Source organism: Antechinus flavipes, chromosome 1 (genome assembly GCF_016432865.1).
Source record: "Antechinus flavipes isolate AdamAnt ecotype Samford, QLD, Australia chromosome 1, AdamAnt_v2, whole genome shotgun sequence".
Taxonomy (NCBI): domain Eukaryota; kingdom Metazoa; phylum Chordata; class Mammalia; order Dasyuromorphia; family Dasyuridae; genus Antechinus; species Antechinus flavipes.
The window spans coordinates 79,321,605-79,465,783 of NC_067398.1; the positions used below are offsets into that span (position 1 = coordinate 79,321,605).

The window sequence follows — 144,179 nt, forward strand, 5'->3', positions numbered from 1 at the left end:
ATAAGAGGAAGTTGAGAAAGGTAAAATTAGTATGGATTGATAAAGTCAAAGAAGGCTTCTAAGAGAAGATGAAATTGCATCTGGGTTTTGAAGGACTTGAAAAAAAACAGAAAAGAGGGAAACATGATCATGTGTTTTCAGGGGGGCAATGCTGAGTTGGTTTCACTTAAGCTAAGAGTGTGTCATAAGCAGCATGGGATAGAGAATGGGGATTCAAATCTATGCTCTGCTATTCACTACTTATGTGATCTTAGTTAAGTCACGTTCCCTTTCTGGGCTTTAGTCTCCTAATCTAAAGTAAATTTTGCTTTATATTTTTACTTTCCTAAAGTAAGATGAAGTTATAGGGTTAGATGATCTGAAATTTAGCTCTAGGATTTTTTAATCCTACATTTTGGGGAACTGTGGGAAATAAGGGTGGACTTTGGGTCAATTTTGGTTGCCTTGGAAAATCATCTCTTAAAGCTACACCCATTAGCCTAATTCCAAGATTCAGCCTGGCTTTCTAAACATTTTTTTTTGAGAGTCCCGTTTTTTCTCTGCTAGAAAAAAGGAAGATATATATAAGTTATATATATATATATTGTTGAAAATAGCCATTTTTTTAAACAACTCTGCCTTCCCTAAAACTTATACCTGAAAACAAATGCCCAATTATAAGTACATTCAGCTAAATTTGGAGTGTCTAAATCTTCAAGGACACCTAAGGGAGGAAACTATATTTCATTAAATCTGAAATTTCCTTTTCCTTCACATTGAATCCAGTAGGGTAGGCAGTTCACACAGTGAAACATATTATTACATGTTAAATGCATGAATGTGAATTTGGATTTCAAGTTCTTTCATTCAGTGGCAACTGGGGAGGTATTAAAGTTGGCCACAGTCCTTCTTTACCATAACAGGCTCAGATATCCCTTGACTTCACACACACACACACACACACACACACACACACACGCACGCATACCCTTTCATTGCTTTTTTTTTTTTTTTTCATCTGTCCTAAGAGCTCCTAAATTCTGCAGTTATAAATATCAGAGTTAGTTTTGTATGGGTTATTTGGTTGGTCAGTCCCTGGTCCACTTTCCCCTCCTTGTTCTATTTATTTTTCTTATCTCCAAATGATCATATTTGGAAAGGGAACTATTTTCACCCTCTCAGAAAACATATTTTCCCTGTACCATGAGCTCAGCACACTGTCAGCCATGGGACTGACCCCACCGCCTACATGCCAAAGGAGTTAGCTGGAAGGAGTGAGGCCAAGGGAAATAAGGGCCTAGCCAGAAAGAAGCAAAGCCGCCCTCTTAGGCTTGGCTGTCCAGCATGTGCTGGTCTCTAATCTCCTCAGTGCTAGCCTCCATTTACACTGCAGCTGCTTCTCATAAAAATCAATGACATGTGGGCTCTTAGAACATTTCCATTTTCCTAAGCTCCAACCCAAAGGACTCTCAAGAGTCTTGCTTAACTAATCCCTTTCTTACTTTCTACCCAATCATCCTTAGGCTAGCCCAAAAGACCCACAGCAACACTCACTTACAAAGTGTTTCTTAGTCACTTTAAATAATTGTCTTTTAAAACTGCCCCAGTGAGATCATACAGTATTGCATCCTCACTGAGCCACAGTAAGTCAGTAAGGGGGATAAGGTTGGGCACTGGGTGCCATATGATCATCCACTTGCCCACAGAGCTGGTTGGAATGAAAGCTCACCTATTCCCATTAATCATTTGTATTTCTCCTGGAATGGTTGCCTGAAGAGGAAATCTGTTCTCTCCTAATACATTTGAGTATCACATAATGAGTAGTAGATCCTTTGAGCTGGAAGGAAACTCAGAGACCACCTAGTCTAGCTCTGTTATTAACAGAGCAAGGAAAATGAGGTTCAAAGAAGGAAAGGGACTTGCTTTAGCTCACAGAGCCAGTTAGTAGTGAGGTCAGGAATGGAACAATATTTTTTGAGGCTGAGCATAGGGTTCTTTCTCTTGGGAGAAGAGGAATAGTCTCTGCAATCAAGTAATACATCAGGGTAAGTCGGCAGGGAAGCTAGCATAGAAATTTTGGAGCATCATGAAAATAATGTTGAACAAATTTCAATAGATGAATTACTTTATAGTAATCCCTCATAATGTTCAGTAGCTTTAGAGATTGCAAAGTCCTCCCTTAAGTAGTATTTCACAAATTCTTGCACCATCCCAATGACATAGAGTTCAGTCACCAGGGCACAGTGGGAGAATGACAAACAGGCAGTCAGGAATTGAGTCTAATCCTGACTTTACCACACTAGCTATGAGGAATCTTGGGTAAGACCCTCAGTTTCTGCATCTCTAAAATGGGCAGTTGGGTGGCATAGTGGGTAGAGGGCTGATTTGGAAGCCAAGAAGATCTGGGTTCATGTCCTACTTTTGACAAATACTGATAATTTGTGGAAGGATTTGGGTAAGTCACATAACTTTTCAATGGTCTAAACTTGTGCTTCCTACTATTTTTTTGTTCTATGAACCTTTTTCAATGACAACAAAAAAAGTGTTGCAAATTTCCAGGCAATATGCCATACACTATCAAGTTATGATACTATATTATATACTATACCAAATTATATTATAATATTATGTCACATGGTACTATGTTAATTACTATATCAAGTTCTATCGTAATACTATGCCATATACTGTATCAAGTTATGATACTATATTATATACTATACCAAGTTATATAATATTATGTCACATGATACTATATTATATATCATTATATTATGATGCTATATTATATACTATGCAAGTTATACTATATTATTTTTCGTATAATTTTACAAAACTTTTTATTTTCAAAATATATGCATAGATAGTTTTCAACATTCACCCTTGCAAATCTTGTGTTCCAAATTTTTTTCCATCCCTTCCTTCATACCCTCCCCTAAATGGCAAGTAATCCAATATATGTTAAACATGTGAAATTCTTCTATACATATTTCCACAATTATTTCTGCACAAGAAAAATCAGATTAAAAGGGAAAAAAATGAGAAAGAAAACAAAATGCAAGCAAACAACAACAAAAAAAAAGTGAAAATACAATCTTGTGACCCATATTCAGTCCCACAGTTGTCTCTGTGGGTAATCACAAGACCATTGGAACCGGTCTGAATTATCTTACTGTTGAAAAGAGCTATGTCCATCATAAATGATCATCTTATAATTTTGCTGTTGCTGCATATAGTGCTCTGGTTCTACTCACATCACTTAACATCAACTCATGAAAGACTCTGAAGTCATCCTGCTAATCATTTCTTACAAAACATTAATATTCTATAATATTCATATGCCATTCTCCAACTGATGGGTTTCCACTCAATTTCCAGTTTATTGCTACTACAAAAAGGGCTGCTATAAATAGCACATTGTGGTCCTTTTTTTTTTTTTTGAACATGTGGGTCCTTTTCCCTTTTCTATGTTCTCTTTGGGACACAGGCCCAGTAAAGTCACTGCTGGATCAAAGGGTATGCACAGTTTGGTAGACCTTTGGGCATAGTTCCAAATTGCTCTCCAGAATGGTTGGATCTGTTCACAATTCCACCAACTATGTATTAGTGTCCCAGTTTTCCCACCTTCCCTCCAATATTCATCATTATCTTTTCCTGTCATCTTAGCCAATCTGAGAGGTGTGGAATAGTACCTCAGAGTTGTCTTAATTTACATTTCTCTGATCAGTAGTGATTTAGAGCTTTTTTTCATATGACTATAAATAGTTTTAATTTCTTCATCTGAAAATTGTCTGTTCATATCCTTTGACCATTTATCAACTGGAGAATGGCTCAAATTCTTATAAATTTGAGTCAATTCTCTATATATTTTAGAAATGAGGTCCTTTATATGATACTATATCAACTTATATTATGATATTGTATCATAATATTCAGCAATTATTTACTGCTTAAGATAACATTAAACTATTTTTAGCAGAAACCCTTGGACCATAGTCTCAAGCTACCAAGATGTTTATGAACCACTAAATGGGAACCCCTAATTTAGGTCAGAACTTTTTAAACTTTTTTCACTCATGACCTCTTTTTACTCAAGAAATTTTTATGCAACCCCAGATTCCTTTGGCAATTTGGTGAAATTATGGATTCCTTCTCAGAATAATGTTTTTAAGTCCATAAAATAAATAGGAGGAAGATAATTATGTAAAAATACAATTAGCAAAAATTAAAAATTCATGGATCAGTTAAAAAAACCATTATATGATCTAAGACAATAAATTGACACGATGGTGTCGAGCTGCATTGGTATATGGAGTATTCTCTAACTATAATGAAAATGATAGATCTTGTTTCTAGCTCCCCAATTGTTCAGCCTCAAAAATCCCTTCTAGCTTACATACTACATATGTCTACTATCCTAATTTTACAATGGAAAAAACCTAAGATTTACCTGAGGTAATTGAGAAAGCTTATGTCTGAGCTAGAATGGAGTGTGAGGCCTTGTAAAATGAGGAATAGCTTTGTTAAATTTGTTGTGACCTTGGAATAAGGTAGGTTCAAAGGACAAAATAGTCAATAACTTTAATAATCGAGTGTTTGACAAACCCAAAGACCCTAACTTTTTGGATAAGAACTCCCTGTTTGACAAAAACTGCTGGGAAAATTGGAAATTAGTATGGCAGAAACTAGGCATTGATCTACACTTAATACTATACACCAAGATAAGGTCAAAATGAGTTCATGACCTAGGCATAAAGAATGAGATTATAAATAAATTAGAGGAACACAGGATAGTTTACCTCTCAGACCTGTGGAAGAGGAAGGAATTTATGATCAAAGAAGAACTAGAGATCATTATTGATTACAAAATAGAAAATTTTGATTATATCAAATTGAAAAGTTTTTGTACAAACAAAATTAATGCAGACAAGATTAGAAGAGAAACAATAAACCAGGAAAACATTTTTACAGTCAAAGATTCTGATAAAGGCCTCATTTCCAAAACATATAGAGAATTGATTCTAATTTATAAGAAATCAAGCCATTCTCCAATTGGTCAAAGGATATGAACAGACAATTCTCAGACAAAGAAATTAAAACTATTTCTAGCCATATGAAAAGATGCTCCAAGTCATTATTAATCAGAGAAATGCAAATTAAGACAACTCTGAGATACCATTACACACCTATCAGATTGGCTAGAATGACAGGGAAAGATAATGCGGAATGTTGGAGAAGATGTGGGAAAACTGGGACATTGATACATTGTTGGTGGAATTGTGAATACAGACAGCCATTCTGGAGAGTGATTTGGAACTATGCTCAAAAAATTATCAGACTGTGCATACCCTTTGATCCAGCAGTATTACTAGTGGGATTATATCCCAAAGAGATCTTAAGGAAGGGAAAGGGATGTATGTATGTATGTGCAAGAATGTTTGTGGCAGGTCTCTTTGTAGTGGCCAGAAATTGAAGTGGATGCCTATCAATTGGAAAATGGCTGAATAAATTGTGGTGTATGAATATTATGAAATATTATTGTTCTTTAAGAAATGACCAGCAGGATGATGTCAGAAAGGCCTGGAGAGTCTTACATGAACTGATGCTGAATGAAATGAGCAGGACCAGGAGATCATAGTATACTTCAACAACAATACTATATGATGATCAATTCTGATGGACGTGGTCCTCTTCAACAATGAGATGAACCAAATCAGTTCCAATAGAGCAGTAATGAATTGAACCAGCTACATCAAGCGAAAAAACTCTGGGAGATGACTATGAACCACTACATAGAATTCCCAACCCTCTATTTTTGTTCACCTGCTTTTTTGATTTCCTTCACAGGTTAATTATACACTATTTGAAAGTCTGATTCTTTTTGTACAGCAAAATAACTGTGTGGACATGTATATATATATATATTGTATTTAACTTATACTTTAACATATTTAACATGTATTGGTCAACCTGCCATCTAGGGGAGGGGGAAGGGGGAAGAAGAGGGAAAATTGGAACAAAAGGTTTTGCAATTGTCAATGCTGAAAAATCACCCATGCATATATCTTGTAAATAAAAAGCTATAATAATAAAAAAAAATTGTTGTGACCTGTCCTTTTTCCCAAAAGGAATCCATAGGTTTTATCAAATTGCCATAGGCATCTGTAACACATACACACACACACACACACACACACACACACACACACACACACAAAGATTTTAAAAATTCATTTAATGAGTTGCCTAGAACTATGCCCAAAGGACTATAAAACTATGCATGCCTTTCAACCCAATAATGTCATTACTGGGCCCGTATCCCAAAGAAATCAAAAAGGAGGAGAAAAGACCCATATGTGCAAAAATGTTTGTAGCAGCTCTTTTTGTGGTAGCAAAGAATTGGAAAATGAGTAGTTGACCATTAATTGGTGAATGGCTGAATAAGTTGTGGTATATGAAAATAATGAAATATTATTGCTCTATTAAAAATATTGAACAGGTTGATTTTAGAAAGGTCTGGGAAGATTTACATGAACTGATCCTGAGCAAAACAAGCAGAACCAGGAATATATCATACACAGTAATGGTGTGCCACAGTTCTCTAATTATCCTGCCTCCATTCCCCTAAATTGTTCTGCCTTAATCCCTGTGCTTGCAACCCCGCTCCTGATTATTAGGACTGATATAACTTAGGACTAATTACTCTAAGGTTATAAATTGTAAACGTGTAAACTCAATATAAAGGGGAGTTCGGATTTGCTGGCTCCTAACTCCTCCTAAGTCATCAGAATGTCCGGTGCCTCCCTCTACCCTGTCAGAACCAGATTGATAGTCCATTCCTGCTCTCAGTGCTCTGACATCACCCCTACCTCTGTCTATTCCCTGGTAACTTGTAGCCACATGCATATATATGTCATTGAGAACTCACCTTCACTGCTGGATTCTTGGAGATGATAGTCTTATCCAGTTCTGGGATCAAATCATGCATCCATTTGGATCCAGCACAATCTCTCCCTCTCAAAATATTAAAAACTCTCTAATCTCTATCTTGTCTCAGTTTCTCTGGCATTACAGTAACAGCAAGAACATGTAGTGATCAACTATGAAAGACTTGTTTTTTCTCAGTGGTTCAGTGATCCAAGGCAATCCCAATAAACATAGAAAATGCTATCTGCATACAGAAAAAGAACTATGAAGACTGAATGTGTATCAACACATGTTATGTTCACTTCTTTTTTGTTTTTGTTTTTTCTCTTCAGTAGTTTTTCCTTTCTGTTCTGATTTTTCTCTTTCAACATGATTCTTAACAATGTATGTTTAAATCAATAAATAAAATTTAGAGAAAAAAAAGAGAGTTCTCGGGACCAGAAGTTCTAAGACCTTCTTCTCCCATCTCTCCCCCCAACTTGTCCCCAGCAACATGAGCGACAAATAATTCAGTAAATAAATACAAATTAATGCTACTAGATTATAACTCGACTGGGGGCTATTTGGATCTCATATAGAAGGCCTTGATACATGTAAATTGATTTCAATCGCTACTGTGGAAAAGAGCCAGGCCAAAAATAAATCCCTACCCATTTCTTCTATCCTTTTTCCCCTTCCCCACACTGTGCCTGCCCCACTGGAGCTGTCAGATTCAAAGCAGCCTCTGAATATTCTAGTAACTTCATGCTTAGCTGCTGATTGGCAAGGGGAAAAAATAACTCTCAGAAGATTGAAGGCACCAGACTCCCCATGTTGCTAAATCATTTTTTCTTTAAATAAGCAGGTCCCTCCCTCCATCTAGGCTGGCACTTTCATAAAGCCCTTTTGTGTGTGCAGCCCAGGACACTGTTTCTATATTTGCAGGCACAGGTGGTTAAGTGGCAGAGGACCGGGAGTCCTCTATCCCCCTCCACCTCCAGGGCTAACTAAACTAGAGGTACATACACAGCATTTTTTTGCATTAAGTCCTCATGCCTCCTGCCCTTCCCACCCACTCAAACCAAATACTAGTTCTGGGGAGTCAGATGCCATGGTCACATTTCAGCAAAGTGCATCTGATGTCTCAGCAAGGCAGGACCTCTGAAGTCCCTCCTAGATGGCAGGAGAAAAGAGAGCTGTTGAATTGATCTCAGTCCCAAACTCTTGCTAAATGATTTTATTCTGCCTCCCATACCAACTACAGGGCCAAGGTCTAGTGACTGGAATAAAACAGCTGTTTCATGTCTGTGAAGCACTTAAGTCCTTAAAGGCACTCAAACCTCTCACTGTCTCATTTCCTCTCTCTGAAAAATGACTAATAGGAGTTGCCAGTAGATGATCCCTACCCCACTTCCCAAAGTACTTTGAGATTCTAAAAGGAAAATTATTATCACAGATAAAACTTCCTAATGGTGGGAGGAAGGGAATTTTATTATCTCTTCAATAGCTTGGACCTATAAAGAGGGCCTTGGGTTGAAAGACAGGGGACACCAGAATTGAACCTTGGAGGAATCAAGGACTATTAAAGATGTAATAACGAAGGAGGACCTTCCAGACATGGGGACAACCCATATGAAAACCTGGAGGCCCAGTTTGGAGAACAGCAAGTAGGTCAGTGTGGCCAGAACTCAATGTGTATAAAGGTCTGTAAAATGAAGTTTGGAAAACTAGGTGGAAGCCAAATTGTGAAGGCCTTTAAAAATCAGACCAAGGAATTTGCATTTTTGTCCCAAAGGCAATAAGGGAACCACTGATGAGTTGTAAACAGGGCAGTGGTCTGGTAAAGTATATATCTTATTCTAAGTTCTTTGACCAAAATGAAGTATCACCATGTGATGAGTAATGATTTTCTGAGTGGGCATTTGAATGTCCACAGAATTTTCTCCCTCTAACTCAAATGCCCAGACTGATATAGTAAAGCAGATATTTTCAAAATCTTCTCTTTTCTCCCATAATTCTTAGGGATCTAAGAACAACACTCTAATAGCCTAACTCTATATGTATCTACCTATTTAAATCCTTTTATTTCTTATAGATTGCAAGCAGACTGTAGCCTCCTGTATGATATTTTTAATACAGCAATAAACCCTAAACATCCCAAAATACTTATATCCAAAGGAAAAAGGAAAAGATCTCCATGACACTCAGACTCAGCTTTTAAGTAGGTCATCCTACTCTAAATCCCCAATTTAGGAACATCCAAAGTTACTGTTAGTGTCTTCACTCTGAGGCTTAACTGCTTTTGGAGTTTGGAGCCCAGAAAGGGAAAAAAAAAATTATATATATATATATGTGTGTGTGTGTGTGTGTGTGTGTGTGTGTGTGTGTGTGTGTGTGTGTGTATGTCCAGGTCATACAGTTATTCTGTAAAAAAGAAAAATGGATTGTGGAGGTGAGCTCTAAAATCCTTCTTGGCAGCAAATTTTATGAAATAATACACATTGTGTCATTTCTGTGGTCTTTGGCAAGCATTTCCTTAAACGAATACTTGGCAAGATGCATGGGAAGACACACAAACTAATGTAAAATGAAACAAGCAGAACCAGAAAAATCATGTACAAAATGGCTACAAAATGGAAATGTCTAAAGAACAATGTCCAAGGAATTGAAATGGAAGTCATATTATTATAAAGAGAGATTAGAGCCAGAGAAGATGTATAAGAATATACCTTCCATTCTTATGACAGAGAATTATGGATGTGGAATACTGTTTGCAATGTCAGATTTGGTCGATGTGTTAGTTACTATTATTCCCCACCCTTTTTTCCACTTATTTTCCATGGAATGACTTTGGGAGAGGGCACAGGGAAAAAAACACTGGATGTAACAGAAGTCAACATGTTCCTATATCAGCTTCTTTTTTTCTTTTTATATTGAAATGTTTTGCTTTTGATGGTTAGATTTATAATAAAAAAGAGTGATATATAAACAAAAGATAAATAAAATTATTTAAAGAAAAAATAAAAATTAGTCTTCAATTTCACATTAAGGAAATTAAGATTCAAAATGCCTAAAATCACTGTGGTAAAAGCTGGATCAAGATCAAAACTCAAGTCTGCTTCCAAAATCCAGTTATTTTTATTACATTGTCCCTTCAATGCCCAGCATAAAGTCCCTTTCCTGGGGCTTTCTATAAGCAGTGTGACTAAATTATGTTGCAAGCCCTTCAAAGTGAAAGAGGCTAAATTGGTTCTAAACCCCACCTAGCTCTGCTCAGGCAATGACCTCAAAAACTTTGAAGGACTGGTGAAAGGTGAATGTTTTTATCACCCACCACATTAAGGCCACCTGGATACTTTTCATTCTGGAGTTGATGCTTAGTCTATCCCAGGGAAAAGAAAAGGGAAATGTAAATATTAAAGAAATGATGAAAAAAAACAAAAGCTTTCAACAACATTAATATATGTATATATGTGTATATATACATACATACATATATCTAGTGAATGTGTATTTAGGGCATGAGTAGGAGTGGAGAGAGGGGAGACCATAACAAGAAGGTGATGGATTCAAGATCCAAAATAACATATATATTTTCAGATAAGGCCAAATGCAGCAATTTGATTTGTTTGATTAGGAATATTTGTTAGACGGTTTTTGTATTTTGGGGGTTTTGTGGGGTATTTTAAAGTTCTAAAACTTTCTTTTTATTTTTTTATTATAGCTTTTTATTTTCAAAATATACATGGATAATTTTCGACATTCACCCCTACAAAACCCTGTGTTCTAATTTTTTCCCCTCCCTCTCCTCCACCCCCTCTCCCAATAGGCAAGTGATCCAATATATGGTAAACGGTTTTTGTATTTCTTGTTTTCAATAGTCGGGGTGGAATAGGGATGGGATTCAAATTAGTCAAAGATAGAATAGAAAACAACAAAAAAAGAAAGATAAAGAAAAAAGGGCTATTGAACCTCCTTTAAAAAAAAAAAAAAAAAAAGCACCGAGCACAGCCTTGCAAGTGACAAGTCGAAGCTTCCAACCACTCTGGTTTTGCGGGAAGCCGAGTCTCCAAGAAGCAGCCTCTCCTCGGCCGCACAGTCCCGGGTTCTTACTGTCTCTGCCGTAATCAGCGGCTCGGGCCGGGCTCGGCTTCCTCAAGGAACGTCCGCCATCTAGCGGCGGTTAGCGGGCCTCGGGAAGGAATAAACTCGCGGCGCCCTCGGCCCTGCTGCAGCGGGGTCCACTTTGGGACAGACCGAGCGGCCCCCTCGCTGCAGCTTCCCCTCCGATCCGAGAAAGGAGTCGGCAGGATTTCGTTAAAGATTACAAATCCGATGCCCGCCCCCTCCCTAATGGTCCCGGGAGTGAGCACAGGCCGGGGGTGGGGTGGGGTGGGGGGTGGTACCGTTGAGTTACGGCTCTCCTCCCCCGCCCCCCTTTTTTGTAATCTTTGCTTGAAAGGCTTAGACGTGGAGATGGGGCCGAGAGGAAGGGAGCAGGACTGAGGAGCCGAGCCGGAGGAGAGACATTTCGTTAGCAGTTTTCATTAATCTATCTATATATGTACACATGCATGTATATATGTATCTGTCCTTTCATTTATCTATCTATGTCTACATCTATCTTATATCTAATCCAGCCAGCCAGCCTTCTGTCTAACCTTCCATCCATCCATCCATCCTTCTATCCATCCATCCATTCATCCATCTATCCATCCATCTAACCTTCCATCTATATATCCATCCTTCCATCCATCCATCCATCCATCTATCCATCCATCTAACCTTCCATCTATATATCCATCCTTCCATCCATCCATCCAGCCAGCCAGCCAGCCTTCTGTCTAACCTTCCATCCATCCATCCATCCTTCTATCCATCCATCTAACCTTCCATCCATATATCCATCCTTCTATCCATCCATCCAGCCAGCCAGCCAGCCTTCTGTCTAACCTTCCATCCATCCATCCAACTAACCTTCCATCCATCCATCCATCCTTCCATCCTTCCAGCCATCCATCCATATAACCTTCCATCCATACATCCATCTTTCCATCCAGCCATCCAGCCATTCAGCCTGCCAGCCTTCTGTCTAACCTTCCATCCATACATACATACATCCTATCATCCAGATATCTATCCTTCCATCCATCCAGCCATCCAGGCAGCCATCTACCTAACCTTCCATCCATCCATCCATCCTTCCATCCATCCATCCAGCCAGCCAGCCTTCTGTCTGACCTTCCATCTCCATCCATCCATACATACATACATCCTATCATCCAGCCATCTATCCTTCCATCTATCCAGCCAGCCAGCCATCTATCTAATCTTCCATCCATCCATCCATCCATCCATCCATCAACCCATCAATCTGGCTATTTCTCTTTTTCTGTCTGTCTAATTCACCTATAAGGACAGTTAGGTGATGCAGTGGATAGAGCTCCTGCCTTGAAGTCAGGGACAATCTGAGTTCACATCCAACCACTTTTAGCTGTGTGACTGGGCAAGTCACTTACCCCTGTTTGCCTCAGTTTTCTCATCTGTAAAATAAGCTGGAGAAAGAAATGATGAGTCACACAGAGATTCCCACTATGAAAATGACTCAACAAAGTTATCTTTTTATCTTCATCCAGAGCAGCTAGGTGGCACGGTGGCTAAAGTGCTGACAAAGTCTGGAAGATTCATCTTCATAAATTCAAATGTGGTCTAAAATACCTGTGTGTCCCTAGGCAAACTCACTTAAATCCTATTTGCTTCAAGTTTCCTCATTTGTAAAATGAGCTCAAGAAGGATATGGCAAACCACTTCTGTATTTTTGGCAAGAAAATCCCAATTAGGTTCACAAAGAGTTATTCACAACTGAACATTCTACCCATCTAATAACTATTTAGTTGATTAATCCAACTATTTATTTTTCTATCTAATCCATCTATCTATCCATCCATATATATCCTAACTATTTTGTATATATAATTGTTTGCCCAATGTCTCCCCCAATAGAATATAAGCTTTTTCAGTGCAGGGGCAGATTTGTTGCTGTTGTTTTTGCCATTCTTTGTATCCTCAGTGCTTAGCACAATGCCTAACACAAAGTGCTTAATAAGTGCTTCTTGATTCGACTTGATTTGTTCTCTTCCTTTTAGGGGAAATAAAAACCACAAACATAACAAATATTCATCTTTATTTCTGAAAGGTACCAGCTTCCCCAACACATACAGGAGCCCAAAGGAAAAGTAGTTTCTCTCTCTGAAAAATGATCTCTTTAGGTAAATACAAATAGAAGAGGAAGCCTGAACAATCTCTACTCATTTGTCATTTCTGGGAGTTGTAACACTCCTAGTTCCAGGCTTTAAAGTTATGTTGATCACAATTAATATGCATTTATTAAACACTTACCTTGTATCTATGCTAAGTGCTAAAGATACAAATGCAAAAGTTCCTGCCCTTGAAGCCCTCATGTGGAAAACACCAGTGGAAACACCACCCAAACAATTGCACACAAACAAGCTATATATGGTGTAAATAAGAAATAATCAGTATTTAGAAGACACTAGAATTAAAACACCAAAGTCTAGAATGTAAAAAGGATCATCAATTTAAAGCTAGAAGGGACCATAGAAGATGTTGAGCCCAATTTCTTCATTTTAGGAACCTTAGAAATGGTTGTATTGTAGATTTTTGAACTGGAAGAAAATTTATAAGTCCATTTGGTTCAGGAGTTTTAACTTTTTTGTGTGTCATGGACTCCTCCAGTAGTCCAATATAGCTTATAGACACTTTCTATCAATAATGGTTTTAATGAAGAAAAAATGGAATACATAGGATTACAAAAGAAACCAAATAGTAAAAACAAAAATATAATTATTTTCTTATCCCTAGTTCACATTCCTTGAAATTTAACCATAGATTCATGGAGCAGAGCTAAAGAACCCCTGATCTAATCCAATTTCCTTATTTTTGCAGAGTCAGTGGTAGAATCAAAACTTGGACCCAGTAGTCCAGCTCCTTGACATTACTATGAAGTATTTTTATTGATGTTTTGTTTGGGCCTTCTCTACACAAATTAACATGGAAAATGTTCCTGTACACATGATCTACCTTATCCCTCATTCTCCATTTAGTAAATCCTTGGAAGGCAGCAACTGTTTAAAAATTTTGAATTTGTTATATGAGTAGAGTACAATGTATGGTATATAACAGGTTTTAATAAATGCATATAAAATGGAGTTGAATTGGGTCCTTTGGCTTTCTCTGTTGTGCCTCTTGAATCTCTTACATAGACGGTCTTCTTGATGTTGGATCTGGAATTTACGGAAGTAAAGAGTTCTGCTTTCTGCATCAACAAACATGCTTTCATTTTTGTGTTGTCATAACTTTGGCCCAGGATAAAAAGAATGACCAGAGCTTAACAAAATGTTATAGTACTGTAAACATGGATGAAATTTGGATGGAATGTTGTTCTCTCTGCAGGGGGTCACTTAATTACAGTTTAGGACCATCTGGATATAAAGATGAGAAAATGGCAAGGAATAAGGCCCCAGGGAAACCCAGCAGCTCTGCTCAGCTTGGGGGAACAAGATTTGACCCTCCAGCACCAGCGAGCCATACCCCAGATAATGACAATGGACAACAGGAAAGGTTCAGGGTCAGATTGTCAATACCTTTCTTCTCTATATGTAGAGATTCCTCTTTCCCTTTCTAATCAGTAAATATTTATTATGTGCTTCCTGTGTGCTAAGAGAGACAGCTAGGTGGCTTAGTGGCTAGAATGCCAGGTCTGGAGTCAGGAAACCCTCAATTCAAATACAACCCCAAACACTTACTGTGTGACCCCGGGAAGTCACTTAGTCCAGTTTGTCTCAGTTTCCTCTCTGTAAAATGAGCTAGAGAAGGAAATGGCAACCACTCTAATATTTTTGCCAAGAAAATCCCCAAAAGAGGTTAAGAAGAGTCAGAAACACTTAAACTACTAAATAATAACAACATGCAGAGGTACAAGTATTCATGTAAAGAAAGGTTTCCTAAGGACCATAGATCTAAAATAGCAGAATTTCTCTCATCCCTTCTCCTTCCTTTCTGCAACTCTCAAGCAAAATGAGAATATAACTTGCTTTGAGCCCCTGATCTCTACGTTGTGCCATTGAAATAATAGTAATAGCAAAGATGTGATAGCTCTTTAGTGCTCAAAGGCAGGAGGTGGTATAGTGGGTAGAGCACTGGGCTCAGAGTCAGGAAGCCATGAATTCAGATCCAACCTCAAACACCTACTGTGTGACACTGGGCAGGCCACTTGACCTCTATTTTCCTCAATTTCCTCAACTGTATAGTGGGGAACATAATGGCATCTATATTCCAAGGTTGTTGTGAGGATCAAATAAGACAATATTTGTAAAGAGCTGAAATGTAGTCTGGTGTGTAGGAGGTGCTAAATAAATGCTTCTTTCTTTCATTCAACAAACATTTATTAAGCATCTACTACATATCAGAGATTTTGCTAGGTACTGGATATCACAAGATTATTATTATGTGATTATTACAATCACAGGATTTAATTCTGGAAGAAAGCTTAAATGTTATTGAGTCCAATCCCCTCATTTCACAGATAAAGGAACTGAGTTTCAGAGAGATTAAATAATTTGCATGGTATCACACAGATGCTAAGTACCTGAGGCAGCATTTGAACCTCCAGGTCTTATGAATTATCCATTACTCCATGCTGACAAAAATGAAAAAGTCAAAAATGAGACTGCCTGAGTTTATATTCTATTGGGCAAATATACAACATGCTTCTGTTAAATTATTTCAACTGTGTCTGACTCCTCTTGATCTCATTTGGGGTTTTCATGGCAAAGATACTGGAGTGGTTTGCTATTTCCTTTTCTAGCTCATTTTACAGATGAAGAAACTGAGGCAAACAGGATTAAGTGACTTGCCCAGAGTCATAGAGCTACTCTTTGAGATCAGATTTGAACTGATGAAAATATTTTCCAGGATGTCAAATCCAAAACCCTATACACTGTGCCACCTAGAAGCACCTGAATATACAACATGTTCAGAAATAAATACAAGGCCAATTGAAGAAGACATTAAGAAGGCTTCATAGATAAGTCTGCACCTGACATGAGCTTTGAATGCAAATGATTATTCTGAGAGGCTAAAATAAATGCATGGAGGAAGAAGATAGAAAAGCAAAATGGGAAGAACTAGCAGTGAAATCTCTCTAAAGTCTGAAGTGTGGAAAGAGGAATAACAGGAAATAAGTTTGTAACTGGAATCAGAGTTGCATTGGTATAGCATCTTAAGATTTGTAAAGTCTTGGCTTCATAGAAATCCTGTCAAATAGATAGTACAAGTAATGTCACCATTTTATAGATGAGAAAACTAAGATTCTGAATAGTTTAGTGACTCGAACACACAAATAGTAAATCTAATATGAGATTCAAACCTAGGTTTCTGACCCAAGAACTCAAAACCAGCTTTAAACACCAAAGAAAGGCATTTATCTTAGTGGTAGTAGCAAATGCTGGAAGTTTGGGGGAAGATGGTTCAAGAATATTATTTCGGAACCTGTACAAAAGATCATTTAGAGAGGTAAGTGACTAGAAGATGGAAGACTGATTTGACTACTTAGAATTGTCCAGGAAAGAGGTTATGGAGGCCTGAAATAAGGGCCAGCCAGTGAATGGAGAGAAATATATGGATTCAAGAGACGTAGACGCAAAATGGACAAAGCTAGAAAACATTGAATATTGAAGTGAAGAGGGAAGAGTCATGTAAAAACTGAGTGACAAATTACATGACAGTGTCAACAAAAATAGTGTATTTTGAAGGAAGGATGGATTTAGGGAAAATCAGAAGTTATATTTTCAACATGTTTAGTTTAAGATGCCATTGAAACATCCATCCAGTGTATAAATCTCATATTTATAGTAGGCAGTGATGTGGGACTGTTGTCTAGGAAGGCAGGGTTAAATATATAGATTTGGGAGTCATCTGCACTGAGATGATGCATTTGAACTCATGGGAAATGATGAGATAACCAAGAAATAGAATATAGAAATGGAAAAAAAGAAGGCTAAGGCTAAAGGATTGAGAGACATCCATGGTTATATGCTGGATTTAGATGATACTAGAAAAGGAATGATCAAGCAGGTAAGAATAGAACTGAGATAAAGAAGGATCAAGAAAACCAACAGAGAAAAGAATACTAAAGAGAAGCGGTAGCCAACAGCGTCAAAAAAAAATCTATTAAAAAATCAAAGAAGATGAAAATAGAGAAAAAAGCATTACATTTAGCAGCTGAGATTATTGGTAACTTTGGAGAACCTTAAAGTTTACAAAACTATTTTTATAGTAACTACTCTTTGAAGTAGGGAATGCAAGTATTATTATCCCAATTTTACAGAAAAGGAAACTGAAACTTAGAGTAGCAAAGGGATTTATTCAGGATCCTACAGATAAGTTACTGAGTTCACATTTGAACCCAGATCTCCTAACTCAAAGCCAACAATCTAAATTCCACCAATGAACAAAGAATTATGGAAATATAGAATGATGAAGCTAAATGGACAGATATCATAATGGGAGAGAATTAGAGATGGAAAGGGACCTCAGAGTTTTTTGGTTCAACACTTTTATTTTAAAAATTTTTGATGTCTTTTTTTTCATATCTCAGTTCATTTCTGAAATCCCTCCTTTTCTGCCTTCTCCCAAGTAAACTTTCCCTTGTACCAACAAAAAAAGTTATGTAAAATTAACATTTTGATCTTAGTTTGACAGTATATACAATAATCCACATCTGCAATCCTCAACTTCACCAGTAAAAGGAGGAGGAGCATTTCCTAATCATTTCTTCAAAGTTAAGACTAATCATTATCATTACATGGTATTCAGTTTCATTTTTCCCCCACGGGCAAAACTGAAGTAATTGTTTTCTTGGTTCTGCTTACTTCATTCTGTATCAGTTTATAAGTACTTCTTACATTATTGTGAATTCCTCATAATCATTATTTTTATGGCACAGTAATATCTCAATATAATTATAAAACACTTTTGTTTAGAAGTTTTCCAATTGAATAAAAACTCATTATTTGATAAAAACTTCTGGGAAAATTGGAAACTAGTGTGGCAGAAACTAGGCATTGACATGAACTAAACACCATTTACCAAAATAAGGTCAAAATGGGTTCATGATTTAGACATAAAGAATGATATTATAAGCAAATTAGAAGAACATAGGATAGTTTACCTCTCATATCTGGAGAAGGAAGGAATTTGTGACCAAAGAAGAACTGGAACTCATGATTGAATACCAAATAGATAATTTTAGTTATATTAAGTTAAAAAGTTTTTGTACAATATATTAGATTTAATATATTTTTTTATTATAGCTTTTTATTGACAAAACATATACATGAGCAATTTTTCAACATTGACCCTTGCAAAAACTTCTGTTCCAACTTTTTCCCTTCTTCCCTCTACTCCCTCCCCTAGATGGCAGGTAGTCCCATACTTGTTAAATATATTAAGTATATGTTAAATATGTATACATATTTATATAGTTGTCTTGCTACACAAGAAAACTCGGATTTAGAAAGAAGGTAAAAACAACCTGAGAAAAAAAAAGAAAATGCAAGCAAACAATAACAAAAAGAGTGTAAATGCTATATTGTGGTCCCCACTCATTTCCTAGTGTTCTTTCGCTAGGTGTAGCTGGTTCTGTTCATTACTGATCAATTGGAACTGATTTGGATCCTCTCATTGTTGAAGATCAGAATTGATCCTCATACAGTATTGTTGTTGAAGTGTATAATGATTTCCTGGTTCTGTTCATTTTACTTAGCATCAGTTCATGTAATTCTCTCCAAGCCTCTCTGTATTCATCCTGCTGGTCATTTTTTACAGAACAATAATAACATATATTTTAACATGTATAACATAGATTAGATTGTTTGCCATCCAGGAGAGGAGGTGGGGGGAAGAAAGGGAAAATTTGGAACACAAGGCTATGCAAGGGTCAATGCTGAAAAATTATTTCTGCATATGTTTTGAAAATAAAAAGCTTTAAGAAAAAAAAAAAAGTAAAAAAAAAAAAAGTTTCCCAATTGATAGCTATCTTGTTTCCAATTTTCTGCCTATTCAAAAAATGCTACTCTAAATTTTTGGCATACAATAAATGGGAAATTTATTTCTTTGATCCTTGTGGAATATTTGCCCACCAGTGGAATCTCTGAATCAAAGGTTATGAAGTTTAGTTGCTTTTTTGCATAATACAAATGGAAATCCAGAATAATTAGACTCTTTCATAGCTCTACCAACATATATGAATGTGCTTGTCTTCTTGAAAACACTCCAACATTGATTATTTGTGTCTTTTGTCATTTTTGACTCATTATTGGGTATAAAGTAAAACCTCAGTTGTATTAACTTATATTTCTCTTAATATAAGTGATTTGAAGAAATTATTCATATAGTTTTTTAATAGTTTATAATTTTTTTGCAAACTGTTCATATCCTTTGATCATTTAACAATAGTTATATAGGAATGATAATTTTATTTCTGAGAATTCTTGAATATCAAACCTTTACTAGAGATATTTGATACAAAGTTTTTTTTGTTTTTTTCTTAGCTAAGATTTTCCCTCTTCCTAACCTTATTAATTTTGCTCATGCAAAAGTTTTTTGATGTCATGTATTTGAAATGGCCCACTTTATCTTTTCTGAGTTCCTCTATTCCTTGTTTGGTAAAGCATTCTCCACCCAGCCATAGTTGTAAAAAGAACCTCCTTCCATTTTCCTTCAATTTTTCTACTAAGTGACCTTTTATATTTAGGTCAAGTAACCATTTGCAACCTATTGTAGTACATTTTGTAAGGTGCTGGTCTATACCTATTTTTTGCCAAACTGCCTTCCTGTTTTTTCCAGTAGTTCTTGTCAAATAGGAAACTATTCCATAAATAGCTTATGTTCTTGGCTTTATCATATCCTGGGTTACTGAGTTAAGATTGTTTCAAATTCTTGCTTTCCTGGTCTATTTCTAATCTGCTTTTCAATTTTTTAAAACCAATGTCAACTAGTTTTTGATTACTGCTTTGTGAAATAGTTTGAAATCCTGAAGATTTCATCTTCATTCTTACTTTACCCTCTTCATTCTTACTTTAAAAAATTATTTTGTTTTCCTTGCAATTTTAGTCCTTGTGTTCCTCTAAATGAATTTGATTATTTTATTGAGCTCTATAAAGTAATTCCTTGGGGTAAAGTATAAAATCTATAAATGAATTTAGGTATTGATGGAATATAACGTCTAGGGGAGACAACATGAGGGAGATACTCCTGACCTTGGGGTGCTTTTGTTCTAACAATTTGTCAGTGATTCTAAACTCTTCTGGCTTTGGAATCTGTGACCCCTGAGATCCCTGCCCCCCAACCTTGGAGTGCTATTGTTCTAATAATTTGTCCATCAATGATTGTAAAAGTCCTCTGGCCTAGGAATATAATAATATTTCTTCCCTTAAACTTTAGGGACTACATAGCAGTGATCCTGAGATTCTCTAACCTTAGAATGCTATTGTTCTGATAATCTGTCAGATGATTCTAAAGTCTTCTGGCTTTAGGATAGTCCAGGATCTGCTGGTCAGAGATAACCAAATTCCTGAGTCCTCTCCTCAGTTCTACCTCTGGGCCATAAAATTAACATATCAGTGACATGGAGAACTGAATAAATGTATCTCCTTTCTCTTGGTCCTTTGCTAAATTCTTTTGGAACTTAGCCCTCTTCAATTGGCATTACAATTTCAGTAAATTTTGCCCCTTGATTTGGGTTCAAGCCTGCAAATTCTTTTGAGATACCTTACTATACAATCTGTGACTCTCAACCTTTTGGGATCCCTTCCCAACCTCAACTGTAGTATCATCATTTTTAAAAATATATTTTGTTCAGTTCAAACATGAGCAATCAATATTCCTCCAATTATTTGTTTTCCTTTATTTTTGTAAAGAATCAGAGGTGAACAGGGAGGAATTTATGACCAAAGAAGAACTAGAGATCACTATTGACCACAACATAGAAAATTTTGATTATATCAAATTGAAAAGTTTTTGTACAAACAAAACAAATGCAAACAAGATTAGAAGGGAAACAATAAACTGGGAAAACATTTTTACAATCAAAGGTTCTGATAAAGGCCTCATTTCCAAAATATATAGAGAATTGACTCTAATCTATAAGAAATCAAACCATTCTCCAATTGATAAATGGTCAAAGGATATGAACAGACAATTCTCAGACAAAGAAATTGAAACTATTTATAGACATATGAAAATATGCTCCAAATCATTATTAATCAGAGAAATGCAAATTAAGACAACTCTGAGATACCACTACACACCTGTCAGATTGGCTAGAATGACAGGGAAAGATAATGCGGAATGTTGGAGGGGATGTGGGAAAACAGAGACATTGATACATTATTGGTGGAATTGTGAACACGTCCAGCCATTCTGGAGAGCAATTTGGAACTATGCTCAAAAAGTTATCAAACTGTGCATACCCTTTGATCCAGCAGTGTTTCTACTGGGCTTATACCCCAAAGAGATACTAAAGAAAGGAAAAGGACCTGTATGTGCCAAAATGTTTGTGGCAGCCCTGTTTGTAGTGGCTAGAAACTGGAAAATGAAAGGATGTCCATCAATTGGAGAATGGTTGAGTAAATTGTGGTATATGAATGTTATGGAATTTTATTGTTCTGTAAGGAATGACCAGCAGGATGAATACAGAGAGGACTGGTGAGACTTACATGAACTGATGCTGAGTGAAATGAGCAGAACCAGGAGATCATTATATACCTCAACAATGATACTGTTTGAGGATGTATTCTGATGGAAGTGGATCTCTTCGATAAAGAGAGCCTTAATTGATCAAAGATGGACAGAAGCAGCTACACCCAGAGAAAGAACACTGGGAAATGAATATAAACTGCTTGCAATTTTGTTTTTCTTCCCGGGTTATTTATACCTTCTGAATCCAGTTCTCCCTGTTTGAAACTGTTCGGTTCTGCAAACATATATTGTATCTAGGTTATACTGCAACCCATTCAACATGTAAAGAACTGCTTGCCATCTGGGGGAAGGGATGGAGGGAGGGAGGGGAAAAATCGGAACAGAAATGAATGCAAGGGATGTAAAAAATTACCCTGGCATACGTTCTATCAATAAAAAGATATTAAAATTAAAAAAAAAAAAAGAATCAGAGGTAAGCAGAGAGAATAGGCAAAGAGTACAGGCTGTGCAATGGGATAGCAATGGAGGATGCAATGGAGGAAATGGCAAAGAGGCCAATTTTGCTGGAATGCAGAATATGGGAGGAAAAGCAATCAATCTGGAAAGATAAAATGAATCCAGATAGTAAAGATCTAAATCTCAAGACAAAGACAAGATAACAATACCTATTTCACATCTTTCTAATAAATTTATGTGGTGTTGTATATTATAATTATCTGCATTTATATCTTGCCAAGCTGTAAAATGTTTTCAACTTTTTATTTCAATTAACAAGCACTTATTTTTTGTCCTTTTTACCTTCCTTCTCCATTGGAAAAGCACAAACTTGGTTAAAATATATGTCTTTTTTCATATATATAAAATATATATACATGTATATGGAAAATCAAGCAAAACAAATTCCCACATTGGTCATATCCAAAAATGTGTCTTATTATGCATCTTGAGTCCATCACTTCTCTGTCACGGTAGCGTTTCTCATTATCTATCCTCTGGTATTGTGGCTGATCACTACATTGCTCAACTAGTATCCCCACAATGTTCAAGAATCTAGAAAAATGTATCCAACTCCTTTGAGGGCTCCCTAAGATAGTTTTTTTTTAAATATGAACAAGAGTGTACAGCATGAGAAGGTGTAAAGTCTTATAATTTATTACCTTTTCAGTATTTTCTCTATGAAGACATGCTCAGCCCTTGGACCCTTCAATCTGTCTGTATCTAGTTTGCCTCTGATCATGTTGATGGTTCTTAAATTCAGTGTTATCGCATTCTGAATGATTTCTTGTTCAACTCCTGTTGGCTCATTCTGGATGATGAAATCTCCTAGGTTGTGGCTGCTCATAATCAAGGAACTTTGACTATAGGTTCATAGTCAGGTTCAATCTGAATCTGATAGGTTCAATCTAGCATAGCTATACAAAACTCGGGGGTAATGGTGGTTTGGGGAAAGGGAGAACATTGCTTTGAACTGCAGTATTTTTGCACCAATCCAAACTTTAATCTGCCTGGTTCAAACGCTGGTATCAACTGGGATCACCTAGTCCCCAGGGTTTATTCAAACCCAATTCTCCTCCTACTTCTCTGATTTCCCTTCAGTTTTTTTGTTTTGTTTTGTTTTTTTTTGCTGGATTTTCATGAAAGTCACACCTGCTAGTCATGGATCTCCAAGGGTCTATCCTGAATTTTCTTCCTTTTTCCCTCTCTATATTTTATTTAGTGATCTCATCAGACAGGTTTCAATGATCATCTGTATGTAGATGATTCTTAAATCTATATTTGTCCAGTGGCTCTCTTCAACAGTGAGATGATTCACTCTCTTTTCAATGATCTTGTTATGAAGAGAGCCACCTACACCCAGAGAGAGGACTGTAGGAATTGAGTATGGTTCACAACATAGCATTTTCACTCTTGTTGTTTCCTTGCATTTTATTTTCCTTCTCATTTTTTTCCCAGTTTGATTTGATTTTTCTTGTGCGAAAGATAATTGTATTTGTATGTATGCAGATATTGGGTTTAACATACACTTCTACCATGTTTAACAAATATTGGACTACTTGCTATCAAGGGGAGGGGTGGGAGAAGGGGTGGGAATTGGAATACAAGATTTTGCAAGGATTAATGTCAAAGAATTATCCATGCATATGTTTTGAAAAATAAAAAGCGTTATTTTTTTAAAAATCTGTTTGTCCAACTCTTACTTCTTTATTGACTTTGAGTCACATCTTCAGCTGCCTATTGGACATCTCATACTGACATACAGTATGTCAACTTAAACTCAACATGTCCAAAATTGAACTCTGTATCTTCCTACTCCCCACACTCTCCCCTCCTTCTAATTAATCTCTTGCTATCAAGAGTAGCACAGTCTTCCCAGTCACCTAGGCTGGAAACTTAGGTGTCATCTTTGACTTCTCTTTTTCATTTACCTACCATATCCAATTAGTTGTCATGTTCTGAACATTCTGCCATCATAACATCTCATAAATCACTCCTTTTCTCTGAAACTGCCACCACTCTTGTGCATCCTCTCATGCTTGAATTATGACAATATTCTGGTAGCTTTTTTGTCTTTCATAAGTGTCTCCCCATTCCAGTGATACTCTACTTAGTTATCAAGTTGATCTTCGGGAAGCACAGATCTCCTTACTCCTCCCCCTCTCCTTTTTTACTTCTATATTTAAATATGAAATTCTTTGTTTGGTCTTTAAAGCCCTTTATAACCTGACATCTTCCTATATTTTCAGTCTTTTATACCTTACCCTTTATCTTGTACTATTGATTCATGATTCTCATTACTCCTTCTCACACTATCTCTTAATTCAAAGCATTTTCTCTGGCTGCCCTTATGCCTGAAATTCTCTCTCTCCTTATCTCTACCTTGTGGCTTCCTTGGCTTAGAATCTCAGCTTAAAGTCTCATCTTCTGTAAGGAGCCTTTCTTAGTCTTCCTTAATCTTAGTGCCTTCCTACTGAGACTAAGATTAAATCCAATGGGATTCAAATGGAGCTACTAGACCTCACCTTAAACCCAAATCACTCTGGCTCTCACTGATTGGCCAACTATAGGTCCCAGCCCAAGCCTCAATTGGTTGTCATTTGGGTTTTGATGCTACAGAAAGAATGTAAATAGTAATTGTTTCTGTTCTGGCCAGAAACCATGAGAGTCTCCCCTTCCCAGTTTGATTTTTTTTTTTTTTTTTTTTAGTGGACAAACCAGGCCAATTTTTGCCTCATTCTTCCATGTCTTACATCACTGAATGGGTTTTGTCTCAGATATATTGAGATCTGGGAAAGACTATAGCTTAAATAGGCCAAGGCCTCCCACTTCATCCAAGGCCATCTTGAGTCATCCTGCTCTCTATCTGGCCACTGGACTTAGATGGCTCTGGAGAAGAAAGGCTGGTGACTTTGCATAACCCTCCTTTTGTGTCTTTCTTTCTAGAGCCCCCAAGTTGGAGTGACAAAAGATACCATGGTTTCTAGAGCCCCCATGCTAGGGTGATTAAAACATACCATGTTAGTGGAGAAGTGATAAAATGAGACTCTTGAGGATGGTGGGAAAATGGAATCCTTTATTCCCAGTTCTTTCCCCTTTTTATATCCTAATACCCTTTATAACCAAAACAACACTGGGCATGCGCTAAGTATATACTGCGCACCTGGGACCACATAAACAACTTGCTGTTGTATGTAGATTGCCACCGGGTATCACTCTGCTTCAATCACAACACAGGTTGTCACTGCCCCCTGACTTCTCAGGAAGGCTGAGAGTCATTAGGGGAGATGGGAAGCCGAACCAGACATTGTCAGTAGGTTCCCTCTGGCCTGAAATGTTTTATACCTCACCCAGAGTTCTCCCATTGTCTGTGACTCTCTACACCCTCCCTCACTTAAATGAATTGGAATTCACTTGCATGGCGTAGCATCACTTCCAAGATATCACAGTTGTCTTTGAGAACAAAGCACAACATCCACAATTTTTCCTGTATATATTCTATCTGTGGGCAACTAGGTGGCAGAGTGGAATAGAATACTGGTCCTAGAGTCAGGAACACCTGAGTTCAAATTTGGCCTCAGACATTTACTACCTAAGAAAGTAATTTTGCCTCATTTGACTCAGTTTCATCATCTGTAAAATGGTAAATCACTCCAGTATCTTTGTCCAAAAAAACCCCAAATTGAGTCACAAAGAGTTAGATATGACTAATCGACTAAACAACAACAATGTTGCTTGAATACGATTGTTTTCATGTTGTCCTTTGTTAGTCTGTGACCTCTCGAGAAGACAGAAAAAACCATAAAAAAAGATTTTTTTTTATCTGCTCATCTTTATTCTTTTCACCTTTCACTTCAGCACAATACTTGGCATAGAATAGTATTATGTGCTTAATAAATGTTTATTGATTTATATTACTCCCATCACATTACTACTCGCTTCTACCACCTATTATACCTATGACTCCATCCCACTTTATTCCCTCTTATTGTGGGCAGCTTGGAAAGGAGGACATTTATGGATCATATTGAAGGGGTACAACTTTTTGGGGAAATATATCAGTGATTCTGATGTCCTCTGACCTTAGAGAGCTATTGTTCATCAATGATTCTAAAGTCTTCTGCCTTAGAAATATAATAATATAGTGATATATTTCTTTTCCCTGGATTTTAGGGAAGATATAACAGTGATTTTGAGGTCCTTTAACCTTAGAATGTTATTATTCTAACAATTTGTCTGTCAATGATTCTAAATTCTTCTGGCCTTAAGATAGTCCTACAAATATTGCTGATTGTCAGAGAGATGATCTGCTGGTCAGTGATAACCAAGTTCCTGAAACAATAGTGAATAGACCACACCTCAGACCTACCTATAAGCCATAAAATTAACAAATAAGTAACATGAAACTTTGGTCTTTCTAATTTTGTCCTATAAATTTATCTTCTTTCTCCTGGTTTTTTGCTAAACCTTTTTGGAATGGAGCCCACTTCAATTGGTGTTGCAATTACAATAAACTTTGCCCCTTGACTTGAAGATGGGTTCAAGACTGCAGATTTGTTGGAGACAGCCCACAACACCGGTCTGCAATTCCAACCTTTTAGGGTCTCCTTTTGAATCTCAACAATATTATATCAGACATATCAGGACATATGCAGACTATCAGGTCTGATCTACCCAGAGGTCTTTATTTCTGGTTCTTCATTTTGACGACCTTGAATAACACCCAGTCCTGTACCAGGACAATATGGCTGATGACGGAGCACCTACATCCTTAGCAGAACATGGACTTTGCTACTTGGCACCATCTCACAGGGGTCCTCAAACTTTTTAAAGAGGGGGCCAGTTCACTGTCCCTCAGACTGTTGGAGGGCCAGATTATAGTAAAAACAAAAACTTTGTTTCTGGGCCTTTAAATAAAGAAACTTCATAGCCCTGGGTGAGGGGGATAATCGTCCTCAGCTGCTGCATCTGGCCCACAGGCCCTAGTTTGAGGACCCCTGATTATAGAAAATCAACTACCCTCATACAGAGATAGCATAGCCTGGTGGAGAGCTGACTTTAAGGCTAGGAATACACAGCTTCAAGTTTAACCTCTGCATAAACTGACAGGGTAGCTCCAAATACTCTCAGACCAGTGGATATCAAAATTTTGCTCATATGACTCAACACTTATTATTGAGGACCTCAAAGAGCTTTTTGTTTATGTGGGTTATATAGTTTCTTTATTAGGAATTAGTAGTCATACAGATCGCTATTAATTTTAAAATAATAAACCTTACATGGGTTAACAAAAATAATATATTTTTGTGAAAACACTTTCTAGAACAAAAAAAATTCAGCAAGAATGTAATTGTTTTACATATTTGTGTCAAACTCTTGAATGTCTGGCTTGATTCTCCATCTGTTTGCAATATATTGTTTTGGTTAAAGATAGCCGAAGTTATATGAAGACAATCTAGCCTCGTGTAGATATTTGGAAAAACAGAAGAGTATTTGAACAGCCAAGTCATGTTTTCATATTATTAAGAAAATGATTTTGACCGCAAGTGAGCTCCGCTAATTGTTCAGGGGACCCTGGTGTCCTAAGATTCTTTCGGGAATTCCTCTATATGTAAATTGCGGAAAAGGTGGCTACCCGCACTGGGAGAGACCCTCCGCTGGGAGCTCCAGACGTCTCTGAAATTACAGTCCAATGGCTAACCCAAGCCCTCCACGTGTCCTTGCCTCCTCGCCCCGCCCTCTTCCCCCAGGCAGGACTCCAGGCCGGGCAGCGGAGCGGGAAGAACGAAGGCAAAGAGGGGGCCTGAGGTCCTGGGGCATCTTGGCTCCACTACTCTTAGTCAAAGGGACTTTTGGATACTCTAGGTCTCAATTTCTTCTTTTAAAAAGAATGATACGACGCCCAACCGGCGCAGGCGCTCCATGGATGCTTGGGACCTACCCTCCTTCCCTGTCTTCACCAATCATCAGGCCGACCGTCGCGTGACGCCATCTCAGCGCGACAGGGGGAAGGGCGGGGCTTAGGCGGCGTACGGCGTTTCCTGGTAACTGTCGGCGCGGGGACGCGGAGGGGATGCGCGGGCCGGAGTCCCTGACAGGCCTGGAGCCCCGGCCGGGGCCGGAGGTTCTGGGCCAGGCCGCCCGGCTTGCCTCCTCTGGGCTCCTGCTGCAGGTATCGCGCGCCGCCGCAGGACAGCTCGGCCCGGCCCGGGGCATCCCCGGAAAAGCCGCGGCCTCCCCTTGCTTTCTCCTGTGTATCTTGGCGGGGAGGGAGCAAGGGCTAGCCCTCGAACCCTGGGTTCTGTTCATGGAACAAGGCTCTTTTGGGGCCGCTGGTAGCGCAAGTTCCAGAATGGAGTCAGGAAGAACCGAGTTAAGATTCGGCCTCATGAACATGTTACCTGTGTGACTCTGGGTCAATCACGACACGTGCCTCTGTTAACTCATCTGTAAAATGGGGATGATAATAGCACCGGAAGCCCAAGGATGTTGTGAGGAGCAAATAAGATAATAAAAGTAAAGCGTGTAGCACAATACTTAGCACAAAGTGCTTTCCAAGTGTTAGCTATTATACTTAACTGTTACCTCTTAAAACATCTAAATTGAAAGGAACTTTAGAAATCCTCTTGCCCAATCTTCTCATTTTATACAGAGAAAGAAAGGGACTTGTCCCTGGAAGCAAATCAAGTGGCAGATCTGGATCTCTGGACTCCCTTCTGAAAATGGGAAAAAGAGTTGAACAACAATTATAGAATTTTATTTTTTTTCCAATATTTTATTTTTCTAGTTACATCAAAACAGAATTTTAAGCACTTTATGTAGATTTTCCTCATTTGATCCTACAAGAACCTTAAAAGGTCTAAGCATTATTCCTTTTAAATGATAAGGAAACTTAGACTTGCTGAGGTTTCAACTTTAAATCATTCTTCCCTACCATCCTCATAAAATGGTTGTGAAAATCAAATGGGATAATGGATTTAAAATAAGCACCATAGATACATACAGGTTAATGTGAGGTTTTTAAATTGCCAATTAAATCAGATGGAAATAAAAAAAAGATTATAAGTGGAAAACACAACTTGGGCCATCCCACATATCTCTAAACACGTAAAAGAATTGAAAACCATGTTCGTTGTATTTGTTTATTGTTTTTTATCCTAAGTTTCATATCCAGAAAGGACTTTAGAAATCATCTTATCCTAAACCTTCAAAAAATGAGGCTGGAGAATAATTTGCCCCCACTGTCCTCTAAATGATCCAGTACTTGTCCAGCTACACCAAATTATCTTTGTTTCCTTCCTTTCATGTTCCATTTCTCTATTAATGTTTTTACTTTGTATCCTAAATTTATCCATCTTAACAGTACATAAGCTATTTTTATAGCGTACCCGGTGCAGTGTTTTGTGTTAATAGTTGTTTAAAAAACATTTGATTAGGGTTTGTTTCTTAGATGGAGAGGTACAAGGTAAATATTTAAAAGACACAATCAAAGAACAAATGGTACAAGTACACATTACCCACTGTTAGGGTGAAGGCATCATTTTCCTTCTATTATGCACATACACATCTAAAAGATTATACAATGATACCTCTTGCTTTCTTTGTACACACAAGTTATTTAGCTCCTGTGTTCCTCAAAGCCTTGCATTTACATGAAAATCTTATTTGACTTTGAGGATAGAATACAGATGCATGATTTTATAATAACCATAATGTTTCGTATTCTTAAAATGCCCTTCACTCAATCTTGTATAGTTTCTCAACTTCATTTATGGAAATGCTGGTGATGGCTTTATATTTAAACCTACAATTCTACAAATATCTATTGAGCACCAACTAGTGCTTCTACTAGTTGGGGGGGGGAGTAGAAATTCAGGGGAAAAGGGGGGAAATGGTAACACTTTTCATTTATATAACGCATTTAACTTTTTCAAATTGCTTTCACATCTGTTGCAAATTGTGCAACAATTTAACTTGATCTTGAATAATAACCCAATAAAGGAATCAGAACAATTATTTGCCCTATTTTACAAGTAAGAGATCCGAAGCACAGAGGTATGTGATTTATTGAAGAAGCAACAGATAAGTGAAAAAGTTATTACCCTTAGCCCAACTCATTATTGGTTTGTTTTGTTTATTTATCCAGACTTGTGATTTGTGTGTTAAAATTAGGAATTGAGCCCAGTTCTCTCTTTATGATAACATGTTGCCTTTCTCAATATTTTTTTCTACTATCCTCAGACACCAATGGTTCACTGAGGATTTTAAGCAACATTATTATCTTACTTATGCCTTAATTGTCATAACCTTATGAGGTTTTCAAAGTATTGATTTATTTCATTTTAAGAATGAAATGAGTTAGATCAGTGCCAAATATTGAGATAGAAAGATTGAGATATTCCAAATACCTATTTTTATAAATGGACAGTTTGAAGTAAAAACATTAAGTGGCTCATCATTAAACGAAACTGTAATAACACCAACCCAGTGATTTTTATGTTTCTTGTACTGAGTTGGCTGAGCTCTACTGAATCTCAAGTAGTGTATATATTATATTTATACATTTATAAATAGAATACAGCTTTTCAATTAGAGAGATTGCCAGTATGGTTTCCAAACTAGATTTCTCTTCCTTGCCTTCCTTTGTACCTGAAAATAATCACTTGATATCCTTATGATGACCTTTTCTATAAATTGGGAATGACATAAAATACTTTCTGGGATACTTTTTCATATCTCCTCACAGGAATGTTTAAGAAGAAAAGGTAAATCCATCTGTTTATTTAAATGATTTTAGTGAGATTGTACTTTGTTCATCTGAGAGCTATTACAATATGATTAAGATTCTATTCTGACATTTCTTTCTTTTGTAGGTGTTGTTTCGTTTGATTACCTTCGGTTTGAATGCATTTACACTTCGATTTCTTTCAAAAGAAATAATAGGAATAGTAAATGTCAGGTAAATAGAGACATGCTTTAGCATTTCCATAACCCAATGTCTCTAGTTGTGTTTTTCCTTAGATTTTAGAGCAGCTTGTCATCTTATTTCAGGAGTAATATATGTCTCTCCCTTTGGCAAATCTTATATTGTGGTGCTGTTTTTATGGTTTTTGTTTATTTGCTTTACTATTGTGGTAAGGAAAAGTCAGGATAATAGAGTGGCTGAGAAAATAATTGATTTTAGTTTGAATGACCATGTGGATTATTTTCCTTGCCAGCTGTTCTATTTGGTATGCTTTCAGAATCCCATAGGAAATTTGTGAAAGGGAGGAAGGTGATTGAATTATAAACATGTGTCCTTCTGACACCTGTGGAATAAGTCCTATGAGGAGTGGGATTTCTCCAGGGGAAAAAGATAATGATTTTTTAATCACAGCAAAGTAGCTAATATTTCACCTTTTTTTAGAGAATTATAATGAATAACTGAGTAATGACTGGAGTAAAATAGTCTCTCATTAGAGCATCTATAGCTCCGCTTTTGTTACTATGGCATAACCTTCCTTTGGTTTGCTAAAAGTAGCATATTTCTGAAGAGAATTGATCTTCTACCATGCTAACTTTTGTTACCCTCTCCCTCTATTAAGGAAAGGAAATCTAAAATACTTTTAGATGAAGGCAAAGACTTAGTTTGATTTTAAGCTCAGTAAAAGTTTACCCTTAAATTACATTGTACCAATCTCCTGCTGTGTATAGTTTGAATACCTATCCAGAGTGTCTATCTGATTCTGTCCTTCACTTCTTCATATTCAAAAGCATCTTTTTCCACAACCTTGAGGTTTTCAGGCTCTTGAACAGCTCTATACTTGCCTTATGACTTAAAGCTGATCATGGCCTATATAGGTGTACACAAAACTCTTCTAAATTTATGCTTTGTCTCTATGCACAACTAAATCTGGCTTCTGGGAAAATTCTACTGATGACAATGTCTTAACTACACTTCACCAGTGATTACAGAATCTTAGCTTGTCATAGTACTGGCAGTCTTAGGAATTATTATGAAGAAACAAGTGTGATCATACTTACCCCTGTTTTTCTTCCTTAGGTTAACATTGCTTTACTCAACTATCACCTTCTTAGCAAGAGAGGCATTTCGCAGGGCATGTCTGAGTGGGAGTACAGATCGAAATTGGAGCCAGACCTTCAACCTCTTATGGCTAACGTACGTTGTGATTTGGCAGAGAAAAAAGAGCTTAATCAAAGGAAGTATCCAAGTGTTTGAGAAAACTGATTAATAACTTCTACCCTATTCAAACCAGGTTATTTCTGAATCTCATTTTCACATGTAGTTTCTCAGAGCATCAGGGTGTGGTAGGAAGAAGATAAACCTGCTGTATATCTGATGCATTACTGCATTGTATGTTTTTGGGTTCCTAAAATTTTATTACTAAAAATACTTTCTGTCATTTTCACATATCCTGGCAGGTCACAGGACCAAAATTTTTCTAGTATTTTTAATTTTCAAGTACATCTTGGGAAGATAACATAATTACTTAATACAGATGAATTTCCTGTATAGATTATATTGATTTTTAAATATATTTTTATAAACATTTGATAATACTGAATTGCCTTAATGTAGATTTTAAATTTTTCTTTTAGAGTCCCTTTGGGTTTGTTTTGGTCCTTGTTCCTGGGTTGGGTCTGGTCCGAGATCCTCGAAGTACCTGATCCTAATGTAGTACCCAATTATGGAGTTGGAGTGGCAGCATTTGGCCTCTCAGCAGTGATTGAACTCTTAGGAGAACCTTTCTGGATCTTAGCACAAACACATATGTTGGTCAGGCTTAAGGTTAGTACTTGGTCTATTATGACTATATAAATAAAATGCTGAAAAGAAGGGAAAAGGTTACTTTGGATACAGAGGGATTTTTTTTCTAGTTCTGTACTTTAATGAAGTCAGAAAAAATGTTGTTATAGTGTAGGAATAGCCCTTTAAGTTGGATTGCACTCATTTGATATCTTTGAAGAGGGAGAGGCCAAAATTGACTTTTACTATTACGATTTATGAAGAACAGGTTTAATAAGCAAAGTAATATAAATAAGCATGTAAAAAGTTTGTGTGGGCTTCTCAGATTTTTCTAGCTGATGTTGCTAATTAAACTGTTGTTACCTAAAGTTAATCTCTTAAAAATATCTTTGCAGGTGATTGCTGAAAGTCTGTCGATAATCCTCAAATGTATTTTGACAGCTGTTTTAGTCGTGTGTTTGCCTCATTGGGGACTTTACATCTTTTCTTTAGCTCAGGTAAAATTCATAGCTTTTTAGTTTTTTATATTATAGCTATTTTAAAAAATTATCTTCTTTTATTATGTCATTTATTCTTTCATGTAGTTTATTCTTCTTAATTTAAACAAATAGTTTGTGTCCCAAGAATCTCAGAAAAGAAGGACCATAGAAATATTAGATTGTTAGTTATGTTATTATTTCATCTTTGGTTGTCACCTTTATGTTAATGAAATCACAGAGATTCCAGGTGCTTGCTTCCTGATAACATGGTATGTTCTGTTTAGGAACCTAACCTGTTTAGGAATTTTAAATAGGGGAAAAAGGGAAATAGGGACCTTGAGAAGGCTTCTTGCAAAGCAGGGAACTTAGAATTAGATCTTATTTAACCATTTAACGAATTGGTTTAAACCTATTTGAGAGCTGAAACAAGCAAGATAAATATGCCTTTATGTAACATACTTCTAAATTTGCCCATACTTGGGCAAATATGTACCAGATCTTTTATAGTGAGTTTCTCCTTTGAAAACTATAAGACTGATGGAAAGGGAAAGAATCAAAATGAATTTATATTTCTTTCTTGGGTTTTATATAGAGTACTGCGAATTATGCCAAGTTAGTTTTCTCCTCATCTTAAATCATATCTTAAATAAGTTAACCTAAGAATTTTCTAAATTTATGTACCCTTACCATAATATTTTTCTTAGTGTGCATTCTGATTTTATTAATTTTAGATCTTAAACTTATCACGCAAGCTTTTGACTAGTATATGGAAAGACACCTTATTATAACATTTTGAATAATGATTTCAATTTATATTGTAAAATGGCAAAGTATTGGGTTTAATTCAGAAAACATTCATTAAGCATTTGCCTCATGCAAGGCACCATGCTCCTGAAGTTATAGAAATTTGGTAACTATGTAAGCTAAAATTATGTTTTTTAAAAAATATCCCTTGTATCTTGGCTTTATAATTCATACTTAATAGACATAGAAAATTACAAAAATAAAAAGCTAAGTTCGATAAAAATTAAAAATTGAACAGTTATCAGTTTTGAAAAAAGGAAAATTAGTGGTCCAAAATGAGAGTCTTTGACCAATTGAATCAATGTTAGATTCATTAGAATCACTCTTATACTTCATGAAGTAATAGCTGACTTCTGAATCCCAAGAAAATACTTTTTTGACCATAATTGACCAAGAACCATATATAATATTGTACATAAGGATAAAATAAAAGAATTTGAAGGACATGAATATAGAACACAGAAGATGACTCTCTGGCAACTGTCTTCCTGACCATCTTCACCCTTCTTCAAGTTCTCACTTAAGATCCAGTTTTTCAACAAAGTCTGTTTAACCATTATAGCCCCTGGTGAGCTCTGATCTTCTCAGAACTGTAGCATGGATTGTCTGTCAATCATTTGGCACCTATTATATATTACTTTATAATTTAGTTTGTAATCTTTTCAACAGATATGAGCTCTGATTCCCCAATCTGTACCTTTTCCTGTTTGTATTGTCCACAGTCTCTGCCCTAAGACTCTGTATATAGTAGGTGTTTAATAAATATTTGTTGATAGTTTGCTTGGTCATGCTTGACTGGAAAAGGCAAAGCTTTAGTACTATCTTTTGTTTTTCACAGTTTTATGATGCAGTTCCTTGAATAGCTCTCTCATTTGGGACCACACCCTGGTACATAAAGCTATTTTTAGGGAAGGCATATTCTTGCTTGTTTCAGTCCTTGTACCGGCTGTGTGCCAATTCAGCAAGCAGTTAAATCAGACCGCGTTCTAAGTTCACTGCTTTACAGGAAGTCTTCTCCGGATCCCGATTTTCTTTTCTCCCCTGCTTAAAATTCCTTTCAGGGATTTTGACAGGTTGCTCTGTAAGTCCAGGTAGAACCCTCAGACTTCAGAATAGCGGTGGAACATATGTAATCTCCCCCATGCCCACTGTAGTATTACAAGCTCGCCTCCTTGCTTTCCTCAAGCAGACTGTCTTACTCGTTCCCAAGTGTTAGCAGCAAATACACAGTAATGAAAATACATTATATATGAAGTATTCATGGACTTTGCCCACTTCTCTGTGGTTCCTGGCCAAGGAAAGTTGCTGCCTGAGCACTTAGGATACTTTGAATAAAACTCCAGCGTTCTCCAAGGGAATAGAAGGGCAGGAATTTTCCCTTTATCGTATTTTTCCCACGTTCAAACTTCTTGTCCCTGGGGTTCTTTTGGCAAGATAGGGTAAAGCAGAAAGACCTATTGTGGGGAAGAATTTTTCTCTTTCTCGTTTTTTTGGCTAGGACTTCTTCCTCCAAGGGGGGAGGAGGACCCACTGCCCCTCCTCCAGCCTGAGAACATAGCCACCCACCTGGCGGCCTCTGGAGCTGGTCTTTGTCTCCAGGATGGGTGGAGTAGGAGGGGCCTCTCTTATCACCTTCCTTCCATCCTGCCAACTATGTACTTGAGAGGGGAAAAAAGGCCTGGCAGCTTCTCTGTCAATAAAGTAGATGGGGGGTCTTTTTGTAAGCATAATTTCAGATTTCCAGGATTTATGGAAAGCACTCTTATAAAGGCAGCAGTGGTGTACTCTATCTAACACTAATTTAGTTTGTCTGTGTTCTTATATTGCTATGCAGTTTTGAGTTGTGCTAATGCTGGAAATTATAGTCCCTCTAAAGTTATTCATGTCATTTTGACTAAGCAAAAGGACCCTTCTCCTTGCTGTCCTGTCATGTTCCCATGTAATGTTTAATGTTGGTCCTGTTCTTTTATACTGGCCATAGAAGTTCTTTATGGAAGTGATTATTAATGACAAAATTAGATTAAAAATGTATGATCAGTGATCACTAGAGAAAGATTCTATGGAATCTTCAGTAGCAGTTTTATTTTTTGAAGTTAAATTTAACAGATGCAGCAATTTGAACTTACTTTAGTTTGAAAAACCATTTTGTTTAAATTTGTGAAATTAACTTTTCTCTTTTTTCTCCAGTTGTTATATACCACTATTTTGGTGTGCTGTTATGCCATTCATTTCATGAAGCTAATGAGTTCCCAACAGTCAACCAAGAAATCTCTTCCAATCTCAAGAATGACAGATCTGTTACCTCACATCACAGTCAATGGGGTAAATAACCAAAATCTATCAAGTTCATTTTAATCATGGGTATTTGTTCCATTCTTGAGAGATGAACTAGAGGAAGGAAACTAGAATTTGTTTACCCTTCTAATTAAGTCAGTCTATTCCTAATTGACTTCACCATAAACTGTGTTGGTTATAAAGTGACAAAGAAAGGGCCATAAAAATAATATTATTTTTTTTACTTTTAGGTCTGTCTTTTCTACTGAGTCACTAAAAAGCATTTACTAGGAATATTATGCTTATTATAATATCATTATATTATTATTTATATATATAACATAATATCATTATATTATTAGTATTAACTAATATTAGTTAAATATGAACAGTTCCTTACTCATTTGGGACATTTGGAATTGTAGATATTGATGTTTGAGAATAAAATAAATTCTTTTTCTATTCAAATCTCTATTGCATAGTTCACTTAAGTATTAATAATTGCAGTTTAGGAAATCATAAAATTCCAAAGTTTGAAGAGACCTCAGAAGTCATTTAGTCTAACCTTCCCCAAAGCACAATTTCTGTTTATACCATTCCTAGCAAGAGATTGATTTGGAGTTTCTACTTGAAGATCTCCAGTGATTAAAGAACTGTCTACACTTCATAGTGTGTCCCTCATACTCACCCTCCCTTCTCCCCACAACAGCCCATTCCACATTTGTTAGGCAGTCCTAATTGTAATACATTTTTCATTTATTTGAGCCCAAAAGTTCCTCCTTATAATTTCTACCATGTTATTATTTCTTCCCTGCAACTGAGTGGAACAAATCCAATTCCTCTCCTATATAACAGTCCTCAGATTCTTGAAGACCCCCTCCCAGTCTTCTCCAGTTAAACAAGACTTTTCAACTTAGCAACCTGTGCCATAGTTCTGCATCATATCATCATCTTGCTCTATCTTCTCAATGCTCCTTTTAATTTGCCGTAGCACATCAGAGATGGTCTCACAGGGCAGAAGTCAGACCATCATTTTTTTCACTGTGGAAAACTATGCTTCTGTGTACAAAACCCAAGATGGCATCAGCTCTTCTGAACACTGTAATTCACAGCTAACTCACAGCTTTCAGTTCCCTACATCTTTTTTCATACAAATTGTTCTTTAGCTATATCTCTCCCATTTTGTGCTTTATTTGTTCAGGGTTTAAAAAAAAATCTCAGTGACCTTATGTTTATCCCTATTATATTTCATTTTGTCATTTTGTCAGCCTACGATTTCACTTTGTCAAGGGCATTTAAAATCCTAGTTTATCATCTGAACCATTAGCTATCCCTCCCAGACTTTTGTCATTTGATAAGCATACCTGTTTATTCATCCATATTATTGATAAAATGTTAAATGGGATAAGGTCAAGCAAATGTGATATTAGAGAAGTCTATTGGTCTGTTAATCAAGTTTGAGAAACCATCTAACTGTACTATCATCAGGTTCACTTGTTTCTCTTGCCCATAAGGATATCCTGAAAGACTTTGTCATATTCTTTGCTGCAATGAATGTACTTTGTTGATGACATTTCCATTTTTCTGTTTGCCATGATCCCTCAATCTTCCAATAGTAGCTCAGCGATCACATTTGTAAATTCTTTCCATACTTTGGGATATAGTTACTTATTCAAAGTGATGTGTACTTAAAATGAAGGTAATTAGGTGCTCTGACCATTTCCTTACTTCTCTTGGGTTTCAGTTCCTATTAACAATTTTTATTCTGCTGTTACTGTTTTGAAGATCATTGGTTGAAAAAATTAGCACAATACAGTTGAATAATTTCTCATTCTGCCAGTCTTTTTTCATCTTCTCTTGTCACCTGCCCTTCCCCTGAGCAGGTGTTCTATCCCTTCTGTGTTCTTACTGTTGACTATTGGCATAGTTTTAAATAGTTACTTTTGCTGTGTTTAACATTTGTTGCATATTTCAGCTTACAATGTACATTATCCTTCTTAACACTATTCTTATAAAACTTTGCTACTCTTTTAATACATGCTCATGAATGCCTTTTTAAAAATCAGTTAGTTAATACATGTGTGTGATGATATTAATATCCTTCAATGGCTCTCTCATTTTTCAATATTAGATTCAGTTAAGACTTCTAGCCAAAATTTCCTTCTTGGTAGCCTCTCATCTCTCAAAAAATATACTAGATTCCAGAGGGGAAGGATATCTTTTGTCTGCATATTGTTTAGATTTTGCCGAACATCTTTTTCCTTTACTGTCTCCCCTCCTCCCCAGTTATTCTTTATGACAAGTAATTTTAAAAAATGAGGAGAAAATCAGCAAGACATCAAGAAAACCTGATGATGATAAGTACATATGTGGACTTCTACCTCTTGCTTCCTCTATTTTTTCTTTGGAGCTAAACTTGTACTTGCTATTTACTTTCAATTTTTTTGTCATGGTTCTATTTATGTTGTTGCAGTCATTGGTTATATTATTTTTCTAGCTCAGTTCACTTCATTTTACATTTGTTCATATAAATCATCTCTCTATATATAATTTTTTAACACAGTAATATTCTATTTTTTAATGCACTATTGTTTGCTTAGTCAACCCTCAATCAATAGTCATCTATTTTGTTGTCAGTTCTTCACTACTGTGAAAAGTGCTGCTACCAATATTTTTGGTGTATATGGAGCCTTTCTTTTTAGGAACTACCTCCTTGTAGTTCCTGCTTAGTAGTGGAGTCTGGGTCAGAGAATATCCTATCTCTCCTAAGCCTACTTAGCTCACTTTCTGCTTAGCATCTGATTACTGGATTCTACCTGTTCTATATGTGAGATCTTATTAATCTACTTCTCTAAAATTGGGGGATATGTGGCAGACAATGCCTGCTCTTCCCTTTTTTATCTGTCAAGAATTTTAAAATTGTATGATTACTACCTCCCAAGGTTCCCAGTATTTCTAATCGATGGTTGATTCCTCCTTGTTGGCCAAAATAAAGTCTAAAGTAACAATTTCCTTAATCTTTTCTTTCGTTGTTTCAAAGGAGCATCCTTTGAATACCTCTCCACATAATGGTACTATTTACTGCTTTGACCTCATTTATATAATCATAGCTCTAATCAGGTGGTTTCTCAAGGATGCTTTGGTGAGGTTATCCTCAACTAGGTCTGCTTTTCTTTTGCCATTCTCTCTCTCTCTCTTTTTTTTTTTTGGGGGGGGGGTCAAATAGCTTTTTTTTTTATAGCTTTTTATTTACAAGATATATGCATGAGTAATTTTTCAGCATTAACAATTGCAAGACCTTTTATTCCAACTTTTTCCCTCCTTCCCCCCACCCCTTCCCTGAGATGGCAGATTGATCAATATATGCTAAATATGTTATAGTATAAGTTAAATAAAATATATGTATACGTGTCCATACAGTTATTTTGTTGTACAAAGAGTCAGACTTTGAAGTAGTGTACAATTGGCCTGTGAAAGAAATCAAAAATACAGGTGGACAAAAATAGAGAGATTGGGAATTCTATGTAGTGGTTCATAGTCATCTTCCAGAGTTCTTTTGCTGGGTGTAGCTGGTTCAATTCATTATTGCTCTATTGGAACTGATTTGGTTCATCTCATTATTGAAGAGGGTCAGATCCATCAGAATTGATCATCATATAGTATTGTTGTTGAAGTATATAATGATCTCCTGGTCTTGCTCATTTCACTCAGCATCAATTTATGTAAGTCTTTCCAGGCCTTTCTGAAATCATCCTGCTGATCATTTCTTACAGAACAATAATATTCCATAATATTCATATACCACAATTTATTCAGCCCTTTTCCAAGTGATGGGCATTCACTCAGTTTCCAGTTTCTGGCCATTACAAAGAGGGCTGCCACAAACATTCTTGCACATTCGGTCCCTTTCCCTCCTTTATATCTCTTTGGGACATAAGCCTAGTAGTAACATTGCTGGATCAAAGAGTATGCACAATTTGATAATTTTTTGAGCATAGTTCCAAATCATTCTCCAGAATGGCTGGCTGTATTCACAATTCCACCAACAATGTTATCAGTGTCCCAGTTTTCCTACATCCCCTCCAACATTCTGCATTATTTTTCCCTGTCATTCTAGCCAATCTGACAGGTATATAGTGGTATCTCAGAGTTGTCTTAATTTGCATTTCTCTGATTAAGAATGACTTGGAGCATCTTTTCATATAGCTAGAAATAGTTTCAATTTCTTCATCTGAAAATTGTTCATATTCTTTGACCATTTATCAATTGGAGAATGGCTTGATTTCTTATAAATTAGAGTCAGTTCTCTATATATTTTGGAAATGAGGCCTTTATCAGAACCTTTGACTGTAAAAATGTTTTCCCAGTTTATTGCTTCCCTTCTAATCTTGTCTACATTAGTTTTGTTTGTATCAAAACTTTTCAATTTGATATAATCAAAATTTTCTATTTTGTGATCAATAATGATCTCTAGTTCCTCTTTGGTCATAAATTCCTTCCTCTTCCACAGGTCTGAGAGGTAAACTATCCTATGTTCTTCTAATTTATTTATAATTTCATTCTTTATGCCTAGGTCATGAACCCATTTTGACTTTATCTTGGTGTATGGTGTTAAGTGTGGATATGCCTAGTTTCTGCCATATTAATTTCCAATTTTCCCAGCAATTTTTGTCAAACAGTGAGTTCTTATCCCAAAAGCTGGGGTCTTTGGGTTTGTCAAACACTAGATTATTAAATTTATTGGCTGTTTTGTCCTTTGAACCTAGCCTATTCCATTGATCAACTAGTCTGTTTCTTAGCCAATACCAAATAGTTTTGGTAACTGCTGCTTTATAATATAATTTTTGATCTGGTACAGCTAGGCACCTTCATTTGATTTTTTTTTCATTAATTCCCTTAAGATTCTTCACCTTTTGTTTTTCCATATGAACTTTGTTGTTATTTTTTCTAGGTCATTAAAATAGTTTTTTGGGAGTCTGATTGGTATAGGGCTAAATAAATAGATTAGGTAGTATTGTCATCTTTATTATATTTGCTTGCCCTATCCATGAGCGTTTAATTTGTTTCCAGTTGGTTAGATCTGACTTTATTTGTGTGGAAAGTGTTTTGTAGTTTTGCTCATATAATTTCTGATTTTCCCTTTGCCATTCTCTTTTTATCTTTGTTTTTTAGAAGTAGAACAGTTAGTTATGGAGCAGCAGAGTAGAGAGGGGATTTGTACTTATTTTTTTTTCTTTAGTTCTTGAAAAAGATTAAAGAACTTATAAAATTTAACCCTCAGAAGCTTTTGAATTCTATTGTAAAGCTTTCTGTGAGATAATAGGTATTTCTTAAGCTTAAACCTATTTTATTTATATGAAAACAGTCAAGACCAATAGCTCTGATATATCTTGTCTAATTTCTTATAATTCTTTTCCTTTCATTTGAAACAGTGAGGGAATACAGCTTCTTCTTGACCTCATATTTTTCATCAGGATGGTTTTTTTTTTTTTAAATCACATTTAAGCAAAGAGCTTATTCAGTTAGATTTCAATGATATTAATCATGCCAGGAATCTAATTCACACAAAGTCAATTGTGAAGACACTAAGAAAGTTCTTTCCAAGGTAATGTGAATAACCCATCTATATAGTACCCAGCAAAAACTGCCCAACTAGTGAGGTTGTTGAAACTAATTCTTCCTTAAGGATGTGCCCACAGTTACAATATATTTTCAGATGGGAATGATAGAGATAGGACTATTTTGTCACAAAGTGATAAAAGCCAAAAAATAAGAGGATAAAGTGAGAGGTGGAGATTTGGGTAAATAACAGAATATAAAGTCATTTTACAATAAAAAATTTACTTTATGAACTTCTCTAAATTGATTATTTTATGGTGTTTTTTTTTAAGATTAAGAACTTCTATAATAGTTAAAAAAATTAAAGTGTATTATGTGTTTAGAAAAAAACTAAGTAGAATGATTACATCCTACTTTTTATTTCTTGAATCCCGTATTAATAACTTTAATGAAATTAATGAAGTTAATAGAATTTAAAATTGTTTATGCCTATGAAACTCAGATTTTTTAAAAAATCTTTTAATTTTAGAGATGTTATATCATGGCAAAAAAAAAAAATACTGAACACCAGCATGAACTCAAAGGCCTGTAAAAATTCTTTAGGGACATTTGGCCTTTATAGAGAGAATTCAGTTAATAAGATTATCCTCATTGAGAGAAGAGTTTGAGAGTGAAAATAGGCTGACTACAGCTTAAACACTTTAAGCCTCTGAAATATAGTTCTATGATTTTTCCTAACTTATAAATATATATACATATTACATTTCTTTTCCCAGTGCCTCTCTTTCTAATATAAAATGAGGCTAGAGAATAGCATATTGGTCAAATGCTTCCACCTGTAAGGTCTTGTAAAAATTGACATCTTTCCCAGAGGTTAAGTAGTACAAATCTTCTTCCTTTCTTTCTCTCCTGATAAGGCACTCAGCATAGCATGAAGAAAATTAAAGTAATCTCTTCTTTCTTTCCTATGTTATTTATCAGTGGCTCTAGAGCGGATTCCAATCTTGGATTCTGTTTTGTCTAACTTTTATGAACATTTTAGAAACAGTTAATGGTGAGAACATTGCTTCCAAACCACAAGTCCACTTACATAGAAGAAATTCGACCTTAAGCCAGAACTTTTGGATGAAATGCACTAAAGGAGAGCCTTAGTCATCCATCAGCTCTTTCGTTGTTCATTCCTATTTCACATTTCTATAAAACTTTTGAAAGCTTGATGTGCTCTGAAAGCTTTTACATTTAAATAGGAAGTTGAACTATAATTGCCTTAAGAAAGTTATTCTACAGAGCCAAAGTATTATAGTCATCTCCTGTTTTAAAGAGTATTTTTAAAATTTTTAAATTTTAATAATAGCTTTTAATTTTCAAAATACATGCAAAGATAGTTTTCAACATTCACCTTTGCAAAACTCTGTTCCAAATTTTTCTCCTTCCCCTTCTTTTTCATTCCCCTCGCCTAGACAAGTGGTACCAATGTATGTTAAGCATGTGCAATTCTTTTAAACATATTTCCACATTTATCATGCTACACAAGAAAAATCAGATAAAAAAGGGGGAAAAATGAGAAAAATCAAGCAGATAACAAGAAAAAGGGTGAAAATACTATGTTGTGATCTACACTCAGTCCCCATAGTCCTCTCTCTGGATGCAGATAGCTTTCTATCACAAATCTATTGAAACTGACTTGAATCACCTCATTTTGAAAAAAACCAATCCATTACAGTTGATCATTACATAATCTTGTTATTGCTGTGTACAGTGTTCTATTGATTCTATTCACTTCACTTAGCATCAGTTCATGTCTCTCCAGGTCTTTCTGAAATCATTCTGCTGATCATTCCTTATAAAACAATGATATTCCATTACATTTGTATACCATAACTTACTCAGTCATTCCCCAACTGATGGGCATCCACTCAGTTTCCAGTTTCTTGCCACTACAAAAAGAGCTGCCACAACCATTTTTGGACACGTGGGTCCCTTTCTTTTTTTTGTGATCACTTTGGGATATAGGCCCAATAGAAAAACTGCTATTTTAAAGGGTATGCACAGTTTGATAGCTCTTTGGGCATAGTTTCAAATTACTCTCCAAAATGGTTGGATCAGTTCACAATTCCACCAATATTGTATTAGTGTCCTAGTTTTCCCACATCCCCTCCAGCATTTATCATTGTCTTTCATTTTCGCCAATCTGAAAGATGTGTAATGTACCTTAAAGTTATCTTAATTTGAATTTCTCTGATCAATAGTGATTAAAGAATATTTTGTGAACCCATCCTATCACCCTAAAGTTTAATATTTATCTGAAAGATACTTACATAGCTATGGTGCTTAAGAAGGCTGATGCATTTGAGTGAAAAGAATTTTTTCCTTTAGATTTACTCTGCGATTTAACATCAATTAACAAGTATTTATTAATTGTGTGCTGATTATTAGGGAGACAAGTAAAAAAATGTGTTTTTAGATAATAAGTACATTAAAATATGTAGCATAAATAAAAAGTCAATATCTACCAATGTTTATATCACTCCAGTTTAAATCAATATTGTTCTATGCACATTGAGTTGCAAAGAGGAGGACCCTAGGAGGCTAGGTTGATTTTAGAGGGACCTAGTTTATCATTTGCCTTCTAGGATTCTGTTAAATGGATAGAAGCAGTGAAATTGCTAGAATTTACTTCCCTCTAAGGATCCCTCTATACTACTAGGTCAATAGACAGGAAATAAACATATTTAGGGCAGCCTGATCCTTGTGACAGCCTTGCAGCATTGACAAGTTTAGGGGTATGATGCAGAAAGAAGACCACCTTTATGAATGAATGGAATAGATAGTTACCCATCCTGTATGATTTAGGTGGTGCTCAGAAGACTCTGTCAATTGTAGAGTCCTAATGATACCTAGAATATCTCTATTAGAGATTCTCCGCAAGCTAAGCATTGCTGATTTTCTTGTAGGCCTGTTTTTAAAATGTAGGTATTTCTACGCACGAGAAATGTAACATTTCAACACATTTTTATGGGAGAAACTTTATAAATAGAGCAGTGTCAGCATACCAGAACTCCAAAATATGAAGGAGAAGAAATTAGGGAACAAAAGAGAGGTGCCAGGGGTTCGAGACAAGCTTCCCTTATTATTCTGGGGCCTTTTTTAGGAATGTTTGATGAGTGACATTGGTTTGCATATTGAAAACTCAATAAACTGTGCTCAATAAACATAGACCAATATCTGAAATATTTCTCATTACATGGACACTGAGATCAGATAAAGATCAGTAATGTTGATAGTTCATGATTTAGGCTGTAACTGAAGAAAAACTCAATACTAACTCCTTAATTTGTAGCATAAGGATCATGATTCCTTTGCTGTAGCAGTCAGAGGTTTTAGTAGACTGTGAGTAAAAAGCCCTAGGGCTGATTGGTAAAAGATCACATTGAAGTGTTTTTTCCCAGAGAATAAGACAGAAAATGAGCCTCCCCATTTATTAGAGAAATGGGGACTATAGGAGTGATGTAAACATTGCATAGCATGTCAGTATTGTGCTAGTTTTAGACAACTGTTTGTTCTATAGGAAAAATAAGGGGGAGAGATATATTCAGAAATGAATGTAATATAAAAACAAAAGCAGCAATAAAACTTTAAAAAACTTGTTTGCCTACGTGGAAGCTCACAACTTCACATCTATTCAATAGCCAAGAAATCAAAGTACTTGCTGTTTATTGATTGTAGGAAATGTTATATTGAATGAAGTATTGCTGATTTACTCTTGGGATCTTTTGAAATAAGTGAAGCAATTTCCCAACGGTCATCAATATATGGATATTGTGATAGGCTTCATCTGCCAAGATGGAAGAGTTCATATTTATAATTGATAATGGATATAATTTGGCAATTATTGAGTATCTACTATGTGCTCAGCATTGACTGAAGAATTGGGGAAGGGATAGAAGAAAGGGATTTAAGAACTTGTTTATAGCCTCAAGTAAGATATTTCTTCTTTATTAATACATTGTATAACCAAAATTTAATTTCCCTTTTTCTCTGTATGCTGCAGACTTTTGTTAATTGGAAAGAGGCTAAATTGACATGGAGTTTCTTCCAACAATCCTTCCTGAAACAGATTTTGACAGAAGGTAAGTAAAATAAATAGCAGGCTTTCCTTGATCTGTCATGAAGTCATAGTTTGATTTGGATAACAAATCAGAGGGAATTTTCCTAGGATTTGAAGTAACTTAAGACCAAATTAACAAGTTGTTTAGTATTTCTTACTGGAATTTTTGAAGTAATTTTGAAGTAATTAAAATGAAACAATAAATATGGCTTCTTATTTAACAATGAGTTCACAGAAATGCAGAATTTTAGAGTTGGAAGGAACTTCTAGTTCAGCTTATTTACACCTCAGTAGAAATTTCCACTAAAATGTGATCTTGAGTTACTTTAAAAGAGACATTGCTTTCAGGCATAAGGAGGTAATAGTCCTAATAAGTAGCCATTCAGCATCTTCTTGAAGACATCCATTATGGAGGAACCCACTATTTCCTGGCAGCTCAGGATGGCTCTAATTGCTAAGATGATTTTTCCTAACTTTAAACCTAAATATTCCCTTTTGCTGATTCTGGTTTTTACATCAAGCCAAACAGAATAAAGCTAATTCATCTTTTATCTCTTAGCCATTTAAATATTTGAAGAAAGCTGTCATGCTCTTCCCCCCACCCATGACTTTTCTCCTTCAGGCTAAATATCTCAAATTCTTTCAGGCAACCCTATTATGACATGGTTTCAAGGTTCTTCACTCTCTTTGGACACTTCAGTTAATCAATGGCCTTCCTAAACCATGATGCTCAGAACTAAATATATTACTTCAAACAGGGACTGACTAGGCCACTATATATAGAGAGAGTACAACTGTCAGCTTCTCACTTATAGAAGCAGTGCAGCCTTTTTTAATGCAACTCAAAGTTACATTAGCTTTTTGGCTGTTACAGCACACTACTAACTCATGTGTTTGTGAAATGGATATTTTGAATCTAAGTGTAAGACTTTACCTTTATCCCTCCTGAATTTCATCTGTTCCAGATTCAGAGAAGTGCTCCAACCTAAGAATATCTTTTTGCCTCCTGACTGTCATCTAGTTTTTTAACTACTTCATGTAAAATAAAGACTTATAACTGAAAAGAGCCTCAGAGATGATCTTATTCAATCTCTTTGTATATAAAGAAAGAAAAGGGAAATTATTTGTTCATTGTCACAGAAGCTAATTATTGACAAACAGTGGTGGAACACAAATCTCCTAACTTTTCATCCTTGCTTCCATTTTCATATTATAATGAGCTGCTAAGAATCAGATTTTTATTATTGCATTTGCATAGGAAAATGAGATTCACCCAAGTAATGAATATGATGAGACCCTAATCTTAATAGAGGCATAGCTAGAGTACAGACATAATAGTGACAAATTTATTTGTTTTAGATTTAGATCATTAAGCTAAAAATAGAGATTCAGGAAATATTTGTTGATTGATTCTATGACTTGGATAAAAATCGTTCTCAGTTTTATATTTTGTTTTCTTCATCTGTAAATTTGGGGAATGGATCCTTCTAATTCTGTGGATTTGGTGCTATTAACCTAAATAGAGATACTTAGCTTTTTAAAATTAAGAGGTTCAGGAACTTTCAGAGAAAATAATCAAATATTCTTTTATGTGACAGATTAGGAAAACTAGCACTAACACTTTGTAGACATGTTAATGAGAGTGTTGATCAATTTGTTTCATTTTAACATGGAAAATCCAAATGAATATTTTTGATAAATATTTTTGCTTATCTACACTTTTTCTTGTCCCCAGATGATTTATAGCAATTATAGTTAGCTTGCAGGAAGCATATTCTACCTGTTTTGTGGCCCATGTTTGTTTTCTAGATCACTAATGATCATTAAATCCTTCTTTATATGAGATATAAATCTACAAATTTACCAACTAATCTTTAACTGTTGAAAACATAACTAGAGCTCACTAAAAGAATTCCCTTCTGAATTTCACCTTCTTTTGTAAAATAAAAGAGTCGAGCCAAGTGGTCTTTAAAGTCTCGGGGTTTTTCTGTGCAAAAATCAGGCTTGATAATTGTCATATTATCCTTCTAATATAAAATCAGTCTCTTAGTTAACTGATTTACTTTTAGCTATAGAGCTTGTAAGTGTCACAGCAAATATGGGTATGGCTAGATTGTGAATCCTGTGCTTATTAATAAGTAGCTGTTATTGATGACACCACAAATTTATAAAAATTTTCATGTTGGGCCATAATTGCTTTTATAAGTCCCATTTTTGTTTTGATTCATTAGTCTCATTTAAGATAAAACACAAAAATGTATAATTTCAGGACAACAGGATAGGATAAGTGTCTGTTGGCTTATATGGGTTATTTTTTAAATTTGTGTTACCACTGGATCCTGAAGGAGAAAATGTGTTGTGTAGTCTCTGGCTTTAAAGATAAATTAGATTCTATTATAAAACCTGTATGATTTTAAAAGAGCAAATATGCTATCAATCAATAAATATTTATTAAGAACCCAGCATGTGCTGGTAATTGGGGTTACAAAAAGAAATAAAAGATAGTCCTGTCCTCAAGAGACTGATAAGCTAATGAGAAACGTAATATGTAAGCAGATATATTCACTACAAGCAAATATAAGATAAATGGTAATTAACCAAAGCGAGGCAAGAGGAGTTGGGAAAAGACTGTACATAGTAGAGACCTAAAGGAAGTTGGGGAAATCAGTAGACAGAGTTGAGGACAGTAAGTATTCCAGGTGTAGAGGAGAGCCAGAGAAAATATCAGGAGCCTGGAGATAGAATATCTTGTTTATGGAACAGCCAGGAGGCTAATATTACTGGATTGAAGATTACATGTTGAGGAGTAATGTGTAAGAATATTAAGAAGGTAGGAGGGGATTGGTTATGGAAGACTTAGAATACCAAGTAGAGGGATTATTCTTGATCTTGGAAGCAATAGAGAGCCACTGGAGTTTATTGAGTAGGGGAGTAATATAGTAGGACTTGAAATTTTAGGAAGATCACTTTAATGAATACATGGAGATAGGCAGACCTACCAGCAGGCTATTGCTGTGATTCAGGCATGAGGTGATGAGGGCCTGCTCTGGAATGGTGATAGGATCAGAGGAGAGAAGAGAATGTATTTGAGATATTGCAAAGGTGAACTCAATAGACCTTGCCACCAACTTGGATATGGCAGGTAAGAGAAAGTAAAAGGTCCAGGTTGCAAGCTTGAGAAACTGGGAGAATAGTATTACTCTTCAGTAATAGGAAAGGTAGCAGGGAGAGAAAAGTTTAGGAGAAAGATAATGAATTCTGTTTTGGACATATTAAGTTTAAGATGGACCTCTAGTTCAAAGTGTCTGAAAAGCAGTTGAAGATACATGGTTGAAGGTAGATTTGAGAATCATCAAGATAGAGATTGTAATTAAATCTATAGGAGCTGTTGAGACCATCAAGTAAAGTAGTATATGAGGGAAAAGAGTAGGAGGCCCAAGACAGAAAGATCCCTATGGAACACATAAGTTTAGAGGATATGATCTAGATGAAGACTCAGCAAAGGAATCAGAGAAGGAGCAGTCACTTAGGAGGAAAACCAAGAGAGAGCAGTGTCCTGAAAACCTAGAGAGAATACAGGATCAAGAAGGAAAGAGGGATCAAGTGTCAGAGTTTGAAATCCCTGCAATCCCTGCAAGAGATCAAGAATGAGAATTGAGAAAAGCCCATTGGATTTGGCAACTAAAAAATCATTAATAACTTTGAAGAGAGAAGTTTTGGTGGAAATAAAATCAGAATTTGGATTTTAAGGGGTTAAGAAGGAGTGAAAGGAGAAGTGAAGGAACCTATTATAGATGGCCTTCTTAAAGAGTTTGGGTATGAAGAGCAGAAAAGATACAGGATGATTAATTATCAAGATGGAAAGCTCAAGGGAAGGTTTTTTCAGAATGAAGGAGACATGAGCATGTTTGTAGGATGTAGGAAAAGAGATACTAGAGAAGAGACTGAACATAGAGTAAGGATAGCAGAAGTTATAGCTTTTTGGAGGAGTTGGGATTGAATGAGATCACTCGGACAAGTAGAGAAGATACCTTTAGAGTAAAGCTGCTTCATCATGTGAAGACAGAGGAGAAGGAGATAGAGATGATATCAGAAAGTACTTAAATGATAGGTGAAGAAGAGGGGAGAATTAAAAATCTTTAGAGAACTGACTTCAATATGAAAGACCAAGAGCTATTTTTAATTTTTTGGGGGGGTGGGGGGAATAGGGAGTCAAGGCAATTGGAGTTGTAACTTGTCTAAGGTGATGCAGCTAGTAAACATGTCTGGGCTGGATTTGAACTCAGATGCTCTTGATTCCAAGACTGCTCTATCCACAGTGCCATCTAGCTGCCCCCTAAGAGTTATTCTTTAGTAAAGAAATGATTAAAGAATACAAAGGTGTACTTCTCAAGGAAAGAAATCCAAATTATCAACTACTGTATGAAAAATAGATTCCAAGCTACTAATAAGAAGAGAAATGCAAATTAAAACAACTCTGAGGATTTCTCCTTATACCTATCAAAGACAAAGAAGGCAAAAATGGAAAATGACAATTGTTGGAGTTGCTGTGAAAGTATAGATAGACTGATACACAGTTAGTAGAGTTGAGATTTGGTGTAACCATTCTGAGAATTTTCCCCAAAGTCATCCAACTGCGTTTACACTATGACTCAGCAATACTACTACTAGGTATATGCCACAAAGATTTTTTTTTAAATTTCAATAATACCTTTTTATTTTCAAAATTGCATACAAAGATAGTTTTAAACATTCACTCTTTTTTTTCTTAGCATTCACTCTTGCAAAAATTGTATTCCAAAATTTTCTCCTTCCCTTTTCCCTACCCCTTCCCCTAAAGTAATCCAATATAGTTAAACATGTGCAATTCTTATAAATTTCCAATTTATCATGCCACACAAAAAAAATCATATCAAAAAGGGAAAAAATAAGAAAGAAAAAATCAAGCAAGCAAATAGTAACAAAAAGGTGAAAATACTAGATTGTGATCCACATTCAGTCCCCATAGTTCTCTTTCTGAATACAGATGGCTCTCCCCATCACAAGTCTATCAGATTTGGCCTGAATCACCACCTCCTTGTTGAAAAGAGCCAAGTCCATTAGAGTTGATCATCACATAATCTTCTTGTTGCTGTGTACAATGTTCTCTTGGTTCTACTCACTTCATTTAGCATCAGTTCATATAAGTCTTTCCAGATATTTCTGAAATCATCCTGCTGATTGTCACAAAGAAATTTTTAAAAGAGAAAAGGACTTACCTGTACAAAAATATAGCAATTTTTATGTTGTAGCACAGAACTAGATACTAAAGGGGTACCTATATAAAGAAAATGCTGAACAAATTATGAAAAATCAATGTAATGAGGGGCAGCTAGGTGGTGCAATGGATAGAATACCAGCCCTAAAGTCAGGAGGACCTAAGTTCAAATCTGGTCTCAGATACTTAACATTTCCTAGCTGTTGACCCTGGACAAGTCACTTAACCCCAATTGCCTCAGCAAAAAAAAAAAAAAAATCAGTGTAATGGAATATTATTACAATATGAGAAATGACAAAAGGAAAACATAAGAATAATAGGATTACTTGAAAGCTAGGATTAAAAAAAGACTCCTGATACAATAACATAAGAAATAATTAAAGAAAATTATCCTGAAATGTTAGAATAAGAGGGGAAAATAGAAATAGAAAAAATCCACTGATCACCACCTGAAAGAGATCCTACAAGGAAAATGTTCAGAATATTACAACCAAATTCTGAAACCCCAGGTTAAGGAGAAAATATTATGAGCAACAAGAAAAAAAATTCAATTTTGGTGGAGATTTAGCAGTTATCCACATTAAAAGCCCTCAAGTTTTAGAACACTGTACATTGAAGAGCAAGATCTGAGATTGTGGCAGAAAATATCATACCCTGAGAAGTTCTAAGCATAATCCTGAACACACAAAAAAAAGGATATTCCAAAAATTGCCAGACTCTTGGGATTTTCTAACAAAAAGACCTGATATTAATAGAAAATGTAACTTGCAAGATTCAAGAGAAATATAAGATAAACATCAAAGATTTATTACAAGGGACTCGATAAGAAAAAGCAGTTTATGTTTTGTAGGTGGAAATGTAAAATATGTCTAAGATTGTCATTAGTTTGAAAAAACATTGGGGTTGAGCTGAATATGTTTCTATTATTATTATTATTATTTTTTTTTTTATGATGAGATAGGGTTAAGTGATTTGCCCAGGGTCACACAGCTAGCAAGTGATAAGTGTTGCAGGCTGAAACTCCAGGACTGGTGTTCTATCCATGGCGCCATCTAGCTGTCCCTGATGTAATCCTAAAAAGCAAAACCATATAGGAAACAGAAGAATTAGGTGGAAGAGGAGAGCTGGTAGTTCTTTAATCGTGCTGTCATCAGGTATGGATTAAAGAGGGAACAATACATGTATTGTCTATAAAGTTATAAAAATCTTCTAAATTCAGAAAGAAATGGGAGGATAAAGGAATAGGGGAAAGTGGAAAAGGAGGGATTTGTAGAGGGAATACTACTCACATCAGATCAGGGTTAAAGAGAACTACATATACATTTAGCAAGCAATAAAAATTAGATTTATAAAGGAATAAGAGGATGAGGGAAGAAGATAAGGAGAGGGTATAGAAAAGAAAGGGATAAAAGTGGAGGGAGGAGATAAGGGAGGGATCCTTGAAGGGGGTAATTTAAATAATAGGAGGACAGAGTAGTTAGTAGAAGTAAAGCAGAGGAGTCAGGTGCACACAAACACAATAAGGATCAGCAGTAGAATTTATTAGGTAAAAAATACAGGGGTAGTAATCATGATTTCAAAATTAAGGCTAAAATAGATTTAATCAAAAGAGAAAAATAGGGAAACTATACTGTATGTCAGTAGTAATAATATTGTTCTAGATTATTTAAAATAACCATAGATTGTATAAGGTTAGAATATTGCTGTGGTACAGGAAATGGTGAGTTAGTGGATCTAGAAATATATGAAAAGGCTTGGACTTAAGAAGGAAGATGCTTTCCACCTTCAGAGAAACAGGACAAACAAGCATAGTACAATTTTATATAAATTTATGTGAATATATACATGTATGATCATAGATATCTACATATATGTGTATATGTGCATTTATAAATGCATCTTCACTTAATTGTTGCTTTCTTAGGGGAAAGAGGGAAAGAGTAAAGTTAAAAAGTGCATAGCAGAGTATAAAAGAAAACCTATAAGGAAGCAAAGAAAAGATGGACAGCTCTGAACACAATGTGTAATGTTTATCATGTAGGCTTTCTTGAAATGGATATTTTTTGCTTTACATTTTGAATCCTCTCATATTCTACTATGTTCTTGGCAATGTTTTTTTTTTTCTGTTTTGTATTTAAAATTTATATTTGTAATGAATAAAAAAAATGATAAAAAGAATAGATTCAGAGAAACCTGGGAAGAATTGAAAGAACTAAAAAATTGAAGTGATTAGAACCAGGAGAATAATTTATATAATGGCTACAACATTGTAAAAGAAACAACTTTGAACTATTTGGAATCCTGATTAATGCAGTGTTCATTCCTGACTCTAGATGACTTGAAACTTGATAAGAGAGATAATGGACTAGAACTGCAGAATGAAACATACATTTTCTTTTTGTTTTTTCTTTTTTTTATTATAGCTTTTTATTTACAAGATATATGCATGAGTAATATTTCAGCATTGACAATTGCAAAACCTTTTGTTCCAGTTTTTCCTCTCCTTCCCTCCCCCTCCCCGCGATGGCAGGTAGACCAATACATGTTAAACATACATTTTCACACAAGGTTAATGGGTAGATTTGTTCTGTTTAACTGTACTCATTCATTACAAGGGATTGTTGTTGAGTTTTTTGTCTTTGTTTTTTAAATAGTGAAATCCTTTCCATTAAAGATAAAGAAAGGATTTAATGGTGAAAAGGGAACTAGTAAAAGTGTCAAAAAATGATCATTGAGAAATCTTTTACAGATTCACAGAAAAGAATAAGAATTTCAGAGAGACAAATCAGCTGGTCAGCTTTGAAACTAATATATTGGCTCTATTACAATCTTTTTTTTTTTAAGGCTGTATATAATTGATAGACACATATAAAATTCTCTTTTTTTGTTCTTAGTATTTGGAAATGTTCATATTTGTTGGGATTTGTCAAATTTAGAATGCCTAAAAGTAAAAAGTGTTTAAATGGAAATGTACATTTTAAATAAGTTATAAAATAGTTTTGTGTTAGGCACTGTGCTAAGTGCCGGAGATACAAAGAAAGGCAAAAGACAACCCCTGTCTGAAATGGGAAGGGGGATTTACTGTATAATTAGGGAAACAACAAGCACCCGGATATGTACAAAGAAACCATATACAGGATAAATAAGAAATAATTAACAGGGGGAAAGTCTCAGAATTAAGAGATTTTGGGAAAGGCTTCCCATAGAAAGTGAGATATTAGATGGAATTTGAAGGAAGCCAGGGAAGCCAGGAGGTGAAGTTTTGAAGGGAGAGCATTCTAATCATGGGAAATGGCCAGAGAAAATGCCTCAAGATGAACTGTCTTGTTCGTGGAGTGCAAGGAGCCCAATGTCTCTGTCTTGAAGACACATGGAGGATAAGGTGTAAGAAGACTACGATAGAAAAGAAGTGAGGTAGGGCTAGATTAGGAGGGGCTTTGAATATCAGAGGCTTTTGTCTTTAATCATGGAGAGTTTGTTGAGAAGGAAGGTGAAGTGACCAGGCTGGCACTTTAAGAAAATCATTAGAAAAATCCCTTTGATGGCTTAGTGGAAGATAGATTGTCAAAGGGAGAGACCAGTGGGGCCAGTAATCCAAGAGTGAGATGATAAAAGCCTGCATCAGGATGGTAGCCGTGTCAGAGGAAAGAGAAGGGGCCGTATTCAAGGTGAAATTGACAGGCCTTGGCAATAGATCAGATATGGGGGATGAGAATGAGGAATTAAGATTGGAGCCTGCAGGACTGTGCCCTCAACAGTATAGGGAAGTTTGGAGAGAAGCAAGGTTTAGAAGGAAAGATAATGAGTTTAGTTTGGGATATAACTGAATTTAAGATGTCTAATGGACATCCAGTTTGTGATGTCCAAAAAACTGGGAGATGCAAGATTGGAGGTCAGCCAAGAGGTAACGGACAGTAAGTAGTTTTGAGAATCATCAGCATAGAGAAAATAATTGAAGCCCTGTGAGCTGATGAGATCACCAAGTAAAACAGTATGGAGGGAGAAGAGAAGGCCTGGGACAAAGCCCTGTGGAACCACTGTTAGTGATTAACACACCGACCTAGATTAAGATCCAGCAAAGAAGACCCCTTTAAACAAAACCTGGGATTCCATTGGTATGGGGAGCTTCCTGAAAATTAGCATTTTCTATTAAAATTTTAAACTAAATTTTAAAAAATAGCCTTTCATTTTCAAAATACATGCAAAGACAGCCTTCAACATTCACCCCTGCAAAACCCTGTGATCCAAATTTCTCTCCCTCCTTTCCCCTGCTCCCCTCCCTACACAGCAGGCAATCCAATGTATGTTAAACATGTGTGATTCTTCTACACATATTTCCACATTTAGCATGCTGCACAAGAAAAACAGATCAAAAAAGAAAAAAAATGAGAAAGAAAACAAAAAGCAAGTAACAACAAAAAAGGTGAAAACACTATGTTGTGATCCACATTCAATCCCCATAGTTCTTTCTCTGGGTGCAGATGGCTCTCTCCATCACAAGTCTATTGAAATGGACCTAAATCACCTCATTGTTGATAAGAGCTACATCCATCAGAAATGGTCATCACATAATCTTGCTGTTGCCGTGTACAATGTTCTTTTGGTTCTACTCACTTCACTTAGCATCGGTTCATATAAGTCTCTCCAAGCTTTTCTGAAATCATCCTGCTGATCGTAATTTTTTTTATGATTAATAATCCTCCTCCCTCCTCCTTTGAATGATTTAAAAAGAAAAAGAAAACCTTCATTATATATATATTCAAGCAAAAAAAAATTGCCCCAAAACATGGTTCTCATTCTGCATTCTCTGGCAAAAAGTAGTTAGTGTGCTTCTCTTTGGTTCTCTGGAATTGTGATTTGTCATTGCATTGATCGGGGTTCTATAGTCTTTCCAAATAGGTTGTTTTTTATTAAGTTGTTGTCATTGTATAATTTTTTCTCCTAAGTTTGGTTTATCACACTATATCATCTCATAAAGGTCTTCTCAGTTTCCTCTGAAATCACCTAATTCATAATTTCTAGTGACCCAATAATATTCCAATATATTCATGTACCAAAATTTATTTAGTCATATCTTAATAGGTAGGTACTCCCTTAGTCTTTGTTACTTTGAAGAGAGCAGTTATAAATATCTTTATACATATAGGTCCTTTTCCTTTTTCCTTGATCTCTTTGGGATATATGCTTAGGTATAATATTTCTGGGTCAAAGGGTATGCACATTTTAATGACTTTTGGAGCATTATAGCATATTGCTTTCCAAAGTGGCAGGATCAAATCACAACTCCACCAGCTATCTATTAGTTTTTCTATAGCCCCTCTAATATTTGTCATTCTCCTCTTTTGTCATCTTTGTCACAGATCAGTACCTTTCCTGCCACTGATAGTTTTAGAGAATTGCCTGGGCCACTGAGATAGTTAAGTGATTTGCCCAGTGTTAGCTTGACAGCCATTATAGGTTAGAAATAGACTATGAACTCCAGTTTTTTAGACTTCAAGGCCAACTCTCTGTCCTCTACCATGAATACTTGCTTTGTCTTAAAAATTGAAGAAATTATCTTGATATGGAATCTCATCCTAGATTTTATCATAACTTAGTCAAAAATAATTTCAAAATATTTTTCATTATATTTCAATCTTTTAGAGTCAGCATTAAAGCTGGACTCATGTACAAGGAACTATGCTTAGCTGAAGATCAAAACTTTTCACTTTAAAAGCTCTACCAGTCAGACAAGAGAAACTGGAACTCTGTATTTTAAATGTTATATTTTTTTCCCAAATTTACAGGTGAGCGGTATGTGATGACATTTTTGAATGTGTTAAATTTTGGAGACCAAGGTAAGCTTTACCATAGTTAAGTTTATAAGATAGCAATATATTATAACAATAAATGATTAATATTGTTCTATGATTTATTGTTTTTTATAAAAATGAAATTTCTAGAGATACCAAACTGTTCTTTATAAGCATATGAAAGGTTTAGAATGTCTTTTAAAATGTCCAATGGTGGTACTAAAGTGTTTTAACTATTATACTCTCCCTTACTGCTTTGTGGACCTGGGATGCTGATCCCTAAAGGGGTGGTAGTTTATATTAGTAGAGGATGAACCCCATTTTCTCTAAGCCAAACTGCTCTTAAGTATGTTTATATAGCTAGAGATTCCCTTATGTATCAATATATTTATAGATTATAGGTGCTTCTTTTGAAATTGAATTTCTGTTTGCTCTGCAAAGTTAACAGAAATAGAAACCGACCAGAAAAATAAAATGTGTGTTGTATAAGTTTTAAAAACCTGCCCCTATAGAAGAATAAACCAGGACCAAAAGATTAATAACATTTCTTTTTTGTTCCACTAGGTATTTATGACATAGTGAACAACCTCGGCTCACTTGTGGCCAGATTGGTTTTCCTGCCAATTGAGGAGAGTTTTTACGTATTCTTTGCTAAAGTTTTGGAGAGGGGAAAGAGTGTCAAGCTTCAAAAACAGGTAGTCTTTGCTTTCATATTAGTTCTCAATTAAATTCACTCATTGCTGAAGACAAAAACCCCAGAAACATCAGTATTCTTTATGCCTTATATCTGAGATGTGTTTCCAAGATTTTAACTTCCTCTTCTAATCATTCTTTTGCATAGTCTGACTCCATATATTTTTTGGGAATGGATCTCTCCATGGCTCTATCATTCTATACTGCTCTCCTCTTTTTCTAATTTGTCCCTATTTGTCACTTTGGAGATTTATCCTATTCCTGTTTTCGTTTCTCCTACTAATCAAAGTAAAGAAAAGAGCTGTCTCACTACTATAGCTCTTCCCTTAGGAAGGACAAAAATTATATCCCATTTCCCTTTTAGGTCAAAGAATATGGGGTGCCCAAAAAGGCCTCAAGGTAATCTATAGAATTAAAAAATTTAAGAATCATAGATTAAGTAGAATGGTGAGAAGAGTTTTTTATGTGGTACCCCTCTCTGCCCTAATGCATGGGAGCTGCCACAACGTGGGCAAAACATTAGCTGCTTGGAGACAGATATTCATGTTAAGATCCTACATGGTATATGGTAAATGTAATGAATCCTAGAAATGGAAAATCTGTATACTCATATGAAACTGCTTCAAAATTCTGATTTGCTTTTGAATGACCATCAGGTTAGGTGAAGCTTTTGCCCTAAGAAATCATAAGAGATTTTGTCAAATGTGTCAAGATCTATAAATTATATTGTTTGCATGTTGTCCCTGAATTAAAATGTGACTTCCTTGAGGTCAGTAATTGTGTTCTTGTTTGTTTTTGTATCCTAAGTGCTTAGCACAGTTCCTAGCAAATAGTAATGCTTAATATTGTTGTTATTCTTCACTTATCTGGTATGTATGTTACTATACATCGACATTGCCTTCAGAATATTGAAAACTAAAAGTGGATGGGAGGATGCTGCTGCCAACAGATATACTGCCATTTTAATTTAATGAAAAAGTTAAGGGGAAAAAAGAGTATTTCAAAGAATTTAGTCTAGGTATTCCATGATGTAACATGCTGACAGTTGAAGTTAATTTATCCAGAAACAGTTGGGGAAAATTTCACCTCATAAATGATTTGTTCTTTTCCATTTCTCTTCCTTTGCTAATTTATGGGAAAACATATTCAGGTTTCAAAAGCTGGTTCTAAAGATCATTAGACCACTAACTGTAAGATTGTATGTACTATACATTGTATATTGATGAAGGAGAAAGTCTAGATGCTTTCAAGTATCAAAAGTAGAGTTTATGATTCATATGGTTTCCTTTACTTTTCTTCCTACCCCAGGAGGATATTGCCATGGCAGCAAAAGTTTTAGAGTCCCTGCTAAAACTTGTCCTTTTGGTTGGTCTGACAATTACTGTTTTTGGCTATTCATATTCTCAGCTGGCCTTGGATATTTATGGAGGGTCCATGCTTAGTACTGGGTCAGGTATGTTCCATATTTTTAACCTAATCTGTAATTTTTCTAAAGAGAAATAATAATTCATTTGTTGTGTACACACAGAATGATGATTTTGTCCCAATGGATAGGGGCTTTTATATCTCCTACCCAAACAACCACGTGTATTAATTAGTGCTTAGATGACTCTAAGATCCTTCTTGATACACAGACCTCAGCCTGGAAGAGATGGATAAACCCACTTCAGTGCTATTCTTCTAGCCACATAATGTTTCCTGTAGAGCAATTCACCAAGTTCCCTTAGAATGACTGTAACGGTGCTAATGAGTTTCTTAAAATAATAGATTCCATTAAGTCTAATGGCTTCATGTATAAAAACCTTTAAAGAATAACTCAGAATAATTTTTGATTAGATCAAATTGTGCAAATGAATGGTGTGTTTATTCCAATAAATCTGGTTTTAGGGAAAGTTGGTTGGATAGATTTAACTTTTAAGCAACTCAAGACATACAATTTCTCTTAGCAATTGTTTTATATTATTTTAATTTGTGATCTTAGAAATTAAGGCTCATTATTTCAAATTGCATTGGACAGAAGCATTATCTTCATCTTGGCCACCATTTGTAGTCTTTTTTCTTAGTAGAAAAGTTATCTTAATTCCTCAGGTTAATAGGAAAAAAACACAAATATCTTTTCCTGCTGTTAAGTCTTTGTGGAAAAGTCATTTGTTACAGTTATCTGCTGTAGTGGGGCCTGCCATCTTGATTTGGGGAGAGAGGGAAAATCCAAGTTTGGGTAAATAAGAACAAAGAACAATCTGCCCTTAAGCAGATGAAGTAACTAGCATCATTCTTAGGATTTGGTGTGAGATGTATATGAAGACCTCATTATAAACAGCCCACTGCAAGGAGATCTTCATAGGATATAACTACAGAATTTATGTTCAGAGATTGGTGACTCAGCTATTTCATTACAATTTTGGCTGTTAAGAGAGACAGATTATAAGATGTAGACTTTCTTTATAGCATTGCCATAGTAAGAGGGATTTGCTATGTCTGTTTTGGCATTAATATAGTGAAATTTTTTGTTATAAAAGAAACATTGGAAAAATGTGCATTTTCTGCATGTCCTTTTTTTTTTTTAAAAGCATATGAACCAATGCCGTAAGTTCTGAATTTTAGAAGCAGATTTACCAGTTAAAAAGAAGTCATTGCTAAAATGAACACACTCTGAATCTCTAATTCATTACCTAATGTAAATTCAAAGTCATTAGGGGTTCTGTTAAGGAGTTTTAGTTCCATAAAAACCCTCTCAAAGCTATTCTTCAAGCAATTAGAAGTTTTAATCTGAAAATGATGTTTTTGCTTTCTAGGGTCTTTCACAATGTGTTGCTTAATAAGTATTTATTAAATTGTTAATTTGTGATCTTGTAAATTAAAGCTCATTATTTCAAATTGCATTGGACAGAAGCTTTATCTTCATGTTGGCCACCAGTTGTAGTCTTTTTTCATAGCAGAAAAGTTATTTTAATTCCTCAGGTTAAAAGGGAAAAAACCAAATATTTTTTCCTGCTGTTAAACCTTTGTGAAAAAAATCATTTGTTATAGCTATCTGCTGTAGTGGGGCCTGCCATCTTAGTTTGGGGAGAGAGGGAAAATCCAAGTTTGGGTATATAAGAACAAAGAACAATCTGCCCTTAAGCAGATGAAGTAATTGGCATCATTCTTAGGATTTGGTGTGAGAAGTATATAGAGACCTCATTATAAACAGCCTACTGCAAGTTCTTTCTTTCTTGTGTGGAGTCTTCCTCATCAAAATGTCTCCTTCATGAACCTCCAGTTTCCCCTGCTTGCTTCTATTTTTTACTTGGATTATATTCCCATAAAGATTCGATGATTGCTTCCCCTTTAGGGGAGAAGAGAAAAATCTATGATTATATGACATAAGGAGTTCCATTTAAGGAACTACCTCTCCCAATATAGGTCAGTACCTTCTCTGCAACTGACGGTCTTCAAGAATTGTCTGAGGTGTTGATAGTTACCTGACTTGCCCTGCTTACAGAACCACTATGTGTTTGTCAACACTTGAACTCAAGTCCTCCTGGCTCCACAAACAATTCCCTATTGGAGCTTCTTTCTCCAATAGGTTCATGTTAGTATATTTCAGATCAAGTCCAAGAGTCAAAATCTTTCACCAGGATGTACTTTGTTTATTTCTCCTTAGCTTCTCTCCTCTATTCATTGCAGACACATCAATTTTGAGTCCTGATCACTTACCTCACTCTTAATTTTCTGCCTTATTCTAAACTGTCACACATCTAAATTGCCATTCCTTTATCAGCTTACCAAGCCATTGATCTCTTATGTCTCCTAAGGCTCAGTTTTCTTATCTGTAAAAGGGGAGAGGAATTACACTTGATGATCTTTAAAGTCTTTCTCACTTCTCAAACCTTTAAGATAGGACTTCTTAAACTTTGTCCATTCATGATCCCTTTTTGCCCAAAAAATTTTTACATGATCCGAGGAATATAGATATATAAAATAGGTGTATATAAATCAAACATTTACTGATAGCAACTCATAATTTTGCAACCTTCACATTCAGTTATGAGACCAATATGGGGTCATAAACCACAGTTTAAGAAAATAAGCTTTAAGTTGCTTCAAATCTCCTCCTCAAAGAGGACTTCCTATATTTTTTAAATTTTTACTTTTTCATAAAGCTTTTTATTTTCAAAACATATGCATAGATACTTTAAAACATTCACTCTTGCAAAACCTTGTTCCAAAATTTTTTTTCCTTCCTTTCTCCCTCCCCTTCCTTAAATAGTGATTAATCTAATATATGTTAAACATGTGCAATTCTTCAATACATATTTCCACGATTATCATACTGCACAAGAAAAATCAAATCAAAAAATTAAAAAAATAAGAAAACAAAATGCATGCAAATAACAACAAAAGTAAAAATATTATGTTATGATCCATTCAGTCCCCACAATCCTCTCTCTAGGTGCAAATGGGTCCAGTGTTTTCTTGGTTCTATTCACTTCACTCAGCATCAGTTCATATAAGTCTTTCCAGGCTTTTCTGAAATCATCCTGATTATTGTTTCTTATAGAACAATAATATTCCATAACATTCATATACTATAACTTAGTCATTCCCCAGTTGATAGTTATTCACTCAGTTTCCAGTTTCTTGTCATTACAAAAAGCAATGCTACAAACATTTTTGCACGTATGGGTCTTTTTCCCTTTTTATTGTCTCTTTGGGATACAGGATACAGCTTTCTATATTGATCAGAAAAGGTCTCTTGATACTGGTCTGATGAGACCTTTTCTCATGTCTTAGTCTCAGCTCTCAAATCAAGATATGGAACGCCTATGGCATTGTGCCATAATTTGAGAAGGAACAGTTACACCTGAAGGAATCCTTTTTTTCCATTTTCCTAACGCTGCTTTAGTGGTGCCCTCTCTCTGTTCTATATTTCTGTGGATCTGAAATAAAACAAGTGCAGCTACATAGTTGGTGGACAAAGTGCTGGGCCTGGAGTCAGGACAGCCTGAATTCAAATTTCAGTCTCAGGCACTTACTAGCTCTCTAGCACTCTCTATTTGCCTCAGTTTCCTCATCTGTAAGTTGTCTGGAGGATAAAATGAGGTGATATTTTATCCCTCCAATCAGAGCAGAAGTACTAGGTTGAAAGTGCCAGGAGAGAAAGGCAGCAATGGGGGATGGAGCAGAGAAACAGTACTGACTTTTTAGTTCACAGGTAGAAGTAAAAAAAACTTTAATAAAAAAAGAAAAGTAGTCCATAAAGATTCATTTTTAGTGTTTCTGATTTCTTCTCCTTTGCAAATGAAAGCCAGCTCCCTAATGAGGAGAATTAGACTTAAACTTGGTAGCCAGGTGTTTGGAAGGTCATTTCTGACAATTTCCTTAAAAAAGCATTACAGGTATGATTCTTTAAAAAAAAAGTTTACTATTTTTAAAGAGCTAAAATTTTATACAAAAAGCCTTTTTCAGTATCTCTTAATGCTAGTGCTTTCTCTCTGAAATTATTTCTGATTGATCCTGTATCTTTTTTGCATGTGATTGTTTACTTGTTGTTTCTCCCTTGCCCCCACATCCCCACCCACACTCAGCACAGTGCCTGGCACATAATAAGCATTTAACAGATGCAACTAAAATATGAAACACAAAGAAACTTAAGAGGCAGAAGTTTCTTGTCTTTCTCTAATTTGTGCCCATCTTTACATAGTCTTTGGCCAAAGCCTTTAATCCAGGTGCTTTCCCCAAACACTGCTATTTTTATAGATACTGGTGACTAAGGTTCCATATGGCAATTATGTCTCTTTTTTTCTCAGTTTCCCATCCCAAGTTAAAACATAATCATTCTTTCATTTTTCCAGAATGGATCTTCAGTGTCACCTTACATGTTTCTCTCTTTTATTCTCCCAAAGCCAAGTTGTTCCCAGATCTGGCCCATCATCATATATCTACCTTTCCTTCCTCTCTAATCTTATAATATCTGATACTGGGTCATGCTTGGATGCTTCAACTTCAGCATCTTTTCCCTCAGGAACCCCTACTATTGCCTCAGTACTGCAACTCAAATCTTTTTCTTATGTTCTGTGTCTCTGTGGGGTGTGTGTGTGTGTGTGTGTGTGTGTGTGTGTGTGTGTGTGTTTTAAACCACTTAAAAGTGGCCCAATGTTCTCCAATGTCAGATGAGTCTGGAGGCTTCTAGAATAGTGAAAGAGAGAGGTCTAGTATCCTTCTCTTTCAATAGAGAGGGTGTAAAGAGCAAGTATAAAGAGTGGCAGTGACAATAAAAAATCTTGCATCAGATGTAAAACTCACTCTTTGATCCTGAACATCTCTCTCTCTCTCTCTTTTTGTAATAGCTTTTTATTTTTCCAAATACATGCAAAGACAGTTTTTAACATTCACCTTTGCAAAATCTTGTGTTCCAAATTTCCTTCTTCCCTTTCCCCCATCCCATCTCCCCTAAACAGTTAGCAATCTGGTATAGGTTAAACATGTGCAATTCTTCTAAACATATTTTCATATTCACCATGTTGCACAAGAAAAATTAGATCAAAAGGGGGAAAAAGAGGTCAAAAAACAAGCAACAACACCACCAAAAAAGGTGAAAATACTATACTTTGATCCACATTCAGCCTCCATAGTGCTCTCTCTGTATGTGGATGGCTCTTTCCATCATAAATCTATTGGGATTGCCTTGAATCAATTCATTGTTGAAAAGAGTCAAATCCATCAGAGATTGCGGTGTATATTGTTTTCTTGGTTTTGCTTACTTCACTTAGCATCAATTCATGTAAATCTTTCCAGGCATTTCTAAAACCAGCCTTCTTGTCATTTCTTTTAGAACAATAATATTCCATTACGTTCATGTACCATAACTCATTCAGCCATTCTCTAACTGAGGACTGCTACAAACATTTTTGCCCCTGAACTTCTTTTAAAATCCAGAGGGCTAGCATTGTAGATTCTACCCCAATCAGCTTCTTCCAGCAGAGGTGGTAGGCCAGGCTACTTGGCTTTATCTTGTCTCAAGCAGGTACTGCTGGAAGACCTAAAAAGACATTGGAGGAATGACTCTTTCCTTAGTGAAAACTCAAGATTGAGATATTGAATAATTCTTAGCAGTTTCCTAGATTGAATTGTTTATATTTATTTAGCAATTTATGATTTTCATTTTAAAAATTGGGTTTCAGTTGAGGATATTTTGTAACAATCTTTTTAAAAAATGGATACATTTCAGATTCTGTAGATCTAGTGCTTCAATCCCATATAAAAAGGTTCCAGGGCATCTAGATGTTGCAATGGATAGAGCACCATCTATGAGGACAGGAGGACCTGAGTTCAAATCCAGTCTCAGACAGTAGCTGTCTGAGTTTGGGCAAGCCACTTAACCCTGATGGCCTCCTCCTCCCCACCCCCCAACAACAAAAAAAAATAATGTTTGAAAGATTCCCCTTACCTTGATAGTATCATTAGAGGTTTTTTAGCTGGTTGTAAAATTGGATCTGTTTCATCTTGACCAAGAGTAAGGCACAAGCTTTGATTCTCATTGCAATTATGTTGATGTTTCTGCCTGGTTGCTTGCTCTTGGCTATTAGCCCTGTGCTTTTTCTCAAAGTTTGTTGTTCTTCGTGGCCTCTACATTTGTTATCCCTTAGTTTTCAGGGAAGGTACTTCTGCATGTGCTGAGACTAGCAAATTTTCATGTTTATTAAAAAGTAAGCAAGTGGCACTTGCTATCCAAACAAGCTTTCAGCTGTCAAGGAAAAAAAATCTGGACTATTTATTCATAATTGTTCTTTTGTTTTGGCCTATTTCCTCTGTTCATTGCCGTGGAATACTGGGAATCTTTCCAAATAATTAAACTGTAGATTTGAACATGAAATCTGCGAAGCACTGATCCTAGCAACAACAGACAAGAGTTCTGGTTTGTTGTTGGTGGTTTTCTTGTGAACCTCAAGCAGATCTGAAAAAAAAGTCTTTTTTTTTTTTCTTTCCTGTTTGTGGTTTTGATAAGCTTTTGTATGGCTTTTTCTTTCCAGGTCCTATTCTCCTTCGATGCTATTGTTTATATGTTCTCCTGCTTGCTGTAAATGGCATAACTGAATGTTTCACATTTGCCTCTATGAGCAAAGAGGAAGTAGACAGGTGGGTAACTTAAGAATTGTATTGTATTGCTGAGAATAACTAAGTCATTCACAGTTCTTCATCAAACAATATAGTACAAGCACAACACACAATTGCTGTGTATTCTCAACAGTACAATGATCCAGGACAATCCCAAAAGAGAAATGATGAAATATACTATCTACTGCCAGCAAAAGAACTTAACAGTGATTGAATACAGACTGAAGCATGGTATTTTTTACTTTCTTTTGTTTTTTTTTCCTTTTGTTCGAGTTTTCTTATATAAAAGGATATGGAAATGTTTTTACCATCATTGCACATATATATATAACCTATATCTAATTGCTTACCATCTTAGGGATATAGAAAGGAAGGGGATAGATCGAAAATTTGGAATTCAAAATTTTAAATAAAAATGTTTAAAAATTGGAAAAAGAAAGTGCAAATTTAGCTCTTAGGAAAATGAAATAATTTACCAATTTATCTACCTTAAAGTAAGGTTCTTTTTATCTTTGGATCTTTTCAAAACAATAGATTGTTGACATCCCCATAATATAGATATGATATCTACCTTAAAGTAAGGTTCTTTTTATCTTTGGATCTTTTCAAAACAATAGATTGTTGACATCCCCATAATATAGATATGATACAATTAATATTTTATTATTAACATTATAATCCATTGAGGACAAGGATTGTCTTTTGCCTCTTTTTGTATCCCCGGCTCCAAATACAATGCCTGGCATGTGATAGGTACAAAATACATTTTTATTGATTGATAATATCATATCTGTTATACAGATAGATGGCAAATTCTGTTAGTCTCATCAAAAAATTAGTCCACTTTTTCAGAATCACAAAGGAATCTGAAGAAGTAGGAAAAGAACTCATTCCCTCCCTATTCAGTGTTGTCAGAATCTAGACCCATTAGGATGGGTCATTTTACCCCTTTAACCCTAAATTCCACAAATGGGGAGTTAGTAGTGTTCAGAAGTACCATCTGCAGGTGTGTGTATTTGAAAATGGGAACTCAAAAGAGAAAAAGAAAAAAAAAAAAAAAGAAGAGAAGGTATCTTCCCTAGTTGGATCATGGCTTTTTCCATTGTTTACTTTATACAAGAAATTCTTAATCTTTTTTTGTATATTGGACCATTTGGCAATATAGTAAAAATCTCTGGATCCTTTCTCTAAATAATATATTTTTAAAAATTCATAATTGAAAGAAATAATAAATTTCAGTTAGAGGTCAGAAAAATAAAGTTGTAATTTTTTTTCCCATCCAAGTTCACAAGACACCCTGAAATCTCTTCATGTATTTATATACCCCTGCATCCGTGACCTTAGTGCCAGGTTAAGAATCCCTGACTCAGGAATACTGAAGTATGTATTCATGTAACATTCTATCTTGTGTCCATCTTTTTGAAGGGAAAGTTTTTTTGGTATACTGTAATTTCAGTATTATTGAAGTTTTTTTTTTTCTCTAGTTTTCTATATATGTAAATCTGTCTACTTATCTGTGTGTTTCTGTATGTGTGTGTATATATATAGGTACATATACAAATATACATAGAGTGAACAAGCACTGAGTACTGTATGTGAGAAAGTCAATTAAAATACCAAATTTATTAAAATGGGAGGGGGGAGGATACTTGTTGAAGCCAAACTATGGAATATACTCACTAGCTATTTGTTTTCTTCCCACATCTATTCCAGCTAAATTATGTTCCAGAAAGAAAATTTCTATTATTTTACTTGTAATGGAGTTTCTACAACATTGACATAATTATTTTCATGTTAATATTCGGTATTGTAATGCTAAGCAGAGTGTCTTCCTAATAGACCTTTCATCTGGCCTTTAATTAACTTTCTTGAAAGTTAAAAAAAAAATTGTGCTCCTTAAACATATTAGTCCAGCAGATTTTTTCCAAAAAATTTACTTTTCTATTATATTCTTCCCCATCCCCATTTTAACCTGTTGTTCTAACTTTATTTCAGTAACTGACATGTATTCAATTAAACAGATATTTATTAAATACCTACTTTATTACCAAATTTATATATCAAAGAATACTTTGCTAAGTCCTAGAAAGAATAGAATCCTTAGCCAATGTTCAATGATTACCTGCTATTCAGTCTGGTAGGGAAATAAATATATACACAAATAATAATCATGTACAACAATATGGTAAATGCACTTGAGAGATGCAAAACAAATGGCTCTGTGAGGTCCAAGGGCTTAGACAGAATTGAGTTAGTTAATAGTGTCAAGATCAATAGCCAGGCACTTTGGATGGAAATAATTGTGGTATGGGCTGTTGAATACCTTATTCCCACAGGAATTGTATGAAAAATAACTAAAATTATTTCATCATTTGACATTATTAACTGTGAATTTTTTTTAACTAAATGGAAGAAAAACTCTTCAATTTGAAAGATAGATATAGAAGAGTAAAAACTTAATGGAAATGCAAAAGACTAGAAAAAAATCAATCTTAAATGAACCAAGCTGAGATCTGTCAATGTGGAAGAGACCTTTTTGGAGAGGCTGTATTTTTTCCTTATTGTATCAATTTTATTTTAGTCAGCAGAAAATAAACATAGGACTTATATTCTTTACACCTCTAAGTCAGCTATGTGACTGTAAAGATGTGGTCTCCTATAGAGAACAGAGTAGTAGTGAAAGTCTAGTTCTGTGTTCCCTTGCTCGTTCTTTTAACAAGGACTATCGATATAGGTATCTAGGTAGATCAGCCTCTTAAAGATTTTGGAGAAATAGAAAAGTTGGCAAATGGATTGTTGGATAAATTCAGTTAATTCAATTTGATTAAGTACCTACTTCTGTAGGTGCCAAGCACCCTAGGAGGTAATTGAGAGATGAAGGCAAGAACAAAATAACCTCTCCTATCAAAGAGGCAGTGAAAGGGTGCCAGGTGCACAGAACTCCCACCCTAGAGTCCTGTCAAACTTTCCCTCAGGCACTTATTGTATGTCTGGGCAAGTCACTTCACCTCTGTCTGCCTCAGTTTCCTCAACTGTAAAATAATGATCATAATAGTACCTACTTCCCAAGAGATAGTGTTAGAAACAAGACCCAGACTCAGTTTCAAAGTCTGTGATGTTTTATTGGAAGAGTAAGCAAGATTGAAGGAAGCAGCCTTTGATTCTTATGGGAAGTGGGCATACTAGTTATGGAAGCCAGAGGAAGCTTTTCTAGGTTATTCCTCTCCTTAGAAGAACAATTCTTGGGACGCCATAGGAACACCCTCTTCCTCACCTTATTGTATCTAGATTTATATTATTGCTCCCCACTGAGCAGAGAAGATACTAAGTATGAGCCTTAATAAGAAAAACCCATAAAGAAAAGCCTTCTCCTGGTCATGGATCCCAGCAGTTTAAGCCAGTTTCTAGCCTAGGCTCCTTTATCAAAAATTTGGAGCCAAGTGAGTCTCTTCTTAAAGTTCATTGGTCAGTGATACTTATTATTTCACATTACCTTGAGGCTTACAACATTCTGTGGAAACTTAGCTTTTCAATATTTCTCATTATCTTATCAAGGTTTCTGAGGAATTAAATTTTAACTGTTCTGTGGAAATCTAACCTTGTTTGTCTCTCACAGCAGTGATAATCAAGTAAAATAATATTCATAAAGTGCTTATTAGCACAGTGCCTGGGACATAGTAGGCTCTTAATAAAGATTTATTCCCTTCTCCCCTGCCTACTTCTAGACAAATCAAAAAAACCTTCCTGTAGAAAGTACCACCTGAGCTGAGAATTAAAGTAAGTTAGGTGTTCTGAGAAGCAGAGATGAGAATAAAATACTTGTTTAAAAATGCAAAAAAGGGGAAAGGAAAATCCAGTTTACATTATAAGAAATAGGCTCATATGACTGAGATATAGAGTTTTTGAAAGGGAATAATATGAAGTAAATAAAGAAATTTATAAAATATATAAAAGTACTTACTTCAGGCCCTGTGTTAATTGTTGATGATACTAAGAAAGATTAAAAAAAAAAAAAACAGGTCCTGCCCTCAAAGGAGCTAACGTAAAGGAGCATAACATAAAGGATATAGGTAAATAGGTATAAACAAGATAAGATAGATGGGAGCCACTCTACCTTAAACACTAGACTTAGGAGTTTATATTTTATCCCTGAGGCAAATCGGAGCTATTGAAGAATTTTGAACAAGAGGCAGACATATATATATATATATATATATATATATATATATATATATATATATATATATATATATATATATATGGAATAGAAATTTGGTAGCTATATGGAAAATAGATTGGAAAATGAAGAATTAGAAATAGGAATACCAATTAAGAGGCTTTTTGTTTTTAGGCCAAGCAAGAGGTGATGAAAGTTTGAACTTAAAGCAACAGCTTTGCAAATAGAGAAAAGGGATAGATGTCAGAAATACTGTAAAAGAAGAATCAATAGGATTTGGGATATGATTAGATATGTCAAGTGAGAAAGAATGAAGAATCAGTTACTTTAAGATTCTACACCTGGGTAACAAGAAAAATGGTTGTGTCCTCAAGGAAATTGAGATATTTGGAGGAGGAATAGGTTTAAGTAGAAGATATTAAATTCCATTTGGGGCATGTTAAGTTTGATATGCTCATGCATTCAGGAAGACATGTCTAGTAGGCAGCTGATGAAGTGAGACTAGAATTCAGGAGAAATTAAGGCTGAATTTATGGATTTGGGAATTGTCTGAACAAAGCAACAAAACAATTATTAAGCACCTATTATGAAGGTATTATGCGCTAGTCACAGTAGATAAAAATCCAAAAAAAGAAATCATTACTGTCAAGCAGTTTACATTCTAATGGGAATTGAACATATGAGAGTGAGTGAAGTCACTAAGAGAAATAGAGCCAAGAGAAATTAAGACCCAGGACAGATTTATAGGAGATACTATATAGGAAGCCGAATGATGGTATGTCAGAGGAAACAGAGAAGGGGCCAGTAGGAACGGAAGGATCCAGGAGAAGGATCTGATTAATAATTATCAGATGGTTCAGAGGGATTCTTGGAAAGAACAAGTTCAATTGAATGGTAGGGTCAGAAACTTGAATTTGAGAAATTGAGAAGTCAGGCTTTGGAAGCAACAAGATTAGATAACTCTTTTGAGAATTTTGGCTGTGAAAAGGGAAAAAAATAGAAGACATCAATTTTCAAATAAGTTTTTTAAGGATAGAGACCATCTTGGCATGTTTTAGGTGGGCAGGAAGAAGCCAGTGAGTAAAGAAGGATCAGTGATGATCAAAAAAGAGAAACAAGGGGTTGAGCTCCTGAGAACAAGGCTCTCAGAAGTAGATCTAGGTGGGGAAAAAAAGGGACATATCTGGAAGAGAGAATTGGAAATGACAAAATCTGGAAAGGTTAAGATGTCGAATAAAAGAAAAGAGGGAGTTTGATATAGATGACTTCTATTTTCTCAGTAATACATAAAGCTAGACTCCTTAGGTAGAAGGTGATGTTAGAGTTTGAGGAGTAAAAAGAAGGCTTAAAACAGCATCTCAGGGAGATGTTGTAGTTAATCAAGGAAGAATAAAAAGATTATTTTGCATAAATAAGAAGCAATTGATAGTAGTTAACATAAATATGTAGTAGAATCACTCAGGATGATTGTATAGCTTTATCTAGTATCATTGACCAGTATGTAAAGGAAGTAGAAGGTGGAACAATACAAAGATGAAGTTTGGCAAGTTGTTTAAGAGGCAAAGGATTCAGGAGTAGAATAGCATCTTTTTCAAGGGTTGTATTGAGGCTCATTTGAAATAATCTATATAAGGGCTTATAAACCTTAAATTGCTAAGCGGATTTAGTTATTCTAAATTCAAAACCACGAAGAAAAGAAAGTGAAATGGACTGGGAGAAAAGAATGGAGTAGAGAGACTGAGGCTTCTGGTGAGAACAAAGAATAGATTAAGTAGAGTGAAGTAGAGGGAAATATGGTCATATAGAAAGTTATGATTAGAGGAGGAAATATCAAGATTTGAAGATAACACAGTTATGAGCAATGATAAGATCTAAGATATGGTCATCCTTGAGTTATGATGAGTTAGATTGAAGATAAAGGTAATAATACTTGAGAATTTTGAGTAATTGGGAGACCATAGTATTCAAATGAAAGCCAACATGTATATTAAAATTTTCAAATATGAATGGGAATGGATTGAGTTGGAAAAGAAAACTGAGTGTTAATGTCTTCTCATTTGCCCTCTTTTTTATATTTATACCAATCACTTTTTTTAAATTTTGGAATTTTTTTCTTTGTAATATCTTGCTATGCATTCCATAATACCTTTAAATTTTTATCAGCATTTGTTTAGTTTTGTCCAAATGCTTTTCCAAATCTCATTTTTGTGCTATTTCCATATCCTGATATAATAGACACATACTAAAATCCAAATGTGGCAGTTCCAATGTCATTGAATGAAGATCTGTTTCATTTTATTTCTTTTTGCCTTTTTTCCCTTTCAATTCATCTGTGAGTATTTTGAGATGACCAGGCCTTGTGTAGCCTCATTTTCAACTCCACTGATTTTTTGCTGTTCTTCAGTTCTCCTTTACAGCATTTTCCCAATGAATTTGTGATTTAAATTGGTTTTGACTTTGGTTGATCTTTCCTTTCGAAGGTTGTTAAAAGAAGTTTCACTCATGAAATGTATGACCCGAAAAGGTAGTGGGCCAGTTAAATAACAAGTGAGGAGTAAACAGATGGACAGCTTGATCACAAAATATTAAAAGGCCAAAGGAAGGTCTCCAGGATATTAAGTAGATTTTCTTTAAATATATGGAAATACCTGGTCAAAAATTGCACACATGAATGAAATCCATGTACATCCATTGAAGTATTGCATTGATCAGTCAACAATAATTTATTTATGTGGCAGGCACTGTACAAAGAACTAGGAATGCAAGGACAAAATGGAAATAGTTCCAACTCATAAGGACTCATCGGGGACAATAACAATATCATTATATACATGATAGATAGAAGGACAAAGTAACCTTAGAGGAAAAAGTCTTTTACAGAGCTTATTCTTGAAGAAAACTAGGGATTCTATGGGATGGCAAGAGAACATTACTGGCAAAAAGGGAGAATTAGTGCAAAGGTTTGGAGGTAGACCGAGCTTAATGTATGAAGAACATCAACCTGCCCAGCATGTCTAGACCAGGGAATGTGTGAAGGAAAATGATATGTAAGAATACTAAAAAGGTATAAGAAGAGTTTTAAATACCAAAGGCAGTTTACATTTGATCCTAGAGATAATAAGGAACTGGAATTCATTGAATAAGAGTATGACATGACCCAATCTACACTTGAAGAAAATTACTTTGGTGGCTCTGTAGTGAATGGATTGGACTAAGGAGAGAATGAAGGCAAAGAAATTAATTAGGAAGCTATTGCAGTAGTCCTGGCAAGAGGTGATGAGGACCTGTATTAGGCAAGTGAACGGGGAGAAGAAAATACAATATATACAAGAAATGTTGTGGAGATAGAAACATTTGGCAATAAACTATGTGTTGGGTAAGTGAGCATGAGAAATTCGGGTTTCACTGAAATTGTAAATCTGGATTTCAAGTATGGCAATGTAATAGTGAAATTTGGAAGAAACTAATGACATGTTTTTGACATGTTGAATTTGAAATGTCTATAGGACATGTGGCTGAATACAGAATAGAGGATCCTTTGAATAACAAGATTTTTTAATTACTTAATTTAACAAATATTTTAGCAAATTTAATAAATTTATTGAAATATTTCTCAGAATATTACACACACACACACACACACACACACACACACACACAAAAGAGTTTTTGTTCCATCTTATTAAGCAATCTGCCATATATAGAACAATGGAAGAAGTTTATACATGTGGATACTGACTTTAAAAAATGAATAAAATGATATTAGTTTGTTAAACTCCTTTCACTGCTCAAGCATGGTATCTTTTTAAAAATCTCAGTTTTTCTACTAAGTCCCAATTTTAAATCTAATCTTTTTTGAGTATTGAGAAAGAAGCATTAAAATTAATTTTCTGTTTATGTTAACTAAACCTTGAAGAATAATAATTACTGTCACTATGTAATAATTTTTACATTGATTGAGAAAGTGGCATTTTAATAGCTTCTTTTACCTTTGCTTTTTCTTTTTTTCCCAGAAGAGTATGATGCTTTTAAGTTTATAGATGTGAGCTTTGGTTGAAACTAATTGGGAAGTGCATCATTAGATTGCTCTTCTGATCAAAGACAGCAGGATTCTTCATTATCAGTTGTACCAACAGCCTGAAAGTTTCTCACCCTAGTATTCTAAACTGAGCAGGTTATAATATGGAATTAATCTCTGCTTTCATGAGTTAGTTGTTAATTCCATCCAATTTACCATTTACAGGGGTACGTGACTTTGAGAGTTTCATAAAACTGTTCATTCCATGCCAAGGAATGGTGTATTAGGCCTTCCAAAGACATAATTTCAGAGAAATAGAATTATAAGTGGTAATATAAATTATAGTTCCTTGATTGGAAAAAATGTCAAAGAACTATACCTTGCTAAACTTTACTGTCATTGGCATTAGCTGTACTGAAGTTGCTCTTTCTAATTAATTAAGAAACTGGCTCATGCATTGGGTTCTAATTCTAACACTGGCACTAACTTGTTTTGAAACTCTGAACAAGTTCTTTTCCCATATAGGTTTTGGTGCTTCTGTAAAGCAATAGATTGGACTATCCGATTTCTAAGCACCCCTCTAGCTCTGACATTTAATGGTGATTGTGGCTTCTGTTCTCAGATTGTCCACTAAGACTTTCTGTCTTGTGTGAGAAGAAAATATGCTCCTTCTCTAGAAGTCTAATCAAAGGGCTGATCATTGAGATTCTTCAACTTGTACGAAAAGGATTCATGAAGTATTGATCTGATTTGGCCAAACAAAAAAAACAAATGTCTATTAGAAGGGCACAGTTCTGCCAAACACTATATGAATCTAATCACAGTTTGAAGTGGCCCTGAAAGTAACAATACTGGCAGCATTTCTAGACTAGAAAAAAAATCCATGGGAATAGAAGGTAGTTTTACCATGCTGTAAGGCTCATTTTCTCTGGCTCTTAGTTTTATTAAGAAATTAATGTCTTAGAGGAGAGTGTCTATAAAATAATATAGGAAATAGAAACAATATAAAACATGGATAGAATACGAAACATATATCTCCATTTCCAAGTTTATAAAACTGAAGAAATTGTGCTAGAAAATCTCTCAAGGTCTCTTAACTCATACAAAATTTGTGAGTCTTTATTGATTAGAATATGTGTTTGTTAGGAAAGCACCAAAAAAAATTCATTCATGAGGGTATTATCTACATTTCTGGCATGAAATTTAATCCTCACTTTAAAATAAAATATTCTGCCTTGATTAACACTGTCACTGCTTGTGACAGTTTTATTAAATTTCATATTTAATTTGAATTCCATATTCGTTCTTATAATTCACAACAGGGACTCAGTCAATGTTTATATGTGTGCTAATAAGTGAAAAGGCCCCACTTGAACCATTAATTTTTGGTTTAAAAATTAAGGGAAACTGTGATTTTAAATTTCCCAATTCTTTTCTGGTCTATTAGATCTATACTATGTATTATGTTTTCTGTCCTTGAAAAGAATAAAAGAAGGCCAAAGTGTTTTGTATAGATGATATAAGTAGCTTGTGCAGCTTCATTTGCTTCCCTCTCTTACAGGTATAATTTTATTATGCTGGCCCTGTCATTCACATTCTTGCTGTCTTCCTATTTCCTGACCAAGTGGCAAGGCAGTGTGGGCTTCATCTTTGCCAACTGTTTTAACATGGGAATTCGGATTGCACAAAGCATACGCTATATCTATAGGTACTTCAGAGAGAGTCCTTACAGGCCACTGGCAGGCCTGCTTCCTTCACCATTTCTAATTGCAGTCTACATGCTTTGTGGAGTGGTTACTGGTATTTCAGAGGTAAGTTTCCCTTCTTTTTTCACACTCTCTCTCTCAGGCTATACCCCTATTTTTTTCAGTATTGTCTAACTTGAGGTGCCTGCCATGATAAGTATTTGCCCAATCCCATTCAACTTTAGATTTTTTTCTTCCTAAATGTTTACTTTGTCAGTGATAGACCATGCAATAAAATGTCAGGCTTGTGTGCATAATAGATTAAATTCTTATTAGTTGGTTTGAATAAACAGCTAGAGATAACAAGACCTTTATTTTTCCATCAGTTACTTCTAGAATGTGAGCTGTCTCTCAGCTTCTCTAACAATAAGCAATTATTTATGGTCCTAATGGAATTTCTGGAGTGAAATGTTAGGAGAGTTGGATTGGGCTAAAGGTTCCTGGCACTAATGATGTTTTCTTTCCCTTTAGGTGTTTTTGTGCTGTGAGAGAGGCTGGCTGGCCAGGCTTCTGCACATCATTGTGGGGGCTTTGTGTTTGGGAGCCACCCTTGTGACTGTGTTCTTCACAGAGACCAAGCTTATCCTCTTTATTCGAACTCAGTTCCTACCCAAATATACCCAGAAAAAAACATGAACATATAAAAGGACCAGTTCCTGTATTTAGTTCTACAGACCTGCCAGAATGGTTTGTGGTGCAGAAGCTCATTTCCTGTTCAAAGGAAGAATATCATGAGAATCCACTGAGGTTCTGGTATTAACAAAACCATAGGTTGATAAGAAACTAGAAAGTGGGAATCCATTGGAAAATAATAGACATAATATTTGGTTTATGTTTCCAATCCATTTGGAATTTTAAATGTTAATGAAGGATATAATTTTTAAACAGAAATGAAATTAATAGTAGCATTTTCAATTGTCTTTTCATCATTTTGTATTGATTTTTTTTTTCTTTGTTGATTCCTTTTTGGTTTTATCTAGCTTAATAGCCAATTGTATAATTTCTAGTTTTTTTTAGTTTTGAGTAAACATTGAGCCCTCCAAAAGAAATCTGATTATGTAACTGTCCTTTTTAATTCATTTCTTCAAGAAAGGAAGAATGCTGAGTTTTGCTTACAAAACAGAAATTAAGATACTTGAGTGATTCTTTTGTTGACTTGAGCCAACAATTTGATTTTTTTCTTTCAGAGAAGAATAAATGTCATCCATCCCACAAGTCAGGAAAAAGAAGCATGTAGTCTTTCTGAGAAGCATGTTTCTAAGAAGCTTGAATTATTAGGAAATAAATAAAAAGGAATTTAGGAAAGTAAAATATAGAATTCAGGATGAAAGAAGGATGACATTTACCTTTTAGTTGATTATAAACAATTAGACTAACCATCCAAAAAAACCATGGTATTTTGAAGAAAGAGATCACCAAAAATGAGCTACCTTTGGTTCTATAGCCAAATGTTGTCTTTGTAGCTGACCTGCACTTTTTATAGGGAATGAAAATAGTATAGAAAAGCAACTTTGACTGAACATCTTTGTTTTTTGTGTTTCTCCCTACTTAGAAAACATAAAACTTAAACTAATAAGTCAGTAATCAAACATCTGTGACTTTCATTAGCACAAAAATTCCCTCTACCAATTCCAATTGCATACTGTTTATAAGTTAGAGAAGTTTTAGATAGTTATAGGAAGCTTAGATAGATTCAATGATTTGCCTTTGGTCCCACAGCTTATGAGTTCCTGACTCCAAATCCTATACTCTTTACTAAGCCTTATTGTCTCTCCTTTATTGTAACAAATACCATTCTGACATTTTATTCATGAAAGATTGTGCCTTTGCAATATGACCATCCCGAGTTGTTGGCCCACTTATTTCTACTTTTAGTTATGACAATAAATATGATAAATTTCCAGCCTAACCCAAGAATAGAGCTGACCCATGATGCTCAAAGTGTAGAGGGGTTTATAGAATAATAATGGAAATTCAATCTCAGTCATTCAGTCATCATTTGACCACACAGAGCTCATACTGTGTGCAAGGTCATATGCTAAATATAAACACTGTGGCACATCAAAAGATGGATAAGAAGCTGTCCTTAATTATCCCCATATTAGCCATGTAAAATGGAAAAAATAGGCTCCTCATCTGGGGTCTCTAAATAGCTCTCCCTAGCTTTGCAGAAATATGTCTTCTGTGAGTTTCCCAAACCCATGGTGCTCTGCCACCAGAATAAACTTCAGCTTGTGCCCATTAGATCACACCCTTTCTAGTCATTGTTCTAAAGATTCAGGTTGCTATTATAAGACTTGTTCAGTAACTTCCTGAGTTCCTTGGAACTGAAAATCTCCCAAACTTTTGATCCCTTTGATTCCCCCCACCTTTTTTTTTTGGCTGGGGCAATTGGGGTTAAGTGACTTGTCCAGAGTCACACAGCCAGGAGGTGTTCAGTGTCTGAGATCAGATTTGAACTCAGGTCCTCCTGACTTCAGGGCTGGTCTTTGATCCCTTTTGATGAAGGTAGTAACAGACTAAGTTGGAGACTTTCATTCTACTGAGCTATATTCCTGGTTCTCATCTTCATTGCCACTTCCATTTCTCTTCCCTTATATTCCTGATCTTGGTGGGATTTGGCACATTTTTCCCCCCTGGCTTCTTGTTTGGAGATCATTCTTGGCTGTGGTCTGTTAGTCCCTTTCTCCAAAAGCAAATCCACATTCACTTGTACTTTTTATAGTTTTTTCATATTTTTTGTTTTTATGTCACCACTTTGCAACTCCTCCCTCTTCCCCAAGAGCCAAAGAGCCAAGAGAATTTTTAAAAAGAAAGAAAAAGAGGAATAAGAGAATTTGTATTATTTATTTCACCACTTATTTTACTTTTCTTTACCACTTACTAGACTAATACTCTCTTCAGCTTCCTTTCTGTCCCACTAGAGGGCTTGCCTGTAATTATTATATCAGATCATTCTTTCACTGCTTCTTTGAATTGTCTTTCTCCTACTTCAAACACCAAAACCCTAAGTCATTCAAATGCAGTTTTGCTATCAATGTCTTAGGCTAAACATGACTCAAGCCATTCTAATGCTGCAGGTCTGAGACTGGAACAAAATGAGTTACTTAAAGGTCATATAACAATTAAAGATAGCATGGTAAGAAAACTCAGTAAACACACAACACCGCTTTCATTGTTTATTTACCCATTCCATCCCCAATTTCCATATAAAAGCCAATCTAGTCATTAAGCAAGTTGGTGACTCACATGGCAATGAGACATCTGTGAAGTCTGAAAGACACTGACTCCTCTTGGGCTGACATTTTAAGATTTCAATAATTTTGCATTAGTCCTCTGGACCTTCAAGTTTCAGGAACATTTTCCTCACAAGACTGCCAGCCCGTTTTGTGACTCATATCCATATTTTTCCTGGATATTTCCATAGAAGATATACAATTGAAATGGAGATTGTCCATAATTCTTTGTAACATAAAAACACCACTAAGTAAATGGCCTAGGTAAATGTCATTTTTTTCCCATGTGACTAGTCTATCATCTTTTATTTTTTTCCATGCATTCCTTTGATAATGTTCTCTATACCTGTTTTCCTTTGTTAAATTGTTAGAGGGGAGAAAAGTACTTTACATGTGTTTGGTATCAGTTTCACTAGAGGCATATATTTCTCATACATAATCTGCATTATGCAGTTGCAAAATAGCTCCCAGATTTACATAGTAACATAATACAGTAAGAGAAGAAAAAAAGTTCTTATGCATTCCCAAGTTTAATCTCAGTGGTTATTTCTGGTTTAATGTTTACATGTAAATGTTTCAGACTAGGACAGAATTGTCTAAAGGAAGCAAACTCAAAAGTTCTTTTTATAGTATTAACAATTTAGGACATGGTATGTGATCTCAAAAATCCTCATGTAAGACAAGCAGTTGCAAATTTCTAAACAAATAAGTTAGTTTGTTTTGTTGTTAGGTTTGTTGTTTTGTTTTGTATCACAACACAAGCGTGATGTATAGACGCTTATCTATACCTGGAGACCTATATTTTTTAATTTCTTCTAAACAATTCCTGTTTTTTCCCACTGTGTGGTAGCCTTTTTTTTTTTTTAAATGAGTCTTTGTTTCAGAGAGAAGTTTGAAGTCATTAATTGTTATTCAGTCATGTCCAACTAACTCTCCATGACCCTGTGGATCTTATCACACAAAGCCATTCTGTCCTCCACTATCTCCCAAAGTCTGTCCAAACTCATGTTCATCGCTTCCATGATACTATCTGTTGCATTCTTCCATCCCTTTCTCCTTTTGTCTTCAATCTTTCCTGTCTTCTCATTACATGTCCAAAGTATTTAAGCTTCAGTATTTGTCCCTCCAATGAATAGTCAAGAGTTAATTTCTTTAAGTATTGATTGATTTGATTTCCTTGTGGTCCAAGGAACTCTCAAAAGTCTTCTCTAGTGTCACAATTTAAAAGCATCAATTCTTCAGTGCTCAATTTTCCTTATAAGTCCAACTCTTACAATTACATTGTTACTGGAAAAACCATTACTTTGACTATATGGACCCTTGTTGGCAAAGTGATGTTTCTGCTTTTTAGATGCTGTTCATGTTTGCCATAGCTTTCCTTCAAAGAGCAGGAGTCTTAATTTCATAGCTGCAGTGCCATCTGCAGTAATCTTTAAGCCCAAGAATATAAAATTCTTTCCTTATCCCATTATTTGCAGGAAAGTAATGTCCCCACTTGCTATGATCTTAGTTGTTTTGTTTTTTTAATTGTTAAGTTTTAAACTTAAGTCATTAAGTAGAATTCTGCAATCTTCCAAATATAATTCAGCCCACTCCTTTCAGTACTAGGCCCAACTTGTGGTCTATCTGTAGTACTTGTTTAAGATACTAATAGACAAATTCCTGAAGTTGTCCATTCAAATATATATTTGTCCAAACAAACGTCATTTTTCATTCACTTGGATTTTCCTGTTGGATTGTCAAATCAATCTCTCTCTCTCTCTGTCTTTCTCTCTCTCTCTCTCTCTCTCTCTGGCACTTAATTGTATTTTTTTTTCCAATTACATATAAAGGTAATTTTCAGCATTCATTTTTTTAAGATTTTGGAGTTCCAAATTGTTTTCCTTTCTCCCCCTTTCCTCCCATCTTCCCAAGACAGCAAGTAATCTGATATAGGTTATGTATGTATAATCATGTTAAATATATTTCCATATTAGTCATGTTGTAAAAGAAGAATAAGAACAAAAGAGAAAAACTACAAAAAAGGAAAAAAAAAGTGAAAATAGTATGCTTTGATCTGTATTGAGATTCCATAGTTCTTTCTCTGGATGTAGATGGCATTTTCCATCACAAGTCTATTGGAATTGTCTTGGATCACTATATTGCTGAGAAGAGCTAAGTCTATCATAGTTGATCATCACACAATGTTGCTGTTACTATGTACAATATTCTAGTTCTGTTCACTCGGTATCTGTTCTTTCCAGATTTTTCTGATATCTACCTATTTATCATTTCTTATAGAACAATAATATTTCATTATATTCATTTATCACAACTTGTTCAGGCATTCCCCAGTTGATGGGTACCCCCTCAATTGCCAATTCTTTGCCACTACAAAAAGAGCTTTTTTGTATTTTTGTACAGGTAGGTCCTTTTCCCTTTTTTATGCTCTCTTTGGGATACAAACTTAATTTTGAACTAAAATATTAGAACCAGCTCAGATGAACTCCAGAGAGCCAGTTAAATTTTCAGTATGAACATTTATACCTTGAAAATTGAAAAATACTACAAATCAGGACTGGATTCATTTTTGTTGATTGTCAAGGCTTAAAAAGTGATAGAGAAAATAATGACGAAGATTAAATTTAAAACTGAGTCTTCTGAGTATACATGAATATTTGTATGTGTGTGTGTGTGTGTGTGTGTGTGTGTGTGTGTATAAAACAATTTTTATTATGAGGATGGGTTGTTAAAATATTTCATCTTTGCTTTGGAGGTGATTTTATATCTATCTCCTTTAGGAGGCTGCTCCATAAGTCATCCATGGCCTAATGTTTTCAGCTCAATTAAGCTACAGAGACTGTAGAGACCTGACTCTAGGTAGTATCTTCACTAGGACAATGGCATACAACTTCAGCGAGCATATGTCTCATTGTGTTATGCCTCACTCAGTATTAGTCATCAAAGTGTTGATAAAACCCTGGTCTGCTGTTGGAAATCTCTTGTGAAGACTTGCCCAATCCCTTCTAATACTTACCTCATCAAAGAAATCATCAATGCAAATACAGATTATTATGATAAAAATTATACAATTTTTTCACTTTTATTGTAGGAATTGTAAACAAAGAGAATTTAACGATCTTTCTTTTAAAGAATGAAGAACTAAACCACAAACATAGACATTGAGTTGTGTAAGAGCATTAGAGACCAGTTTTCTACTTGCCAAGAGAACATCCTGAGTCCTTGACTAAAAGGGCCTCTGGGAGATGTAGGGATTGAGTAAGTCTTAAAATAACATTATGTTTTCTCTCACCTGAGGTCCCTGGGACACAAGGGTGAGCAGAGCCAACATGGTCTATTTGGAAGAGGAGTTCAAATGGATGACTTGAAACTGGAAATGAGGAGAGGACTCTGAGGCAATTGGCCTTTGTATTAGGTGTTTCCTCTACTGCTGCCACCATTTAACTCGCCTGAAGTAACCCTGAGGAAGAGTGGTTGGAAGGAACTTGTGTAACTTTTCAGGATCAAGGATAGTAGTTTATCTCCTTTTCCCTGCTTTCTGCAGGGGGCAGATAGTAAGTCCAAAGTTTATCTTTATTCTAAAACTGATCTCTCAATTTGTGTTTAATCTGTCTAGAATTTGATAGCTATAAATGTGATTCAACGTAGCTGATTTGGATCTGTATGCAGTATTTTCTCTGAAAAGAAAGTTACAAAAAGAAACAGGAAAGCAGCTAGATAACACAATGGCTAGAGCTCTGAAGCTGTGTCAGGAAGAACTGAATTCAAATTCAGCTTTAAACACTTAATAGCTGTGTGACTGGGAAAATCACTTGCCTAGATGCTAATTTTCTTACTTTCTTCATCTATAAAAGGGAAATAGTAGCACCTACCTCCCAGGATTGTTGTAAGAATTAAAAGATAATATTTGTAAGGCACTTTATAAATTTTAAAGTATTTTGTAAATGCTAGCTATTATCATAGGATTATTTAAAAATGACAGAAAGCAAATATAAAAATCAGGGAGGAAAATAGATATTCCTTTTTGGGGTACTAAGAATTATGTGAAAATCTTACTGACTTTAAATATATATATATATTGCATAAATATCTTACAACTGAGTAAAAATCTGAATCTAGGCTTTGTTTATAGAAAAATTAGTCAGTTTTCATTGTTGTTTAGTGAGAGCTGGGAAGCTGCTTTAAGTCCTTTTTTGAATTTCACGTAGTTCTCCACAAATTCTATGAAGGAGAAGCAGTTACTGGAGAGTTATTCATGCTTGATGTCTTGAGGAGAAAGAGAATTGGTGGAAAAGCCTGGTAGTGTTCATATTCTAAGTATGGGAACTAGAGCCAGGGAAACCCTCCCTTCCTATTACATTTCTATGGATGAATTTTTCCACTTTAAACAAACAACCCTCACAGATACCTGACTAAATAATATAATTTTGCATTTTAAAATAACAATGTATAGATGGAGAAAATAGACACAGGACTTGGTAGTTAATGATATTTTCTCAGATCTCCTTTTGTAGGTAATTAACAATAGTAGCTAACATTTATATAGTAGCTACCATGTGCTTAGCCCTGTTCTAAGCATTTTATAATTATTTAATCCTCCCAATTACCCTGAGAGGTCAGTATAGTTTATAGATGAGGAAACTGAGAATAGGGGGCAAGATGATTAAGAGATTTTCATAACTGAAATATTCCCAGCATGAAGCCTCAGAGCTAGACTAAAAAGAGATTTTGTTGATTTATATTTTTATGGCTTTCCCCAAATTAATCTACATCTATTCCTAGATGCCGTGAGGCTAAGGCAGTCCTGATGAGGATGTGGTATTGAGGTGTGTAAGTAAACTTGAGTTAGCTTTTCTGAGGCATTTACCTCAGCAAATTCCCTTCCCATTGTTTCTCTAGGGCAGCTTTTACACTGTCCCAATGGGCAAAACTTAGAACCATTGATCAAAAGGAATGTCCTAATTGAAGGAATGGGGAAAATGATACTATGTGCCTGAATTTGAGAGCCAACAAGAGATGGTAATGGGTTCTTCTAAATCAAATACCTTGTACTTCTATTCACTTTAAGACAAAAATCTATGACCCTGACAGAAAATGGGGGCAAAAGATTCTAAGAATTTTACAGTTTTCAGACTGTGATAAGTATTAATTTATCTGATTGTGTACTAAATGTGATTTCCTTGTCCAATGACCAGTGAGTCAACATTGAACTTTTGAAAAAATTGAACATATCAATCATGGTATTATCATGAATGAAAACAAAAGATAAAATTGTGGCTAAATAAAAGGAAAAGTAGCTCAAAATTTCTCCTTGAAAAGACAAATAAAGGAGTTGGGGAAGTTATGTTTATTATGTATCTAAAGGCTTCAAAAAAACATCATTGAATGTTTGCTTATCTCTTTTTGCATAGCTCATGAACTGTTTGCAAAGACTATCATGAAAATATTTGCAGTTGCTATACCATCTGCTAAGAGGAGGAAGTAAAGAAATTCTGTGAAGAACTTGAAAAAATACTCCAAATAAAATCAACATGTACTCGAAGAGGTAGTTTTACAATGGATAGAGGGCTGACCTTACCAAAGACCTGAGTTCAAGTATTGAACTGATACAAACTAGCTGTGACCTTGAGAAAGTCACTTATTTCTTAAGTGTTCTTGTCAACTCTCTAAGGCTATAAATTCCAGGGAAGGTGACAATTTGCACTGAAGTTGAGGTAGAACTGGTTCATCACCTGAGAGTTCCTCATACCAACAAATACTTGGTTACTTCAGTGCAAAGGTAAGTTAGACAAGCAAGAAATCAGATAAACAAATCCTTTTCAGATTGTGAAACCTTAAACAGTAGTTATTAAAAAAACATAAACAAAAGCTACTAACCAAATGAGACTGAGAGTCTGAATTAAAAGAAAATTCAAGATAAATCAGGGAAAAAAACTGTTCATATATAGTGAGATATATATATATATATAGTTATAGTGAAATAACATGACAAAATTTGTAGGATGGGACCTGAAGGAAAAATTATCTCTGATCTCTATTAAGACAATAAGAAAGGAAGATTAATAGATAGCAGGTAGCTCTTAAAAACTAGAAAGATTATCATATCATGATGGAAGCCAGAAGGAGCATCCAGTAGATATTGTGATATGTGTAGGATGTAGAAATGAAGTCTTGCTGAAAGTGCCAAACTTTCAGAGAGGTCAGTGGCATTCTGGAAAATGTTTAACAGCTAACTCTCTAAAAAAATTGTATATTTGACATTTTTAAGTATGCCTTATCAACATTTTCTCCATCAATTTTCACCCTACACAACCAATTAAATCAAACCCTGATTTATAGTGTTTGCCAACTTTCAAGATACAAATGCTTACACTGAAAATTAAATAATGGGTTCCTGGGAGTCAATACAAATTAGCTCCAGCACACATTTGCCCCAGATTGTGGTTTCCAGATTCATAAAAATTCTGGAAATTTTAAGAAATCTGAAGATCATTTTTCTTCCTAGAAAAACCAGCAGTAAATCAGGAGTAGAATGTTGGACACATAGCAAGAGATGAATGATGTACCAATGAGGATTACTGCTTCCATCACTTCAACTATCTACTCAAGTGTAAACAAGATAGCTTCCTTTTTTGTGGGCATATCAACAATAAAAGCATATCTGGGAGCTCTGAATGAGCCAGGATTATGTGATCCACATAAAATAATTTGTACAAAAACAGTTTCTGTTGGTGAGACTGAAGGGTTGGGAGTAGGAGGAAGCATCTGTAGAATTGAAAGAGTAGTTACAGATGCAGAGAAGACCCCAATTCTGTCCCAGTCTCATCATCATATACCAGCTAAATAAACACTGCTCTGACCCTTCTTGATTAAAGAAAAAAAAGAAATAATCTCCAAACAAACACAAAAAAATTATCTTGACAAGTATAGGAGCCATTGGTACAACTAAAAATAAAAGATGGAAGAGCTATTTTTTTTAATTAACACATCATTAACTAATTAGCTAAATTAGTCCTTACCCCTTTTTGATTAAAGAAGGAGAGAAAATAGATTTTATTAAAATTTTATGTAGTTTTAAAACATGAAGAGTGAATTGGTTGCGTACAGAGAGTGAAGGTTAAACGAACAACCTGTATACTCCAGTGCTACCTTCACAATTTATTTAGTTATTGGTATTTCACAATTACAAATGATCCAGAGGAAAGTTAATGGCAGGTTGGGTTGGGAGGATTTATCAGAGAACAAGAACAAAGGGTCAAAACATTTTCAACATGAGAGGTTGTATAAATGTTCATGTTCTGTTGGAATAGACTTCAATAACCCTAGCTTCCCTCCATACATAGGCATCAAAGTAGAAGTTTCTAATAAATGTTGGCTATCAGGAGCACAGAGACCAATTCCTAATTTTCAAGACTTTTTCTTGGGGAAGATGAGTTTTTAGACAACAGAGCTCAGTCCAGGACACAGGATTCTGCCCCAGCAATTGAGGACAGATCAGAACTGAAGAGCCCAGAGCCCACACCAAAGACAGCAGGATTAGACAGATCTGATAAATCAATAACAAAAAAAAATCACAAAATAACTCTTGAGTTTTTACTTTACATCCAGAAAATTAGTAAAGATGAAAAAAAAAAAGAAAATTAGTAAAGATGATAAGAGAACTACTCAGCACTCTGGTCCAAATTAAGGGACGTGATTACACAGAGTAAACTACAGAGTGAATTATCATTCAGCAGCCCCTGATGCTATGTACCTAGGGCAATTCCTAAGTTGGTAGCCCAATCAATCTTTTTCAGATCTTCACTTCAGATCCTAGCCGTCCAATTACTGTGAACATGGCAAGCTCTGTCAATAAAGCAAATAGGAAATGCCCAGGCTGCAGTCAAGACTAATGATGCCCCATGCACAGAGACTCAATATTCCTCACTACCTACAAAGCTTTAAGAAGGAAAAAAAAATGCTGTCTCAACTATGAAAGAACAAAGAGAAATGAAACACTTGTTAAGATTTTTTAACATTAATATTTGCAATATTAGCCAAAAAAAGGTAAATATATGCAACAATGTAAAACATGGATATATATATGGGCTGGAAATTGGGCTAAAGCTACTCCCTAGGGCTACAGAAAAAGCTATATTTGAGGACAGCCAAAGTATTAGAGCCTACATGAGCATGACATATCTATACATAATTTTTACATGTAAGAATATGTGTAAATTATATAAATATATAGGTACTGCTCTCAGGTAGCATGGATAAATATGATCTGAGTTCTGACCCACTTTTGTATAGTAGGAGAATGGTTATACCTGTACCACTAGCATAATAGCTACAAGAAGTATTACTGTCTATGGCTGCTCAGGCTGGGCAATCCCTCCTCTAGTCTCTAGAAAGGATATTAGGCTAGAATCATATCTATTGTGATTCTTCATATGACTTTGGCTTCAGTATATGAATCTGGATTCGGAAGGAAAACTACTTCATTAATCAATCATTCTTAATGAGGAAAGGAGCCTTTAGCTTACACTCAACCAATTTAGCCCCTCCCCACCAAATACAAGTCATCACAAATAGTGAATACATAGAAACACATTTATTGATATAAAACAGTAAACAAAAATCAGAATTCTACAGATTAGAATATCATAGGAAATCAATGAGTTAGTTAGCTCTTCAGAAAAGATCTTTGCTCAAACTAGCATAGAGAATCTCCCTCCCTGGGGGGGAGGAGGCGGGGGAGAGATTCTAGCAGTCTCTAAAATGTCAGACCCTGGAGACTGGAAAGATGATGGGGCTAGCTTTTCTATATAATTGTAGCTCAACTACAATCCACTATTTTCTGCAAACTGCTTCCCAGGTGACCTTTTCTTTATGTCTCCCAAGAATATTTGGAATCAACTAAAGAAAATCTCTTATGTCAGCATTGTCACAGTTTTCTCAGCCAATCTGTAGGATCATCTCCTCTCACATTCTCAGCATATTCACAAAATCACACTAGACCACAAAGTATAATACTTTGAAATTGTTAAAAAAAAACTTTATATACTTTATCTCATCTGATCCTCATACAATATCAGAAGCATTTATTAATCAGTATCTACCTGCAAAATATTGGGCAGAGAATAGAGGAACAAAAGTGAAGTAGTCTTTATCCTTAAAGAGCTATATTCTATTGGGGGTAACACACTATAAGCCAGAGTAAGCTCCAAATGAACAATCTATGAAAATGTGGGAAATCAGTGGACAACAATAGGAAGGATTATGTTTGGCATCTATTTTTTAAACGGAGCTTAATATACCTCAAGGTCAAGGATAGGTCCGATATAAACCAAAATATTGATAAAACATTTTTTGTAATAGAAAAGCACTGAAAATAAAACAGGTGTTCCTACATTGATTGGGAGAATAGCTAAAAAATTGTGTTCTGTAAATAAAGTGGAATATAATTGCACTGTAAGAAATGATGAACATGAAGAATGAAGAGAACCATGGAACGATGTATATGAACTGATAATAAGGTGAAATAAGCAGAACCAAGAGAACAACAGACAAGATGACTATAACAAAAATATAAATAGAAAAATAGCAAAAAACGAAATTGAATAATGCATAATTATAATGATCACAAGGAAAAACAAGTAACCTAAATCAGCTCAAAGCAACTGATGCCACAGCAGATAGAATACTGGACTAGAATCAGAAAAAGCTCAGTTCAAATTTAGCATTAGACTCTTACTCATTGAAAAGACGCATATGCACTTTAAAAAACAAAGCTTTGGAATCTGGTATATATTTTGCCCTATTTCATATCACTCAGTATTCAAATTTATAATGAGATATTTCTTTCTCATAATTGTTCTATGTTTTTATAATAACATAATTCATAATATATCATAAAAATAACAAATAATTGTATATAATATTAGCTAGCATTTACATAGCACTTTAAGGTTTGCAAAGCTTTTTACAAATATCTCATTTTATCCTCATAACAGCCATGGGAGATTGATCCCCATTTTATAGATGTAGAAACTGAAACAAACGTTTAGTGACTTGCTTAGGGTCATAGAGCTAGTAGGAAAGTAGTGAATTCAGGTTTTCTTGACTTCAGGCCTACAACTCTATCCACTGAGCCACCTGGTACTGCTAACCTCCCTTTCAGCCACCTTTCCAACGTTGGAGTTATTTTTGGTTCCTGTCTTCCCTGTTCTCTATTGCTGCTTCTATAACTCTTTTCATACCCGACTCCAATCCTCATTTTTCGCTTTGGCAAACTTCTAAGTATAGCAGAGTTCTGCTATACTATATATGCCTAGTCCTCATGAGCATATGCAGAGTGTCCTGTTGATTCAGTCTTTAGATGGAGTTTGGATCATTTATAGACATTCTGTAATTAGTTCTGGTCAGTTAACTATATGGAGGAGAGATAAGGTAGAGAGGCCTTTGGCTCTCTCCATCCAAGACCAATATATAGCATGTGAATATGGATCCCAGTTCTTTGCTTTGGTATCTGTGTTCTCATTTTAGGTTGGAGTACCTTACCGTGTGAGTTTTGAAAGGTCAAGAGAACACGCCTTCATTATATCTAGCAGTAATGTTCTGAAATAGAATCTGCAGCCATCTATATATTTTTTACCTTCAAATCCTCCAGAAGTTGAGAACAACTTTGTGGGATTCAGCCCAGCAGTTTCGCACAAAGGCTTATCCAGCATCAGTGCTGTAATTGTAGTGTAGAGCCCACTATCTCTAGGGACCACGGTGGTATAGGTAAGAGTATATGTCCAAAGTGTTGGGAGAGTGGAATGTTTATACCCTTATTCTTGATATATGATTGAAGTAAAAAAAATCTTTTTATTACTAATTGGTTAAATAGAACTAGGGTGCTAGTGTTGTTGTTGAGTCATTTCCATTGTGATCAACTTTTCATGGTCCCATTTAAGATTTGCTTGGCAAAGATACTGGAATAGTTTACCATTTCCTTCTCTAGCTTATCTTACAGATGAGGAAACTGGGACAGTGACTTGCATAAGGTCATACAGCAGGTAAGTATCTGAGGCCAGATTTGAACTCAAGAAGATGAGTCCAGGGCCAGTGCTCTATCCACTGTACCACCTAGTCATCTGAGGTGCTAGTTAATAGCCACTAGATAGTTAATGCTGGAGAAAACTTAGCAGAATGGGACCTCAAGACAAGAGCATAGAAGAAGAGAAACCCTAAATCCTCACTGCAATCAAGGAGCAATGTAGCCAGAATTATTACTACTCTAATGTTCCATCTTCCAGGAAAGTCTATTCCCTCTTCAGATAGCTACTGATTTAATCTTCCTTAGGCATTATTATGCCTCTATCACTCCTGTCCTCCAGAGACCAAAAATCCTCACAGGTGGTTCTTTATCCATAACATCTTTGAGCAAACTTAGGAAACACTTGGTGTAGACTGGGTAGGAGGAGTTGATTTAAAAGCTCACCATGACTGTCTTCAGCAGGGGAGCTTAAAAAATCAATGTTGATCATTTTATTTTTACTGTTATAAAATATTACTTTAATCTACTCAGAATAACTCATTTTGGATCAAGTAAATTGGGTAAGAAATCGGAATTTCAATGGGATGGAAACAAACATAAAACAAACTCAATATAAATTAGGGTGGGATTAAATAATATTCAAGTAAATTCTCTGGATCCAGCACTGGGAAAAGCCAAAGCTGATTAAAAAAAAAAAAAAAAAAAAAAGCATTAACAACAAACAAATAATAATTGTCCATTCACACAGTACCAGAAGAGAGTCCCTGTAATTCAGACTTTGAGCACCATCCAGTGACTTAATCTACATAACCACCATCTACTTGGATGATTCTTTTTTGATCTGCACATGCTTAGAAAAGGAACTGTGGCTGTTTGAAATTAGATCACCACCTTGTGGTTTACCCAGATTTTGCACTCTGTATAATCTCTTAAATTGCATAATCTCTTAAATCTCATCTCCCAGTACTCAGAGATAAATAAATGCCTGTATTAGAAGGAAACCCGGTTATTCCTTTAGCTAAGGCCTAGAGAGGTGAAGATATTTGTTCAAGATCATACAGATAACAAATAGGGAAGACAAGATTTAAACCCAGCTTTCATAGATCTTATAATTGGTTCTTTTGCAATTATATTATGTGGCTTCCATTATTCTCCTAAAGAAAAGGACAAGATTTGGAGCAGAGGAAATGGAAAGTGACTTCAAGGCAAGGGGATATTTCAGAGGAAGGCTTTCTTTGGGAAAGGTAGCACTTCCTGTGAGACACAGATTTGTTTGAACTAAGAATAGATCATATCCATAAAGCAACAGAATAAGAAAGATGTACGTAGTTCCAGAAGGTGTAATTTATCCATGAAGGACCTCAAAGCCTTTTATCAGGGACTTAAATTTTTTATTATTATTATAGCTTTTTATTTACAAAACATATGCATGGGTAATTTTTCAACATTGAACCCTTGCAAAACCTTCTGTTACAACTTTTTCCCTTCTTTCCCCCACCCCTTCTCCTAGATGGCAGTTGTCCAATACATGTTAAATATGTTAAAGTATATGTTAAATCCAATATATGTATACATATTTATACAGTTATCTTGCTGCACAAGAAAAATCAGATCTAGAAAGAAAGGAAAAAACCTGAGAAGGAAAACAAAAATGCAAGCAAACCATGACAGAAAGAGTGGAAATGCTATGTTATGGTCCACACTCATTTCCCATAGTCCTCTCTCTGGGTATAGATGATTCTCTTCATTACTGAACAGTTGGAACTGATTTGAATCATCTTATTGTTGAAGAGAGCCACGTCCATCAGAATTGATCATCATATACTCTTCTTGTTGCTTTGTAAAAAGATCTCCTGGTTCTGCTTGTTTCACTCAGCATCAGTTCATTTAATTCTCTCCAGGCCTTTCTGAAATCATCTTGCTGATCGTTTCTTATAGAACAATAATATTCCATAACTTTCATATGCCACAATTTATTCAGCCATTCTCCAGCTGATGGGCATTCATTCAGTTTCCAGTTTTTTGCCACTACAAATAGGGCTGCCACAAACATTTTTGCACATGTGGTTCCCTTTCCCTTTTTTAAGATCTCTTTGGGATATAAGCCCAGTAGAAACACTGCTAGATCAAAGGAGATGCACATTTTGATAACTTTTTGAGCATAGTTCCAAATTGCTCTCAAGAATGGTTGGATCTGTTCACAATTCCACCAATAATGTATCAGTGTCAGGAACTTAATTTTGATTGAAAGGTAAATTATTGGGTAGCTAGGTGGCACAGTGGATAAAGCACCAGCCCTGAAGTCAGGAGGACCTGAGTTCAAATCTGGCCTCAGACACTTATCACTTCCTGGCTGTGTGACCCTGGGCAAGTCACTTAACCCCAATTGCTTCAGCAAAAAGAAAGGAAGGAAAGAAGGAAGGAAGGAAGGAAGGAAAGAGAAAAAAAGAAAGAGAGAGAGAGAGAGAAAGCAAAGGAAATCCCCTTATCCAGAATGCCTGTGAAATCTACAGATCTGTTCTGAAATGCAAAATGGATAATTTTGTTTACATTAAATTAAAAAGGGTTTGCACAAACAAAATCAATGTAGCCAGGGAAAAGCAGATAAACATTTTTAATAGTCGTTTCTGATAACTATAACATTTTTATAGAGAACTGAGTAAAATGTATAAGAATAGAAGTCATTTCCCAATTGGTAAATGTTCAAAAGATACAAACAGGTAATTTTCAGATGAAGAAAATAAAGCTATCTATAGTCATATTTAAAAAGGCTCTAAGTCACTATTGATAGAGAAATGCAAATTAAAACAGTTCTGAGGCCACACCTATCAGATTGGCTAACATGACAGAAAAGGAAAATGAGAAACGTTGGAGGAGATGTAGAAATATTAGAGCACTAATGCATTGTTGGTGGAATTGTAAACTGACCCAACCATTCTGAAGAGCAATTTAGAACTATGTCTAAAGAGCTAACAAACTCTACATACCCTTTGATCCAGGTCTATATCCCAAAGAAATCATACAAAAGAGGAAAGGACCCACATGTGCAAAAATGTTTGCACATGTAACAGCTCTTTTGTGGTACAAGGAATTGGAAATTGAGGGGATGTCCATCATTTGGGAAGTAACAGAACAAATTGTAGTATACAAATATAATGGAATACTGTTGTTCTGTAAGAAATAATGAGCAGGAAGATTTCAGAAAAAAACCTGGAAAGACATACATGACCTGATGCTAAGTGAAGTGAGCAGAACCAGAATATTATACACAGTAACAACATTTCACAATGACTAAATATGATAAATTTAGCTCTTCTCAGCAATACAGTGATCCAAGATAATCCCAATAGATTTGTGATGGAAAATGCCATCTACAGCCAGAGAAAGAATGCTGGAATCTGAATGAATATCAAAACTTACTGTTTTAACTTTTTTTTTCTCACAAAAAGTGAGATTTTTTTCTTTCACAACATGACTAATATAGAAATGTGTTTTAAATGATTGTACATGTATAATCTATAGATTAAGGAAGGGAAGGAAAAATTTGGAACTCAAAATTTTTTTAATTTAATTTTTAGTTTTAATAGTTTTTAAATTTTTTTCCCAAAAAACATGCAAATATAGTTTTCAATATTTACCTTTGCAAAGCCTTGTGTTCCAAATTTTTCTCCCTTCTGCCCCTCCTCCTCCCCCTAGACAACAAGTAATCTAATATTGGTTAAATACATGAAGTTCTTATAAACATATTTCCATATTCATCATGCTACACCAGAAAATGCAGATCAAAAGGTTTTAAAAAGTGAGAAAGAAAAAACAAACAAACAACAAAAAAAGATGAAAATATTATGCTTTGCTCCACATTCAGTCTCATAGTACACTGGTTGAGGATGCTACTTCTATCACAACTCACCTGATAATTGAGGAGCTAATTCCATCACGGCTCATCATCACATAATCTTGTTGTTGCTGTGTATAATGTTCTCTTGGTTCAACTTACTTTATTTAGCAGCATTCTTTTCTGAAATCAGTCTGCTTGTCATTTCTTACAGAACAATAATATTCCAATATATTCACATACCATTCAGCCATTCCCCAGCTGATGGACATGCACTCAATTTCCAATGGAACTCAAAATCTTACAAAATGAATGTTGAAAACTACCTTTACATGTAAATGGAAAAAATAAAATACTAGTAAGTGAAAAAAAAAAAGTCCATAGGTTCAGGTCCATTGATTTTTAAAATGTTCCAAGAATCAGGCACACTGACCCATGCTGGTAATCCCTGCTCCAGAGAGGAGAGGCTGTTGGATCACTTGAGCTCTGGAGTTCTGAGCTGCAGTGGTTGGGATGAAGTTGATAGAGCATTCATGCTAAATCCAGTACCAAAATGGTAAACTCTTGGGGAGGTGGGGGAAGGAGAGACTCAGAACCAATCAAACTGGCTAAAGCAAAGTGAACTAGCCCCGGTGTAACCTCTGTACCAGTTGGCACTGGGTTCAGGCTTGTGACTGGGAGCTACATTTCCAGCCCAAATAAAATAGAAATTGCATTTAAAAAAAAAAAAAAAAAGATGAGTAGGATATAGGAAGCCCACCTTACTGAATGTAAATTAATACATTCAAGATTTCATTTGTGTCTCTTGGATATTAGTGCTGGGATTGACCTGGACCAGGGGCTGCTGTGTTTCCAGCCTGGGTGAAAAGGGAGACCCAGTGTTAAAAAATAAAACAAAAATGTGCAAAAAATGAGAAATCATTTCAGCTCTCAAGGAATTTACATTCTCCGCATGAATAACTAGCATTTCTCAATAAAAATATTTTTAAGCCTCTTTGTCGGATTTTCATGGAATTGTCTCAGCTCTCATTATTAATGTCTAAATCTCTTAGGTTTATAGACTTAGGATTGAAAGAGATCTTTGGGGACATTGAGTTCAGTTCTTTTGTTTTAAAAATGAGACATGAATGATTGTTTGTTACAAAGCTCTCCCAATCAATGTCTTTGAAACATTATAAAAAGTTCAGGTTATGAGCTAGAGTCAGAGGTCACAGAACTGCTGGGGGAAGCCAGGGTTGAAAGGAAAATAGATGAGACCCAAGTATTAGTGCCACACCCAGAAAGTTCCTTTAAGGAGGATATTTGACCCAGATTGGGCATCCATCTCTAACCCTTTCTCCTCATCTGTAAGAGGGTTTTGTATTTGACGGCCTTTGTTTCTTTCATATTCTAAATCTAGGAATCCGAGAGACATACCAGAATATGGGCAGCTCCCTCGGAACCACTGCTCTCTGGGAATGTCCTGGTAATGACAGAGACTGTTCCTGAATGTGGAAATTAGACTTCTGAGTCAGGCAGATACAGATGAAAAGTGATTTGTTTTACCATCGTTTACCCCACATAGTTGGATTACCAGACTGTTTTTTCCCTCTGACATATGTACATGGGGTGAATTAGTCCTTAATATTGTAAATACCTCCTTTGCTAATTAAATCTCCAGGGTTGCAGGAAATATGTTGTTTGCAAGAATGCTGAACCGGGGAAGGAGGAGATTCATAACATTGATTTGTATCATCACTCAGGGCTCAATTACCTCAATATACTTGTTCCACAAGTCAGCCTTAGTTTAGATCCAGATGCCATTGGATATCAGAGCGGCCTAACCAAAATGTAACAGATGGGCTCATTAACCTAGCACTAGCTTATGGAGGGGCCTAATCAAGGGTATTAAGCAAGGAAGTCCTATGAACACATTTAATAATCCTCCCAATAAATTAGTAGGAGCTCCCTTGACCGTTTTTCCCAAGTGCCATTGTTTCTTCTTCAATCAACTTGTCCATTCTTCTTAGTCGTAACGATGTAGAAATTCTGCATGCTGGAGAATCTGTAGACAATTATATCTTTCCTCTTACTTTTTCATCTTTAATCAAGTAATTGCATTTGTCAATGAAGCAAGAGAGTTGTCAGGAAACTGATCTTCTCAGGGCAGATGAAGTTAATCTTAAGTACTTTAACAAAAATACTGCTTGGTTTCTCTTGTCCAGACAATCCAGAGGAATATGGCTGCTTAACGGACTGTTAGAGTTTTGATATAGCCAGATGGAAGATGTCCATGTTGGTGCTCTTGTTTCAAGTGTTCCAAGTGAATAGGGCCTGATGGAATAGTTTATAAACTCCTTGAGGAATAGAATGTAAACTCCTTGACACAATAAAATGTAAACTCCTTGATACAATAGAATGTAAATTGAAGTCAGTGACAATTTTCATTATTGTTTTAATATCCTCATTATTTACAGTATCTGGCACTTAGGAAATACATGTTGAATTAATTTTTTACATTTTTTCTTATTCTTTCTCTATTAATTATCACCAATCTGTCATTTATAGCATCAGCATAGCCATGTAGTAGGGCAGCTAGATAGCTCAGTGGATAGAGCGCTGAACTTAAAATCAGGAAGACTCATCTTCCTGAATTCAAATCTGTCCTCAGACACTAATTAGCTGTGTGACCCTGGGCAAGTCACTTAACTCCATCTGCCTCAATTCCTTCATCTGAAAAATAAGCCAGAAAAGGAAATGGCAAACCACTCCTGTATTTTGCCAGGAAATCTCCAGATGAGATTATAAAGAGTTGGACACAATTGAACCACAGCTATATTATAAGACTGGGAGACAAAGAATAGGATTTTAATATTGTCATCTCTGTCCCCTAGGCTACATACATACATATGTGTGTGTGTGTGTGTGTGTGTGTGTGTGTGTGTGTGAGAGAGAGAGAGAGAGAGAGAGAGAGAGAGAGAGAGAGAGAGAGAGAGAGAATGAGGAAAGCTGGATCCAGAAATACAGAGTGTGGTTAAAGAGATAAGCAATACCCAACCCCTCCCACTCTCCACACCCCCCCCCCCCCCCAAGCAAAGTATTTTGTCTTGATTGGCTTTTTTTTTATTACTTTTCCCTTATATGGCAGGTGGGGTGCTGATGGGCTGACTAGAAATGAGGTAAGCAACCAAAATTTTAAACAATTTTAATTTTAAATTTTAAAACAATTTTAAGATCACATGATTTCTAGGAAATAGAAACTAAGGTCTAAGACTTCACCTACTTTAGCAAATAGTCTTAGAAACCACATTGCTTGCTCCACACACCCCTCTCCACAATATCAATAAGAATTCATTAAAAATAAATGATATCAAAAGATACCAGGGTGAATTGACACAAAATGTTCTCTAGAGTCTAGTATTAGGGGCCTAGAATACATTTGTTTCAGTCATATAACCTCTTCCTGCCTCAGTTTCCTTATCTGTAAACTAAGGCAACAAACTAAGGATGTTGAAGAAGTCCTAGAATACTAAGAACCCTGGTCATTTAGGTCAATGATTTTTGATACCAAAGGACCCATGGGAGGCCAAATGTATGGGTTTAATTAACTCCAGCCTCTAAATCCTATAGTGTGTATTTTTTTGAGGCTCTTATCAAAGTCTAGAACATACAAGTAAAGAAGTAAAGGCCCAAGAAGGGGAGGGAAAATAAAGCAAAAAATACCAGATAGATTTGTAAATACAATGTTGTTTTCCAAGGACATCAAAATTTTTTCTTTCCCAATAGAAAAAAAATTGGTTAATCCCTTCCCCCTGAAATCTTCTGGTTTCTTCCCAAGTCTTCACATCTTTAAATACTGTAGGAGAAGATAAAAAGACTAAAAAGTATCTTTACTCTACACTCTCTACACTACCAGGAAGAAGAATAAAGTAGTCCTTGACAGAATAGAAATACTTTAAGGTTAAAAATAGAGAAGAAAAAATTCAGGGGAACTGAGGAGGACTGCTAACCTGATTGAGAAGATTGAAAATGTGAAATGCACAATAGAGAAACATGGGAAGAATCCTTGAGTCTTTTGAGCTACCTCCATATCAGGGATAAACTGGAACTTCTGAAAATGAATATAAACTGCTTGCAATTTTGTTTTTCTTCCCGGGTTATTTATACCTTCTGAATCCAATTCTCCCTGTGCAACAAGAAAACTGTTCGGTTCTGCACACATATATTGTATCTAGGATATACTGTAACCTATTTAACATGTAAAGGACTGCTTGCCATCGGGAGGAGGGGGTGAAGGGAGAGAGGGAAAAAATTGGAACAGAAGTGAATGCAAGGGATAATGCTGTAAAAAATTACCCTGGCATGGGTTCTATCAATAAAAAGTTATTAAAAAAAAAAAAGAAAACACCCTTTGGACAAAGTACCAGAATTGGAAGTGATCTGGAACATCCACCATAGGGAAAAAAAAAAAAAAAGAAGTGCTGTGTTGAGATTAGAGGTGATGGGCTTAACCCAGGAGAGCTTCTTGTTCTGTGGAGTTGAAAAAACAACACAGAGCAGGAAGAAGGTATCACTGCCAGATTGCTGTTAAAAGTTATCAATCTTGTTGTTTTCAAGATTTGCTGAAATGGGTAATGGAGATTGTTTGTTTTGTATCCCTAGATCCCTCTCACAGGGAGAACCCAAAAGCTCTCATGCTGCTCCTTCTTCAGATGATCCTTTTATTCCTCAGATAATCAAGAGTGTCAAAAGATGAACCTCTCAGGATATACTCGAGTTGGATAATTTGGTATTTTCTTGATTGTCTCTGCTAATACTGTTCTGCAAGCTTCTGTATTGGGCCCTATCTCATTATTCATGGTGCTCACCCAATATAGTTTTGGTTTTTTTGTTTTTGTTTTGTTTTGTTTTTACTATTTTTAATAAGGTTTTTTCTTTTTCTTTTCTTTTTTTTACTAAAGCTTTTTATTTTCAAAACACATGCATAGATAGTTTTCAATAATCACCCTTTTAAAGGCTTGTGCTCCAAATATTTTTCTCCTTCCCCTCCCCATACCCTTTCCTCTAGATGGCATGTAATCCAATATATGTCAAACATGTGTAATTCTTCTATACATAATTCCACAATTATCATGCTGTACAAGAAAAATTAGATCAAAAAGGAAAAAAATGAGAAAGAAAACAAAAAGCAAACAACAACAACAACAAAATGAAAATAGTGTTGTGATCTATACTCGGTCCCTATAATACTCTCTCTGGTGCTCACCCACTGTTTTTATTATTATTATTATTATCATAGCTTTTTATTTACAAAACATATGCATGGGTAATTTTTCAACATTGACCCTTGCAAAGCTTTCCGTTCCCACTTTTCCCCTCCTTTCCCCCACCCCTTCCCCTAGATAACAGGTAATTCAATACATGTTAAATATGTTAAAGTATACGTTAAATACAACATATGTATACATATTTATAGTTATCTTGCTGCACAAGAGAAATCAGATCTAGAAAGAAAGAAAAAACTGAAAAGGAAAACAAAAAAGCAAGCAAACAATAACAGAAAGAGTGGAAATGCTATATGCTCATCCACTATGTTAAAGAAATGGAATTGATCCTAATCAATACTAAAATTCTCATGATGTTTGTTGAATTTAACCAGAACCCGCAGCATCTATTTTCTTACCGGTTTTCTTAAGGGACTCCAGACCCACTATGATGTCATATGTTTTTACTGTCATTGTTGCCTGACACTATTTCTTTTCTTCTCATGATCACTACTACATGGGGCTTAGTGAAAAGGATCTTACAATTTCAGGAAAAATTGTAAAGGCTTAGGTTATGATTTTTATTATCTAGGATAGTCTCCAACTCAATTCCCTAAAACTTTTGATGAATCTCATTTTCTGGTAAATTAATATGGAAACTCTTGTCACATACACCTAATATGCATTTGTAACACAAGTTAACAGCCACTTTAAAAATTTTATTTTATGGTACAGTGGATAGAGCACCAGCCCTGAAGTCAAGAGGACCTGAATTCAAATGTGATCTCAGACACTTAACACTTTCTAGCTGTATGACTCTGGGCAAGTCACTTAACCTCAATTGTCTCAGCAAAAAAATTAATTAAATTAAATTAAACAAATGTTTGTTTTATTTTTAAATAGTATTTTATTTTTCTAAATACATGCAAAAATAGTTTTCAACATTCACTTTTCCAAAACCTTGTGTTCCAAATTTTTTTCCCTCTCTCCCCTCCCTCCCCAGCAAGCAATCCAATATAGGTTAAACATGTATAGTTCTTTTAATCATATTTCCATATTTGTCATGCTGCACAAGAAAAATCAGAAAAAAAGGGGAAAAAACACAAGAAAGAAAAAAAGCAAGGAAACAATAACAACAAAGGTGAAAATACTATGTTGTGATCTACAATCAGTCCTCAGTCCTCCCTCTGAGTGCAGATGGCTCTCTCCCTCACAAGTCTATTGGAATTGGTCTGAATTACCTCATTGTTGAAAAGAGCCAGGTCCATCAGAGCTAATCATCACATAATCTTGCTGTTGCTATGTACAATGTTCTCTTGGTTCTACTCACTTCACTTAGCATCAATTCATGTTAAGTCTTTCCAGTAAGTTTGAAATTAGCCTGCTCATCATTTCTGATTGAACAATAATATTCCATTACATTCATATACTAGAACTTAATTGACCATTCCCCTACTGAGATGCAAACTCTGAATTTGCAGTTCCTTGTCATAATAAAAGGGTTACAAACATTCTTTTACATGTGGATCTTTTCCTCAATTTTATGATTTCCTTGAGATACAGATCCAGTAGAGACCCTGCTGGATCAAAGGGGTAACAACCATTTTTTCTATACCTGAATCAAGGTGCCTTAACCTCTGGTCCCAGATATCTTTGCTTTTTTGAGAATATTGTTTTTAATTTGCTGGTTTCTCTTCCAGCGTGTTTGGCTACAGCTTCTTTGGAACTCTGTGGTTAAATTGAATCAATCTTTCTTTTGTTTTCCAAAACTTAAACCCAAGGAAATATTTTGGAGACTCATAGTGCTAGGATTTTGGTTACTTCTAACTCCTCTCTCAGTCCATCATCTTCACCCATATTTTCCTGACTATCCATATCAAATCAAACTTGTTCTTTACTTGTAGAAAGATACAACCATCAGGTTATTGCCATATACTGATTCCCTGGTCAGTCAGGTCGGCTTAGCAACGTCCATTGCTTACTGGTTATCTGCCTGCCTCATGTTTTTCCGTATTCCACTCTAAATTTCATTCAGCCACTAAAGTGATGTTCCTGAAGTACAGATCCAACCATGTCCAACTCAATAAACCCCAGTGGCTCTCTATTGCCTCCAGAGTCAAATGCAAAATGCTCCTCTGTTTGACATTCAAAGTCTTTCATAACCTATATTCCTGCTACCTTTTCAATCTTCTTACACTTTATTCCTTCCAAGTACTTTCCCAGCTAGTGACATCGGCCTCCTGGGTGTTCTACAAATAAAACATTCCAACTCTCTCAGCTCTGAACATTTTCTCTGGCTATCTCCCAAAACTGGAATGTTTGCCTTCTTGCACTCAGACTATTGACCTCCCTGACTTCCTCTAAGTACCAACTAAAATGCCACTTTCTCCAGGAGTCCTTCCTATACTTTTAATACTGTTGATTATTTCCTAGTTATCCTCTATATAGCTTACTTTGTATAAATTTGTTCCCATATTGTCTTACCCATTACATTGTAAGTTCTTTGAGGATAGGAACTGTCTTTTGTCTCTTTGTATTCGAGCACTTAGCTTAGTGCCTGTCCCATAGTAGGCACTTAATAAATATTTATTTATTGATTGATTGACATCCTGGGTCATCTTGAGGAATCAATTTACCTAGATTTCATAGTAAAGTTTGTAATAAAAAAAAAAGCACATCAAAACTTCATTTAAAAAATGCTGCTAAATTACATACTTGAGGAGAAAAAAGACAATTTTCAGTGGATTTCTACAAAATTAATGTATATCCCCTTAGCTTGATCCCACAACAATATTCTGAATAATATTTTGTTTTTTTAAATAATAACTTTTTATTTTCAAAATACATGCAAAGATAGTTTTCAATATTCATCTTGCAAAACTTTGTGTTCCAAAATTTTCTCTTCCCCCCCATCCTAGCAATCCAATATATGTTAAATATGTGCAATTCTTCTATATATATTTCAACATTTATTATGTTGCATAAGAAAAATCAGATCAAAAAGGAAAAAATAGAAAGAAAAAAACAAGCAAACAACAACAAAAAAGGTGAAAATGCTATGTTATAATCCACATTCAGTCCCCACAATCCTCCCTCTGGATACAGATGACTCTCTCCATCATGAATCTATTGGGATTGGCCTGAATCATCTCATTGTTGAAAAGAGCCACAAACATCAGAGTTGATCATCACATCATCTTGTTGTTGCTATGTATGATGTTCTCTTGGCTGAACAATATTCTTACAGGAACAGAAAGAATGACTACTTATACCTTGGCATTCCTACTTTTCTAACTTTCTGCTCTGGCCAGGGGAATATCGACCCCACCAAATACATCTTATCTTCAGAGATAAAAACCAGTCACCAGAGAGCTAATAGCAAAGCCTATAATTGAAACATACTAACATAACAGAAAAGTCCACACAACAAAATTATATGAAACCGCCAGTAAACAAATGTGAAACAATTCTTCTTATAAATTTCTATGCCAATTGGGAAGAGATATACTTTACTGGGGGAAGAAACTCACAATCTAAGAACCCTAAAGGGAAAAGTTAAGTCATATATTTCCTCTCCATGACCCCAACATTGGTCATGGGCAGTGAGAGTTAGAAGAAAACCACTGTTACAAAGAGATAAGATATATAATATATAATTATATATATAATAATATATATATAAATATAATTATATATAAGATATATAATAAGTTCAGGAGAAGCAAAGTTCTAGATGAAGTTGAAGATAGAAGACTGGAATCTTAGAATAAGTATCAAGGAAGACTTAAAAATAATATTTTGGTTGAGTTTCAAAAGATGATTGAGAATGGTTGAGATGGTTGTAAATTCAACAATCAAGAAAGTCTATCATTTCATGCCAAAACTGGCTGAGGGGCAGCTAGGTAGCGCAGTGGATAAAGCACCAGCCGTGACGTCAGGAGGACCTGAGTTCAAATTTGATCTCAGACATTTAACACTTCCTACCTGTGTGACCCTGGGCAAGTCACTTAATTCCAATTCCTTCAGGAAAAAACAAAACAAAACAAAAAAAAAACTGGCTGAAAGAATTCTTTTAGACTTGAGGTCTGATTTTTCAAGAGCTGAAATTCAAATTCTGCAAAAATTTATTAAACACCCATTATGGCTAAGGTATATAATAGGGGCTGGGAATAGGAGACTAGAAAATGAGTCCCCAAACCTCAAAGAGTTTACATTGTGTTGGGTAATGCATCATACTCCAAGATAATTTCAATAGGATGAAAAACGCCATCCATATCCAGAAAAAGAACTATGTAGAGTAAATATGTATCAAAGCATGATCTTCATCTTTTTAAATTTTTTTTCTTTCTCATGGTTTTCCCCTTTTGTTTTGATTTTTCTTTCAAAAATGACTAATATGGAAACATATTTAAAAGTATTGTACATGTATAACTTATATAAGATAGTTTGCTGTCTTGGGGAGGGGAGAGAAAAGGAAGAGAGGGAGAAAAAAATTTGGAACTCAAAATCTTACAAAAGTGAAGGTTGATATATTTTAACATATTTAACATGTATTGGACTACCTGCCATCTAGGGGAAGGGGTGGGCACAGAAAGAAGGGGAAAATTTGAAACAGAAGGTTTTGTAAGGGTCAATGTTGAAAAATTACCCATGCATATGTTTTATAAATAAAAAGCTTTAATAAAAAAGTAAATGTTGAAAAGTATCTTTATATATAATTGGAAAAAAAGAAATACTATTAAGTGAAAAAAAGAGAAACACATCATGCTAAAGAATAAGAACATCCAAGATAATTTTGAGGAGAGACACTAAAACTAGGCATGGTAGGAATGATTTTGAGTAAAAGGTTGTATTTGAGCTGAGCCTTAGAGAAAGCTAAGAATTCTAAAATTCTAAGGTGTAAGAATGGAGTACATTTCAGGCATGTATAAAGGGATGTGGACCAGAAGAAATTGAGTGATATATACAGGAAACAAAGCAAGTAAACCAGCTTGGATAGAAAATATATTGTATAATGGAAGAAACAAGTCAAAAACATTAGTCTTGATCATATTGTAAATGACTTCAAAAGACAAAGAAATTTTTAATTTTATCACAAGACATTTTAGGGGGCTACTGAAAATATTTGGATAGGGAAAGTACCTGGCCAAAGCAGTGTTTTAGGAAAATTGAGTAGCTATAATTTTGAATTGGAGTAGGGAGAGAATGAAAAAAGGGAGAACTAGGAAGCCATTAGAATAATCTAGGTGAAAAGAAATGAGGACCAGAATTGGGGGCTGGGTACTGTGTTTCAAGATGGAGAGAATAGGGATAGATGTGAGAGATGTTGTGAAGACAGAAGCAACAAGATTTGGCAACTGATTTGATAGAGAGATAGAGGAGAGATAATAAAGAGCCTAGGAGAACTCTGAATTTGCTAAACTGTGACCAGATTAGTTGCACCTTTAACAGAAAGAGAAAGGTTTGTGGTAAGGAAAGATTTGGTGGGAAACATAATGAGTTCATTTAGGACATGTTGAGGTTGGGAAGCTAGTGAACACCTTGGTAGAGATGAACAGCCAGCAGTTGATGATATGAGGTCAGTTGGGTGATAAAACCCGGAGGAAGGGAAGGGAGAGAGAGAATGAGAAAGGAAGAGAGAAAAATAAATGGGTGGATGGATAGATGGATATAAAGGGCTAGATAGACAGATGGATGGATGGATGGATGAATAAATGGATGTATGGACAGAATTAGATAGATAGATGGATGGATGGATTATAGAGCTAATAACTGAACCCATGCAAGCAAGTGAGGTTACTAAAACAAAGAGTTTAGGAAAAGAAGAGCCAGGCAGAGCCATGGGGGTACATTAAAGATAAGGAAGAAGATGGAGGACAATTCATCAAAAGTGATGGAGAAACAATCAGTTCATTCTGGTTCTCAAAGAGAACCAGGAGAAAATAATGCAATAGAAACTGAGGGAGGAGAGAATATTCAGGAAGAAAGAATGGTCAACAGTGTAAAAAACTTATAGCAAGGTCAAGAAGGATGGGAAATGGGGGTGGAAAACCCCAAAATATTGACTTTATCAACTAAAAAACCACTTTTAACCTCTGAAAGAGAAGTTTCAATTGAGTGGTGAAAAAGCCTGACTGCAGTTTGAGGAATTGAGAAGTGAATGAGGGAAAAGGGAATAGGAAGCCATTGTTAGCTTCCTGAAATTGGGGGAGAGAGCAGTAAGGAGCCTGGAAGGACCTCCCTTAGAGGTCACTGGGAACTGTGCTCGGAGGAGAGCACAGGAATCTTCAAGGCAGATTCTTTTTAGGCACGAGAAACAGCTTGTGAAAAGACATGGAGAAAAGGATAGGAAAGAAGAGATATGCACAAACACAACAAGAATCAGGAATAAAATTTATTAGAGGAAAAAAAAGTATGGATAGTAATCATTGATCTTGGATAAAGTCAAACTTAAAGATTCAAACAAGAGAGAAATCTACATTTTATGTCAGCCATACTAATATTGTTTAAAATGCATGTTTACATATAGGTAAATCCATGTATGTGTCTGAATACATATAGATATATATGCATGTTACTCTATGTATGTGTGTATGTATGTATATATATATGCATCTATATACACACACACACATATATATATATATCTATAGCCATATATAGCTATAGATATATATGTATCTGTGCTTAACTATAGCCTGTTTAGGAATGGGAGGGGGAATGAAAGGAGGAAAAAAAGAATAAATTTTTAAAAGTGTACAGCAGAGAACAAAAAGCAATCTACCAGGAAGCAAAGAAAAAGATGGACATTCGTGAATATAATTTCTTCTAGTATTATATATCCTTTCTTGAAATGGTAATATATTGTTATTTATTTTGAATCCTCCCTGATAGTCTGCTGGGGCACGTGACAATGTTTTGTTTTGTTTTGCTTTATTATTTTTTGTTTTTCTTTTTTCTATTCTTTTATTTCTAAATAAAGAGAAAATTAAAAAAGAAAAGACTGGATATCAAAGTTATATAAAGGGAAGAATAGGAAGGGATTGTAAGAGGATCAGGGGAGTTATGGGAGATCAGTTTGGAAAGTTGGCTTGAAGCCTAATGGTGAAGGGCTTTAATAAATAACAAACAGAGGAATTTACATTTTGTCCTAAGGGCCACAGGGAACCACTGATGCTTCTTGAGCAGGAGAATGACTTTGACAGATCTGTGTTCCTTTAATAGCTCTGTTTAATAGTTGTAGGGAGGTTGACTTGGAGAGAAGAGACTAGAAGCAAAGAAAATGATTAGAAAACTATATTGAAAAACTTTATGTTATATATTTTTTCTTTCCTTCTGTTGCCATCCTTTTCTCTAGTTTCTCCTTCAAAGGATCATAGATTTTGAGCTGAAAAAGTCCTTTGAGATCACTTAGTCCAAGCTCCCTTTACAACAGAAAAGACTAAGGTAAGCCCAAAGAAGTTAGTTAATTGGACTAGATGTCCTCTAAGGTTTCTTTCAACTCTAATCTATAAATCTGTGATTTGTCTACCATCTCTCTTTCCCTTCTCCTATTGAGAGCTCACCAGGATTTACATGTGTTTTTGCTGGTTGGGTTTTTTTTTTCCTGTAGCAGATTTAATCTGCCAAGTAGGGAAGCTCGGGAGGAGTAGTCATGGCAACCACCTCATTTCAGGGAGTCTATGATCTTTAAGCCCCATGCTGGTCAAGATGATTCTTTTGCAGGATTGATGGGAGAGCAGGACTGAGCATACTTGATTAAGGTTAGGACCCCATACCCTCCCACAGAGGCAATCTCTGCCCCCACCTCCTCTCCCCACTGCCCTGCTCAAATTGTGAGAGGGCTAAGAACCAGAAATGGGAGTGATTGGGAGCAGCTCAAGTGGTGGGAAGAGCCTGGGCTGGGAGCATGGCTTCTAAACCTGGCTTTGTCAGTGACCTTGAACAAATCCTGCCTTTCTCTGGCCCTCAGTTTACTTCTTTAAATAATAAAAAGAATTACTCTAGATAATGTCTAAAAGTACTTCTGGTGCTTATTTTTTATGTTTCCAACCTTATTGAGAAGTGTAAGAAATCTCTGATCATTTATGGTCATTTTGAACTTCCTCCATCCTAGTCTCAGAACTAAAACTAGGAACTCCAGGAGTGGAGAGATGTATTTTATGTACGATCACTTTTGAAGCACACTGGAGACAAAAGTCATGAGAGGAGGGGAAGTTGAGGGCTTAGGAGGCCAGGATATGGACAGGAATTGGGGTAGAGAAAAAGGCTCTAGTGACCTAGAGGCCCAGATATGGTTATAACAAGGATCTGGATCTGGACAGAATAGGAGGAATTCTAAAGCAGAGATATACTCCAAAAGTTATTAAATAGTGCATACCCTTTGACCCATCAATACTACTATGAGGCTTATACCTCCAAAAAATCATTGTTTCTTGAGCAGAGAAAAGGACCTATAAGTACAAAATTACTTACAGAAGCTCTTTTTAAGGTGTCAAACATATGGAAATTAATAGGATGTCCATCAGTTTGGAAATAGCTGAATAAATTATCATATGAGAATGTAACAGAATACAACTGTACTATAAGAAATTATGAAGGAAATGGTTTGATAGAGAGTTGGGAAGATGTGCTTGAACTGATTCAGAAGGACGTGAGCAGAATGAGAACAATTTATACATTAATAACAACCTTGTAAAGACAAATATCTTTAAAAGACTTAAGATTAATGAGATGACTAAACAAGATTCCAAAGGACTCTTGATGAAACATATTACTTGCCTCCTGACAGAGAGGTCATAGATTCAGTGTGCAGACTGGGTCATTTTTTAAGATGGCCAATTTAGCCATTTGTTGCTGGACTATGAATATTAGTTACAAGAGTTTTTTTTTTTTTTTTTTCTTTTTGGGGGCAGGGGGGAATGGAAGGGAGAGATAAGCGATTCCCTTCCAGGAACAGCCTTCTTGACCAGCACTGGGGCATAGAGATAATTGACTCCCTGAAATGTGGTGGTTGCCATGACTACTCCTTTCTCCCTTCCCTACTTGGAAGATTTAATCTGCTCCAGGAAAAAGCAAAAACGTTTAAAAAAAAAAAAAATCAACCAACAAGAACACATGTAAATCCTGGTGAGTTCTCAATAAGGGAAGGAAAAGAGAGTCACTGGATAAATCACAGGTTTATGACTTACAATTGAAAGGAATTGTAGATATGGCCAATTAGATAAATTGTTTTGCTTGATTTTGCATATTTGTTACAAGAGTTCTGCTTTCTCTTTTCATTTTGGGAGGTAGGAGTAAGTGGGAGTTGGAAGGAGAGATAATAGATTTTTTTCCCCTGAGGCAATTGGGGTTAAGTGACTTGCCCAGGGTCACACAACTAGGAAGTGTTGAGGCTGAGACCATATTTGAACTCAGGTCCTTCTGACTTCAGAGCTGGTTCTCTATCCACTGTGCCACTTAGCGACCCCAAGATAACAGATTTTTAAAGCTAAAAATAAAATTTAACTTAAAAATGAATTTCTATGACCAAAAAAAAAAAAAAAGTAAAAGAAGAGAGGAGATTGATGAGTAATTATGGTAGAAGGGAGGTCAAAAACAATGATTACCAATTTAAGAGCTTGAAGGAATCCCAGAGAATATAAAATTTGACTCTCATTGTAAAAAAGAAAAATGAGTTCCAAAATGTTAAGTATCTTGCCCTAAGTCACAATGATAGCAAGTAGGAAGGCCAGGATTTGAATTCAGATCTTCTGACTCAAAATTCATAATTCTTTCCATTATACCATATGGCTTTCAAATTCATGTAGAGTTGTTTCTTTAAATTTACTATTTTATGGAGTCTTGTTCCTTTGTATCTTGGTCCTGAATATAGATGACAATTTCTCCTGTTAGTGTGGCATATCAAAGGTGCAAGGTATATACAGCCTTGGAGAAGATATCAGGAGGGAAAATCTTTAGGAGAAAATAAGAGTTTGTTTGATCTAATTTTGTTGTTGTTTCAGGAGAACCAGAAAATAGGAGGGAAACAGAAAAGATCTAAGACAAAAGAAAGTTTGTTAACAATAGTAAGGAAAAAGCATGAGACTAGGAAAATCCACTTTAATCTCTTTGACACAATTTCTTCATGTTTAAAATAAAGAACACTAACCATCTAGATTCCTATGAGAACTAAAAGAAATAACATTATCTTACAAACTTTTAGGATCTGCATAAATGCTAGCTTATAAAATATGGAAAAAGATGAAAAAGACGCAAAGAATGTCAATGAAACATTTAAATATACACAGAGGAAATAAAGAAGGTCATAGAGAGGATACTATTGAAACTCCTGAGTTAAATTAGAAGTACAACTATTAATAATTAAGCTTTTAAAGCTTAAAGCTGAACTAAGATTTTTGGAACACTCTGTATACTTAGGAAACCATAAGTAACAAAATCATAATATAATTTTTTTTCATTTTTGCATAAGGAGATGTTCATGTTTGTTGAATTCATATGCATAAAGGAAAGGAACAAAATAAAAGAAAAAGGAATTTTTATTTTTTTTTAAATTAAAGCTTTCTATTTTCAAAATATATATATAAATCTTGTGTTCTAATTTTTTTCCCTCCTGGACCTCCATCCCCTCCTCTAAATAGCAAGTGATCCAATATATGTTAAACATGTGCAATTCTTCTGTACATATTTCCACAAATATCATGCTGAGCAAGAAAAACCAGATCAAAAAGGGAAAAAAATGAGAAAGAAAACAAAGTGCAAGTGAACAACAACAAAAGAATGAAAATACTATGTTGCGGTCCACATACAATTACCATTGTTCTCTCTCTGGGTGCAGATGGCTTTCTTTATCACAAGGCCTTTGGAACTGGCCTGAATCACCTCACTGTTGATGAGAGCCATGTAAATCAGAACTGATCTATAATCTTGTGGTGTATAATGACCTCCTGGTTCTGCTCATTTCACTCAGCATCAGTTCATGTAAGTCTCTCCAGGCCTCTCTGAAATCATCCTGCTGGTCATTTCTTACAGAACAATAATATTCCATAACATTCACATAGCATAATTTATTCAGCCATTCTCCAACTAATGGGCATCCACTCATAAACCCAGACTTTCAAAAGAAAAAAAGGAAGGGTTTTTGAGGGCATAGTAGAAAAGGAAGGCATCCACTGTAGGGATCCTAGGACTATATTTACTATGGGATGGGTACCAGAGGCAGATTCTAAGCTGCTCTTCATAGTATCTCTCCAGGATCAAGACTCCAGGAGAGAAAGAGCTATCCCTGGATAATGCGCTCCCTTAGGGGAATCTGGAGCTGTAAGGAACACCGAAGGGTGGCAACCCAACTAAGAGTCCCATTCCCCAGACCACACCTCTCCTGCCTGAGTCTGGGTCTGGGTCTGGGTGAAAGTGCACACAGTCATAAAGTGGCATCCATTTCCCATCTTAAAAAAAAAAAAAAAAAAACAATTGAACCAAAGGTTAACGAGTAGGTTGGTTTTTGTTCCCTCCCAAAGAACCAATTCCAAACGTTGTTTGCGTGTTTCTACTTTTTGTAATCGTTTCTCTTGCTTTCTCTTCGCCATCAGCGCAGGGAGCCCCGCTCGGCCTAGGTGACCCCTAGACTCTGCAGTCAGACCCCGGGAGTGGAAGTTGGAGCGTGCGGGTGCTTCAGGAGCCAGACGGGGTGTCCGCTGGCACATCGCCTGCCCGCCCTCTTTCTCCCTCGCTCTCTCGAAGGTGCAGGGGCGGTCCATGGGCTCCCTGCTGCGAGGATTTGGGGGAGGAGGCGGCACGCCCCGAGGGGCTGCTGTGGCTGCAGGTGCTCTAGGCCTCCCGAACTCTATACACTGGGACCCAGATCATCCCTGGAGCTGGAGCGGGGGTGCGGAGAGTGAGCTCGAACTCCGGCTTCACTGAGGCCTCGGGCGGGCCCTCGCCGCTCTTGGGAGTAGTGTGGGGAGAGGCGGCAGGGACCAAGGCCAAGATCAAGCCCAACTCGGGCCACCTAGCCCTCCTCTAGGCACGGTAAACTCTCCCTAGCTTTGTCATCCCCTCCGAGGCAGCCGCCTGTTTTCCGCATGCTCCGGAGATGCGGCTCGCGAGGGACCAAGAGGAGAAAGGAGGCTGTCGCCTCAGCCAGCAGAGATGGTGGGCGATTATACATCGCAGAACTGGGCCTCGGGAGGGGATAATGGGGGAAAGGAGGAGAACAACGTGGAAAAGCGTGGTGGATGGGGAAGGAGCTAGCAGGGACTGCCCTGGGGATTTGGTGTAGCAGGGGCGCGGTGGCTTTGTCTACCAGTGCAGAAAGGCCTGAAGGGATTCATCTACTCCCAAGTAGCCCCCCAAGCCAGCATGCCCAAGCCCGCCAGCCCCCAGGCAGAGCCGCTTCCTCCCTTTGCCCAGCCCCCCCTTGCCCTCCCTCAGGACTTGTTCTCCTTAGAGCTTCATCCTTTTTGGAGAAGAAGTGACCCTGGAGGTGGCAGAGGGGAGGGATCCTGCCATGCAGTTCCGCTCCGTCTGACTGGGCTCTCCCAGACTTCCCTTGAATCTGAGCAGCTTTTCAAAGAAAGGTGCAGGAGCGAGGTCCGCGCTTGGAGAATGATACGAATAGAACCTAGTCGGAGAGATTGAAAATCCAGTTGGGAGTCCCGAGCAAAGTCGGGAGAGTGTTTGTAGGGCTGCTCATCCGAATCCAGTTCCCTTCTCCCGCCCTGGGAACCCTTCTTTGTAAGGAGGCTTCCAGGCAACTTCCTGTCCCGAGGCCCAGGGCAGATGGTGCTCTGTTACCCAATCTTTCCCAAAGAGAGACTTCTGGAGGTCAGGCTATCCCTGAGCAGTTCCAACAGGGGCCTCGGGAGGAGACACAAAGGCTGAGCTCTCCCTCGTCTTCCTCAGCCTCCATCCCTGGGGGCCCTCTTCCACTTGTTTACTGTTACATTACACACTCGGCAGGTTCTCCCATTTGTCCAATTAGTGGTAATTGGAAGAGAGAAGAGACAAAGTTATGGGGCAAGGATGGAAATAGCACCTGCCTGCCTCAGGATTGTCGGCTGTCGTGGATGGGGCTCTAACCCAGACGCTGTGCTCTTTTGGGGAGGTGTGGACTCTTGCTTGCTTGTGCATGTTTGTGAAAGCATGCCCATTGGGAAGCATTCGTGTTTGGCCTCAGTGGCTTTGTTTACATGTCTGAGAGCTTAGTGCTGTGGAAAGATCATTGAACCCCCAGTTAAGAAATCAGGCTTTAAGACAGCATCTTGTAGAGAAGGGTTTATTTCCACTAGTAAGTGAAGTTTCTCCACAGTTGCTCCCTGTATCATTGTAAACACAGTGGGAGGGAGGGAAGGAGGGAAGGAGGGAAGGAGGGAAGGAAGGAAGGGAAAGAGGGAAGGAAGGAAGGGAAAGAAGGAAGGAAGGAAGGAAGGAAGGAAGGAAGGAAGGAAGGAAGGAAGGAAGGAAGGAAGGAAGGAAGGAAGGAAGGAAGGAAGGAAGGAAGGAAGGAAGGAAAAAAAGTTACAGGTGCTACATGACTGAGAGCTGTGGAACAAAAGTCTCCAAAGAATATTTGAATATTGCTCCAAGGGCAAGAGAGAGACTCTAGTCATGAACTAGCTACAACACATCCTAAATAAGGAATTGTTCATGAGAAGCAGGAAAAAAAAATGTCTTCAAAGGAATGTCTGAACAGGACAAGACAAAAACATTAGCTAATTCCCTAAAAGGCAGATAACTTGTAAATAGATATATTCTCCACCAATTTGTCAACAAGACCCTATAGAAGAATCAAACAAATGGCACATTCTTGGACAGGTATGGGTGGCTGCTTACTGCATCATTGCAAAGAATAAATAATGCAATGAGATCAGGATCCAGTGAGGTGTTCTGGTAACACAATAAGACTAGGTATCAAGGAACTCCAAAGTCTTGAAGAATCAAAATTATAGGTGATGTAGAAGGCAAAAACTAAAATAGGTTTTCAAAGTATGGTCTAGAGAATCCTGGGGATCTCTGAAACCCTTTTAGAAGGTATACAAATTCAAAAATAGTTTTGGTTTCCAATATGGTAAATGTCTATATCTAATCCAGATAAACAAAAACGCTTTGGAGAGATCCTCAATAATTTTTAATAGGATAAAGATACTGAAAACAAAAGTTTGAGAACCACTGGGCTATAGCAGAGTACCAATGATCACCTTCTTGTAGGAAGCAACATAAAAGATATCACCTAAACTGTGTATAATGTCTCATGTCTATAATCTGAGTTAATGGGGAGGCTGAAACTGTGGATTGCTAGATTTCAGGACTTTTGAGTTGCAGTTTGCAATAGGGCTAAAGCTAATTGATTGTCCACACTAAAGCTGGCACTAATATTGTACAGTCCTGGGAGCAGGGGCCTAAGGAGTGATAAATCAATATGGATCAGAAAGGGAGCAACACAAAGCTTTCATGCCAGTTCAAAGTAGAATCAGGCTCATGACTCGTTGCTGCCTTCTAGCCTAGAAAATATAGGGATGCAATCTCCATTTAAAAAATGTCTTTCCAAAATACCTAATTGGAAAGGGAAGTAAGTAGAGAGAATGAGGGATAACAAATAGTCTGAGCACTAGCCTGGTACTCCCAAATTTTAGAAGACATAAGTGCAGTGGACTCCAAACTTTTTTGACTATATATCTCAATAGTAAAAAAAAAAAATTAAGCATGTAGCATCAATATGTATTTATTTACTTATTTATAAATTACAAATGTATACCAATAGTTATATACATATTGCTAATTCTAAAAGAATGAAGCAATATAATGTTTGATCCTAGAGTCACTGGTACTCTATACACTATACTCCCTATCTGCCCAATCACTTTGGTAGTTGCAAGGAAGATGGACTAGAGAAAGGAGAAACAATGCAGGGAGAATTAATAAGAGGATTTTGCAAAAGTCCAGGAAAGAAGTGATGAGGTTCTAAATTTAAGTGAGGGTTGGCTCTGTGAGTAAAGAAAAGGGAGAAAACAAAAGAGAAATTGTGAAGCTAGAGATGACAACAATTGACAACTGATTCAATCAATATGTGAGGGAGGAATTGAAGATAATAACAGTGAAGTCAATGTGGAAATCCTTGGGAGCAAGGAACTACCAGGTTACCTAAGGAGAAATGGAGGGGTGGTGGTAAGCTCCACAAAAATAGGGAAGCACAGAAGAGGGAGGAAAGAAAACATAAGAAAAAACATAAGAGATCTTCTGTGCAGATCACAATTCACTCATGCTCTTTGTGTGGAACTCATTCTGTTTCACCCAAAATGAAAGAAGGGAAGGATGGGCTCTTATTCACTGACCACTATGACAGGCAAAAGGTGATAAGAGTGGTGGATGTTGAACAGGGGGAGCTTCCCAATGACACTTGGACGATTGTTGCTCTTGCTGCTTTTTTTAAAATTTATTTTTTTAAAATAATTATAACTTTTTATTGACAGAACCCATGCCTGGATAATTTTTTACAACATTATCCCTTGCACTCACTTCTGTTCCGATTTTTCCCCTCCCTCTCTCCACTCCCTCCCCCAGATGACAAGCAGTCCTATACATGTTAAATAGGTCACAATAGATACAATATATGTGTGCAGAACTGAACAGTTCTCTTGTTGCACAGGAAGAATTGGATTCAGAAGGTATAAATAACCTGGGAAGAAAAACAAAAATGCAAACAGTTTACATTCATTTCCCAGTGTTCTTTCTTTGGATGTAGCTGCTTCTGTCCATCATTGATTAATTGAAACTGAGTTAGATCTTCTCTTTGTCAAAGAAATCCACTTCCATCAGCATACAGCCTCATACATTATCATTGTTGAGGTATATAATGATCTCTTGGTTTTGGCACATACACGTCCTTTTCCCTTCTTTAGTATCTCTTTGGGGTATAAGCCCACTCTGGCTGCTTATTGACCAAAACCTGACTTGGAAGAAGAAAGGTTGGGGCTTGAAAATCAGAAGGAGGAAAGAAAGTGGGGAGTGTTAAGTGATAAGAATTGGTGAAGTTATGCTAGAAACAAGACTTATGCTTTTTTATCACAAGGTGAATGGGGATGCATCTTCCCCAACTTCCATTTGGTTGATTAAATAAATACTCCTCCAGTTCTTCCCATGGCTGCCATTTTTGACCCTACTTTGCTAGTGCACTAGATAAGTTCCTCTAGGGACTATCAACAAGGGCATAGTTTGGCAGATGGTTGATGTGTGGCCACTGTCTGAACTTGGAATCAGGAAAACCTGAATTCAAATTCAAATTCAACTTATATGTTTAGTAGCTACGTTATCCAGGTTCTTCATTTGTAAAATACAAAAATTTGTAAAAATTTGTAAAAAAAAAAAATTGTGAAAATAATAGCACCTTCTTCCCTGGATTGATGTGATGACAAAATGAGATAATTTTTGTATAAATTACTTTGCAAACTTTAAAGGCTGTATTAATACTAGATGATAATAATAATGATTGTAATTATTATGATGATGGTTGCTGTGCTAAGTGTTGAGGAAAGAAAGACAAACATGAAATAGTCCCAGTCTTCAAGGAGTTTACAATCTACTGGGAGGAAATGTGTTCAGATAAATACAAAACAAAGTTTGTTTTTTTTAAAATTGGAGAGAAAAGTTATCAATTAGGAGAGATTAGGCTAAGTTTTGAATAGGTGAGCTAGGGCCTACAGGAAGCTAAGGATTCCAAGAGGCAGAGGCAAGGAGGGAGAACATTGCAGACATCAGGGATAATCCATATGAAGGTACAGAGACAGGAGATGAAATGTCATATGCAGAGAATAGTGGGGAGTCCAGTTTGGCTAGAATGGAGAGTATGTGAAGATTAAAGATATAAAATTAGTCTGGAAAGGCACATTGGAGCCAGAATTGTACAGGATGAGAAATTGTGTTTGGGTTATGATTCTCTCTCTTGGAATTCAGACCCACTGATGAGAGATCATGGAACCATCAAAGAACTGATGAGCTTTTTTTGGCTGCTTATCAAAAACAAAAAATAGGGAGATTGCTGTTTTTAAAGCTCATCTATTCCAAGCCCCACAGTTTGCAGATAAAGAAACTCAGTGTCCAAGAGAAATGATGTATATAAGGCTACATAAGTAGCAAGGAACAGAGTCAAGATTCAAATCCAAGTCTTTTGGTGGCAGGGACAATGCTTTTCTCTCATTACACTGAGACACTTCTCACTAGAGCACCTAATTTATCAACATTTATTAAGCACTACTTTGTGTCAAACACTGTGCAAGACATTGGGAATACAAAGAGAAAAAAATGCAATAGTCCCTTTCCTCTAGGAGCTTACATTTTGTTAGGGGCAGAAAACATGAATATAGCTAAGTACAAAATATAAAAAAGATTTTGAGGCTGAGGAAAGGAGTGGGTATTTAAGAAAGGTTTCATGTAAAGAAAAAAAAAGCAAAATTTTATTGGATTAATATGGGATAATAAAAATTAAGGTTCACAAGATGAATTTGTTTAAATCTTGTTTTTTTATTGTAGTAAGTTTATTTTTAATTCACATTGCTTTATGATTATGTTGGGAAAAAAAAATCAAAGCAAAAGGGAAAAACTATGGGAGAGATTAAAAAAAAACAGAAAAAAGTGAACATAGAATGTGTTGATTTTCATTCAGTCTCCTTAGTTCTTTTCTGGATGCAGATGGCATTTTCTGTCCAAAGTTTATAGGGATTGGGAAAAAACAGAACTTGAAAGAAAAATAAAATCTTTAAGCAATAGAGCTAAGCTGGGAATACATTCCAGGCATGAGTGATATAGTCTGTGCAAAGGTGATGATATGGACATAATAACAAGAAGGATAATTTGACCTCATTTGACCTCTAACTTCTGGGAAGGGCGATGATATGTAATAAAATTGGAAAAGTTAGTTTGAGCCAGGGTATTAGAACTTTAAAAGTTATACACAAGTTAAACACAGGATTAAAAGGAAGGCATTCAAGTTTAACAAGTAGGGGAATAATAGTGTCAGACCTCTGCTTTAGAAAAATCACTTTGGCAATTGTGTGGAGAATGGAGAGTAAGTGATTTGGGGTAGAGGGACTTATTAAAAGCCTCTTTCAAAAGTCTTGGCAAGAGACAATGGGTGAATGAATTAGGATGGTGGCCCGGAGAAAAGCAAATGGTTTGAGTGATGTTATAGATATAGGAATTACATAATTTCGTGGGGGCAAAACTTGGAGGGGGTAGTCCAGGATAATACTGACTGGGAGGAAGGATGGTGGTGTCTACAAGAGAATACCCATATCAGTGACATTATATATCCACTAAAATTTTTGCACATTACTTGTCAAATCACTATCTGGCTTCCAAAACAATTATGAGAGGGGATGGTTTATTTGAATGAATAGAATTTGCATGCCTGCCAGCATTCTTTGAATTCTGGTCATTTTTATTTTGTTCTTTTTTGATATTTCTGGGAAATTTTCTTGTATGCTTTCCTGTACTTTGGTGGTCAGTCTTTTTCAGTTTTAGGGTTGAATATAACTCTTGAATCTTCTCACCTTCCTTTGTCATCCAGATATGTCATTTTTATCTTCATAGAATTAAAATGTTTTTCCAGTTGTACAATTTTATGGTCTTATTTTTATGTTTCCACCATTCTTTCCTCCAGTGAAAAAATTATCTTTTTCATTGTCTTTTTTTGTTTACAAATTCCAGGGATATTTCCAATCTGTTGAATTTCATCATTATCTTGACTTGAGATTTTATGGTTATATTCATTCCCTCTTTAGTTTAATCTGGTGATGCTTTTTGCTAATTTCTTTTAATTCTTTCAAGTCATTAACTATCCATTTTACTGTGTCTTGAGGAATTTTTTGGCTAGTTCTGTCACTTCTGTTGATTTTTTAGTACATTTGTATTTTTGTGGGTTTGGTGTCTCTCATCCATCATATTGTTCTTTTGTTTCTATGGTCTGGAAAGAATCTTATTTTATTTGTTTTTAAGGCTTCTGAGAGTTGTGCTTCTTTCAGTATTTCTATTGCTGTTTTTGAGAATCTTTAGAGGACTTAAATTGTCTTGCAACTCATTTTGTCATGTTCTTCAAAATACCTGCTTCCCTTGCTATGAAATGGGGAATGATAATACTTGTAAATATCTGCTTTACAAGTTTATTATAGGGAAAGTGTTTTGTAAATCTAAAAGTCTATCAAAATGGGAGGTATGTCTGCACTTGTACCTACTAGTATCTGATATATGCTTTCTAAATAGCATAATGCCAGTGACCTGGCCCATACAGTGGACCTAGAGCCTCAAGATCCTCATTTATAAAACAGGGATAACACTACACTTCCTACCTCACTGGGCTGTTGTGAGAAAAACATATAACCTGAGGATTGCCTTATTATAAGTTACTTCCTTTCCTGCACTCCTAGTGTCCAGTAGCTAGGAGGTACAGTGGAAAGAATGCCAGACCTGGAGTTAAGAAGATTTGAATTCAAATGTGACCTCAGACACAAACTAGCTGTGTGTTTCAGGGCAAGTAACTTAGCCCTGTTTCCTTCAATTTCCTCATCTGCAAAATGAGCTGAAGAAGGAAATGGCAAAGCACTCCAGTATCTTTGCCAAGAAAATCCCAAATGGGGTCACAAAGAGTTGTATAAGACTGAAACAACCAAACAACAGGAGAGGAAATATCATATGCAGAGAATAGTAGGCAAGTCAACCTAATCTCTCTCAGCCTCAGATTGTAAAAATTGGGAAAATAATATCAATTCATAGGGTTTCTATGAGGAGCTAATGAGTTATTATATGTAATTGCACTTTGCAAACTCTTAAGGCAGTATGTAAATGCTAGTTCTTTTTACTCTTATTTGTTATTATTGTATCCATGTTTTTTCATTGACTATTCCTGTTTTTTAGCTGGAGGAAGAACAAGGAATTATGGTTTCAGAGATCCCCTGGAATGAGTACTTTGCAAATATTAAATTACTATAGACATGGGACCTATCGCAATTATTGATGTTTCTTTCAACTTAAATGTCTTGTGGTTTACTCAGAGGATAAGCAGGATCATAGATCTAGACCTGGAAGCTATCTCGAAGCCAACCAGTTCGGCCCCATCACTTTACAGATGAGAAAACTAAGACCAAAGGTGATTGATGAATTTACCCAAAGCCATATTGACAGAAAGGATCAACTATATTAAAGGTCAATCCTTGTAGAAAGGGAAAGGTAAATAGAAAATCCAAAACAAGAGAATGAATAGTCCATCAGCTCACTTTTGTAGACCATAGAGCGGAACAGCCAATAACATTTCATCCCCTTGAGTCATCTCAGAGGCAACAGCATGATCTGGACCTTTTCATAACCTCTCCCTATCTTCTAAACAAGGAATACATGAGAACACCCATATTGTATGAGTCTTTTATAAATTTCCATACAAAATCCCATACTCTGCAATTTCATCAAATTTCATTTGACTAGGGACTCATCAAATGAATCAGTAGCTTCCTTTCCATACAACTGTCATTGGATCTGATCAGGAATCCCATCTTCCTGAATTATCTCATTTAATCCTGGTTTTACCTTTGAGGAGCAAAGGCCAGGTTTCAAACACACACATATGAGATGAGATATCCTCTGGGATGAACAAGGGCTATAATCTTTTAAAAAAAAAAAATGTCTTGCCTTTTAGGGATGGAATTGGAGAAGACAACTACCCTCAGGGCAGTATCAAATAAATCACCAAACATCAAAAAAGGAAAACACTTTCCTTCAGCTCCTCTTCTTCCTCCTTTTTCTCCTCTTACCCATTTTTATAGCTCTGTTACACTGGGAAAGCATTACTTACCTGGAGATTTCTAATCAAAGTTCCTGCTTTTTCTCTCCCAGATGAAATCATCCTGAATAGGGGCAAATTATTGTATTTTCCCTATGAGGTAAGTAGGAGGAATTATACTATCTTAATTTCACAGATGAAGGATCTAAGGTTCAGGGAAGTCACATGATTTGCCTCCAGGTCACATAGCCATGATACATCAGTATATTCCAGAGCTCTCTGCTACCTTCTTTCCAGACAAGAAGACCACATCCAAACCACCACCACCTGGGGAAGAAGGAGGTACTTTTTACTAATTTTTTATAATTAGGACTTTTTTTAGGTTATACATGTACATTCATTTTTAACATATTTCTATATATGTCATGCTGAAGAAAAATTAGAACAAAAATCAGGGGGAAAAAAGGTGAAAATAGGATGCTTTGATCTGTAATCCCCAAGTTCTCTCTCTGTATGCAAATGGCATTTTCCATCCAAAGTTTATTGGAATTGCCTGGGATTATTGAATTGCTGAGAAGAGCTAAGTCTATCATAGTTGATCATGAGACACTGTTTTTCTAGTTCTGCTCACTTCACTCAGCTTCAGTTGATGTAAGCCTTTCCATAGCCTTTACTATTTACTTGAAATTTTTGGTCAAAGGACCTGACTCTAATCTCCACCTCTCATTATTCTGCATAACCTTAAAAAATTCATGACTTCTCTTTGTGCCTTAACTTCCTCATAAAATAAAATGAGGATATTGGATCCAAACATTTCTGATGGTCCTTTCTATCTCTAAATAATATAATTCTATCCAAGGATTCTTATAAGAGCTTCGTGAACATGCTTATTTAATATTTTGATGATTGTATTTTAATATAACTGGTTTCCTTTGTAATCCTCTATATTTTACTTTATGCATTTAAAAACATTATTCTGAGAAGGGACGCATAGATTTTGCCAGACAGTTAAAGGAGTTCATGACACTAAGAACCCTTCTTATTTGTGTCCTTATTTCTATAAATATAGCCCCCCAGTTCCCTATTCTTGTATTCACAGGAAACATAGATTGGATGGAGGTGTCGAAAAATAACCTTTAGTTCATTGGTTTCTTCTGTTGACTCTATTAAATGGGCACATCCAGGTGAGGGATGGAAGGAGAATGTGAGAAACACAAAGAGACTAAGTAAGGATGGAGAATCCCAGAGGGTAGGACTAAAGTCAGTACCTCAACTTGGCCCTAAGAGGCTTCCTAGGCTGTGACCACTAGGGGGCAAGACCTTTCTACATTTTCCCTTTAGGGACAGTGACCTAGGAACAGGTATCTGTTGACTGTGTTAATATAAACCAAGATGAGGAGGAGTCAGACCTTCAAATCCCTTCTACTGTAGCCTTCAGGAAAGGCTTTCTCCTTCATTAGAACTTTCCTGGAGATTTGATATTCTCCGTGATTAAATGATTGATTGATTGAATGAATATACTTTATGTATATCTGTTGCATGTATCATTGTGTTCCTTCCTCTCCATTCTATGTTCTGTTTTAGAGGTCATGCTTGAACACAGACTCAGAAATCCAAACAGGCACACCTTCACTAATAACCACATACCCACAAAAGTACACAAACAAGAGTGGCAGTTTAAAAAGAATATTAGCACTCAAAGGAAACTTAGAGACCTTTTATTCCATCTCTTTTATTTGACAGAGGATGAGATCAAAGCCCAGAGAATAGAGAGGACCCATCCAGTGGCAGAGCTAAAACAAAACTTTTTTTTTCTAACTTTCAGTTTAGGAAGAATTCCTGACGTTTAACCAAATTGTGGTCGAGCTATAATCAATGACTCTGAGTTTAACCAAATTGTGGTCGAGCTATAATCAATGACTCTGAAGGACATACTGATTGGGAAATGTCATGATCCATGATTCCCTAAGACTTTAGGTTCCAAAGGAATTGTTGATCCATGGAGGTGGAAGGAATCAAAATTTCCTAAAGTGTTTGATCTATTAACTCCTGCTATATCCAAGTACTATGCTGGGTGCTGCCCTCAAGGAATTTATGCTCTAAAAAGAGAGATAATATTAAATAAGTAAGAATATACATGATATATACAGAATACTGTATTCGAGAGGGAAGGCACTAGCAGCTGAAGACATCATGAAAGGCCTCATACAGAATGGTGCTTAGGAGGATGAATACAGAGAGGCTTGGAGAGACTAATATGAATTGATGCTAAGTGAAATAAGCAGAACCAGGAGATCATTATATACCTCAACAACGATACTGTATGAGGATGTATTCTGACAGAAGTGGATTTCTTCAACAAAGAGAAGATCTAACTCAGTTCCAATTGATCAATGATGGACAGAAGCAGCTACACCCAGAGAAAGAACACTGGGAAATGAGTGTAAACTGTTTGCATTTTGGTTTTTCTTCCCAGGTTATTTTTACCTTCTGAATCCAGAACTGTTCGGTTCTGCACACATATATTATATCTAGGATATACTGTGACATATTTAACATATATAGGACTGCTTGCCATCTGGGAGAGGGGATGGAGGGAGGGAGGGAAAAAGTAGGAACAGAAGTGAGTGCAAGGGATAATGTTGTAAAAAATTAACCAGGCATGGATTCTGTCAATAAAAAGTTATAATTATAAAAAAAAAGAAAAGGAAATTAAAAAAAAAGAATGGTGCTTATCTATTGTATAGATTAAATTATGATTTATGAAGTGCTTAACTTGAGCTTTGGAGAAGTCAGAATTCTAAGGATAGATATAAGGAGGAAATATATTCTAGACATGAGAAACTCTGTGCAAAGTCATAGAGATGGGATATATTATATATATGTATATATAATATATATTATGTAATATATAATATTATATAAGACTAGCTTAGTTGGTCCATAGCATACAAGTGGAATAATATATAATAAGATTAATGTATTTTATTGCAAGGTCCTATTTATTGAGTGCAGAAAAGCTATATAGACTGCACATATTGTAGGGCAGAGAAGGGAAAGACCATGGAGGCTGCACTGGCCAGGGAAGGAAAAATGGAAAAATGAATGAATGAATGAAAGGATGAGCATTTATTATGTGCTAGGTGTCAAACACTGTACTAAAGCTGAGGAGACAAATAGAAAAAGAACACAGTTCCTGTCTTTAAGAAATTCACAGTCTAATTGGCAGAAATAACATATTGGAAGGTTCAGATGTCAGGCAGATTGAAAGGCCTATAAATTTAACAGTATAGATCAGATAGATAGAATCAGACCATAAGGCCCAGGGGGTCTCAGGGTGCTTGACAGTACCCAGAGAAAGAAAGAAAGTATAATTCAGGTAGATCTAAAGACCTAAAGTACCCTACAATTCAGTCACAGGGCAGAAGGCAAGGTCTAGTAAGTCCTCCATCCTACCAAAAGGGTTATAATTGGTTACTTCTATTTCATTGAGTTATATATGAGAAGTTTTATTGACTGGAGGGCCAAATTAGCCACCATCAGAAAGAGGGGAAAGGGCTTAACGACCTGAATGGAATGGGAATTGTGGTTCCTCCCATAAAGGGGAGGAGATAAGGAAATCTGCATCTAACCAGAATGGGAGAAGGAAAAGGGAGAACTGGTGGAATTATAGACGATATCATTCATAAATATCAATTTAAAATTTTAACATAAAGTCTCTAAGATAAAGCATAGCAATTTATCCAAAAAAACCATTCATTAGGACTAAGATGGTTTTATATGAGGAATACAAGAATAATTTAATATTAGAAAAATTATCAACATAAATAAAATAAGAGCAGTCAAAACCATATAATTTTCTTGATATACAAAAAGCTCTTGATAAAGTAAACATTCATTTAGGTCACGGTTCTGTATAATATAAAGATTTTAAAATATAACTTAAAAGTATCTAAAACCAAAATGAAATATCACAAGCAATGTGGACACACTAGAAGCATTCCCAGGAAATATAGACATAAAGAAACCCACTCAAATTGTTATTATTTGATGTAGTTCTAGAAATATAGTAATTGCAATAAAAAAAAGAAATTAAAGTTTGAAAATAGGCAAAAATATATAAAATTATCTCTATTTGTTAATGATATAATTTGCATAGACATTCCAGGGAATCAGGAAAGAAACTAAATGAAACATCACCAACAATGTTGCAAGCTACTGTTTTGTACACACAAGAAATCAACAGCATTTCTAGGAAATAGCAACAAAATCTAAGAGACAATAATAGAAAGGCAAATCCCATTTAAAATAACTATAAAACACACAAAATATTTGGTAATCAGTCTACCAATGAATATTTAAGACTAGTATAGATTCAATTATGAAATGCTGTTTAAATAAATAAAGAACAACTTAAAGAATTGGAGGCATGTTTAGCATTCATAATTGTGCCAACATGCTAAAAATGATAATTACTATAATTAATTTACTGATTTAATTCTAAGCAAATTATTAAAAGAATACAGAAGTACATAAAATAGTAAAATTCAATTGGAGGAATAAAAAATCTATAACAAGGAAAATAATTTATAAAAGGTAGGAATGAAGAGGGGATAGCACTTTTGGGCTTCAGAGTATATTATAAATTAGCAGTCATCAAAACCACGTGGTATTAGTCTAAAAAATAAATCAATGGAAGAAGCAAGAAAAAAGTGAATCAGAAGTAATAGAACTAAATAATCCCATGTTTGACAAACCCCAAACATAAATTCCTTAAGAACTTCCCATCTAATAAACACTATTTAGGAAAACTGAAAAGCAGTTTGGTAGATATTAAGTTTAGAGCAACATCTCACACAACAAATTCAGAATAGACATAGTACCTGACTATTAAAAATCATACCATAAAAACATTAGAAGAGGAGTACATTGTATACTGTTATATTGTTAATAGTTATGAATAGGAGATGAATTTTTAACCAAATAAACCTTTGAAAAAAGGAAATCAACAAAGAGAAATAGATAATTTTGATTGCAGGAGATAAAAAAACAACCAACAGAAATATATGACCAAAAGTCACACCTCAAAAGCTAAGTGATCAAAGAATATGAACAAATGGTTCTCAAAGGAAGAATTACAAAGTATTAACAACCATATGAAATCACCAATAGCTAATAAGAAAAATCCATCCAAACAACTCTGAGATTACATCTCAAAAACCCAGCAAACTGGCAAACATAACAATAGATGTAATTGTTAATGTTGGAGAGGGCATGGAAAGATGGGCACACTAATATGTTGTTAGTAGAACTGTGAATTAGTACAACTCTTCCGGAAAGGAATTTGCAATCATGCAAATTAAGTGGCAAAAATATCCATGACTTTGTGGCTCAATCTCACTGCTAGGCACAGACACTGAGGATGCCATTGAAAAAATAAAAGGCTCTATATATGCTGAAATATTTATTAGCACCACTTTTTGTGGTTTAAAAAAATTGGATTTGGATTTGGAATTGGAAATATAGTAGATGTCTATCAATTGGTGAATGACTAAACAAATTATGGTATAGAAATGGAATATTACCATGCTGTGAGAAACAATGGAACAGGATGAATACAGAGAAACATGGAAAAATTTACATAAACAGAAGGAAAATGAAGTAAACAGAGCCAAGAAAATGACTACAACAATGTAAGTGAAAAGAACAACAACTGTTGAAAATGAATGTTGTTAAATTATAAAGAACCAGATTAGCTCCAAAGAAGAGATTATAAGAAGACACATCTCTCCACTGTTTTGCAAGGGGGAGGAGAGCTTACAAGCTTGAAGCTTTGAATCTGTTTTTTCCCCCCCGATGTATTTGATCAGTTTTGCTGAAGTTTTTTTTTTCCCCCTATTCTTCCTTTTTTATTTCTTTTTTTAAAAAGTTCTTTAGGGGCAGCTAAGTGGCGCAGTGGATAGAGTACCAGCCCTGAAGTCAGGAGGACCTGAGTTCAAATCCAGTCTCAGATACTTATCACTTTGATAAGTATCTGTGCGACCCCTGGGCAAATCATTTAACCCCAATTGTCTCAGCAGCAACAACAACAACAATGACAACGACAACAACAACAAAAGTTCTTTGTTCAAGGGATGGGTCTCAGGGTAAGGTGGGGGGTGGGGGTGGGATGGGGTGGTTATAGGAGGGATACAGGAAGAAACATAGGAAATTTTAAAAACCAAAAAATATTTTTAAAAAAATTTAAAAAGGAAAATAAGAACATTATTAAGGTTACGTCTCACACCCAAAAAATTGGCAAAGATGACAAAAGATGGCAATAGTATTGAAGAGGGTGTGGAAGGATGGCAATTAATATGTTGTTGGTAGAGACCCAATAATGTATTATTTTTATTTTTATTTACAAAATAATACTTAACATTACATAATATTAGTGATAACATTTAAATAATACAATATTTAGATAAAATATATTTTAAGGAAGAAAAATAGACATGCAGATTCATATTGGATGAAAAGAGTATTAATTTGTGAAATTAAGTAATATTTCTATAAAAGTCTCTGTACAGTAAATAAGCTATTGGGAGAACAGCACTAGAGAAAAAATACCAACCAAATCAGTCATTTCTCTGCTCCTATGACACTCCATTCCTTCTCTATAGCTTTATACTGTCAGGGTCAATCACATAGGTTATGTCAGAAACTAGATTTGGATTTAGGTCTTCCTCACTCCAACACCAGTCCACCAGGCTTTCTTTGTTGCTTCTCTATGATTTATATGAAATGATCTTTGTAGTTCTTAGAACTAATTAGTCTAGAGACAATATATTTTAATGGTATTCATGAGCTCAGTTATTGAAAAAGCCGCTATGACAACCATAACCTTGCATTTTTAAACAATAGCTTTTTATTTTCAAAATACATATAGTTTTCAACACTCACCCTTGCAAAACCTTGTGTTCCAAATTTTTTTCTCCTTCCCTTCCCTCCCCCTGTTCCTAGATAGCAAGCAATCCAATATATTTTAAGCATCTGTGTAGAAGAATTGCTACACATTTTCCCAAATTTATCATGTTGCAAAAGAAAAATGAGATCAAAAAGAAAACATGTGAAAGGAAAAAAAAAGCAAATTTGAGTCAATTCTCTATATATTTTAGAAATGAGGCCTTTATCAAAACTGTTAGCTGTAAAAAAATTTTTTTCCCAGTTTTCTGCTTCCCTTCTAATCTTGGTTGTGTTGGTTTTGTTTGTTGATAACAAACAAAAAAATTGACAAAACTTTTTAAATTTAATATAATCAAAATTATCCATTTAACATTTCATAATATTCTCTAGTTCTTCTTTGGCTATAAAATTCTTCCCTTATCCACAGATCTGAGACGTAGACTATATCTTGTTCTCCTAATTTGCTTATAGTATCATCCTTTGTGTCTAAACCGTGAACCCATTTCAACCTTATATTGGTATAGGGTGTCAGATGTTGGGCACTGTTTAGTTGCTACCATACTATTTTTTTAGTTTTCCCAGCAATTTTTGTCAAAGTGAGTTCTTATCCCAGACACTGGAGTCTGAGTTTATCAAACACTAGATTATTGTAATCATTGACTATTATGTCTTCTAACCTGTTTTTCAGCCAGTATCAAATGGTTTTAATGACCACTGCTTTATAATATAGTTTTAGGTCTGGTATAGCCAGGCCACCTTTATTTGCATTTTTTCATTAATTCTCTTGAAATTCTTGACCTTTTGTTCTTCCAGATCAATCTTATTATTTTTTCTAGTTTTGTAAAGTAATTTCTTGGCAGTTTACTTGGTATGGCACTGAATAAATGGATTAATTTAGATAGAATTGTCATTTTTATTATATTAGCTTGACCTATCCATGAGCACTTGATAGTCTTCCAGTTGTTTAGATCTAACTTTGTGTGGAAGGTGTTTTGTAATTATGTTCATATAGGTCCTAGCATTGTCTTGGCAGATAGAGTCTCAAATATTTTACATTATCCACAGTTATTTTAAATGGAATTTCTCTTTAAATCTCTTGCAACTGGACTTTGTTGATAACACATAGAAATGTTAATGATTTATGTGGATTTATTTTATATCCTGCAACTTTGTTAAAGTTGTGAATTGTTTCTAGTAGTTTTTAAGTTACTTCTCTACAGTTCTCTAAGTATATCACTCTGGAAAGAGTGATAATTTTGTTTTCTTATTACCTACTCTAATTCCTTTAATTTCTTTTTCTTCTCTTATTGCAAGGCTAGTATTTCTAATACAATATTAAATAGTAATGGTGACAGTGGGCAACCTTGTTTCACCCCTGATATCACTGGGAATGTTTCTAGTTTATTTTCATTACATATGAAGCTTGTTGACATAAGCTTGTATTTTAAAAAGAACTTGCCAGATAAAAGAAGCATGACTAGAAGTCAAATGAAAAAGATCTGAGGGTTTTAGAGGATCCCCAGCTCAGTAACAGTTCAGTCTGTGGCAAGAGGTCTAACAGCCATTTAGAGAAAAAGTCTGTATTAGGACAATGGAGGTGATAATCTATCTATGGTTTTGTTCTGATCAGTTCACATCAAGGGTATTAAGTACAAATCTGCACCACATTTTAGAAAAGATATTGGTGAGCTGGATTACATATAGAAGAAGGAGACCAAAATGTAGAGGGCATTGGAAATCAGTCCATTTTCTTCTTTAGACTTCAATTTCCCCATTGGAAAATACAAAGTTTGGTTTAGATGTTCTCTAAGGCTTTCTCCTAGCTCCAAATGTATGCTTTTAGACTTTAGGAGGCTTTCTGGAAGGAAGTGGTCATATTTGGTCTGGAGGAGAGAAGGCAAGGGAGGGAAGAGGAAAGGAAGGAATATTCCAACAACCTTCAAATATTTTTGAAAGGCTATCAGGTTTTACCTGGCCTCAAATAAGATAGATTTAATAGTCCTGAGGAGAAGGGAACACATTTTCTAAGCTCCTACTCTGTGCTTAGCATTGTGCTATGGGTTTTACAAATATTATCTCATTGAATTTTCTCAGCAGCTCTGGGAAGTAGGTGCTATTATCACCTCCATTTTACAGTTGAGGAAACTGAGGCAGACATAGATTAAGTATATTACCCAGGATCATATAGCTGGCATCTGAGCTCAGATTTTAATTCAGTCCTTCCAGACTGCAGGCCCAGGGTATTTGTTGTAGATTCTTAGAAACTGCAGAGTAGTAGATTTAGATTTAGCATAAGGAAAAGACTCGTTAATAATTAGAAAGGTCTAAAAGTAGAATGGCTTACCTTGAAAGTAGAATTCCCCCCACTTTGGAGGCCTTCATCAAGGGGAGATTTATAGTGGTGCTTTCAAAAAAGAGAATTAGCTTAAAATAATTAATTAATTGACATCTAAACACTGGCCTCCATCCTTGGAAGAGGGAACCAATGGGGCAGTGTCCTTGGTCAATGGGATGGGTCCCAGGTGTTTGGAAGGAAGAGTAGGCAGGTCTGAGCTCTGGACACTTAGCTATGAGGTCCCTTTTCCCCCCAGACAGCCTGACTGCTCTGGTCCCCTCCTCTCCACTGGGACTTACAGTCATAAGGCTGTTACTTTCCTTAAGCATCCTGATCTACAGTCATATCCTATTGGCTGGTGTCACCTCTCTGTCTTATTTTGTAACCAGGACACAGAAGGAGGTTGGGGCTGAGTCAATGACAGAAATTAGCAGCTGAGCAGAATTTAAAACCGAACTACTCCCCTTCTTAACCTTTGGACAGCTGCAGGAGTGTGTGTGTGTGTGTGTGTGTGTGTGTGTGTGTGTGTGTGGTTAGAGTGAGCCTACATGGGAGATACACAGAGACAGATTATGTTATGGAAAGATTATTTGAATTGGAGTCAAAGACCAGGCTCTAAATCTGGTTGTGTTGCTAATTCCCTGGTAACCTTAGCCTGGGACTTCCCTTCTCTGTGCCCCACACACAGGGCCTGCCTTCTGAAAATGTGTTGGGCTCTTTTCTACAGGATTTTCCCCTGACATTTCCTTCATAACTCTTCAAGGTAATAGTACAAGTATTAGAACCCAGTTTGCAGATGAAAATAACTGACCCTGATACTAATTACCCACTTGAATATCTACTTTTTCCTTCTTCAAATTACTTTGTTTTGGAGTTATATTTGTTTGTTCTGGTCTAAATTTATTGTTTTATCCATATACCATTAGGGAATTCTTGTCATGGAAAATTCCCCCCACTGATTGATTCCTCATCCTTAACTTTCTGGTTTAATGGAAGTTAGATTTGTCCAGGGGCATATAACTGGTCAGAGTCACATTCAGAACTTGAATTCAGATCTTTGGTCTTCAATACCTGTGTCTTTGACCTAGGGTAGGAAGCCTCCACAATTGACAAGCTTCTGGCTTCCTTTCCTTCAGGACAATGACCTTGTTCTGTGGAGAGTTCTTGTTCAGTCAATAGTCAATCCACAAATATTGACATAGTGCTAACAGAGAGTCAGTCCTGTGCTAATCACTGGAAGATACAAAGAAAGGGAAAAGACCTCATTATTCTAATGAAAGACAATATACAAATAAAGATATACATCTAGGATATATGCTAATAGAACTTTCTTTTAAAAAAATACATTTAGTTTTTGCATAAACAAAACCAAAACACTCAAGGTAAAAAGGAAAGCAGAAAACTGGGAATAATTTTTATAGTGATTTTTTCTGAAAAGGGGGCCTCATTTCTCAAATATACATAGAACCGAGTTTAATTTATAGTAATAAAAGTCATTCCACATGGGTAAATGGTCAAAGGATATGAATGGGCAGTTTTCAAAGGAAGAAGTCAAAGCTATCTATAATCATAAGAAAAAAATACTCTAAATTACTATTGATTAGAGAAATGCAAATTGAAATAACTGTGAGGTACTACTTCACACTTATCAGATTGACTAATATGACAGAAAAGAAAAATGATAAATGTTGGAGAGGATGTGGGAATATTGGAACACTAATACACTGTTGGTAACACGGTGAACTGATCCAATCATTCTGAAGAGCAATTTGGAACTATGCCCAAAGGACTATAAAACTGCATACTTTTAACCCAGCAGTACTATTACTAAGTCTGTATTCCAAAGAATTTTAAAAGAGGTGAAGGACACCGTGATTCATGGTGTCTCTCCTTTCAAACCCCCCCACATGCCTAACACTCCCCCCCACTTTTTTTTAAAGCTTTTTATTTACAAATTATATGCATGGGTAATTTTACAGCGCTGACAATTGCCAAAGCTTTTGTTCCAATTTTCCCCTTCCTTCCCCCCACCACCCCCAAATGGCAGGTTGACCAATACATGTTAAATATGTAAAAGTATAAATTAAATACAAAATAAGTATACATGTCCAAATGTTATTTTGCTGTACAAAAAGAATCAGACTCTGAAATAGTGTACAATTAGCCTGTGAAGGAAATCAAAAATGCAGGCAGACAAAAATATAGGGATTGGGAATTCTATGTAGTGGTTCTTAGTCATCTCCCAGAGTTCTTTCACTGGGTGTAGCTGGTTCAGTTCATTACTGCTCCATTGGAATTGATTTGGTTCATCTCATTGCTGAAGATGGCTAGGTCCATCAGAATTGATCATCATATAGTATTCTAACACCCCCTTTTTTTTTTTTACCAACTATATGCTCTCCTGACTATTTCACATTTACTGCTCCTGGTGTCTATTATATCTCTTCATTTTGTTTATAACCTCTTCTCCTAGATAAACCTACCTTTTGTCAAACAAGAAAAAAGGGAATGGGATGGGAAAAGGATCAATATGTACAAAAATATTAATAGCAACTCAGCTCTTTTTGGGGTAACAATGAACTGGAAATCTGAACAAGTTATAGTATATGATTATGATAGAATACTATTGTGCTATAAGAAATGAGAAGCAGGATGCTTTGGAAAAACTTGGAAAAACTCACATGAACTGATGCAGAGTGAAAGTAAGAAAAACCAGGAGAACATCATATACAATAACAGCAATATTGTAAGGATGATCAACTAACTGTGAATGACTTAACTATTCCTAGCTATACAAAGATCCAAAGCAAATCTGAAAGACCTATGATGTAAAAATACTATTTGCCTCCAGAGAAAAAACTGATGTAATCTAAATGCAGATAAAAGAATACTTTTCAAAAAAATCTTTCTTCTTTCTTTTTTTGGTCTGTTTTCATTCACAACATGACTAATACTGAAATATATTTTGCATGACTGTACATATATAACCTTTATCAAATTGCTTGTCATCTCATTGATGGGGGAAGTAAGGAAAGATGAGAGAGAATTTGGAACTCAAATTGGTTTTAAGAACAGCAAGGTCTCTTTTCAACAATGAGGTAAACAATGATTTGTGATGGAGAGAGCCATCTGCATCCACAAAGAGGACTATGGGGACTGAATGTGAATCACAATATTGTATTTTCACCTTTTTGTTGTTGTTTGCTTTCTTTTTTTCTTTCTCACTTATTTCTCTTTTTGATCTGACTTTTCTTGTGCAGCATGATAAATGTGGAAATGTGTATAGAAGAACTGCATATGTTTGACATATATTGGATTATTTCCTGTCTAGGGAGGAGGATGGGGAGAAAGAAGATAGAAATATTTGGAACACAAGATTTTGCAAGAGTGAATGTTGATATACTTTAACATATTTAACATGTATTGATCTACCTGCCATCTGGGGGAGGGGGTGAGAGGAAGGAGGGGAAAAATTGGAACAAAAGATTTTGCAAGGGTCAATGCTGAAAAATTATCCATGCATATGTCTTGTAAATAAAAAGCTACAATTAAAAAAGTGAATGTTGAAAACTATCTTTGCATGTATTTTGAAAAGAAAAGGCTAATTTTTTTAAAAGAAAAAATAAATTAGAACTCTTTTCCTTTTCCAACTTACTATGTATCTCCCATCTTTTACAATAAATATCATTAAACAGAAAAAAAAATCAAGAAGATTAAAAATTGTTTTTACAAGTATTTAGAAAAAATAAAATGTTCTTCAAAAGGACACATTTAATTGATTCCTTTTGTTTTTAAGTCACAAAGTAGCAAACAAATCTTGTCCTTCTTCAGACTGAACTTTCCATTATAACAAAGAAATGCAATTATGCAAAGCAAAGAATTTTTAGTTAAGTGCCTCTACTCCTGGAGTGAAGGTCCTGTCCTATGTTTGCTCAGGCTTGGTCAGGGGGCAGGACTCTCTCCAAGGCAGCCCTAGGAGATATGGCCTCATCCGTAGGACAGGCTGCCTAGCAACTCACCACAACAAATACTTAACAAGTGCTTGCTAAGTGTAATTGTGCAAAAGTGCAACTGAGTGTTAATATATTAGGAACTAGATATACAAAGTGGGAAAAAAAAATAAACCAGTCCCTTCCATCTAAGAATCTCCTGAGGGGATACAAGAGAGCTCATATAGTAGCAAAGACAAAGTAAAGTATCATAAACTAGGGATTTTTTTTGTAATCTTGTGTATTTTATTTTTAAACTCAAACATGCTCTTCTAAAAAGGGGTCCACAAGCTTCACTGGACTTCAAAGAGAATCATGATACAAAAAAGTAATCTTTGCTTCAGTTTCCTCATCTGTAAAATGGAACTAATAACAGCACCTCTTTCAGAGCAGTTGTGAAAATTTGTTAAGTACTAACTATTGTTACTATTATTATTATTATTGAAGAGTCAGAGCATTGAGAAGTAATTTGCCCAGAGTCAAAACAATATGTGTCTAAGGTAGGATTTGAATCCAGATCTTCCCAAATAACCTTCTGTCCAACAATATACACTGCTTTCTCACACAACACATAAATTCTAGACAAAAGCAACATCAACAATAAACAAAAACAAACAAATAAATAACAAAATATCAAAAACCCCAATCTCAAATCAAAATAATTTCTTTTTTTATTATGTACAACTTGTTATTCCTTTTATTTATTTTTTATTAAAGCTTTTGTTGTTGTTGTTGTAGAGGCAGTTGGGGTTAAGTGACTTGCCTAGGGTCACACAGCTAGGAAGTATTAAGTGTCTGAGGCCAAATTTGAACTCGGGTCCTCCTGACTTCAGGACTGGTTAAAGCTTTTTATTTTCAAAACATATGCATAGGTAATTTTCAACATTCACTCTTGCAAAACTTTGTGTTTCAATTTTTTTCCCTTCCTTTCCCCAATCCTCTCCCCTAAAAATCAGAATAATTTCAAGAGGAAAAAAAGAAATGAGTAAATCTCCCTCTTTTTTCTATCCTGAGTACCCTTGGCAAATAATTAGGCTGTAAAGCAAACTGGTCCTTCCACAAATGGCCCTTAATCTGTCTCTAATGGGGTTACCCTATTTTCCATTAAGTTAAATATCACAACTTAGCAGACCTGTTTGGCAGACATTCGGTAATAAGAATTGTATTTATGGTACACTGTAAAAGGAGATCTTTGCCACGGAAAAACTTACAAACACCACTAGCCATAAATATCTATTTACATTTTTATGACCCCATTTAATGGTCAGTAGCCCTTCCCTACCAGGTTGTCACTGAATAGGATGGAGGCTAGGAGGGTAAAAAGAGATCAATCCATTTCCAAGGATTATCTACTGATACTTGAGAGCCTACAGTCTGAGCTAGGCATCAGACCACTTCTTTGGGGAGAATTTATACCCATAGACACCTATAGAGAAGTGTACAAGGGATTTTTAAAAATACCTTTCTGGTGTTTAATCTATCTAGGTAAGGGTGAAAAGGGGAAGAAAAGAGAAAAAGTGAGATTCTCAGAGTATGCATCCGCCTCTTTCCTAAGTATTTCTTGGTTTCAGCTCAAGTTGATTCTATGGATAATGTCCATATTGTGCCTAATTCTTTTTAGGAAGAACACTAAAAAGCTGGAGAGAGCAGGATGATGAGAAAAACAGAAATAAGTGGAACTGGAATTGTTTAGCCCAAGGAAGAAAGCCCTGGAGGCATAAGGAATGACTTTCTCCAAGTAGTTGACAGAAGAAATAGGCTTGCTTAGTTTGGTCCCTGAGGAACAGAACTGGGTGGAAGTTAGAGATGAGCAGATTTTGGCTCAATATAAGGAAACTTCCAGACAATCCATATGGTTCAAATAAGGAATAGACTGTGACTAGAGGAAAGGAAATCCATATTAATGTAGGTCAGATCTTACATTAAAGCTAGAAGAAAGTTGGGAGTGATTGAGCAGAAAAGCTCCATATTCAATATCCAAATCTGTGTGTTCCTTCTCCCTACATTGTCAAAGCAAGAAATCTCTTCTGATTCCTCCAGGTACTCTGCTGTTGCTTCGATGGATGGCACCATTCTCAAAATCCTGTCAAGAAAATTAGCAAATGTTAGATGTTGACATACGTTGAACAGGAACACTAACCCGTTTTCTTTGTCCTGGACCTATTGGGCATCTGGTGAAGCTCATAGACCCCCTTTATAAGAATAATATTTTAAATGACTAAAATAAAATGCATAGGATTACAAAAGAAGCAATTAATATTGAACGATCAAAATAATTTTAAAAAGTTAGCAGACTCAACTATGAATCCCTGTGGGATTTCCTGTTTAGATGGGATGGAAACTAATTGTGTGACTTTGGGTAAATCCATTACACAGAGAGAGAGAGTCAGAGAGTCAGGGAAAGTCAAGGAAAGATTTTCAGGAAAATCTGAAAATGCAGATAGTTTTTATGTTAAGAAATTCCCTTCTTCTATATCAGATGATGGGGTGGTTAGTATTGGAGAAAGTGTTGCCCATATCTGGAATGAGAAAGGATGAGCATAGGGCTAGGTAATAGATGCTGTACAGAGAAGTCACCCACTAAATGAGGCTATAGATCTTGAAGGGCAGAGAGCCAAGAGCTTGGTTTGCATGCTAGTGCTGACTCAGAGTCCAGTAAAGGAGAAGTCAGTACCCTTTTCCAGGAGGCAGCCTTGCCTTAGCTTTCTGGACATTTACTGTTAGATAGTAGCATCCCCGACTTTTGAGGACTCAGCTATTGACCCAGTGTCATAGTACCAGTGCTCAGATAGAAGGGGAGTTAGTAGAGGAAAAAGCAGAATAAAGAGTTATACTATTTTTGTTTATCATATATGATTATTGTATATATTACATATCCTATATGTAACACATAAAAAAATATGCCTTGTCCCTAGATATCTCTCTCCAATATGGGAGTGGAAATTGGTAATATATATATATATATATCTTTATATATTATATATTCACTTAAGAGAACCAGAGATAGAGAGAAAAAGAGATAGATCTGGAGGAAGTAAGAAGTGGTGAATAAAAAGCCTATTTTGGGTCAGGAAGACCTAGTTTCAAATCCACTCCTGGACTCTGAGTGATCCTTTAAATTGCAGAGTGCTTATCTGAATTTGGTAAAAGGAATTTTCTTACCCAAAGTTCCCATTGTTAGTGAACTCACTGTTTAGAAAATATGTTTGAAAAGCAAATCTCATATATTAGAAAAAAGAGTTCAAGCTGGAAGAGCCACCTTATAGGTCATCCAATCTAACATCATTATTTCCCAGATGAGAAAATCGGACTTGTCCAAAGTCACACAAGCAATTATTAGTAAAGTCAGGAATTGAATCTTTTCATGTGGAGGCCTCTCGTTCCAATTTTATCAGAGCCCTTTAAAAAGGAAGGTCAAACATTGTTTATTTTCCTTAGGTCCAAGGTCATGCCTGCTGTGCACACTGACTAATCCTACTATTACTGAGGTATGTCTCAGTGAATTCTTTAGTTAACTTACCTCTTGTTGGAAATTAACTAAACACAAATATTCCTCAGGGCTTAGAACAGGGAAGAAATAGACACTGGAGAAAGGGCAGTAATTCAAATTTATTCATCTGGGGCATTTTTGGATTATTCAGAAAGCTTCCCTCCTTTAGCCCTCTAATGAGTTGAGCACATTTTAGGCTCACTATCCCAGAGTTAAGGTATCCTATTTTACAAGTAAACAATTTACAGTCATTTATTAGGCACCTCCTATTTTCCTGGATATTGGTGTCCCTGCTTCCTCTAAGTCTCAAATAAAATTCTACCTTCTACAAGGAGCCTTCCCTAAGCCCTCTTAATTCTAGTAGCTTCTATTTATTCTCTATGTAATTTACTTTGAATATAGTTGTTTGCAATTTTTCTTCTCTGTCATATTGTAAGCTCCTGACCTCCTGCCTCTTTTTACATCCCCAGCACAGTCCCTGCCTTCAAAAAGCTTCCATAGAGCACTCTTCCTTAGATAAAATTTTTAGAAGGAGCCATTCAATCAGAGGGCAGAGGATACTTTCAGTATGTGAATATTCGTGAAAGGAATGAGGTTTCATGATAAAGAACTAGGTATGGGTAGAGAAGGTTCAGAGTGAAGGTTGGAAAGGAAAATATACAACAAAGAAACAACGAAAAACAGAAAAATAAGTTATGAAATGATCACTATATAGTAAGTGCTTAGTAAATGTTTGTTGATGATGATGATGATGTTGGTGATATTCTTTTCTTCTTTCTGAAAAGAAGAAAATTTTCAGATAGGCTTGGGATTAAACCTTTCTGCATTCAATCAGAATTGCTAAATGGAAAGAAAAACAAGAATAATTCAATCACAATATTCCATAATTCTACTGATATTCTTCTAATATTTGGGACATAATCTCTTACCAAAGCATACAATGCCTATTGGAGAGAGTGGATACAAACTTTCAGAGCTATAGCATGAAGGCACATGAGCAAAGAATACATATTCCTGAGAATGAATAGCATAGACTAAGCAGGAATACTTTACTCCATTTGTAGACTGCTGAGGCAGTGTTAAACTTCTTTCAAGAAAGCAGAGCCCATTATCTTAGAATTGCAAAACTTTTCCATGTCTACTCCCTTAGCTAGTCTCTGTGGATTGTGACTTCTCAGGTAGTACCTGGAAATACAATGAATGATAAAGGAAGAAACTTTCTCTTCCAATCAACTCTGCTCAGCAGCAATGTTTCCTCCCATGTGTTCTTCCAAGCAGCTTTTGAGGTCTTGAGGGCATCTCGTTTTGAGGATCCTCCTCACACTTACTCAAAGATTTTTGTCTTATCTCTTGGAGGTCTACTCTTGACCAACCTATTACTATATTTTTAAGGAGTGATTTTCTTCAGTCAATTGTTGGGCTTCCTTTTTCAAGCAATTGATTCTTTTTTTAAAAAAAAATAACTCTGCATAATTCTCATTTTTTTTCCCAGTTTTTCTTCTATCTCTCTTACTTGGTTTTTAAAATCTTTCTTAAGTGTTAAGAAATAACTTTTGGGCTTGAGACTAATTCATATTCTCCTTTGTAGCTTTTCATGTAGGCTTTCTGACATTGTTGTCTTCTTTGTGTTTTGATCTTTCCTGTCATCAAAGTATTTCTATGACCATTTCTATGGTCAGGGCTCTTTTTTTCTTTTTGCTCATTTTTTAAAGCTGAGTTCTGCTCCTGGGATACAAGGGGCATTTCCCCAAGCTTTTTGCACCTTAGAGGCCAGGGGGCCTGTTCACTGGCTTTCTGTGTTAATGCCCATAGAGCTGGCGGTTTGTTCATTATGCTAACAACCTACTACTCTAAAGTAAGGTCTCGTGTAGAATGAGTCATCACTATCTCAGAATGAGAAACCCAAACCCTCGTTTCTGGCTGCCACACCACAAACAGACAACACACCAGTTGTCCCAAAGTCACCAGTAGCTGTAATTATCAGGGTTTTTCAGTATGCGGCCTCAAAACCCTCATATCAGTCATATGCAAATCAGATTCTGGGAAATGGTAAACTTTGGCTATGCTTATTCTGAGTATTTAGTCTCTGTGGGATTGCTTTTTGAGAGATTCTAACACAACTGTCCTCTTTTTCTGTCCTTTTGACAAAAATCAGACAAAGATATAACCTTACATAGCAACTTACATAGGATGAAATGAACAGAGTCAATTGGTCAGTGAACAAGTTTCTATTGTTTATCAGGCACTGTGCTAATTGGTAGAGAATACAAGCAGAAAAACAGACAGTCCCTGCTTTTAAAGAGCTCACATGCTGGCTTTGGTACCCCTCCTTGTGGAAGCCAATTAATCAGAGGGCAAGACCATATAGCAAAAGATATTTCCAATATGTGAATTCCTATGTTTCTAGATAAAGAAATGGGGTGTCATAAAGTCCAGAGTGAAAGTTGGAGAAGAAAATATACTTGCCATAGAATGACTTAACAATAAAGAAACAATGATAAATAGGAAACTTATTACACAATGACTATAACAAAAGTTTTAAGTGCCAAACTTGGCAGAAGAGATATAAGAAACCACCTTCCTTCCTTTTTTGCAGAATTGGAGTCTGTGAAATATTGCATATCATGTCATATTTGGTTGATGTGTTGGCTAGTTTTACAAATGTTTTACTACTCTTTCTTAATTCTCTTTATAAGGGATGGTTCCTTGAAAGAGAAAGATATTGAGCATAACAGAAGTTTACAGTTTTTTTTAGAAGTAGTTTTCTCCTTTTTTGGATATGTTTACATATTTATGTTTGTTGATAATTGTTAAGTTCACAATAAAAAGAGAAAAGGTATCTTGGTTAATGTAAAAATAAGATATGCTAAAAAAATCCCTTAAAAAGAATCATTCTTCAAATTAAGGAGATTGAGGTTTAAAGAGAGAAAAAGTGCCTAGTCCATGGGCTCAATGGTACACATCAGACTTGGGATACAGGCTCAAATTTGCTGAGGCTGTTTCCATTGCATTGTCCCCTCAATGCCCCATACAAAGTCCTTTTTCTAGGGCTGTCCACAAACAGTGTGATTTGTCCTTTGAAGGAAAACAGACTAAGTTGGCTCAACCTTTCCATCCCCTAGTTACTACCTAAAACCTATAAGTCCAGTCAAAAGTGAATGCATACATCACCCACCAGAGGAAACACCTGGCTGTCCTGTTTGATCCATTTCCTTCTGTAGATGATATATCATCCATCCCTGGGAACACAAAGCTGTTCATTATTCATAGAGAGCTTCAAAATCCTGTGTCCAGGACCCTGAAGTCTGCCTGCTGCCTCTAAAAATTGGATCATTAAATCCTATTTTTCCTCATTAATTGGACCCCTTATTATCTTACTTATGAAGATAGATTCCCTTGCCTTATTCCTCCCCCTGCACAGAGTCACACAATGGCCTTCTGTCCCCCACTGCTTATCCTGCAGAGTCTCCATCAGTTATATGTCCTCCCAAGCAAATCTTAACCCCCCCAAAAACAACAAGGAGAACTTGAAGAAGGAGTCCATCTCTTTCTTTGCATAGAGAAGGGAACTGAGTGCCAGAAAGGGAAAGGGATATAGTAGATGTGACATTGGTGATCATAGTTTTGGCTCCTCCAAATATCCATATTGTAGCCTTTCTCATTTCAGGACACCCTTCCCCAACTAAGGCTTATTCAAGCAGGTCTGTACAATTCCTTCCCCCTTCCACCTCATCTATGCCCCCTTCAGTGCATGACAGAAAAGGACTAAGTTTCCTAGATTTAGAATGGAAAATAGCTTAGAGCCCAGCTGGTGCTTTCTACTTATTTTAAAGAGGAAGAAAACACTGAATCAGAGAGTTAAATAATTTATCCAAGAAGACACAGCTAATGTCAGAACAGAATTTGAAGTCAGGTACTACCCCTCCAAGCTGCTTCTGCTCTCCCACACCAGTATACTCCTAGATCTTATTCTTCCATAGAAAAGAGAGAGAGGAAAAAGCAAAGACAATGAATGGTGCTAGAAGTGGCTGTCTCTTGTTGGTGCATTAGAATTAAAGATCTTAGGACAAGACATAAGTAACAGAGTGCAATGAAAAGACATCTGGGCACAGTCAGAGAACTTTAACTGGAATCTCAGGCCTGTTACCTGCTTTCTGTGTGCCCCTACAGAAGTCATTTACATTCAATGGGCCTCCAGGCTCTTACACTTAAAACCGGTAGGGGTGCATGTGGATGAGATGGCCTCTTCTAGTTCTAAATTTAAATCTAAAGTTAACAATTTCAAACAATTTCAAAAATTCTATTTATGTGACTTTTTTTCCCCAGGAATATAGATATTCCTACCTAATAAGCCTACCTAAACTTCTTTATGATATCACTGCTATGTAGAAATGGAATCCCTGACTCATCCTTGAAGCACTGGTCTTGTGAGGATGCCCAGCCTGGCCAGCTGGGTCAGCTGGAGCCTTGTGTTTGGACTGGTTGCCCAGAGCAGGTAATTGTAACATTTATATTAATTAGAGAGATTAAGCTGCCCATTAGCTATAAAAGCATCAAACAAACATATTAAAATGTCCTCATTAAAGTTTTATGGAATCATATCAATCCCCAAACAGTGTGTAAGGCACTATGGAGAAAAAAAGCAGGGAAACAGAGACCCAAACTCTGTGTGTATGTATATGTGTGTCTGTCTGTTTCTGTCTCTCTGTATATCTCTCTTTTCCTCACTGTCTCTCTTCCTCTCTCTGTCTCTTTCTCTGTTTTGTACTCCCTTATTGTCTCTCTGTCTTTGTTTTTTTGTCTATCTCTATCTCTGTCTCTGCCTCTGTCTCTCCCTCCAACTCTGTTTCGATTTGTCTATCTATCTGTCTTCTTCCCTCTGTCTCTCAGTTTCTGTATTTCTCTGTGTCTTTCATTTTTACACATACACACACACATACACACATCATACACACATTTTATCCCTGGCCAGAGGACTAAGGGACAGATAGATAATTGGGGGCTCATGAAGAGGGAAATGGAAAGCTATGTCTATCACAACTAGCCCAGGCATTGGCAGTGACAAGGAGAGAATTTTGAACTTAAAAAAATGTAAAAAAATAAATTATGTATTTAAAAAACAAAAAGGAAATCCTTTTATTGTTCACAGCCAGTCTTCTCCTATATTACCTCTTTCATAAAGACTTCTTTATCTTCCAAATGAAAGTGATCTCCATCCTCAAATTCTCCTAGGATACTAGGTTTGAGAAAAATGTTATGACTGGAATAGGGATTCTAGCTCTTCTTCTTAATGACTATATGACTTTCTCAAATCCCTTCATGTCTCTGAGCCTTCATTTTCCCATTTATAAAGTGATAATAATTATATTTACACTTCTCTCCTAACACAGCTGTTGTGAGAAAGGTGCTTTGTAAATTTTTAAGAGCTATAAAAATTTAAGCAGATGTTATTATCATTATTACCTTCACCTCTGACTCTCTGCTTGAACTTAGGCAGGTCCTAACTCCCCACTTTATACAAAGCAGCAGCCAGTCCTTTGACTCTAAAGACTTTCCTTCTTCTCAACAAAAATAGCTATAAATTCATTTCCATAAAGCCTTCTCAAACTAAAACTAGCCAACTATCATCACACCAACCATGTACTGGAGCAGAGCTCTCTAGACAGTGGGAATTAGTTATTTTTTCATAATATGGCAGAAGTCTTTGGTAGTTTCCTCTGTGTCTTTGTGTCTCAACTACCCACTAAGTATAAGCTTCTCCAAGACTTAGGATTGCCTTCTTTCCATAATTACCTCCCTTAATAAAGCTTGAATTCAGAAAATGCTCACAGAGCTCTACCATAGTAAACTCTTTATTTCCATACTCTTCTCTATCAAATTGTTCAACAAAATGTTTTATACAAACAACAGAATAATCTTGCTAATGCATAGGTTTGACTGTGCTACTACCCTGCTCAAGAATTTTGATTGTCTCCCCATGGCCTTTGGTCTAAAATATATACTGCTTTACCTTATTGTTTTCTACCCTACTTTTCAGGTTTTCATACTGTTACTGTTCCAACCAAATTGGACTACTAGCTGTTCTCCTATTCCGTCTAGTTCTTGCCTACTGCTAGTTATTTGCATGGACCATCTCACATATTTGCAATGCACTTCTTCCTCATTTTACTTATTGAAATCCTTTTCTCAAGGACCTATATGTAGAAAAATATAGTAGTTCTTTTTGTGGTGATAAAGAATTGTAGACTGAGGAGAGATGCTTATCAATTGGACAATGTCTTAACAAGTTATGGCACATGATTGTGATAAAATATTATTGTCCTATAAGAAATGATGAGCAGGGAAGGTCTTAGAAAAACAATTCTTCATCTCTGAATAGAAGGGAGATCCCTGAATTCATAAACTTGAAACTACCTGGTTGCACTGCCCACAAAATCTCCTTTCTCTGGCAAAAAAGCAAAATTCTTGGATCATATTTATTAGGAAATATCTCCTCCTCTGCCTTCTCTTCAGATTATGAGGCAGGCTTGCAGGGACTATGCTGTGCCCATCTTATCTCTCCAAAGCCACCATTGCAAAGCTTTATGTCTGGTTATATTTATTATACTCTCAGGATTTCTCAAGTTGAAGAGGAAAATGAAAAAAGAAAAAGGAGAACACAAGTCCTTGAAGGCTCTTTTTATAATCTAAAACAATGGTGTCATTTCTGAATTCATTTTCCCAAGTAGAAGTCAAACAGTCTGGCCTCCTCAGTTATTATATCCCCATCCTTTAGAAAGAGGCATATGATGATCATGTTCTGGCTTGCTACATAACAAGGGAAGGAGAAAGTATGGTAATATAGATAAAATTTCTTTTTTTAATCTTTTTTTTTTAAAAAAAATCACATATATTCCTTCCATACACCTACCCTTTCGCCATTTCCAGAGACCCATCCTCTATAATAAATTTTAAAAGAAAAAAATTCAGCAAATCTGATTAACTATATAGAAAAATATCTGATATCATATGCAATGTTCATACCTCTGAGTCCTCTACCAGGTGCCAACAGTATTTCAAAGCAGAAAGTACCTTGGGATAGCAAGAAATTCAAGTTGAATGTAAAGTAAATCCATGCAATTACAGTGCAAAAGTTTTCTATATTCAGATATAATTTAAGGCCTTGTATGTATCTCAGAAAGCTCAAGGTTCCTCCGACCTGGTAGGATCCTTACCTCTTAGTAGACTATGGATACATTGAGTGAAGAAGCAGCTTGTGGATTTGTACCCAAAGATCTGTACCATTACATATTCTTGATCTCTGTTTACCAGCAGTATCTTTGTAGGTTGAATAAATTCACTTGATAGAGTCTACTTGTGTTTGCCTTGTCCTTTATGGCCCATCATCTCCTACCAACAAATATCA

General features: G+C 35.8%; 1 protein-coding gene across 1 annotated transcript; it reads left to right on the forward strand.

Annotated features, from left to right (window-relative positions):
- The first annotated feature begins 27,915 nt into the window (after positions 1 to 27,915).
- Positions 27,916 to 84,695, forward strand: RFT1 (RFT1 homolog). The gene is made up of 14 exons (XM_051984791.1): positions 27,916 to 28,333; positions 31,035 to 31,120; positions 32,204 to 32,320; positions 32,761 to 32,950; positions 33,304 to 33,405; positions 36,379 to 36,513; positions 46,076 to 46,154; positions 57,176 to 57,226; positions 57,746 to 57,876; positions 59,183 to 59,327; positions 65,890 to 65,995; positions 75,731 to 75,980; positions 76,386 to 82,704; positions 84,050 to 84,695. Exons 1-13 carry the CDS (start codon positions 28,235 to 28,237, stop codon positions 76,548 to 76,550), a joined length of 1,656 nt encoding a protein of 551 aa, XP_051840751.1. The 5' UTR covers positions 27,916 to 28,234; the 3' UTR covers positions 76,551 to 82,704; positions 84,050 to 84,695.
- The last annotated feature ends 59,484 nt before the right edge of the window (positions 84,696 to 144,179 follow it).

Excerpts from the sequence above, each read along its gene's own strand:
- RFT1 (XM_051984791.1), top strand. The coding sequence starts at position 28,235 with ATGCGCGGGCCGGAGTCCCTGACAGGCCTGGAGCCCCGGCCGGGGCCG. Across the intron at positions 32,321-32,760 it reads TTCAACCTCTTATGGCTAAC|AGTCCCTTTGGGTTTGTTTT; the intron begins GTACGTTGTGAT and ends TTTTTCTTTTAG. Across the intron at positions 46,155-57,175 it reads GAAACAGATTTTGACAGAAG|GTGAGCGGTATGTGATGACA; the intron begins GTAAGTAAAATA and ends CCAAATTTACAG.